The 144,179-nt window shown below is 43.5% G+C and overlaps 1 protein-coding gene across 3 annotated transcripts; it reads left to right on the forward strand.

The window, feature by feature from the left end:
- The first annotated feature begins 6,094 nt into the window (after positions 1-6,094).
- ERG (ETS transcription factor ERG) lies at positions 6,095-116,161 on the forward strand. Of its 3 annotated transcripts, XM_089910246.1 has the most exons (10): positions 6,096-6,983; positions 54,185-54,402; positions 74,437-74,588; positions 94,186-94,389; positions 95,233-95,313; positions 97,270-97,341; positions 105,351-105,419; positions 106,135-106,191; positions 106,876-106,923; positions 114,238-116,161. In XM_089910246.1, the coding sequence occupies exons 1-10, from the start codon at positions 6,966-6,968 to the stop codon at positions 114,756-114,758; spliced, it is 1,440 nt and encodes a 479-aa protein (XP_089766372.1). In that variant the 5' UTR covers positions 6,096-6,965; the 3' UTR covers positions 114,759-116,161. The 3 variants fall into 3 exon arrangements, with proteins under 3 accessions (XP_089766374.1, XP_089766372.1, XP_089766373.1); XM_089910247.1 differs by lacking the exon at positions 97,270-97,341 and having other exon boundaries at positions 6,099-6,983; XM_089910248.1 differs by lacking the exons at positions 95,233-95,313; positions 97,270-97,341 and having other exon boundaries at positions 6,095-6,983.
- The last annotated feature ends 28,018 nt before the right edge of the window (positions 116,162-144,179 follow it).

The following is a 144,179-nucleotide window of genomic DNA, read 5'->3' on the forward strand; positions in this document are numbered from 1 at the left end:
TAACCTGCATCATAGTTTTGAGTACATTCAGTGTATTTAAATAGAAGTAAACAAATTTTCTTTCCGTGAGGGTGAACTGGAAAAAAAACTGGCCTGTACTCTGTACCTCCAAGAGGGAACAGTTCTGTACCTCACTTTGCAGAGACAGAGGATACAATATAGAGAGGGTGCATGTAGAGGGGATGCGATGCAGAGAAGGAGCACAGTGCAGAGAGGGTACAGTGCAGGGAGAATACAGCCTAGCGGGGCTGCCACAGTGAGACAGACCCTGTTTCACACATACCTGCCTTCAAGGTGTAGGCCTAGGGCTAAGTTAAGTCTGCAGGTTACCTGATCACACTCATGCAGATCTAAATGCATTGTTTACGGCACAGCACTTTGTTCCTCGGCTTCCTTTTGGATTCCAGTTGCGATAGAAATACATCAGCAAAAGCATAAACAAACTAAGTGATGTGGAAAGAAAGGCCGCCTCAATCTGAAACTAAAACGCCTTTATAAACAGGCTGAGCAATTGTGGAATGCAGGCTTCTCTGTAAATCTCCATTAAGTGTGTGACATTATGGTGCGATTTGAATGCTGTTTCTTTGAGAAGTAGTATATAATTTCTTTAAGAAATAATTTACAAACTCTTACAGATCAAGACAAAAATAAATGCTGATGCCCAGCATCTTATAAGTGAGACGGACACACTTAACAAAAAAAAACATTTAAAAATCTAACTGGTGATCAAAATCTAACTTAATTTCAGTAGCTCCAGATAACTTCTCGGAGTGGCCAGGGGTGATGACTGAGGATAGTCATTGGGACACAGAACCCTAGCTCTGAGTAGCGGGCAGAGGAACAGGACAGCCTTTAGGCAGAGGGCCATGTGCCTTTGTGGGCCTTCCAGTTATGTGACATGGGTGCTAGACTGTCCTGTGGTGAACCAGTGGCAATCTGATGACTATAACATTTATACTAATTTATGCCCCAGTTAGATGGATGAAGACCTTGAAATGCACTTAATGGTTCACAAATTATATATAGAAACATGATCTTTGAAAAAGGAAATTTAAATGTTCCTTTATACTAAATTAGTGTGTCAAAATAAGTACTCCTGTTTTTTTCGTTTTTGCTTTTTAATTAAAAAAAATTTTTTTTTCAGCCACGAGTATTAAGTTGACATACTTAGGGTTCCTGTTATGGGTTTTAATACTCCGGCATTTTTAGAGCCATTGGGTAAGAGGCAAAGTTGGCAAAATGTGAGGATATAGGTAATGCTTATGAAATCGTGTGCACTGAAATCATTGCTCCATCTGAGCCTATAGAACTGAACTTGACACATGCTTCCAAATTAAGCAACTTGGTGTTGAGAAGTCGAGGATTTAGTGTGTGATAACAATTTCCTTGTTTTACACTAGTTCAAATGCACCAAGACGCTGAAGAATATATTAACCACTTAGAGAAAGTGTTGAAACAATAGTTATTTAAATTGTAATTGGATTATTTCTTCATGAGCGGCTGGAGGGTATGCCACACACACACACAGAGTCTTACCCAATGGAGTGAAACAGTCCTCATGAAGTCCGCTTTGAATAGAAAAATGGTCCTTAACCAGTATAAGATGGGTGACCTTGGGGGCTAAGAGTGCCTTATGCTCCCTGTGTTCTCAGGCAAATCCTCCAATTGATAGAGATGGAAAAGTTCCACTGGGTGATGGAGTTTTCCATTGTGGGGACAGCTCCAGATGCTTGATCCTTATCTACAATCTCAGGCACGCCCCTGCCAAAAATCCTTGGGACATCCTTCTTGCCGGGCTCTCTTGAATAATCCAAACATTACACATTTTAAGATTCATGTATCATCCTAGGGACAATAAATATACAGCACTTTTATCCTATTGTTTTGCCCATAAAGAGTCTGCGGTTCATGGATTGGTCCCATGCTCTGCAGTTTTAGGTGTGCGGAATTTGAGTTGCCGAACAGAGACTTCATGAATGCTGAGACACCCAGGGACTGGACAGAGTCCTGTCTTCCTTGTTTCCTAGTGCCCACCAGAGCGCTGAGTGGGCATGGAAAAGGCACTCATTGACTGGAGGGAATAATGCTGGGGAGGTGACCATTACAGAGCACATGAGTGCCTGCAGGGTTTCCTTAGTGAAATTAATCAAAAAGAGCTACTCTTGTAGATGTTTATAAAAGAATGTGCATTTTGGTACACACACATATAGAGTTTGATAAATAGGTATCGTGTGCTGCCTGTTATACAGATACTTAGAAAAAAAATAGAACATTGCATGTTGCTTATATAACTTTTTCATTACAATGTAACATGTTTATTGTAACATTTTTAAAGACATCTATGAGAAACTTTTATTTAACACTATATTATAAAAAATTTAGAACTCAAAGGAGTGCAAATGATACAATGAACACTCATGTAAGTTATGACTGAGATTTGACAATTGTACAATTTTGTCATATTTGCATTATGTTATTTTTCATGAATTCTTTCAAATAAATTACAGAAATTATTACCTTTTCATCTTCAATACTTTGGAACGCAGCTCTAAGTAGTAAGGACGTTTTCCTACAAAGTATTCTTAAAGCTATAAATAGTTAACAATAAATCTATAATATGATGTAACAATCATTATATATTCAGATTTCTCTAGCATCCCTGGAAAAGCCCTTGACTTCTAATTTGTTCATATCAGTATCTAATTGTAGACCATCATTTGCATTTGGGCTTTGGGTTTCTTAAGTTCCATTGAATCTAGAACTCTCCTCCCCTCTTCCCCACTTTTTTTTTCATAATATTGGCTTGCTAAACATATGAAACAATATGTTCTACATATTTTGTAGAATAGGTTAGTAAATTTTATTCTATTTTACTATTTATTTATTTTTATTGAAGTTATTATAACTGTTTTGAAAATATAGATGAACCAAAGGGGAAAGGGGGAAAAACAAAAAAGATTCTCTAGTGTTAGTATTGTAGTATGTAGCTGACTAATATTTCTGTTTTGCCTTTTTATTTTTAACAAAATGAGTCTGTGATATAATTCTCCTTTATGACCTCATTTTTAAACTACCGGACATCGTACCATAATTTTCCATATCCCTAAGTATTCATCTACTACATCATTTTCCTGCAGTATTTTCAGTGATGATAAGTATGTCATTGTATGGATGTTGAATACAGGGATCAATCAATCAATCATGAGTGAATCTTCTGTTGTGCCTCCAGTTAAGATTCTGGCTCATTATCTCTTTGCTACACTCATATATGATTTTTAGAACTATGTTGCCTTCACCCAAAAGTGTTCTCAACCCTGACCTTCCTCTGTAGATCCCACACAGAGAAGTTAATAGGAGAAGACGGATGAGCATTTGTTGACTCCAGAAAATGGGAAGCTGTGGTTTTAGGATAAATAAATGACAGTGCTCCTTTTATAGTTATGGTAATGGTAGAGTCTATTTTACACTCTTTCCTTTTTCATTTGGAGTAAGATATGAACAGGCTTTTGAAGGGCTTTGGTAAATTCATGGGTCATGGGCCCATGATGGATAAGTACAGAATGGAAACGTGCAGTTTATTCACACATATGCCGGGGGTGCCACACTGTTCCAGCATGGTGTTTACTGAGTTCCAAGGAGGGTGGAAAAGGACCCTGTCTTGACAGATTCATGGCAGGATGACCCAGGTAGAGGCTACCTGCAGTTGCCCCGAAATGGGTCTGCATAGTGACCTGAGGGTGGTTTCCCCCAAGGAGGGGTGGTGTCTCGTTGGAAGGGCAGCCCGGTCCTTAGGCTGCTGAGTGATCCAGTGCTGAGGCCGTTTAATGGCAGAGGCTTGGGTGTGGGTGACGGGAGCATAGATGATTTCCCCCAGAATGATGTTTGGGAAATGATTTCTGCATTACTAAATATATTCTAATTAATAGATATGCCTTGTGCTGTCAATAGCCAATTGAAGTTTGTTTGTTTTTTTAGAACTTTGCATTAAATAGAGAACACTGAACTGGGATGCTGTCATGCCACTCTAGACATCAGGAATAATTCTCTCGGAAGATGATAGACATCAGTCAGCATTTGTCATTAGAAATGAGGAAGATTTGCCTTTTAAATTTTGTAACTGGGTTTACAACTCATTATCTCAAAACTGGATTTTTATTACATCGCCTTGTGTTACATGCATTTTCAGAATTAGACACAATGAAACTTATGGATAGAATCTTCAGGAAGTAAATCAAAGAGTAGCATAGAGTTTTCTGTTTGTAAGTTCCAAGCAAGTACATTAGTCTAACAAAATTTTATTAAAGAATAAAATATGGGTGTATATACATATATATGCATTAGACATAAGTAAGAGAGACAGAGAGAGAGAGAGAGAAAGCAAAGCAAATGATGTAAATTACCAAAGTTGGAGGAACTGGTGAAGGATATTAGGAGTTCTTTGTATTATCTTGTAACTTTTCTATAAGTTTCATTCTTTCTGTTTTCTTTTTTATTTTATTGAAGTATAGTTGATTTACAATGTTGTGTTTATTTCTGCTGTATAGCAAAGTGACTCAGTTATACATATATATATTTTTTTCATATTCTTTTCCATTATGGTTTATCACAGGATATTGAATATAGTTCCCTGTGCTCTACAGTAGGACTATTATTCTATATATAATAGTTTGCATCTGCTAATCCCAAACTCCCAATCCTTCCCTCTCCCACACCCCTCCCCCTTGGCAACCACAAGTCTGTTCTCTATGTCTGTGAGTCTGTTTCTGTTTCGTAGATATGTTCACTTGTATCGTATTTTATTTTGTTTTATTGCTTTCTTTTTTTTTTAATTAAAATGAGCTTTTTAAAAAAAATTTTATTGGTGTGTCTTATTTTATATTCCACATATAAGTGATATCATATGGTATTTGAAGTTTGATGTCATTTCTAAATAAAGAGTTAAAAAAATGTTACTGTTCACTGATTTGAATTAGACAAGAACCAAGGAGTTCAGGGCAGACCCTCAACGAAGAATTAGATCTCCATAAAATTGTTGATGCTTTCCTGCTGCAGAGGACAAGGGCTGTGTCAGAAACCAGGCGGCAGTGGTGAGATGGGACCGCACAGAACTTTCTTCCATGGCTATTTTTTTTAGCAAGGGGTCACCCTACTTAAGGCTGCTCTTTGAGAAATTCATAATAGAACACTGCTTATTAGGGTACTACAGTTCACATTTGAAATGGATGTTTCTTAGGAGAGTAAAAAATAAGGAATCTCAGTGGAGCTGAAAGAGCGCTTTTCCCAGCACTCCTGAATCCTAGTGGAAGCTGCCCAGATAAAACAACTCAGTACTTTGAAATTTTAGGGGAAACACAATTTGAATCAGCCTGCCATCTCATTTATTGTTTGGAGATGAAAAGAGCGGAAATGAACATCCCCTCAAAATGTAGATGCTGAGAATTTGTCAGGTTCTGATTTTTACATGAGATTTCTTATAGTTTCTCTTTCTTTCGTTTTCATTTCCCCCCCTCTGTTTGTTTCTTTCTCTTTCTTCGTTTCGTTTCCTCTTTTATTTCTTTCTTTCTCTCTTTCTTTCCTCTCTCCGCCCACCTCTCTCTCTCTCTCTCTCTCTTTCTTTTCTCCTTCTCCTTTCCTTTCTCCCCTTCCTTCTCCTCATGTTTCCTTCTCCTTCACCTATCATAAGGGGAAATCTTGGGATCAGTGAAAGATATAGAAACTTGGGCTCATTTCTAGAGCTCTGATGTAGACAGGCCTAAGTCCCAGTGAAATCAATTCACTGACTGCCTCTGAAACCAAGAGCTGCTGGATGACTCAGGGTTTGGTCTATTGTGTTCTGCGGGTCCCCTATGGAGACCACACCTCTTTACTGGCCCAACTTTAGTGTAGCTAGATTCAAAGCAAAATGTTGTTTCTTCCAGAGAACAAGTAATTTCCTGAAAATGAGTAATTAAAAGGCCTGAAATCCTCTAAGGAATGTTCAGGCCTACAATTAGCTGTATTTCCTCTGAGTGGAAAACAGACGTGTGGCCCTGAACTTACAGCTCAGATTTTAAAACACTTAATGAGGACGTGGCATCTCTGTGTAGCCAAGAGTTCTATTGGGGTCTGTTGTCTGCAACCTGGACGTTTGTCAGAGGGGGCCAGCTTGCTGCCATTATAAAACATTCGTAGTCATTTAAGTGCCTTGGATTTTAAATAAATATTTGAAAATGAGGATTTGACAGGTTTATTTTCCTCTTTATTTCTCTTAGCTACTTCCATTCTAGAGTCTTTGCATTTTCAACTACTTTATCGTGGAGCCGATAGCAATTACTTATGTTTGGAAGGAGAAAATGAAACTGTCCTGGAACATTCACTTGAGATGCTGAACCAGTGGAGGTTGTTAAAAATCAGCAGGTGAATGGCTATTATTAAACGTCGTCGCCTATTCACATGAAATAAGCACTACCTGCAAAGTGGAGGGGGTAGGGGCCTTAGGCCCCGTGACCCAGGCGTGTGGCACATCCGGGGAGACAGAGGCCCAGGAGTCCCGTCCGCACCCAGGGGCCTTGAGGAGCGCGCTGCCCACGTGAAGCCACTCGGAGTCCCGCCACATCTGCATCCTGCCCCAGGGCGGCGTGTCACACAGCGGCACACTGGGTCACACCTGCTGTGGTCATCCCAGGCCCAGGCAATTGATGTCTTTTTTTTTTTTAATTGAAAAAAAAAAATCTCCTGGCTGCATATCATCAAGAAAAACAACATTGTTTTCAGGGTCTCTTATCTCTCCACTCCCAAATATCCTGTTTCTTCGGGCTGGGCGGCCAGGACCAATAGAAACCTCTTCCTGCCATTGACTGACTTCATTTCCCAGACTTAGCACAATCTCATCCGCTCTAAACAACCTCATCAAAACTACTTTCTGGTCAGAGAGAAGCAATAATTATTATTAACATTTATTAACGATCAATAAACTTGATTGCATTATGGCCAGCACTATTAAGGTAAGGAGAGGGTTCCTTTTCATTTGACCAAATTCTGTGCTTGTTACTCTTTTCTTTGGTTTCCTTTATCAACGCAGATAAGTTAGCATTGGGCAACACCCCCGCTGCCACAATAGAGGACAACAAGATTTCCTTTGCACTGCCTAGTAAATTTCCTTTTTCCTACTCCAACCATCCGCAAGGCTTAAAAACTTCAAACTCAGAAAAAAATTGGGGTTTCTAAATTCACGGTTGAGGGCTGTGGATGACCTTTTGCAAAAGCTTTTCAAAGAGCGCGTCCGAATTTTCATATTCTTTAACTATCTCTAGCGGTGCCTGGATGTGTATCTGCTGGAAGGCAATGGACTTGGAGAGTTTGGAGGGCAGGGTCGGAGAAAAAGATGGGCTTGGAAATGTTGAACTTTTGGACGTTCTTGAAGGCCTCCTTACCATCAGGGGTGCCAGCCGGTCCCTGTGGAAATGAAGAGATGCCTGGCAAGTGGCTGTCAGTCATGGGACATGCCAATGTTGACTTGATTTTTGGAACCTTCAGGCTGAGAACAGAGCGTTCTCATAATGCAAATGGTGGTAATTCGGTTTGTTCGGTTATGTATTTATCTTTAATAAAGTACCTACTCCTCGGTGCACTGTGAATAGACTTTCTTCTCCGTGATGGTTGCTTTGTGGGAATTGCGGGTTGGTTCTCTGTGCTCTGGGGTGTGTGGTCTGATGTTTTGTTTTTCTTGCAAATAGAGATTAAGGTGGAGGTGGATGCACAGAGGTAGAAACGTGAATGTAGTCTGATTCCTGGAACTGAAGCCAGTTTGATGGTTAGTGCAAGTTGGCGGCATAGAGCCCGTGAAGTGGTCTGTCACAATATTTTCAAGGCCAGCACGCCTTGGTGACATTTCTAGAAATGAGAAAAGTCAGGAGCAAAAACAGATACTGAATGGAGGAAAAAGCGAGTTTTATGGGTTGCGTGTCTTTAGTTTTGCTGCATGTAGGTGAGAAGCATTTGGTTGTGTTTTCATCAAGGGTTTTAGTTGATCTGAAAGCTCATGAATATAGAAGTTTGCCCAGAACTGGGCCAGGACAATTTTTAAAAGCCTCTTTGATTTGGAATTTGAAATGTTTTGTGCGAGAGGATTTAATTAATACCCATTGCATAAACTATGTTTCAGAAGTTCTATTCAGTTTCTAGTTCTCAAGATAGGTTTTGGTTTTCAAGGTATGTTCAATAATACATATTAAAAAATCATGTATCAAAGATTTTAATCTTACAGAGATTTTTCTTTCTTCAAGGATTGAAGTCTGCTGAAGTATAACTGTATAGAAAGGAATTTTAAAATTGAGGGTTTGATGTACTCTGCTTTGAGCTATATGAGTAGAAATTATTTGATTTTATAACCCCAAATGCTGCCCTCTTAATTCTTATTTTTACCCTTATTTGTGTCCATATTTCATAGCAGTTGAATCTAATGTTCTTTGTAAATTTTGAATAGCTTGGGTACAATTGTGTGTGTGTGTGTGTGTGTGTGTGTGTGTGTTTCAAAAAAAATCAGTGTATTAAAGGACATTGAAATAACAGACAATCCTTTAGGGTGTGGGGTATGTTTTGCATAGAATACAAATGTGTCATACTGTTTAAAGTATACGTTTCTGAAAAGATGAAGATATTTTTGAAGCTTGAACGCTTTGTGTTTTTCAGGATGAATTTTGGGAAACAGTTTCCACTTACCCAGGAGATTATGCTTACTTTAACATTTGATTACACTGCATTATCTGTGTATCATATATAGCTTAAGTGAACTTTCAAAATGGCTTCAAGTAGACTCTTTTTAATCCTCTGTTAAAATAAAATAGCCCCTCTTTATAGGTAACTTCCTTTGAGAAATGTTCTGCTAGGCTTCCTGGGTAAAGTAGTGAGATGACTTTACAGACTTGTTTATAGAGTGGAAAAAAGGAGGCCTGAGTCTGTTGACTGCAGTTTTAATTATGTTAGTGCAAAGCTCAAATTAGCATAGGGAAAATTACGGCTGTCCGTTGGAATTAGGAAAGTCTGTCATACGGGCAATTTCCAGTCTCAAACGCACTCTGTTTTTTGTTGTTTCAGTAAATAGATCAATTAGTCCATCAAGCATCAGATGCACAGAATCTGTTAAGTTGGTCTCTGCATCTCTGGATTTTTTTTTTTTTTTTGGCGTGAATGTCTATAAGACCCTATGAGGCACTATGTTTTTATCCCGTCTTTATGATTCTCACCATCATTTTCCCTTGGTATTTTGGAAATGGTAACAGAGTGTTTCCATGGGAAGAAGTAAAGGAATCTTATGAGTTTATGTGAGTATGTCAGTTGGTTTATCCTTAAAGGGCCGTGGATTTTAAGATCAGATTAAGAGTTCTAATAAAAACGTAAGCATCAAAAGTGATGTTCCCACATGTAATTCACAAATCAGTTTTGGTGCTTCCACTTCTTCTGGGGCCACCTGATGATACCTGGGGGGTGCTTTACAACCCCCTCCCTTCCTTCTGCACAAAACAGGGCTGCCTTTGCTTACAGACTCCAAGCAGCCAGCTGTTAGCCTTGGAACTTGATTTTGCTTCGGTTAGGATTTTTAATCCAATCTCCCAGAGACTTCCCTGATCCTTTGTTATGCCTTGGGCCACTCGGGAAGTCTAATGAAGCCTGCAATCCCTTCTCAGATGAATGATTTTAAAATGCAGGAAAGGCAATACATAGAGTGACAAGGACAGCTAATACTATTGAAATCCAGTTCTGTCCTTGGACTCCTTGGGTGGTCCGTGAACCCCAGGTTACAGCCCCTGATCCTAGAGTTTAGAGGTCCTTAGTCTTTAAGAGGGGATTGTGGGCATTTTCCTTTATCACAGATCTGGCACTGGAAGACCAGGAGAGAGCAAACTGCAAAGAGCAGCGTGAGTGGAGAGCATCTTAGAATCAGGGGATGGAAAGTTACTAACAAGGCTTGCTGAGGGAGAGCACGATTACGGTGTCAATGAGCTGTTTAAAGAAGTTCCTTTCTTTGATTTGACAGAGGTTGGAGGGTTTTGATGATCACCATGGTATAACTTATAGGTGGAATCTAAAAACTACAACAAATAAGAAAAAGAAGCAGACTCACAGATATGGAGAACAAACTTGTGGTTACAAGTGGGGAGGGGAAAGGGAGGAGGGGTAACGTAGGGGTGGGGGATGAAGAGGACAAACCATTATATATAAAATAAGCTGCAAGGATATACTGTGCAGCACAGGGATTATAGCCAATATTTTATAATAACTAGAAATGGAATAGAACCTTTAAAAATTGGGAATCACTATATTGTACTTATATAATATTGTACATCAACTATACTTCAGTAAAAAAAAAGTTAATTTAAAAACATGAAGCATCTTTTACGTATTTCATGGCTTGCACATAGCAGGCTCTTGCTGAATATTTGCTATCATGTGTGAAGCAAACTTGTTTAAAATTAAAAGCTCAGGGTTATATGAAGGAAGTTCATATATAGGATTTTAAGGGATGTGATGAATGAGCTTAATAGCTCTAGGGCATATAAATTTTCAACAACTCATTGGCTCAAGTGGAATTTCAGTTGTTTCATCCCTTGTTACTTTAGAGGACTCTGTGACAGTGGAAGGAATAGAAAACGGAAAATACTGTTGCACCACTATGTGAATGTCATGTTTCTAGAACACTGGCCTAAAGGTGGAATTATGGGCCGTTATCTTAAAATGACTTGCTGCTTGAATCTGTGGGTGGCTCTGGATACAGTTTGCCCCCTCTGGACGGGATACAGCACTCTTCCTCCTACAGCTCTCTCTGAGGCTGGGCATGCTGCCTCAGTGGCCGTGGAAAGGAGAATTGGAAAGGATAGAATTTGTGGATCATTCTTCCCATGAAATATACTTATGGAGGACTGCAGTACTCTCAGAGAATGTTCTGGAAGTCTGAACTGTTTTTTAATTATCTATATTTTCTTTAAAGTGATTATTTCATTAAATTTTTTTTTTTTTTTTTACAAAACAGATCTTTGCTTAAATCTCTCCTCCACCCCGACACATACATACGCTTGTCGATGTCTCTTGAAAAACCATAAGTAGAAATAAAATAAATAAATGAAACAACCGTTCCTGATGCTTTCAGGAAAATATTACTTCTGTGTTTAGAATTTCAGAATAAGGTTCCCTCTGTGGGAGGGGAGACCCAAAGCAGAACATTCCGCTTTGGCATCCCAATACCCTGGCAGATTTAACAGCTGACGCAGAAGAGAATCACAATACAGGAGGCCGTTGGAAAGCCAGGAGCAGAGAGTTTCTCTGCAGTGTAAAATCTTCCGAGAAGAGGGTTTGACAGAGACAGTCTCCAGGCCTTTCCAATGGTGGTGGCACATCTGCTCCAGCAGGATTTTTTCCTAGGGCTTAGGGAATGCCTCAAATGCAGCATCCCCGCCTTTTGTCCCCACAGGTTAGAGGATGGCTCTTCTCTTCTCAGGGGACTTTGTCCCCCCGTCACCTCTGAGATTTCTTTACTTATGTTATGTGGCCACGGACACACCTGCATTTGAACCCTTCCTAGTCACGTGACCCTGGGCAAGGGCCCTAACCTGTCTGAGCTCCGTTTCCTCACCTGTAGGTGGGATTATAATGACCGTCCTGATGCGAGTCCAGGGTGGGAGAGCCTTTAGTAGGTGCTCAGTAAATGGCAGACGCCATCGGACAATCCAAGTCCATCTAACCTTTGCTGATAAATTGCACTGTCTTTCTGGCCCTGCTCTGAATTCTCTCTATGTGTTCCATTACCCGGCTTCAGTTGTGAAGCCCAGAGGCACACAGACTCTGTGCTAATGCTTTTGAAGAGACAGGGAGAATAACAGGTCTCTTCCACAGGTCATTACTGCGGTGTCCCAGCCAGGGCAGGACACATGGGAGCCTGGAGAGGTGAGGGGCAAGGACCAAACACCTGGGCAGGCGGAGTGTCCGGGGGGTCCCTCAAGGCATGGGTGATCAGAGGGTTGGTTTAGTCCTGTTCTGAGGACGGAGGCTGTTTGCTTCGTTGCTGAAGGAGGGCGGAGGCCTGCAGTGCCTCTTGCTTCTGATTAGGGCAGGAACAGGGTTACTGGAATCCTCCACTGTCCTGTATTCTCATTAATTTTGAAAAATGCATCTTGTTATTTTGTACAAATTACAGTAATAAAACATTCTCACTGTAGAGAAAATGAAAAAAGAAATCATTACAGAGTCAATATAAATTGTTCCCAGTCCCAGGCAGTCAGAGAAAATTACCAGCATTTGGTGTGTGTCTTCCTACTGTGTGTTTCTGTCTGTCCTTTTGTCGCCCTGACTGTCCTGCTCATCTCAGTTAACATTGTTTTACAAACATTTCCCCATGTCACTACAATTTTTTAATAAGCAGAATTTTTATGCTTAATTATATTCCATTTAAAATAAGTATTATGATTTATATAACCAATATCCTATTGTAGGAAATAATATTGCTTTCAGTTTTTCACCAATTACATTGCAATGTACCCTTTATGTAATTTAAAAAAAATTTATTAGTGTTAGTGCTTAGAAAAGGAATCATTGGACCAATGGGTGTACATATTTTTAAAGTCTCTGCCAAATTTAAATATTTGCCAGTTTAAAAAATAAATGACCACTTTACCCTCTAGAAGGGCTGTACCAGTTCCCACTTGTAGCCACAGATAAGGCCAGTTCCACAGAACTCATAACAACTCTGAATATTTCACTCTTTGAATCTTTGCCATTGTGACAGGCAAAAATGGAGTCTCATTTTTATTTGTATTTCCGTAATTATAGTATTTCATTCCACTTTTTTTTTTTTTTTTTTTTTTTTTTTGCTGTGAACCTATTTCAACTAGTGGCCACTGTGACCTCTGGATCTTTTTCTTATTCACACTTTCATTCCCTGTTTGATCACTTATTTCCCACATATTTCCCCTATTGAACTTGGCTGAGGCATGTTTTATAAAGTTTAAGAACATTCCTCATTTTGTCCACTCTCTCCTGCTTTGTTTTCTTTCTTGGCGACACATGCTCCCAGCTTTGCTTGTGTTTGTGTGACTCTACTTTTTGTCTACCTATGTAAACAATAGAACCTGTTTTCTTGTGATAGTCTGTCCATCTCTTTTGTGTCCTTGACAGAGCCTGGCAAAGCATAGGGGTTCAATAAATAGTTGTTGAAAAATAAATTTTGATTAAAATCCTTTAAGATCATCAAGAGAAAGTTAAGATATTAGTAAAATCTGCAGTCATTATTGCAGATTTTAAATAGATGTATTTCTTTAGAGATATCTCTCCTAGTTTAAATACAAATTAACTACATAGAATTAAATTGCTGTTGAAAAGATCATAGAGAAAAGCGTTTTTAAAAGGTAGATCTTGTAGCTTGAATTCATAATGCAAATTAATATCATCCTTGTAACGGCTTATTCCAGGCCAGACTCTGTGCTGGATGCTCACATTATCTCGTGAGATGCTCACCACAGCCTGCATCCTGGTGCTTTTTGTCCAGAGAAGGATAGAGGATCAGAGAGGCTAGGAAACTTGCTCGGGCACACAAATCTGTTTCCCCTCAATTTATCATCATCTGATCTTTTTTTTCCTGCTATTTGCCTTACTTAGCTCCAAATAATAAATTACTGTGCAGGAAAAAAAAAATGGTGTATTAAACGATATAGTGTGATACATTAAATAATGAAAATTATTATAATTGGCTAACTTATGTTACCACTCTTGTGTGAAAAAGCCCACAGCCAACAATTATTATGCTCTCACTGGCTAATTAAGATAAAGCACTAGAAAACTGAACAGCTAAAACTCTAGCACCCCATTCTCCACTTGCTTGGTGCCAAGAATTCTTTCCATATTTGGCAATATCCAAGGGGCCCGTGGTTGCAGATTCCAGATCAGCTGCTGATTTGTTTCCTCACCCCAAGTATCAGCTTCCTTGCCCACGTCTCTGAGTTTTCCATCAGGCCTTACCAAGTCTTTCCGCAGGGGTGTTCATGGAATTAGACTCTGGGAAGAACGGTAATCTGCTGTTGGGCACAGATAAGTGCCGAGACGTTTAGAAAAGAAATGCCAAGGCCAAGCAAAATTATTTATTTTTAAAGCCACATCATAATCCAATCATAACATTAACATCAGTGCTGTTACTTCAAATGATTTTGTTCAAGACAATGCACGTCAATTTCTGGGACATAAAATAAAGAACATTTCTAACATGTGCAAAGAACTCGCACTCCTGAATCTAACACAGTGGCCTTTAAATCACTCCACCTTGATGATTTAACATCTGTCTTTCCATTATAAAATTACAGTATAGCAAACTGATGGGGTTTTTTAATTTAGCAAGTACTGAAACAGAGTCACCACTGAAGACAAAATCTGCCCCCCATCGCCCTCATCCACATGCCCCCAAGTCCATTAATTGAAATCATCAGCCAATAGGGACTTTACCGTCGTGTTCCCTTTGGATCCCATTGGGTCTTGTTGACTTTTATTTTTTAAAGTTAGCTGTAGGCATGTGATGCTCACCTTTGAGGAAGAGGAAACTGTTGAAACAACACTTGGGAATTTGTCAACACGATTAGTTTGTGTCTCAATTTGAGGTAGATTTCCTAATATGTTGCTCCGAGTTAAAAAAAAAAAAGTGTGTGTGGTTTTATATTGCGAAGTCCCCTTTGGATCTGTGTTGTATGTGGGTGTTACCTGATGTTCCCAAGAGCATCAGAAGCATGAAGGTGAAATAGAGCGAGCCCAGCCGTGTTTTATCTTATGCCCAGGGAGGCCCTGAAGACTCTATTTCTTCACAGCATCCTTAAAATAGCCTCTGTGGGGAAAGGGTTGGTCTTATCTTGTTCACAAGGAAAGGGAGGCATAGATGTGGAGGCTAGGGAGGGGAAGTGGGAAGAGGCTGGCCTGAGAGAGACCGGCTGAGGCTGCAGTTGACGCTGTAGGGCCTCAGCAGGTGAAGGCACCTCTCCAGGCCTTAGTTCCTTCTCGGGAAGATAGAAATGGTCTTCCTGGCATTTCACCCTGGACAGGCCCCTCACCTCACGATCTCTGGGTATTTCCATCTGTAAAAAGCAGTAACCACAGTTTCTACTTCACAGGGCTATGGGGAGATGAACCGAGTTGGAATTGTATGGAGCACATTAGAGGTACTTAATACTTGTTAGCTAATTTTATTATTCACTCGAGTCAAATCAATTTTCCTTCTAGGAATAAAATCAGGAAATCCATAGAAGTTTTTTTTTTCTTTTTCAATTTCTACAACAGGTTGTGAATTGATTCTTTTTTTTTTCTTTTTTCAAGTAGCCAATTTTCCTCTGATTAACATGTTCTTTTCTCTTTATTAAGAAATAAAGACTCTTACAGAACAGTGAGTTCTCAGTTATTCACAGTGCTTTATCTGTATTGGAGATGACCTAAGACAGTGCTAGGAGGTGCTTGCTGAGGAGTCTGCCTGAGCCTCTGCATGGCCGGTCCTGGAGAAGAAATTTGGGGCCTTGCTACCCTCTGCTTCTCTCTGTACTTCTCACTCTCATGCTCCTTCCCTCCTCTTTCTTCCTCTCTGCAATAGTTAACAACCCAACAAGAGCTTTTCAAAACATAAAGGACAACAGTAATGATGGAGAGGACCCCCCGGAACATCTCCAGTGCTCAAGGGTTCTCCTCGGACCCGTTTCCATTCACCCCACACTGCCTCTCACAGATACCCAATCACTCCTGTCATCCCAGGAAACCTGGGACAGTGAAGGCTCACAAGCTTTTCATCTGGAATAAAGAAATAAAGAGAAGATTGGCAGGAGGCTCTGCCTGCCCCAGGTAAAAGTCATCAAAAGCAGTAGCCACACGTCCATGTTTGAGTTCTATCTTTAACTTCTTCTTGTGTGAACTCTTAGGGCTAGAAGCATATTTATATCCACATAAAAAAGATGAATGTTGCCCAAGGTCAAATACAAGTGATTTTATGGGCTATCCATTCTACCAGTTTGAGTTAACATGGAAAGTCTTGTTCACTTTACCTGTTCAGCCAAAGACCCTGACTCTGTTAAGCCTGTGTTAAGCTTAGAAGAGAAATAAAATTTACTATGCTAGAGTAGCATCTCAGTAAAGAAAACCAGGCTTTGTTTTTTGGGCATCCCTGAGAGAGAAGCTTCTGTTCTACCCCAAAAGCTGTTCCCATTGACTCACTCACTCTTGGAAGCACGGTCATATTGCCGACGGTTTTGATAAGAAGCTGATTATGAAATAAGTGCACATACAATTTTTTTAAGCCTTGTTCTTTGGAGATGGAAAACATCTTTTTTTAGATCACATGTTTACTGCTTTAGTAAACAGTAAAATGCTGCTGTAGCAATTACCTTGAGGATAAAGGGTTTGTAGACAGATACTTCCTGCGTCCACTTCCTACACAGATAGCCAACCCGACCAGAGACGCACCAATGCAGGAAGAGCTCCCGATGGAAGCTTCCTTTGCGAATGCACAGTTTGTGATGCGTTCGCTCCCCTCCAAGGGGAATGAGCCTATTGCTACAGATTTTCTGGCAGAATTCACTGTCTTGAAGTAGGTGAAAATACGATGTTTCTAAGGTAATGGCTTTAGACCCTTGTTTTCATCCTTGGTCTTGTCTGCTGGTTGGATTTTACACAGAGGAGGGTAACTAGATTAGACATGTCCATGAGTAAGACTTGTGCCCTGTGGGCACTTTAGCCTCCTTGGAATCAAGGAGAATGATGCATGAGTCTGTTTTTGTATTTGTTGAAAAATGCGCCTCTTTGAGATTCAGTCAGTGGTTTTCCTTTCTGTGGTTATTTAGATGTAAAGGTCATTTTAGATTTTGCTTTCTTTAGTCAAGCAGAGATCACCCGATTTGGGTACAAAAATCTCAGCGCACAGATTGTTCTCTGTGCTGATTTTACACCAGTTGTTAAATTCCAATGAATGCATTGTTTAGGTCATTTGAACCAAAGCAAATAAAACCACCACACACAAACACTGAACAATAGGGAATCATCAATTTTCCACTTACAGGATATGTTCTTACCGACTGGCCCCTTTGTGGGGGGAAAAATATATCAAGTCAACAAACAGTAACACTGAACAATAAACTAAACAAAATAAATAGCACCTGAAAGCCACTCGGCTCAAGCACTGGCAAAACTCCAAAGAGTGATGTTTACTTACTCTACGCATGGAAACCTACAGCTCCACCCTGATCTCCTACGGGTCCCTGAAATAATCAGAACACTGAGCCGCTGTTAATCGTCGGGTTACTTCATGCTAAAGTGCCTCCTTTGATGATCAGAAAGCGCCTGTGAGCTTTGCATTGAAATGGACAAGAGGACAGTGTCCAATAGAGATTCTCCGTCCAGTATGTATTCTGTAGATGTTGATGGCTGTCCAGGGGGAGGCAGAGATTAGATCTGACCCTGAGAAGCTGCCAGACGTGGTTAGATGTAGTACTGTCTCATGAAGGTGCTAGTACATGAACATACTCCAATGATTTTATTTACACAGTCACTCAAGGCACATATTTTGGTGGAATTGACATGAAGCTGCCAAAGTGATATTTTTCTTTTGGAGACCCATTTGTTTATATGCTTTTGCTCATCTTGTTGGAAGACACCGGTAACATCTCAGGAGCCTCCTGTTTGAATGAAGATCTTTCTTCCTCTGTACTTGCCCCCCCCACCTTCATTGTGCAGTTTTGTTACCTTTTAGTGAAACTCCACAAGGCATCTCCCTACATGTTTCCTTCCAGATGCTGCCTCCTACCACTTCTGCTTTTTTTCTAAATGCCTTCTCTGATCTCCTGAGTCTGTATTGGTTCCGGTGCCACGGGAATCACAGTTGTGTGGTGCTGGGCAGGGCCTTATAGCTGGTAGACTCATTTTGGACATCCTCTCTGAAAATCACCACTGCCTGCCTGAGGATGGCGGTTGCTTTTGTTCTGTTTTGTTTTCTTCAACCTGAATACAGGTTTAATAAACCCACAGGATAAAATATTTTTTGAACAACAAAATGATAATAAAAACTTTGTTCTTTTCCCCCATTTCCAAAACAATTATTGTAGGAGCTTAGAAAATAATTTAGAAAAGGAAGTTAAATTAATTGATATTGCACCATCAGGGGTCTGCTAAGATTTGATTCTTCTTGAATTCTTTTGCCTGTTTTCCATGCACACAGATATATTCTTTAAAAAGCATAATAAAATTGGAGAAATTAAACTCATTTCAGCAGTCCTTTTTCATTCCCTTTTTTTTCCAGGATAGTGAAGAAAAGAGGAATGAGGACTGAACTTTTATGACCCCCTCTAGAGATTAAGGCCCCATATCCCTTCCTAAGGACCCGGTGTCTTATTCTGGAGCACAACCAGAGTGCCTAGGGCTGACCCTTGTTCCAACGAGTGTTGCCAGGGCATTTCACTTTTCTGTGCCTCATTTTTCTCATCTGTAAAATAGACTCAGTAGTGATAATAACGCTTGCTTGTTGGTGGTGGTTCAAGGATCCAACAGCTTCATACATGTCCATGCTTGAACAGTAATGTGTTTTTGTGTGCAAAAAATGTTCACTAATGTGAGCTCTTCTTGGTTACTCATCCTAGTCTCATTCTTATTATTTAATTTACTGTCATATCTTATTTGCTTTGTTTGAAGTAATCAATTCTTGATTGTGTTTGTTTCTACTGTTCATCTTTTGAATGGATTCCTCCAATACCCTTTAGATATTTATAGCTTCTTCTAAAGAGACGAAAGTGTTTCCCTCTATGTAATTGGTTTCTTTCTCGTGCCATTCATTTGAGGATAGTAGAATAAATATAACAGAGTCACCACTGTGAGTCCATTTAGGAATTCAAGCAACAAATTAACCAAATTTTCAGCAGCTGAACTCAGCTGCATTTTTTTGAGCCCAGAAATCCAACCGTTCTGACGATCCAAAAAGAAAACCAAGATGGAGGGCTGCAGGATACTCACTGTCTCTTTCCTTGCCTTTTCTCTGGCCTGTGCCAATGAATGAATGAATGAATGATTGATTGAAGGAATGAATGTGTTCTTGCAGTGGGGAGCCACAGCTGGTCTCTGGAGTAGTCCTAGCATGGAAGGAGTCAAGTGCTATTTTGAGCCAACTACTTTGGCTGACACATTCTTTAGAGGCAAGCAGACGTCTACTGATTTACCATATCGCCAGTGAATGTTCATGTTTAGGAATCTATGGGACCTCATTGAAAAACAGAAACTCTCAAAACATTGCTTGTTAAAGTTCAGCCCCCTATGCCCTAAGTTATATGGCTGGGGTCCTGTAATCTTTTATCTGTGCTGACCATGCCTGGTAAGCGGCAGGCTTTTAATAATGTCTGTTCAATGAGTAAATGAATATCTGCCTGGATGATAAACGCATGAACAAGTGCATTAATTAGTGAGCTGATAACATCATAGAGAAGTAATTCATTTAATTCAATGAGCACTTACTGATTTCTTACATGCAAAGCATCGTAAAGTCGCCCTCCGCAAGGTTCGGAGAGAAGTTGTACTTCTTGATCAGAAGACAGAATTATTACTATGTCTTGGGACCAATGTCTTGCGTGCCCCTGTGTCCAGTTTGAATGCAAGATGTTAGACATAAGTGTGTGTTATCTTAAAGAACCTGCCTGGGCTTGGGAAGGTTTGGTGATCGTTGGGCTTCCCAGAACCTAATGGGGTTTTGAACATTTGTGAGCACGTGCCCGATCAATGCACATGTCTGTGCCGGCCCGTGGTTCGAGATGCTTCCATGTGAAAACTAAAAGCAGAAATACAGTTCTCAGAGCCTGAATTTTGTTACGTGACACTTGTTTGGATGCGGCAAAACCAAGCAGCAATTTTGCTTTTACTGAGTGGCAGCACCTCCCAGTGCTTCTCCAAGGTGTGCATTGGCTTCTCTAAAGGTTCAGCTGTTAACAACCCCCTATGCAAAAAGTCCTCCTGGGTACAAAGTCATGAAAAGTTGTGTTTAATGGATTACGATGGGCACCGTTTGATTTTCTTCTTTTGTTAACTGCAGTCACTCCTTAGAAATTTCAGTGAAGCTGTAACTTGATCCCTTAAACACATGTGCTGATATCCAATGTACTGGTTCACACGGAGGGTTTCCTTGCTCATTGGTGAATCAGGCAGCTCTTCCAGTACTGCAATTATTATATAGTTAACATCTGCAATGGATATGATGTGGGACAACATTTTCATGAAGAGCTAAGTTCTTTTGTATTTAATTGCAAGATAATTCTGCTTTATGAGAAAGATTAATAGCAATTAACAACCAGCTTATCTAAGCCAGGTAGTAAAATTGGATTCCCTACTGAAATTTCAAAGTTAGCAAACATATTATTAACAGTGAGCTTGATGGTCAAAGTATTATATATAAGCCAAGGAAAATGTGATCTTTCCTAAAACCTACAGAATTTGGTTATCTTGGTAAGAGTTCTTAAATGAATTTCCAATCTAATAATTTTTCAGTCTAATAATTCAAATATTTGTCTTACTGTTGTTTCTTCAGTGCCTAGCACATAAAGTGCTGACTCATAAATATTTGCTGAATGAGTGAACACAACGATAAATGGGTACCAAAATCTTTCCCTGAGGGAAGCATGTCTTTGGCAGTATATGTCATTAGAAGAGGTCTGACTTTGGCCCTCTCCTAACAAACACCATGATCTAGTATCTTAGGAGTTGAAGAGAAGGAAACAACTTTTATTTGGGAGCCAAAATGTTGGAAGAAACTTAACTGGCCATTGAGAAGCCCAGTGTGTCTCAACCCAGTTCTCCTTTGGGTCAGGAAATTCTTAATTTTCTTTAGGATAATTGAAAGAAACTTCTAAGAGAATGAGGATTTTGTTAGGGAAAGAATATACATGAAGCAGCGGGGAGGGATAAATTGGGAGTTTGGGATGAACGAATAAACATTACTGTATATAAAATAAACAGCAAGGACCTACAGTATGGCACAGGGAACTAGATTTACTATCTTGTAATAACCTATAATGGAAAAGAATCTGAAAAAGAATAGATATATGTATAACTGATCACTTTGCTGTACACCTGAAACTAACACAACATTGTAAATCACTATACTTCATATATACTTCATATACTTCACTATACTTCAAATTATGATTGCTTCATATATATATATATATATATATATATGGGAGAACATTTTCATAAATAGCTAAGTTCTTTGTATTCAATTGCAAGATAATCTGCTTTATGAGAAAAATTAACTTGAATAGCAATTAACAACCAACTTATCTAAGCCAGGTGATAAAATTGGATTCCATATATATATATATATATATATATATATATATGAAGCAATCATAATTTGAAAAATTTGCCCACATATGTTAGCTGGAAAAACATACTAAAAAGTTAGGTTTTAATTTCCATTGGCTGTTTTTTTGTTTTAACTTCTAACAGTCTTTTCAAACGAACGTTGAGAGATTTAAAGATGTTTGTCAAAACACCTTCCCTCCTGATCATGACATTCATTAGAAGGTGAATCAGACATTTTTCCCCCAGTGGTAGAAGAGACACATTTTCCTAAGCAGAAAAATCAGGGCACGGTCAGACAAAGGAGTTTACATGAAAAGCTTTGTAAAGTTAGTATTGTTCTTGAAAATTCAGGCTATCTGGTTGCTGTAATCTGGGAGTTCCCTTCAAGCACTTTTGGAAACTATACTAACTCTATAAGTCAATTAATGGGCCATATAATGCCCGGAGATGGTAAACTGTTACAAACAGCATCTACAGGTAGTGTATTAGTATATCCTAGGACTCCCATGAAAATAACCACAAACTGGGTGCTTAAAACATCAGGAATTTGTTCTCTCAGAGTTTAGGAGGCCTGAAGTCCAAAATCAAGGTGTCAACAGGGCTGGTTCTGGAGGTTCTGAAAGAGAATCCGCTCCATGCCTCTCTCCCAGCTCCAGGTGTTTTCCTACAATCCTTACCTTCCTGGGGCTGTAGCTGCATCATCACTTCCATCTCTGCCTCTGTCGTCTTCACATCACCTTCTTCTCTGAGTCTCTGTCCTCTTTGGTCTCTTATAAGGATGCTCTCCTTGGATTCAGGGCCTATACTAATCTAATCCAATCTCATCTCAATCCTTACCTTAATTACATCTGCAAAGACCCTATTTCCAAACAAGGTCACATTCTGAGGTTCCAGGTGGGCTTGGGGGCCGCTCTTCAGGTAGGGAGGAGACAAAGTAGGTTTCAAGGTAGATCTTCTCTCCTGCGCGTTTCTTGCCCATTAGAAGAGCGAGGCTCTACTCATTGGCAAGGTCTAATGGCTGAAGTGCTGATGCTAGGATTCTAACATTCATGCTTAGGTAGAAATCCCTCGGGTGTCAATACCATATTGGAAAGTGTAATGCAGTTAGTTTCATTGAAAAAAACATACAACTGCACAACATGGATGTCGTTCAATCCAGTATGATGATCAAAACAAAAATCACTGTCAGGCAAAGTGTTTACTCTGCAACCGTTTCAGTTTCACAAGATACTGAGTTTGATGTTGTGGTTTCCCTGATCTCATCATTTTCCTTGGTAAATGTCAAGAAGTGTAACAAGGTTAGGGCAGCCCACACCAGCTCATCAGAGTCACGTGAGGACTTAGGCAGCAAGTCACCCTCCTCCTGTCTGCTCAGTCTAGACTAATGGTTGGGTGTGCTGTTTACATCTTATAAAAAAAATGATTCCTGTGGCTTTTTTCATAATGTCCTCGAGTTGAAACTGCACTGTTTTAAGGCATAAAACGGCGTCATAAACTGTGTGACCGTCAGGCACTATGATTTATTTTTTGTCTTCAGTCTGTATATTTGCCGAGGTTATATATACATAGAGGATTTGGAACCAGAAACATGGACTGCCCCTAAACATTCTGCTTTTATGTCTTATGAAATGAATCTGACTGTAAGTAAAATTGAACTTCATCTTGTCACTGACGTGGAAGCTCTGCAAGATTTTCTTGGGAAAGAAATGCAAACTTAAATCAAGAACCAGTCAGGGACTTTGGTCATGTTGTTTGTGTGTGCCCTCGTCTACTTGAAGTACACCCGATGTTCACTCTGGGATGGAAAGTTGGCCAGCTCGAGTGACTCCAGCCCCTCTCCACCTTGCCTCAGGCTAAGTCACCAAAAAGCTCGCCGGGTGACTGGGAGAATTGGCCCAGTGGAATCCCTTGCTGGCATCAACTTGGCTGCAAATACAGAGATGGTCTAAATCCCTGTGATGCAAGAGTTGGTCCATTTGCTTTCCTCTCACAGCTCCTGCTCTGGAGGGTAAGGAGGTTTTTACCCACTCATGGCAGGAGGAGGCACTGTGTGAAGCAAATGAATGCAAACTCAGAAAGCAAGACCCTGAGGCTGGGATATTTTGTCCTGGTTGCATAACACTTCCCGATATGACGCATACCCTCTACCATGTCACTCTTTCATGCTGTTAAGAGAAGCCGGTCCGGAGACCAGCATGGGTGAGGTTTACCCTGGAGACTCAGCTTTGCTGTGTACATGCAAACACAGCCCTGAAGCCTGGTACATCGTGACTTATCCACTGGGAAAAGAGAAACCAGGTTCAAAGGAGAGCTAAGATGCGATATTAAGATGAACTATTTTTAGAGCTGTCTTTGGTCATCGTGAAGACTGGTTTAAAATCTTAGAGAGATAAATTTGCTTAGAACATGCTAAATGAATCTTCTCCTTTTTTCCTTTTATTCTTTTCTAATTATTTTTAAAAATCTGAGTTACAGTCACACTAGCAGAGAGGTTAGTTACATAGAACATCTGTCCCTCATATTACTTTGTAGATGTACTTAAATATTTTTCTTGTTTAAACGCCATAAGTGGGGTATATTATGTACCCACATTGGTTTGTCACCAGTTCTAAGGTTCAGGGGCCTTCTCCTTTATCTATTCATTGTTAATATCCTGGATACAAACAACCCAATGGCCCAGTATAAACTGATGCTAAAGAGAGCTGTTGCCTGAGAGATGAGTTAAATGACGTCAGAGATTTCTCTTCAGTGTCATAAAAATTATTTTCAATTGTAGGTGGTAGATTTCCTAACCACTTCATAATTTACGTGGGCCGGCTTGGTTAGCTCAGCGTATGCTGATAAAGGCAAGATCACAGGTTTGCGCCCCATGAAAGCTAATAACTTCTCAGAGATTAAAAAAAAAAAAATCTCCCTTTGGTGACCACAAGCTGCATCACTTGTGCAAATGCCCACATTGGTTGGAAGAGAGGAATTGAGTGCAAGCGAGGGGCCAGCTCCGTGCAAATATTCCTCCTGTTGGACAAAAGAAATAGAAAAGGAAAAAAAAAACACTCAAATTGTGTTTTTCCTAGCAGACATGTGTTCCTGCATGAAAGGAACTCTGTCCAACTCCCTTAAAGCTAGTGATTTTATTGAAAAATGCCCCTAGTGATTTTTCACGCTAATAACCTCAATTTGAGCAAACTGAGCCCAAAGTTACCTGAGTTATCAGCGCAGTCCTGACCCACCTGCACCCTGGGCTTTGTCGTCACTGCACATCTGCAGAAAGAGGCCATTTATGTGGAATTCAAATCTGGTTGTTTAGTCTACAAGGAGGGGGCGGGGAAGGATTCTGTCTCTTTAATGTTTATAACGGTTGGACAGAGCTTGTCGGGTGAAGGTTAATTGCTCTCCAGTTGAAGCAGTTGTGTGCCCAGATGGGTTATCAGGGCTGAACACTCGTTACAAGATTAATCTCATTTCCGACAAGACTTCCCTTTCCTTCAACTGATTTTTGCTCAGCCATTGGCGCTGTCATCGGCCGTTAAAAGAAGGGTGGATTACTCTGGGATATTCACGCTGGTATGCAGCGAAACAATGCAGAGCGGTGTCATATCTCAGGGAACATCTTTAGGAGAACACATTTCAGGGGGTGTTACGAAGGCCGAGGCTCATAAACAGTGGGGACAATCGAACCCCTTTACACCAAGGCTCCAGTGAAAAGGCCCGAAGTCCACACAGCTGCTCTCTGCCCCCCTCTCCTCCGCCCCCCCCCGCAGGACCCTGTTCCTAGGACGGATGCCGAGTGACACTCAGGGCTTTGTTTGCTGCTGAAGATGTTAAAACAATTATGATCAGGTCTTCCTTCTTAAGGCGCCCACTTAAGTGGTGAGGAGTTCTGTTTGCTGCGTCCACAATGAATTCTGTGGCAGTGGACACTTCATTTAATTCCTGTGCACATTTCAAGCTTCTGTTTAATTTCTGGGATTTCATAGACATTGTCTTCACGTGTGTGCCTAAAAACGGTAGGCATATTTTAGTTACTGTGACAGGTAGGCTTCATGACTTTTGGTTTGTCTCAAGAAATTCCTCCAAGAAAGAGCATGGCAAAAGAGCAACATCATCTTATCCCTTTGGGTTTGGCTTGTGGGCATCAACTCATCTGTGTATTCTGATGAGCCGTTGGGTACCCACCGTGGCTGTGGGTGCTGTGGGTGCGTGAAGCAGGATGGCCAGGCTCACACGGTACCCTTGGTCCAGTGGGTATGGGCAGGTCTGACCGATGGAACACAGCGGAGCAGTGATGACGTATCAGGAGGTGGGAAGCGTGGGCCACAAACAGGAGAGGGCGTGCTGGCAGGGGCGGCAGGGGCGACAGGGGCTCTGGCCTGGACTAGGTGGTTGGGGAAGATGCAAAGGGAGTGTGCGGAGATGCAAAGGGAGTGTGCGGACAAGGGCTGGATATCCTGGGGAAAAGTTGTGGGCTGAGTGGAGCAGCAAGGGCAAAGGCCCTGAGGCAGCGACAGCCTTGGGTGTCTGGGAGCAGCGACTGTACTTGTGCAGCTGGAAGGGGGAGCCTGTGTACCGGCGGTGGGCATCACGCCTCTTATAAAGTGATTTCTCAGAGGACGCGCTAAGAAGAGCATCCTACCTAAAGAAGAGGTCCACCTGCTTCAGTTGTTGTCAGGTTCCGTCTTGTACCAGGTCCCTCTCCCTTAGGTGTGAAAAGATGGGAACGCCTTGGCCATGCGGTACCAGTGAAGTGGGGGCACCCTTTTCAGGAGCCCAGAGTTAAAGGCATGAAGGAAAAGTTTAATGATCTAGGTTACCTTCCCTTCTCCTTACATTGTATCTCTGATGCATTGTCTCTTTTCACTGGCTGGGCTAGTTTTCAGTACTCTCTTGTTTCCTGCATTTCAAAGTGCCTTTGCAGCCGCTTCAGTTCCAGGCTATTTGATGCAGCATGTTCAGTGGTTAAACACATGCCCTTTGGAATCTGGCAGCTGCTAGAACTCTGGTGTTTACTAGCCATGTGCTCTAGGTAGCTTATTTAATCAGGTGAGCCTCAGTTTCCACATCTTTAAAATGGGATCGCGGTAGCTCCTACTTTAAAAAGCTAACACGCAGGTTAGAGGCATGAATTCACACAGGCACTTGTCATAGTGATAGCCACGATTTGATCATCCATTAAAGTTGTTACGAAGATCCAACATCGTCTGTTTCCCTTATTTAGAGCCATCTATTTCGCTGAGAAAAGGGAGCATAAATTGTATATAACTGAATCACTTTGTTGTATACCTGAAACTAACACAACATTGTTAATCAACTATACTCCAATATAAAATAAAAGATGTTTTAAAAAGGGAGCATGAATTATCATTAAGTCTAGAGATATTTTTGTTCGTTGGAGACTTCTTGTCACAGTGTTTTCTCCCCCTAAAATATCAGTTGAGCTGAGTTTTTCATTTCACCCTGTTTGTTGTTGTTGCTGTAGTAGTTCTGTAAATAAGGGATGCGTAGTTATCACCTTCTGCACAGCCAGGGATCTCATGGGTTTTCAGTGGTTTTTTAAGAATAAGTGCTTTATCTGTCCCACAAACCATCACGTGGCTTAATGAGATTTTTAAACCCACAAGGAGCACATGATTTTCAGGGTGAAAAGCTGAGGCAGAGAAGAGAGAGAAGTTTGCATCGTTGGGGCACTGTCTCTTTGGGGCCTCTGACAGTCTGTGGCACTGAGGGCCAGGGGGCAGGGACCCAGCAGGCTCTGATGCTGGAGGTCACCCGGGGCAAACAGAAGATGCTGTAGCCAGGGATGCTCAGCCAACATGCCGACTCTGTGGTCCTGAACACCTGTGAAGGTTGCACTGAATGGGATTTGAGTTTGCATGTGCTGCCTTATTTCTTGGCTTTCCTCCTGATGAATTCTTTGTTTTCCATTTGAGAATTCTTCTAAGGAATACATAAGCAGTAAGTGCCTCGGGTGGGGGGAGGGGTGAGAGGACAGAGGAAATTCTCAGGCATGACCATTTTTGTCCGTGGATTCCAGGACATGGACATTCCAGCAATGGGTCTTACCTCTTACTCCATGGATGACTCATACATGGGCAAGAATTGCCCCTCCCAGATTTCTCTGCTGTTTATGAGAAGGCCTTGAAAGATAGATTTACTAATGAGTAAACTTTTAACCATTTTTCTTTAGTCCCACACTCATGCCAGTCTGAGGAAAGAAATCATTTGGCTTATTTTTCCAACTTACTTCCTCCTTTGATGTCATATATATGTATAAATAAATATAAATAAAATAAGTATACCTGTTTACATCCAAACTCACCCACTTTACATAGAATGTAAAGATGTAAGTGAACTTTAAAATAATATCTGTACCATACATTTAAATATGTCATTTCACAAAGTAATAATATCCCCACACTACATCTCCCTCACCCACCTTGACTATTTTCTCTTGGCCACAAAGTGAAAGGTATTTCCTCCTTGGCATTTATAAATGCTTCTGAATTTTTGACACTCCCAAATTTGAGTCAGTTTCCCATACATCAACATAGGGTTAAGTTTGAATCATTACAATTTCACCACTCTCTGGTGTCTAAAATAATTTTTTTCTTATTTAAAGTATTCTTCAAAAAAAGAGAGAGAAAAATTTTTATATATAGAATTAAGTGTAGGATCACGTTAATATATAAAAAACAGTGGGCTCAGTGTCCCAAAGAACAACAAACAGCTGAACAAGATAAACTAAGGGACTTACTAAAGATAAATGATTTCACCCAACCCTCACCTGCCTAGATAGTGTGAGTGATGTCGAGATGGGGTTGAAGTGATTGGGAATCAAATTTGGGAAATTGCTCGATATGGCTGAGTTCAGTATAGAGTGTGCCTGCAGTGCCTGTGCTGTGCCCGTGACTTGAGACGTCTGAGCTATGAACTTACATTTCAGAGGCGACTAGCACCTCCTTACTTATGCTGAGCAGCCTGGGGTGCACAGAGAGGGAGAAAATTCAGCTTCCTGTAGATGTCAGATCATGGGTTCAGAGCCCCCTGAAATGGCTGCAGCCCCAGGGTCAGGACCTCATTCCTTCCCACTAAAAAGGTCCAACACCTGCATCTCTGGCCTCTGCTCCTGGAGCCTCGGGATGTGGGCCCACAGCTCATCCTCCTGGTTCACGGGCGTGGTACGTGCCCTGCAGTGGATCCCTCTCCCCTGTTGGTGTCATCTTTCCAAAACACAGACTTGGCTGCCCACCTGCAGGAGACCCTTTTCCAGCTCCCCATCACAAGTGACAAAGGCCACGCTGCTTGGCGTGGTAGACAGGTCCACTTGAGTCTCAGCCCAAGGGCACTCTGTGTTCCACTACCTGCTACCCTGGGGCCATGTTTAGGGTTCTCCAACGTGGTGGGGACTTTGGGCCTTGCTCGTGTGTGCTGGCAAAGCCCTACCCATCCTCCGAGGCCCAGCCCCGATGTCATTTCACTGTGAGGCAGCTTTCTTTATTCATTCCCGTCCTGCCTAAGACGTGCTTAAAAAAATGGCTCCTTGACTCTCGGATGGTTTTAATACCACCATTACACAAGGAGCAGCGCCCAGAGGTATGAATTCCAGTCCTGGTCATTCTGCCCCTTCGCTGTAGCAAAGAACTTCTCATCTTTATTAGGAGGGGTTTGGAGTGGAAGATGGGGAGCTCATTCAGTTTGTTATTCTGGGTTATTGAAAAATGGCACCATGACCTAGGTTTCAATGGGATCTGTCCAGCCATTTTTTTTTTTTTTTTTTTTTTGCGGTACGTGGACCTCTCACTGTTGTGGCCTCTCCCGTTGCGGACCACAGGCTCCGGACGGGCAGGCTCAGCGGCCATGGCTCACGGGCCCAGCCGCTCCACGGCATGTGGGATCTTCCCGGACCAGGGCACGAACCCGCGTCCCCCCACATCGGCAGGCGGACTCTCAACCACTGCACCACCAGGGAAGCCCTGTCCAGCCATTTTTATGAGCAGAGGCACAGTGGGGCTACCGCTATCCAAAGTCACCCCTATTAGCCCCCTTTGGGGATTCATCCTGAGGCTTAGCCTCATTTCAGGAAGTACTTCCTGCTGCCGCTTCCAACGCTCATGTGGTGCAATGAGCCCGCTGTCTTTCATTCTGTGCAGAACAGACACAGGAGAGTTCCTGGACTTGCCCATGATTGTGGCATGTGATCTGTATATATGACCACTTCTTGAATAAATATAGTCACCAGAGAAAGAAGGTATAGAGTAGGGGTAACAAAGACCATCTCAAAATGACACACAATCCCCAAATTATTTCTACTTTATTTAAAAAGTTTTTGAGATAATTTTAAATTTATAGAAGGGTTGTAAAGATAGTACAGAGAGATCCCATATCCCCTTCAGCCTCCTCTTGTGTTAACATTTTCCATAACCAGGGCACAATGGTCAAAACTGAGAAACTAACATCAGTACAGTATTACTGTCTAGGAGTCAGCAAACTCAGCTCACAGGCCAAATCCAACCCACTGCCCATTTAAAAAAAAATTTTATTGGAGTATAGTTGATTTACAATGTTAGTTTCAGGTGTACAGCAAAATGAATCTGTTATACGTATACATATATCCACTCTTCTTTAGATTCTTTTCCCATATAGGTTATTACAGAGTATTGAGTAGAGTTCCCTGTGCTATACAGTAGGCCTTTATTAGTTAACTCTTTTATATATAGTAGTGTGTATATGTCAATCCCAGTCTCCCAATTTATGCCTCCCTGCTTCCCTCCTGGCAACCAAAAGTTTATTTTCTACATCTATGACTCTGTTTCTCTTTTGTAAATAAGTTTGTTTGAACCATATTTTTAGATTCCACATATAAGCGATACCATATATTTGTCTTTGTTTGACTGACTTCACTCGCTATGACAATCTCTAGGTCCATCCATGTTGCTGCAAATGGCATTATTTCGTTCACCACTGCCCATTTTTGTATGTAAGTTTTACTGGAATACAGTCACGACTATTTGCTGCTGTGTTTTTTTGGACCACTTTTGCACTACAGGGACAGGGGTAAGCAGTTTCAAAGTTGAGCACATGGCCCACAAAGAGAAAAACTTTTACTATCTGCCTCGTTATAGAAAAAACGTTGCCACCTCCTCCTTTTAAAACAACTGCACACTTTATCCAAATTCTCCCAATTTTCCACTGATGTTCCCTTTCTGATCTAAGAAGCTGCATTGCAGTTTCTTGTCATATCTCTTTATATAAGACAGTTTCATGTTCTTTCCTTTTCTTTCATGACCTTGATGTTTCTGAAGAGTACTGCTCAGGTATTTTGTGCAGTGTCCCTCACTGGGGGTTTGTCATGCCGAGGCAGAGGTTATAGATTCTTAGGAAGAAAATACCACAGAGGTTGTACGCCCATCTCGTTGCATCACAGCAGGCGGTGCATGACATTGCTGTGTCTTCTTGCTGGCAAAATTGACCTGGATCCCTTGGTGAAGGTCGTGTCTGCCATTTTTCTTCACCACAGGGTCACTGCTTTCCCCTTTTCCATGCTTTATTTCTTAGAAGCGAGTCACTAAGTTCAGCCCACACTCAAGGGGAGGGGAATTAAGCTCCATCTCCTGGAGGGGGAAGTATCAAAGATTTTGTGGACATGCATTAACATAACAGAAGTTATTAATAAATATTTTGAAGGAGATACTTTGAAGACATTCAGATATCCTGTTTCTCCTTAAAGTATTGCCCACTAATTGGAGCCCCATCGGTACATCTTGCCTACAGCAGTTTGGACTGTGTGACTCTGAGGGTGATTTTCTATTTCCCTCACTCCTTCTATGTTTAGTATTTGGGATTCTTCTGTAAAGAAGAGTTGTCTCTTCTCCCCCGTATATTCACTTAATTCCATCACTTATTTAGATCAGAAGAGGCATTTGATATTTATCTGATTCTTTGGGTTATAATCCAATACTCTCATTATTTATTTTGTTGCTGATCTTGTCCAAGCTTTGGCCATTGGACCCTCCCCCCTTCTTTCTCTCTCTCTCTGTCTCTCTCTTTCTCTCTGCCTCTCTCAATCATGAGTTCATTGGTTCCTCTGTCCTTTTGACATATCTTGGCCTCTTTTTTTTTACTTTGTTGAGAACTTCCTTCATTTCATTTTGCAGTACATTTTTTGTAGACTGTTCTGTGGTCGGGAAACATGTTACACTTCAAAATCCCACCTCAGAAGGGAGGAGACAGTTGTGCAGGTCCTGGGCCGCCCCCCAAGCCCCGCTCCCCGTCTGTGGCTGCTGCCTGCCTGGTGCTGGGTCTGTAGGCAGGGCGCTGAGGGTCAGTGGAAGAAGCTAAGTTCAAGAGTGGAGATGGGGCTGTAAAACTTATTTCCTTTGGGCCCTACGGGGGCTCTTCAGGATGGAAACAGTCCACACCAAGACCTGGCAGAGAAACTTACATAATCTTGCAGCGCACGGAGCTCAAGACTGGCCCACGGGCAGTCATTTCCTTCTTCAGGAAAAAGAGAAACGAACTTAGGAGCTGCGACTTCTTTCCTCCGCCCTGCCACTGCGATTTAGCAGGGCCTTTTTCAGAACGTTCATTTCTTTCTTTTCCCTCCTGAGCGTCAGCGGCATGCCCTGCATCTTGGGACTCCAGCTCTCTGAGGGGCCCTGCACAGGCTCCTTAGCTCAGGGCGGGTACCAGACAGCAGCATCTTAGGTGGGCGCCTCACCAAGCTCACCACTAAGGTGACACGTCTCTATGGGGGGGTCAGAGCGTCAGACGTTAACAGGCAACAGACTCACAAGCAAACTTTTGCAACACAGCCCATGTATTTATCTATAAACTAGATATCATGAAATCTCCCCTCTGCCAAGTAGGGAGTGGTTAAGAGGATCGAATGAGATGATGATCAAAACGTGTTTATTAAACTGTAAAGCGCTCATCATATAATCCAGTAAACAACTGTGCATGATGTCTAATCCATTTCATAGCTCATTAGAACATCGTGTGTTATATGAGCACCTGAAGGTGGCCTGTACTGGTACCTCACGTCATTCATTCCTTCATTCTACAAACATTCAGTGCCTGGGATTTGCCGGGAGTTGTTCAGGTTCTGGGGAAACCAGTCTTTGCTCTCCTGGGTTTTACATTCTTGTGTATGTAGTGTTTCAGATAATAATCAAATACACAAATGTACATTATACACTAATCATACATGCTAGGCAATCAAAGAAGGCAGGTAAAAGAGAATGATAGGGAGGAGGGTGGTTTTGGAAGGAGAATCAGGTGATCTATTCTGAGCCTGTTAGGTCTGAGGTGCTTTTTATTGTCTTTTTTCTTTTTTTTAAGCATAGTTGATTTACAATGTTGTGTTAGTTTCAGGTGTCCAGCACAGTGATTCTTTTTCCTTATAGGTTATTATAAAATATTGAATATAGTTTCCAGTGCTATACAGTAGAATATATAAATATATATATATGTATATATATATATATAAACTATACTTCGAAAAGATACATGCACCCCAATGTTCATAGCAGCACTATTTACAATAACCAAGACATGGAAGCAACCTAAATGTCCATCAACAGATGAATGAGTAAAGAAGATGTGGTATATATGTACAATGGAATACTACTCAGCCATAAAAAAGAATGAAATAATGCCGTTTGCAGCAACATGGATGAACCTAGAGATTATCGTACTAAGTGAAGTAAGTCACACAGAGAAAGACAAATATCGTATGATATTGCTTATATGAAGTGCTTTTTAGACATTGAAAAGCTAGGCTAAGCCCTCTTTTCCTCAGCAGGTTTATTGAACACTACTATTTCCAGGTGTAAACAGAAAAGGAATTGCTTTTCTTCATCAGCAGATAGATGGGGCTTTGAATCATATTCATTCGTTCTTGCAGGCTAATGAATTCTCAGAATTTTTTATCTTAATGTTCAAATTCAGGAAAAGAGGAATTAAACAAAATTAAACAATCAATGATGCTAAACTCTTTTTCTTTAACTTGTAGAAAACTAATTATAGCTTGGTCATTGAGTAATTTTATTATCAGCTTAGGATCTTTAATTAGGTTTAATTCTCATGATGAAGGCGTGGCCAGTTTACTCTGGAGAAGTAAGATGGGATAAGCATAAATGCTTAATGTGATTGGATATATCCAGAAAGAATGAGACTCTGGCCTCTAATGGTTCTAGAAATGTATCATCCTTTGATGAGCTCTGTAGCTTTTGCCCTTCTCAACAGGAGGCAGTGTTGGAATTTTGGATTATGTAAAACTAAACCATATTTTGAAGGTGTCCTCGGTTCTGCCCACTGACTGCCAGATGCTCCCTCCATGGCCATGACAACCCAAAGGCTCCACATATTCCCAAACAGCCTCCCGCCTGGAGACAAGAGGCATTTGCCGTTCGCTGAGAATGCAGATGCACTCATTTCTGTAAGAGCTTTCTTTGTTTTCCCTTATTCTAATATTTCAATCAAGTGACAGAACTATTTACCCACTTTCATCACTGAATTTCATAATCTAATTTTAGCCTTCATACAAATGAACATATTTATGAAAAATTCTCTAATGTTTATGTATCGTTCACTGGCCTCCACTCTGGTGAACTAAGCTGCAGTATATAAAGCAGAATATACAAGCTGATTATAAGCTTGTAATATATACGCTAACTATATAAAGCAGAGAGTCGATATAGGATGTAGGGCTTTCTACCTGGAGTATAGTGAAACAGCATCGATTTCTGCAGGTTTGCCAATAGCATCACCTTGACTAACTCATCGTCGTCGTCCAGTCTTATGAGACAATTTACAAAGTGTCTTCCACTTTAGCCTTTCTTGTTAGTCCTTGGTGTAGACTATTCTACTATCACTGTGGGGGAATTTTAATAGACTCTTAGACAAAGAAACAAATAGAATTTAATGGTGACGAAGTGGATTATACTGTTCGTTTAACTTTTTGTATGTTCTGAAAGCTGGGTCAATTTTATTTGGTTCCTGGTACAAGGTTTTGCTTAGGAAGCTGTTTGACACATGTAATTATGAGATGTATATGTGGAAGAAAAGAGACACCACTGTAGAGTGAGGCCAGGTTTTACTATTTCTGGATTCCCTCAGCTAACCAGCATGTTAATGTCCAATGTGTATTGGGTAAGGTCATTGGAATTATGACAGGTAAAGAGACATAGGTAATCCTTACAAATAAATTATTTTTTTACTGTATGAATGGAAATAATTTTGAGAAAAAATCCTACAACTTTGGTAGACTAGACAAAGCTATGGACCAGGATAGAGAATCCCTGATATTCCTTTCTTTCTGCCAGTTATCCATCACATTCAGTTGTACAAGTTAGCTCACCTACAGGAATTTTCATTCAATCAACTCTAAATAACAACCACGGTAATAGTGGAGAACACTTATGGAGTACTTATTATATGCCAGACATTGTATTAAGTGTTTTGTTGATCAGAACAGATAAGACAGGGGCAGTCATTATGCACATTTCACAGCTAAGGACACAGCTACAGAGAGGTTAAGTAACCAAGGAGGGCTGCATTCATTCTGTGCCTGGGGATACAGAAGTGAATTTGATAACCTCCCTACCCTCCTAGAGCTTACAGTTTAATAACCTGAGACAGACAAATAAACCATGGTTATGCAATCAAGTTGTTCACAGATTGTAAACATCTGTATGCAATACACATGATAAAATTAAAAAGACAAATTCCTGGGTAAACCTTTGTAGCAGATATTTCAAATGGTAATACCCATAATGTATAAAGATTATATTAGATCCAAATGAGATTGTGTATGTGCACATACGCCGTACAGCAGGAGGGAGTAAGAGTTATAATTCCTACCCCAGTGTTGCCTTACTAACACAAACATAAGCCTGCCCCCTTATTTCCTTTTTCAAGTAAAAGCAAGACATACTTAAAAGCTGCTTATAAATTCAGTTTTTCACTCAGTTTAGTTGAAAATAAACATGAAAAATAATTTGTCATAAAATGTGTCTCTTACAAATTAATATTGCCTAAAAGATATTAAAAGGAAACATTTCACAATATATCCTAAAAAGAAAGAGAATAGCCAAAAGCAATAAAATAAAATGATTCTGGGGGGAAGATGCAATTAATTATGTTCATATGTAGTCATTCATTTTTCTAGGACGGCAGGACCTTCCAAAGCAATAGAGCCCAGCTCACAAAGATGACGTGTATGAGCATTTGTGGCTGATTTTTTAATAAGATAACGGCATACAAATGGCAGGTGGATAGAACTGTCGGATCTTCTCGTAAGAGATGTTGAAATTGTATCACAGTGCACAGCACAAAGTAATGAGTCAGTACATGTTTGATGAGTGAATCAGTTAGTTCATGAGCGATAAGTTTAATATTAAAAACATGTCCAAAGTCTGAAGAGGAGGTTGAACTTCACAGATTTCTTAGATTCTCTGACTGAAACTATTCTTGGTAGAAATGCTTCTATAATGGAAACTTCAGATCCATCAGAGGTCTCGGGGAGCTATGATCTGATTGGACAAGGGCCTGGGGGTGCGGTCTTCAAGTCACATTTTCTTCGTGAGGACACTGCATTTGTCCAGAGAGCTGGTTTATTTGGGGTGGCTTCATGGTGTGTGAAGTGAACCAAAGACTCTGCAAGGCTCCCTTTGAGTCACAGTTGACAAAGGGAAATCAGGAATGTTGCATCCCTGCCTCTGCTGTGGCGTATGGTTTAGCATCATTAACTGTGCTGATTGGGTGGCCAGAACCTCAAAGTCATTCCGTGATTCTTGTGAAAAAAGTCTTTAGGAACTGAGGCCAATGCTATGGGAATTTTGCAAAGCTTTGCTTGTCTCAGATTTAACTTTTGCTTTCAGAAAACAATTAAGTTCACAGTATCCTTGCCATGTTAACCCCAATTTCCACCCCCTCCGCCTCCATATCCAGGGAAGCACTTGTGTTTTCCATTGCCCAGAGCTTCAGAGCATCTTAACAGGCCAACGGGAGAGAAGCAGTCAGGCAGGTGGACCGTTCCCAGTTAGGAGAGAAGCACTGCTGATGAACTGACCAGTGCGGGATGAGGAAGGTGCAGATCCACGTAAAGAACAAATCTCATGCGCACACAGGCTATCCCTGGCTCTCCACCAACAAACCTTTCCCCTGAAGCACAGATAAGTCCCGATGTGGATGGAGAGGAGTTTCACCTTTTCCCCCTTTCTGCACCTAGCTGCAGATCATTGGCTGATGGCCAGTGAGATGTTTTAAGACGGCAGGAAGCTGGAGGGAGGAAGACAAAGGTTCCAGTACCTCCCAGAGTGGGTGACAGGCCACGGCATGACTGACTCGTGTTGGGCATGCATGTGGCCCATGGTCACGGATGACACACTGGCACACACACACTGCAAGTGTGCTTTACATTTTGTTAACCAGGCTGATTTCTACATCACGTGCCAGGAAGGCAAACATTTTATTTTTGGTATATGCAGATTTCACTTGGAACTAACCAATTGATTGTGTGATTTTGCATATGTACTGCTTTTCCGCTGTTTGAGCCCTGAGATGGTAACTACTGAGTAATTCCTGGAAGCCCCAAAGTCAAGGTGCAAATTAATGGATTTCTGTCTGGCCTCAGATCCAAGTCCTTTGAAGGTGGCGATTTGATGAGAGCACATTGACAGTTACAGAACCCACCTCTGTGTGCCTGCTGGGGGTTCCTTCTTCTTAGTTTCATGTCTCAAATCTCAACACACTTTCTCCTGAACTCCTTTCTGTCCTGCCCCTCCAACCCCATGGGTACACCTGCCCCCGCTGCATCTCACTTGTTAGTATAATGCACTTGTTTTTTGAAAATGTGTTTCTTTTTTCTTTTTATCATCTTTATTGGAGTATAGTTACTTGACAATGTTGTGTCAGTTTCCTCTGTATAACAAAGTGAATCAGCTATATGTATACATATATCCCCATATCCCCTCCCTCTTGCATCTCCCTCCCACCCCCCCATCCCACCCCTCTAGGTGGTCACAAAGCACTGAGCTGATCTCCCTGTGCTATGCGGCTTCCTCCCACTGGCTATCTATTTTACATTTGGTAGTGTACATATGTCCATGCCACTCTCTCACTTCGTCCCAGCTTACCCTTCTCCCTTCCTGTGTCCTCAAGTCCATTCTCTACATCTGCATCTTTATTCCTGTCCTGCCCCTAGGTTCTTCATAACCAGAAAATGTGTGTTTCTGATTTCACATTTTGATGTCCGACTGCTTGTTGGAAAACAGTATCATGTATAGAAGATCTGGAGCCAGCTTGGAGGAGAGAGGGTTGTTTGGGGCAACAGCACAAGAACCCAGTTCATTCCCTCCAGTGCACATGCTGGGAGTGTGCTTATTTCCTTGGAAACATTTGCAGCACAAGAATTTTACAGTAATGTGTTCTTGCACATGAACTTGAGCTGTGACATGTTTTTTCTGCTTTCATTTGTCTGGTCTTTCTCTTAACTACAAAGTGGGACCTCATCCAGATAAAGAACAAGGTCCTTAACTCAAGTGACTTGAATCCAAGATTGAATCCTGATTCCCAGCAGCCCATCCAAATGTTTCTTGAATTAGTAGAATAGGAGGATTTTCCCACAAAGTCACAATGATGTAGGTCGTGCCTTGCCAAGTTAACCTGCCTCTTCTGGTTGATCGGAAGTTACCTTCATTGCTCGGGTCACTAACAAGTGAATGCAGAAATAGTTTACAAGAATAACAAGCTGTAGACCCCTCTTTGCAGGATTTATGGGTTTCTAGGGGCCAGAAGATGTTGGGAAATCGGATTTTATTTTAGGGCAGGAGAGTGACAGTAGAATTTTTGTTCTAATAGAGAAAGGAGAGTATCTCTCCCTCCCTCCCCTCATTCTTTCCTTTCCTCCTTCCTACTTTCCTTCCTCCTTCCATCATGCAAGCGGTAGACAAACTCAGCACCACACTTAACACCTACATACTAAGAATTTATGCAATAGATATTCAGTGTGTGTGTGTGTCACTTTTACAGACACTGGTGAAACATCACTGAAAAAAACACCCCTGCCCTCATGGAGCCTGCATTCCCCCAGTCCTGATGCATCATTTCTCCCAGGTGTTTTGTCCTTCTATTAAAGTGATTACAGTCTGTCTAGAATAATAGACTTTGAGAATGATCCATCTTATATCACTACCGCCAGTGCCCACCCTAGTTGCTTGCACATGGTGGGTACCCAACTACTTGTCATTTGAATCAGATACCTTGGAGAAATGGTTTTAAAATGAGATAGCTATGTGCAATCCCTAACAAGGATATAAACGGGGAGGATCTCCCAAGAGACGAGTTTAAAAATTAAAACAACCTGGTCATTAAAAAAAAGGAGCGTGGTCCTTAGCATTAATTGAAGAGTGCCACCTGTGCATCCAGAGATACACCAGATGTGCCAAAATGGGATCGCTGGGGGATGGGCAGGGAATCTGTGCCTGGGCCCTGCAGCCCCTCGCCCGCAGGACCAGTTTCCCAGGCTGGCTCGGATCCGAAGCACAGCCAGCTTGGTAGTGGGTAGGTGGTCTTCAGTCTCCGCTGATTTCCTGCTGGTCTGGGTTCCCTCATGGACCTCCTCTCGTTTTGCCAAGAGGCATGCCACTTTCAAGAAGGCTCAGCTGGAAATAGATGTTTGTAGGTAGTTTGTAACTAGGTGGGGGTGGGCAACCTGCTTCTTTAGTAGATTCTGTCCAGTGTTAGGGGGTCTGGGGCCAACACGTGGCAGATCAGTTGAGAGGCCAAAAAAATGCTGATCCCTCCAACTCTTGGTGTTGTAAGTTCTTATGTTCCAAATTGAACACATCACTAGGTCGAGATCAGATTTTCTGTTTTTCTTAATGAGAACTCTCTGTTGTCAACCTAAGGGGATGGCCAACAAACTTCCTTTTTTGTGGCACTTAGCTACTAAAAATATGTTCTTTATAAAGCGTCTTATCACCCTAAGACTGTGGGTTACTTCAGAGAAGAAAGATTAGGTCCTAGCCAGTTTACCTCTGTACAGCAGTGGTCCTCAAACTTGTGGTCTCAGGATCCTTGGCCCCCCGAAAAATGCCTCAGGACCCTAAAGGGCAGTGGTTGATATGGGTTATATCTGTTGATGTTTACTGAATTAGAAATAAAAATTGAGATGTTCTTAAAATATTTATTAATGAATTTATTTTAAAATAACAGTAATAAACCCATTATATGTTAATTTAAATAACACATGGCTATGAAAAATCACTATCTTTTCCAAAAACACATTTAGTAAGAAGAGTCACATTGTTTTACATTTTTGCAAATCTCTTCAGCGTCTGGCTTAACAGCTGACAGCTGGACTCTCACATCTGCCCCTGCAGTTAATCTGTTGTACTATCACATGTCCTGTAGCTTCTGGCAAATTTTGCTGTACACCTGTGAGAGGATGAGCCGGGAAGATGCAAATAATGGCCTAGCATGTCGTGAAAACTGTCAAGCAGCAGATTCCCTGGAATGGTCTTGGGACCCCAGGGGGTTCCTGGAACACACTTTGAGAACCACTGACTTACTGTTCTTATTCTGGTACCTGGCACTGTGCTAGGCAGTGAATTAAGTGGACACATTCTCTTGGGATTCCCTGGCGGTCCAGTGGTCTGCACTTTCACTGCTGGGGCCCCAGTTCAATCCCTGATCGGGGAACTAGGATCCCGCAAGCCGCACAGCAGCCCCCCGAAGAACATGGACACGTTCTCTGCCCTGTTACGGGTTGAATTGTGTGCCCCTAAATTCATATGTGGGAGTCCTAACCCCCAGAACCTCAGAATGTGATCGTGTTTGGAGATCAGGTCTTTACAGAGGTAATCAAGATGAGGTCATGAGGTTGGGCCTGAAACCAGTATGGCCACGTCCTTATAAAAAGGGGAGATTTGGACGCAGATACGGACATGCATAGAGGGAAGACTTTGTGAAGGCCCTGGGAGAAGACAGCCGTCTACAAGCTAGGGAGGGAGGCCTGGAGCAGCTCATGGCCCTCAGAAGGAACCAACCCTGACCACACTTTGAGTTTGGATTTCTGGCCTCCAGAACTGTGAGAGAATGAGTTTCTGTTGGTTAAGCCCCCCTAGTCTGTGGTATTTGGTTTCGCAGCCCTAGAAAACTAATACACAGACTATACACTGAATGTCGAGATTGGATTCAGAGATGGCTATGAGGCCTATGTTGATGACTTGAGAAAATTCCGCAGCAGAAGGGAAGTCGCTGTTATTATTATTAACCGGGAGGCACTTTCCACCAGATAGAGCTCGGAGAATTAGGGTTCTCCACCGGCAAGGACAATAAACAGTTCTTCTAAATGCCTCCTTCCTGAAGCACGCTTATCATTGTGTTTAAAGAGGAAATACCTGGTCATCTGCATCCCTGCTCAAGCCCTGAGACTTTCAGTCCAGCATTGGGGGGGGGGGGCAGCAGGAAGTGATGTTCTGGCCTGTCATTTGCCACCAGAGCTGCCAGAATCTGTGGGCCTCACACAGCTGACTTGGGAGCAGGGGATCCCTTTGGTGCTGTGTTTCCTCTTGATTCCAGAGGTAGGGCTCCCTGAGGCTGCCCGTTAAGAGTGGTGGGGGCAGAGGAGCCTCAGAGCGGTATTTACTGTCTGTGCAAAACCTTTTAACAGCGGTCATGGCCATTTACAGACTCTCTGAATGAAAAACACATATTCTGAATTCCCACAGTTCCTCTGTATGATGACGAACAGAAGCCCCCACTGCATGGGGAGCAAAGGATGACCGTAACATTTTGTGAGGTGGGGCTTTTGGTGTACACGTGGTGTGCACGATACATGCATGCAAGTCACATTGAGCTTTGAAAGTATTGGGCTGGCCAGAAAGTTCGTTGTGTTGGTGAATCCATTGTTCAATACAATTCTTGGTGAAAATGAAAAATGTCTTTTATTTTTACTTAAAACCGAACGAACATTTTGGCCAACCCAATAATAAAACTCACTCTATAGCACAGGAAACTCTGTTCAGTGTTATGTGGTAGCCTAGATGGGAGGGGATACATGTATATGTATGGCTGAGTCCCTTTGCTGTGCACCTGAAACTATCACAACATTGTTAATCGGCTGTACTCCAATATAAAATAAAAAGTTAAAAAAAAAAGAAAATAATAAAACTCAAAAGATAGAAAGTATTTTCTTTGCACAGCCCATACGAGGTGGAAAATATTAGTATATCTTAGGAAAGAAGACAATCCCTGGGCTTTTAGCCAAGACATCTAGAGAGGCTCCCATTTCACTCCCAGTACCGCCCAGGTCCTGCCAACGACCCCCAGCCGCAACTGGCTTACCTCCTTGTCCACTGCTAGCACTTCCTGTCCCTCCTCTCCTGTGACAATACTTCCTCCTTGGCTGTTCCTGAGCCCTGTGTCCCACCCTCAAACCACCTCTGGCCTTGTTCTGTTATCGCTGGGCCTCCTTCAAGTTTGCTTAGGGCTCGCCTTCTCCAAGAAGACCTCCCTGACCACTCTAATTAAAGGAAGTAGTCTGCCCTCTCCTCCTCCCCCTTCTCACCCAGCCCTGCCTTTTCTTTTTTTTGGGAAACTTAGACCACCCTCTCACCCAGTTCTCCACACTTAAATGTGCCTGCCATTCCCCTTGTGAATCTTGTTGAATAGGGTTTTGATTCAGTAGCTCTGGGGTGGGGCCTGGGATTCTGCTTCTCTGTCAAAGTCCCAGGTGATGCTGATGCTGCTGGTCCAAGGATCAGACTTTGAAAAGCAAGGTTCACAGTTCTTTACAACTTGTTTAAATTTTTAAAGTGTCCCTCTGCTTGCAAATAGTGATCAGTGCAAGTCTACCAGACTGGAAGACAGGACGGCAAATCATCTTTTGTACTAAGTAAGTTGCCCTTTTAAGTAGATGTGCCCCCGCCCCATAAGGCTCATTATGCAAAATAGATGGGTGGGTGACAGGAAACTCCACCCCCTCGGAAAGGAGATACATCTGCACAGACCTCTCACCTGTCCAGCAGCTCTCTTTGTGCCTGTACATGTATATGACACTGCACACAGTTCTGAGCCCTGGAAACTTCCTCTTTCTCCTGGAAAAGGTGGGTAGACATGGACATTCATGGTTCTGCTTCCTCCCTGAGGATTCAGCGTAATAAGTAAAGAGGTCCAAGTAAAGAGACAATCTAAAAACTGAAGTTTAGACCCTGGGGTAGATAGACATCATGAAGATTTTCAGGCCACCAAGCTTTTCTGCAGGTTAGAGTGGTTTTGGTAGGAACGGATCTACAGATTTTTAAAGAGACCAGTTTACAGAGGGGCTCAGGAGAGCCTCATTGCGTATGATATATGTATACGTAGTTTGAAATTGTTGGACGAGTTTGCAGTGCATAATTCAAACGTATTAGGTTTTGAGATCAACACTCCCAGAATTATAAAAATCAGGTCTCGCTGATAACCAGCTGGTTGGTGCATGAAAAGTGTTCTGATGACGGGGTCCTCTCTCGTGCCCTGAACTACATGATAGGCAGAGATTGAGCTCAGCGCAGAGCGGGAACAAAGGTCATGATACCCTAGCTCCTGGGTCCCCTTCCTGTGCAGCCACCAGCACGGATTTATGTGCTAGAAAATCTGGTGCAAAGCACAGGCTTAGCCTCCCAGCCCCAGGGACAGAGGTGTCATCATTTGTGGAGCCGAAGTGAGGGTTGGCAGGGCTGGACCCTCACCGTGGGTGAGCTCTCGGCTCTTTCCACAATGGGAGTTGGTGTCTAAGAAAAAGAAAATGTTCGTGTTCATGTCTGCTTTATATGTTGTGTGGCCCTTGACAACAGTTACTTGGGAATGAGGATGGAAAGGAGAGGAAGGAGGTCCCTGGAGCACCTTGGGAAAAGTGAGGGCTTCTTACATATGCTCCCTCCCGCCACGAGACTCCCAGTCTCTGTAAGACTTTTTGTTAGTAGAACTGTATTTTATTGTGGCTGATGTGTTTTCTGAACAGACCCAGAGTTCCCGTGCAGGAGATTAGGTCCTAATGGCAGTTGAAGACATGAAATGAGCTCTCAGGGTCTTGACTACCCTCCCACCATGAGCATGGAAGAAGTTACCCAGAGGAAATTAAAACCCAGGGCAGCCTGGAAAGAGCCCATAGTTCACTCTGAACCTGAACTCATAGGAACTTTCGGCAGCTCCCCAGGTGATAGGTTTTCCCCTTAGGCACATAGCTGCTCAGAGATGGAGAAGGTGGGGCCTGTGGTTTGGGTGCGGCAAGAAGAGAATGTCACTAGTTAAATACAGTAGATTTCATCTTGGCGCAAGGAGGGACCTCAGGAAGGAAACATCAGGAGACCAGACCCTCATGTAACAGACGAGGAGGCGGTGGCTGCAGGGCACGAGGCACAGGGAGCAGTTGCATCTCACACCAGTGACCTTGTGTTCCTGTTGCCCCTTTTAAATTCCCACGTGCCCATCCCGACACTTGCAGAGTGCATCTGGTACTGTGCACCCATTTTGGGGGGAACCGCATCACTTAATAAACTTAAGGCCTCCCTCTTTTATGGGGAATTTTGAGTTGGAAGTTTGAAGGCACGAGATAGGTACCTGATGCAAACGGGCTGAACCAGCCGCAGGCCTGGGGGCGGAGGCCAGCACATCTGCTGCTGCTATCTAATGCTTGCCAGCGTTTCCCATTGTGCCAAAATTTTCTCATGAATAAAATTCTTGGAATTTTCTCGAAAACAGTGAATCCATGTGTCAGAGATTCATGGATGAGACACATTCCAGATGTGCAGTGCACTGTGTTTTTAGCGTCTGAATGTATGTTTTGAAAAGGCCAAGCATAGAGCTGCCTGTTTTCATGGAGCTCCTGGAGGTGAGAGGTATGATGTGCCATCTCTCCCTTGGGGTTTAGAGAGGGCTGTTCCAATAGAGGAAAACTGCTAATGACTTTGTCACACTGTGGGCATGGCAGTGCCCTTCTGAGGGTCCTCTGTGCCTCTTGGAACCTGAATCACTTGCAGCCCAACCTGGGTTGGGCTGAGTGAGCTTCAGAAATCAGAAGAGTAAAAGAGTTCCGTGAGCCTCTTAGCAAGACTGCCGTAGAATCACTTCCTTGTCCAAGTTTGTTAAAAATCTCATGAGGTTTTAGGGAAAGTTAAGATGAAAAGCATTGTGGATCCCACACCCTGGAAGAGAAGACTTTTTTGGGGAGTTTGAGGAACATCAGCTGTGTGCCGTGTGCAATTTTAGGGAAATGAACGGGAATTGTGTTATGAGAACGTGGTATATTCATACATTCACCTATTCATCCATTCATCCACTCATTTTGTAGAGAACAACAACATGCCAGGGTACGTACCAGCTGTTGAGGCCACAGTTTTCAACAGGTAATCCAGATCCCTTCCCACACAAAACTTACATTGAATTGACATCCAACAAACTAATGTAGAATTACAACCAAAAACCCATGTACAAACTGGACCGGGCACCATAAAGGCTAAATTACATTGGACTAAATGCTCTCGACAATAAAAGCAAAGATGCCAGCTCATCTTTCTCCCCATGTTAGATAAAGATACCTGACTTTTAAATTTAGTACTTAACGAAGAATGAGTGACTAATGGCATACAAGAGACGATGTACTTTTCCTGGCACGTGGCTTGTTAGAAGAATAGGATTTGAAATGGATAGTCCAAGCCACCGTCTTGAACCCCATGGAGAATTTGGGTCAGTCACATCAGCTTTCTAGGATGGGATAATAGTTGAAATGCAACATTAAGGCTTATAAAACCTTTTACATACACTAGCTCATTTGGCCCATTGGGAGCCCTGGTTGGGATTGGGGCAGCTCTTATCAACATCACCTTCATAGTTGAAGAAATTGAGACTCAAGCAAGGATAAGGCAGCAGGACTTAAACTTGAATATGCGAGTGTGCCAGGTTCATGTTATGAAGTGGATTCTGATTCAGCAGGGCTGCAGAGACGCAGACTCTGCGTCTGTAACAAGCCCTCAGCAGCTCACGTGGGACTAAATTTGGAGCAGAGTGGGGTTGTGAAAGTCCCAGGGTGACCCAGTGACCAAGGGCAGCTTCCACCTCAGGTCTTCGGAGCCCCAATCCAGTGGCCACCACGCTCTACTGTGCTGTCTCCGACATTTTGGTGCATCTCCATTGTTTATCCTAAATTTGGTGATCAAAGTGAAAAGCAAATCATCTTTTCATCTCAAATGAGTTATTTCAAATGAGATACAAATAAGATGAAGGCTTTTGATGAAATTCTCTGAGTGTCACGTGATGACAGTGATTAGAAAAACACAAACAAGTATGGAAAGTCAGGAATAGAATTCGCCCCCCACAAAACCAAGAGGGTGCAGAAGGATCTGAAGGGGGTAGTGCTGCATTCTTTGCACTCATTCCGACTTAAAACACACAAACAGGATGTTTCCACACATGTTTTTACACTTTTTTATTCATCTCTAAAGAAGGAAAGAAGGCTATGGGGGGAAAATGTGTTTCTTTGTAGGAAAACAAAGAAGCTATTAACATCACTTACACATTGTTTCTTTTGTTTTTTCAAAAATGACTTTACTGAGGCTTGATTGATGTACTAAAAAGCTGTACAGTATTTAACGTTTATAACTTAATAAGTTTGGAGATAAGTATCTACATATGAAACCATTACCACAATCAATGCCATAAACATATCCATCACCTACGAAAGCTTCCTCCTTCCCTATTTTATATATTTTTTGTGATAAGAACACTTAACATAAGATCTACTCTCTTAGCAAATTTGTGAGTGTATGATACAGAATTGTTAACTATAGCAGGATGCTGTGCTGTAGAACCCAGAGACTTAACTCATCTTGCATGCCTGAAACCTTGTACTCTCTGATTGCCAGGCTAAATATTCCTATCTCACCCTCCTTTCAAATGTTTCAAAGAGCATCTGCATAGAACTGAGAAAGTAAACAGAAGGGTTGTTTTAAAATTGTTTGTTGGGTTTCTAATTTTTTGAGGTTCATTTAAATCTAGTTCTCCTTATGTGGAACCTAACTATTCTCTCCTTGACATTTTTCTACAATGCTCCAATCTCCACAAGCATTCTAGGATTTGCGCTTAGCCATTGAATGCTTCTCTCCTTGCTTTGCTAGTGTTCATTTTCTAGTAAGTCATTTATTTCATATGTTGCCTAACTACGCAGAGTCCCTAGTTCAAGCCTACGTAGATTTCAGGTAAAACCCTGCAGTAATGTGCTCCAGGATCATATGGCTGAGGCTATAGTGCCAGGGCGATTAGCTTCCAAACTCCTGGTCACTGGCTGCACACTTCATCTCACAAGTATATTTTCCTTTGTTTTGATGTGAAAAAAGTTTTTGGACCTACAGCATTATGATGGGGCTTTCGTATAATTTCATGACTTAGTTCTGTGGTTAATAGGAGCATCAACAAAATGTGATGTTAAGAAGCTGTTTGGATGCTAGGGACACACACACACACACACACACACACACACACACAGGATCCTGCCCTGGAAATGCTCATATCTTCATAAAGGCAGCAGTTGGGGGAGAAGTATGTGAGCAAGAGAATTCCCAGGACTGGCTACGCTGCTCAGAGCCAAGGAGAAATCCGGTGAGTTCAGAGCAGGGAAATTCGTCTGAAGGTCATAAGGAGACTGGTTTCCAGATCAGTCTTTTCTTGAAGGGATTTGCAAAGGGGAGGAAAAGCACCTTCGAGTTTGAGAAAGAAACAAATCAAGGCAAAAAGGGAAGACTCCTGGTTTTCTACATCATTTAGGCACCATCTTCCCTAGGGGGTCTGCTGACCAATAAGGACTGTGTACAGGTCCTCTAAAGTGCTCAATGAGCAAAGATAGTAAGGATGGAGAGATAGATGGATATATATATATATATTTGTGTGTTATGTGTGTATGTAAATGTCTGTATATGAATATGTATGTGTGTATGTAAATATGTGTGTATATGAATATGCATGTATGTGTATGAATATGTATGTGTATATGTATTATATGAATATGCATGTATGCATGTGCAGATATGTATGTGTGTATGTATATTTGAATATGTGTGTGTATGTATATGACTATGTGTGTGTGAATATGCATGTGTATGAGTCTATGTTTATGCATGTGTGTATGTGCATATGAATATGCATGTATGTGTGAATACGGATATATTTATGTGTGTGTATGTATAGGCATGTATATGGAAATTGACATATGTGTATATGAATATGTGTATGTGTGTGAGTATGCATATATGTGCATATGAATATGTATGTGTGTGCATGTATATGAATATATTTGTATGTCTGTATCTCTGCACCAGTCCTGGGTTTCATTCTCTTAGCGCTGGGCTGGTACTGCAGTTGTAAACGTGTTTGATACTGAAGCGATACCACATTGGGGAAACACTCTCTTTAGATGGACTTCATTTGCCTACATACATTTTTCCTTTGAGGTTAATCCAAGATTTTTATATTTTTGAAGGACTAAAATAGCAATGTGTTAAATGAGAAAAACGTGAGCACAAAGCTAGATGCTGCATTTAATATATGATTTTAATGTTTCCTCCGCTGAAGAATTAAGGAAAGAAAATAATATCAAGACGGAGCAAAATGATTCCCACTCAGCCTGACAATGCATCTTTTAACTCACAATGTTTGGCTTTTTTTGTGTTGTAATTAAAAGATACCGGTCAGAGGAAGTTTCTCATCCCATGAGATGTTGGCAATATTCAAATGCAAAAATATACACGTTGAGAATAAAATTCTGGAAGGATTGGCCTTTTGTTGGGCACATGGAGTGGAGGTCTTTCCTAGAGACGTATTTGTGTTGCTTTTTTCTCCTCTAAATGTGATTAGGAGTAGACTTTCCAGAAGCATCTACTGCATGCACTCTGCCTTGAAGAGAAGCTATAAACAATTGTTTTTGTTTTTGTTTTTGTGGTACGCGGGCCTCTCCTGTTGCGGAGCACAAGCTCCGGACGCGCAGGCTCATTGGCCATGGCTCACGGGCCCAGCTGCTCCGCGGCATGTGGGATCTTCCTGGACCGGGACACGAACCTGTGTCCACTGCATCGGCAGGCGGACTCTCAACCAGTGCGCCACCAGGGAAGCCCGAGAAGCTATAAACAACTGGGCTTGAGACAGCCTAATAAATAGTTTTCCAGTATCATTAGGTCTGCAGACATCCATTTAAGGCCACCACGTGCACTGGCTCTAACATTTATAAATGGTGTTCCTACCTGCCCTATTCTTCCCTTGCAGTATTGATTGAGAAGCCAGGCATCCACCTGCAATGAACACACCCCAATACACGGCCATCAATTTGGGTCTGAATTATCTGATTAACCAATGAAAAGAACAGGTTTGTTGATTTAAACTATTAAGTAAGAAAGACTAATTAAATGTATCTGGGACCTATTGCTACATAGCTTTTAGCCTCATAAGAGAGCGTGTTGTACTTAGGAATTTCCCTCCTAGTTTCCAACAGGCTTTCCACTTACTCTCCTGATCCTTTAATTCCATCGAAGTCCTGGGATTCTGGGCATTTATCCCCTCAGCCTTCTCCCACCTCTTCCCTCCACCAGCCTCTCTCTTTCTAGGTGGTTCCGTCTCTTATTTGTGCTGTCAGCTCTGCTCTTTCCACAGCTGTTTCAAGGCGGTGAAGCCCTGTGCATCTGACCTCCATCGGCCCAACCTATTCTTTCTCTGGTCACACCCAGAGTGGCGAATGTACAGCCTCAGGGAGTGATTCCACTCCCCGACACGAACGCTGCTGCTACCTTGTCCTCATGTTGACATTACCCTTCTTCCCAATCCTGCTTTCTCACCTGTGGGCAGGAATGACACCTGACCTTATAAGACTATTGTCAGGACTGTATTTCATAAAATTAAGATGTCATTGATGATAAAACGAACCATTATTTTACCGGCCATGAAAGGAGAAGAGATGCTGCCAATAACCCATGACATGCCATCGATGGTGAGATGCATCCAGATTTCAGAGCTCGTAAAATGTGAAAAAAGGTGTATCTTAAAATCAGTGTAATAAGATTGAAAGGGATACTGCATATGAAGTGCTTACCAAGGTAACCTGGTTTATTATGTGATGGATCAGCTGTTTATGAGTCAAGAGAATGTGGCTAAAAGATGGCTTATTCATCGCAGTGTAAGCAGTTATGTGATGTTCCAGATTCTGATTGGTTATGTGTGTGGGGGAGAGGCAGACTATTGATTTAAGATGACCTTGGCTTCCTAAAGTGTATTGTGATACCAAAGACTTCTATAAGAATTTTTTTTTCTAAAGCATGACCATAATCTTAACATGCTTATTCCACTTAGTTTTTCCATTTGTTTTTCATAACTATTTGAGGCACCTAAGACTTGAGGAAACTGAGGGTGAATTTGGGAATCCTGTTCCCTGGACGCCTAGTTCTGGCCGTCCTCTGGATTTTTGAAAACGACGTAAGGATCATTTCCCTGTGTATGCTTCACTGGCTCCAGCTGTGAAAGAGAGCCGATCATTCCTTAAGACTTTCTTAGTTTCGACATTTTACCACGCCCAGATTTTCATGAAAATTTAAGTATGTTGGGTTCTCTGGATTGACATTTCAGTGTTTTTATGAACCATGGGGATCAAAAGTTAAGAGCAAAATTGAGCCCAGACCCTTATTTTATAATTCTTTTGCTGGAAACATAGGAGCCTCTCAAACTATTCATCTGTTACAGAAAAAGATTCATCTGTTTTAGGCTGTCTGAAATCATTTGCTGGAAATGTCAGTATGCTTAAAAGTGCATTCGACTTCTAATTTTTTTAAAAATCTAAGCATTTTGGAACCTTTGTTGTACCCAAATCTAGTTACTTAAAAATAGAATCGTATTTTAGTCTCATGTATGAAATATAATCTAGTTGAGTTCTCTTCACTTTCGAGAACTGTCAGTCAACTGTGATGACCAAAATCTGAAGAAGTGGTCCTCACATGTCATTGGTGCATATTCAGTATTCAAATGAAATAATAAACATTGTATACTAACACGACGGTCCCTTTTGTTTGGGGGAAGTTCGCTTAGAATTTATGCATTTCTCATAAGTTGATGAAAAATGGCATTGGTAGCCTGCCACTGGGCACATCAAAATATCCCAGCTTTCCTTGGGCTACAGAAAAGAACACCCCGCACACACGCACACACCAATCTAAAGTTCATGTCTTTTTATAGTAACACAGAGGTGGGCATATTAATTAATTATGCCACATTTCTGCCAGGTTTGGACTTTTTTTTTGAGTTCTCTGTCATAAAGCGGCCAAAGCAGTTTGCAAGTCCCTGCGTCTGGCCGAAGGTGCTGAGGGAATAAGCCATACATGTTACCTAAGGCATCTGCTGACAGCTTTGGCAGGTAGGTAGGTGAGATGATCACAGACAAGGAGGGAAGCCAGACGGCAGGGAAGCAGGGACAGCATCCGTCGAGGCCAGGAAGAGTCACTTGCAGAGCTACAGCTGAGGGACTCATGTGTTCCTGGTTACCAGCCTGTGTGTAGCGATCCATTCTGGTTTTAATCCTACTAGGCTAGATCCTTTCCCTGCTTTGAAGTCCCAGTGCTGCTGGGGCGGGAGAATCCTATGCGTCAGCCTCTGTCATTCATACTGCAACCAAAGGGATGATGAAACCTACATGTAATATACAAAGTCAAGTGGGTGAACAGAGGCATGCTGTTGGTACATAGCATTTGTTTGCTTCTAAAGAACAGCAGTTAATTTTCGTGGTCCTCTTTGAAGCAGGTCTCTGAAGACCACCCTTCAGCTTCTTTTGACTCCTCCATTGTTCAGATGTGCTAAGTTAGCGCGCACGTGTGTGTGTGTGTGTGTGTGTATGTGTGTGAGTGAGATATTCCATTTATTCATTTGTTTCCTTTTCCTGACTTGTACTTAACCCTAGGTGCTTGCCTGCCTTGGTTTAATTAGCATCACTTTGGGGCATGCGCTGTCTTTCCAGAATATGGACTGTGTTTCACCCCTTTGGAAATGAAACGTTTATCCTGAAGCATCCTCATTTTTAGACTGCTTCTCCTCTAGCGAACAAAAGCAACTTTTGATATTCTGAAGTATATGGCCTTTCTCATTTTTATTCAGTACTGACTTGGAGGAGAATTTTAAGATATGAAGAAAAGATGTGTGTCCCCCCCCGCCGGCTTATCTCTAGCTTTTGTAGATTTTTTTTTTCCTAAATCAATCTCAATTAACTTTGATTTCTTTCTTTAGAAAACCATGTGGTGGAAAAATGCTTTGCCAGATGTGAGAATGGGTTCCTCCCCCTCCAAGCACACACTGAAGCCTGGTTTCAGTTCTAGTATTTTGGTCCAGTTTTTAAATCTTAGGCTACATTTATTTGGTCATTGGTTGTGTTTGTGAGAATATCCTACTTTATCTTGGGGAGATACTCATATTTTAACATTGTTACTCTTTTTGTTGTGAAAGCCATTTTCTTCTCATTTGTGATTTAAAGGTAGCCTGCTCCTTATATCTAACCTGTTTCTGCCAATTTCTGATACACATCACACATTTATTCATGTTTCTCTTCACCGGTGAGCCAACGCTGACATTACATAGCATGGTATTCCCCTCCGAGGCTTGGTGGAGTCTGCAGGACCCGGCGGGAGAATGGAGGCAGGCTTCAGCCTTGCTTTTTGCTCTGAGTGCGTAAAACCATTCCATCCAGCGCTGCGATGGGAAAGGAGACCCTGTCTTGCACAATTTATTGAAGAAGCTATAATTTTGCCTTTATTAATTAGCAGGACTGCACTAAGTCCGTGGTGCCGATTTGACTTTTAAACCCATGTCTGTGAGTTTAGATTCCTTACATCCCCTCACTCCGTTTGTGACCGGAAGAGAGAGCCATGTGACTCAGGCTCCCCCGCCGAATCTACCGTGCCCATTTCTCGGATTGTTGCCGTCTGTTTGTTGATGCGTTTGCTTTTGCTGGTGGTTCAAGATGCCTTCCTTTTTTCTTTTCTTCCTTGTGCCTGGTTCTGGTTCTCTGGCTGGCACAACCCATCCTTTTCTACATTTTGAGTTATTGTTTAAACCCCCAGCTTACTCTTTCCCAAACTGTCACAGGGCTGCGATTCTAAGAGATTTTAGAGATACCGTGGCGGTGGGTGGTGGCGGGGGGTGGTTATCCATGCACAGACACCTGGCCTCCACTCTGAGAGCCAGAGCATTGAGTTTGTTCCTTTTGATTCTCCCTGCTCACTGGTTCACAGCACTGTGTGCCTGGCAGTGAAGTTCAGGTACTCGGGGAGTGATGAAGAAGTTGGTCCCTGGGTAGATGGAGGATGGAGTGGGGGAGGACACACTGGATTGGTGGGGGGTGCTTTGTGAAATTGCATGTGTTCCCTAAAGATTCGGACACTTCTGCGCAAGGAGGTGGGGGGGCGGGGCTTCTGTCTTAGAAAGGCTGCTTCGTAGGGCTCTATTATTAACGGGGGTGGGGGGAACATCCTTACTTATTTAAGTATCAATTCAAAGAATAAGAAAGGAGTGCTAATGTAGACAATTATCGGCAACCAAGGAATATAAGAAGGGCGTCCTAGGCTGTGGGGATAGGAGGGAACTGAAGATAAAACACTCACCAGTGTGCTCACTAAATCCCTGCTTTATCTTGGGCAGCTCACCTCAAGGTGAGGTCTCAACCTTCCTGGGTCTCAGATTTTCCCATTTGGGGGATGAGGAGTTTGGACAAGAAGGTCTCCACAGTCCCCACTGGCTCCAAAGTTTCCATTTAAAAAGCATGTGTGACCCAGACAGCACTTGCTTCTCACCAGCTGCATAGCAGTACCGAGGGTGCCCAAGGACTGAAGTAAACATGAACTACCACATGGATTTCTGTTTTGGTTATAGAAAGGAAAATTGGATGGTCTCGTAGTTCTTCTGTGTAGTTGCTGCATGATACGTCATTCAAGTAGCTGAAATTTCCCAATCGAATTTGCCTTTGCTGGTTTGGCTGTAGAATGTCCGCCTAGCCATAGGCTAACCACTTGTTTGACTTAAAACCACAGAAGAATGCTTCAACAATGGCACATTTCTATTTCTTCTCACCCAATCATGCAAAATGAGCAAAGATAGGAATAGAAAGTAAGGGAAAAAAAAAAAAAAAGAGCTAGTCAGCGATCTAGGTATTTTAAACATCTTGGTATTAGGAGACCTCTGGCTAATCACAGCTTTTTTTTTTTTTTTTTTGGTTCATTTATCATCCAGATGTTCACCGTCATGGAAGCGCCACTTGAAACTATTTCAGCTAAGAACTTAGAAGTGGAAAAATTCGTACCTTTGTCTCTTTGTCCTTTGGTGCCCCATTTCCCCCTCACTCTTCTAAGTAGCTCTTCTTCAAAATCTCCTGGGAATGTGGCAGTTTTGCCAGATGCTTAGGTGTTAGCCGTCACATGTCTTTTTTAATCTTCACGACCATTCTGTACCCTGTCTGCGTGAACTATAGATTGCATTTGTCAAATAATGACACATGCAATTGGATGTCTTCTAAGACCTTTGAAATTCCACTTCCTTGAGTTGAGATTAAAATGGGTATTATCTGCACGGCTGTGGTCAAGGCTGGGATGTTTGGAGACCTGCACAAAAGTTTTTCTAGGTCGGCCAGTTCCAACTCTTACCGTCTCTAGGGGAAAGAAAGCCAGCTCCCTTTTGCTGCTGAAAGGTGGAAATGGATACCGTAAAAACTACCTAAAAAGGGGGCCCCACTTAGAAATGACCGTACAGTTAGCAACTTTTTGAAGCATGACTGTCCCTTGGAACGTCCTGACTGTGTGTTTCTTTGGGTGTCCAGGAAGCGTTATCTGTCGTGAGCGAGGACCAGTCATTGTTTGAGTGCGCATACGGCACGCCGCACCTGGCCAAGACGGACATGACCGCGTCCTCCTCCAGCGACTATGGACAGACATCCAAGATGAGCCCGCGTGTCCCTCAGCAGGACTGGCTGTCTCAACCCCCAGCCAGGGTCACCATCAAGATGGAATGTAACCCTAACCAGGTGAACGGCTCAAGGTAAGGAGACCGCCGGCTCTTGCTCTCCCAGACCTCTGGTTTTCCCACCCCTTGAAAAGGCAAAGTGGAAATTGATCACGCTTCCCCTGAGATGGTTTCAGAAACTCAGGGCATTGAACAGCAACACTGGGCAATGCTGAGAAAATGTGTTCTCCAGTGGTTTGCGTGGAGGATAGAGGTTGTAAAACCAGTAGTACATTTACCGAGAACTCGCTTTGAAGATGAGATGTTCAATTCCATTTCCCAGACGTGAGGGCTTTGTGGGAGGGGGCCTTGCCCACATATGGCAGAATTTGTCTCTGAGGTTTTTATTGCCTGGAAAGTAAAGCTGTCTTCTGTTTTCATGGAGGGAGAGTGTCAGCTAGTGGCCAGGCAGTGTAGCATATGTCCAAGCCATATGACATTGCTAATGGACCTACTTCCTGTGTCCTCCAGCCCCCCGCCCCCCAGCCTTCTCTCCTCTGTCACCTTCTTTGGATGCTTGCTTTTTCTTCTCATCTTTACTTACACTTAAAACCAAGCACCAGTGTCACCCATAAGTATTAACTCTCCTGAGTTTGTCACGATAATGCTGCAGTCACCTAGAATGTATTAGTGAATTATCGAATGTATTATCCCTGACACTCAAAAGCATTTCTTTTTCTTTTTCTAAATTTATCTGTTTATTTATTTTTGTCTGCGTTGGGTCTTCGTTGCTGCGCACGGGTTTTTCTCTAGTTGCAGCGAGCAGGGGCTTCTCATTGCGGTGGCTTCTCTTGCTGCGGAGCACAGGCTCTAGGCACGTGGGCTTCAGTAGTTGTGGCACATGGGCTCACTAGTTGTCGCTCATGGTCTGTAGAGCACAGGCTCAGTAGTTGTGGCGCACGGGCTTAGTTGCTCCATGGCATGTGGGATCTTCCCGGGCCAGGGCTTGAACCCGTGTCCCCGGCATTGGCAGGTGGATTCTTAACCAGTGCGCCACCAGGGAAGCCCACAAAAGCATTTCATTGGATGTAGTTTTGAAGAGTCAGGCTGATTTCAATTATGATATAATACCCCATATATATTCAGAAAGAATTGTATCAAATCTCAAGACAAAGAAAGAATAATTTCATTTAAATTTGTATGATCTGCCCAGAGTCACAAGAACAGCTCACAATTTTTAGTGCTTTACTATGTATAAAGCCCTTTTACATATGATGGCCTATCAGGCCTCTAGGCAGCCCTGTGAGGAATGCTTATCCCCATTTGATGGATGAGGAAACTGAGACTCAGGCATTTTCTGGCTAACCCAAATCAGCACTTAAAGCAACTCAGAATTTGGATTCCAATCAAGGGTGTTTGACTCCACACCCAGTGCATTTTTCCCACTCTGTCGCAGCTATAATAGGCCCTTTTTGCTACGTATATATTTTAATGCGAAATATGTTTTTTATAAGTGTCATGTTTTATAAGTGCTGGAAACCATTGCATCAACTTCTAGTGTGGTGTCCGTGAAGGTGCCAAGTCACAGCCCTCAGAGGGAATGTCAACCATGAGGCTGGACGTACCAAACAGGGAGATGGGAGGGGCCAGAACTTCCCTGGGCCCTGAGAAGTCAGTTCACTTCTGTGCGTTGAGTTTCTTCTTGAAAGTGGGAACGATAATTCTGATGTTGCCTATTTGCTACAGCACTGGTCCTTTAAAGGGAATTCAAGCCAAGGCAGACCCATCTTAGACCTCATCAAGGGGCTAATTCCTAGATTTCTGAAAGGACCATGGTAGAAAAGGCAATCATAGGGTCCAGGATGCCAGAGTCCCGGCCAGTTCCTCGTTATATGTAAATATGTTACAGGTAAATCCTATCCATCTGATAGAATGGTTCCACTGACCATTCGCTGTATCTGTTTCTGAGACTTGGAGGCATGCAGGTTAATCCTGTTCTGAAGAAGGTAGCGGTGTTTATATAAAAGGGTAGTTGTGGAGCCAACCCTGTAAACATTGATGGATTCTATTTTTTGATGGAGTCACGTGATCCCACGCATGCCGGGGCAGTCACGGTGGGAGCATTAAGAGCAAGATGCATTTCTAAAGCGTTCTTCTTCCAAGGCTAGTTTCTACCTATGGGAGATACATCAGCACGTGTGTGTGCGCGTGCGCATGTGTGTGTGCGCATATGTGTGTGTGCGTGTGTGTGTGTGTGAGAGAGAGAGGGAGACTGTGTGTGCAAGGGAGAGATGATGAGAGGGATAGAGATGGAGATGGAGAGAGTGGAAGATAAATAATTAGAGAGAGAGGGAAAGAACGCTTCGGGCAGAGGGCACTGAGATGGTCTCCAGCTGGCAGCTGGCAGAGCGAGCCGTGCCCTGGCCCTTATTTGTGGAGTCTGGCCTAGGGCCAGCTCCAGGAATGCCAGTCTGGATTTCGCAAGCCTCAGAAAGGAGACTGAATGAGGAGGTGAGAACAATGTTGCAGAAATGAAACTTTTTCTCCTTCTCGCTGAATTTAAATAGATGAATGGATAAATAAGCAAACAAACAAACAAATAAACAAATAAATAAATAAATAAGAGAGAAGTGTGAATACCGGTTCCTTCAATGCCGGCCTGTGCTTCCCTTCAAGAGCTGATGTCCACCTGCCCTCCTGGCCAAGCCCTGGGGCCGCCTTCCCAGCCCGAGGTGGTCATCACAGGGATTCGGGATGGGTGGGGGGACTTGAGGTGACCCTGAGCCTGGCCTAGGGGCTTCAAGTCCCCAAGAAAGACACGGGCCCCCGGAAAGCTTCTCCCGCGTTCCTCGGCCGGCTGACCTTGGAAGGCTTCTTGGTCGTTCGTCTGTCAGGCAGCTGTGAAGCTGCAGACTCAGGTGAGGGTCTCTTTCCTGGGAAAGGAAATCGTTTTTGGAGAAACTGGACCATTTTCTTGCAAGGGGACGATGGAAGCGTCAGTAGCTTCCACTCTCAGGCCCTCATGGAATCCTAAGATGCTCAGAATGCTCCCCTCAGAGGATGGTTAAAGGCAGTTCCAGCTTTGGGAGCAAACTGGGATGTGTTTCAGTGGCGGCTACCGAGGGAAGTCAGCCTTGTCGTGGTCCTTGTCCTCCTCCTGGATGTCCGGTGGTGCTGGCCCAGCAGCCGCTGCCCGGGAGGCGGGCACGGATGCCTGCATTTGCCTGGTAACTTGATGGGAAATGGCAAGCCTGGTGTGGAGCAAGGGGAGAGGGGCACGGTGGTGAGGGGCACGGGGGGAGGAGGACGAGGGGGAGGAGCAGAGGGGGGAGGAGCACGAGGGGAGGAGCAGAGGGGGTGAGGGGCACGGGGGTGAGGGGCGTGGGGGGGAGGAGCAGAGGGGGAGGAGCACGGAGGAGGAGTGTCAGGGGAGGAGCGTGGGGGGAGGAACACGGGGGAGGAGCAGAGGGTGGAGGAGCATGGTGGAGGAGCACAGCTTGTGGAACTGAGCTATGATGCAGATGTCAGCTGGTCACCAAGTGCCATCCTTCCCCTCACCGTGGAATGTTCTGGGGAAACAGGAGGCAGACATACATTGATCCTCTTTGTAGAAGAGTCTTTTGCCCGTCTTTTCCGAGCTCCGTGTGCTGGATCCAGCTCAGTGGGGCTGGTCTGGTGTGTCCGTCAGGGTTCTCCAGAGAAACAAAACCAGTGGAATGCACAATGAAGAGGTTTGCTATAAGGAACTGGCTCACACAGTTGTGGAGGCTGTCAAGGCTGAGATCTGTAGGGTGTACCAGCAGGCTGGAAACTCAAGCAGGAGTAGGTGCAACAGTCTTTTTTTGTTTTTTCAAATTTATTTTATTTTTTTGTACAGCAGGTTCTTATGAGTTATTATTTTATACATAGTAGTGTATACACGTCAATCCCAGTCTCCCAATTCATCCCATCCCTACCCCCGCCGCTTTCCCCCCTTGGTGTCCATACGTTTGTTCTCTACATCTGTGTCTCTGTTTCAGATGCAACAGTCTTGAGGCAGAATTCCTTCTTCCTTAGGGGAAGCTCAGGTTTTGTTCTTTAGACCTTCAATTGATGAGATGAGGCCCACCCACATTATCAAGGATAATCACCTTTATTTAAAATCAATGGTTGGTAGATGTTAACCGCATCTATGAAATACCTTCAGACCAACACCTCGATTGGCATTGGATTAAGTCACTGAGTGCAATGGCCTGGCCAGGTGGACACAGGACACCGACCACACCTGGTGCTTCTGGCCCCTTGGCTGGTCAGTGGTTAGTGGGGCCATTCCTTTCAGATTTGCAAATCAGCATTTCCTGGGGTAGCCAGTTCCCTGTCCCTGAAGGGGCTCAGCCTGGCTGGATGGGAAGTGTTGGGGGCTGTCGCACATCAGATTGATGGTCACCAGGACCAGCCTTCAGGCTGTGATCTTGTGGAATCTTGCAAGTGGGTGGTGAGTCTGCTCTTCAGAGCATAAGGCTGCCCGAAGGGGCATGGAGGAAGGAAAAACTCAAAATTCATCAGCGGACCTAAGGCCCATTTCATATCGAGGATTGGAAGAGGCCGGCAGACAGGGCTGCCCGGGATCAGATCCGCAGACTTTGCCAGCTTGCGGCGTGATCTTCACACGTGTCAGCTCCAGTTCCATAAAAGGGAACGTGGACCTGCATTGACTCTGCTTTCATTCTAGAGACCTTGAATGGGCACCTGGCTGTACCAGCTCTGCCCAAAGTGTCAGGGGGCAGAGACCCAGGTCATGGAGACAGGGATCCTCCCTGGAGGGGCTCGCGGCAGAGACACTGCAGAGGTGAGCGTGGTTGAGCACCAGGGACCAGGATGCAGCTCGTAAATGTGCCGCCTCCCTGCATCTTTCCAGAGATGCTGGCTGCCTCACCCACCACCTGGAAGCCCCAGGCCAGGGGTGCTGGGAGTTAGGGACTGCAGCAGGAAAGGAAGCACATCTCCTGGCCCCCAGCCCAGTAGCTCCGTCTCATTGTCCTTGCTCTGAGCTTTTGTGTGGTGGGCTTCCATACAGCACACTTGCCTCTTGAAGTCAAGTTCAGGGGGAGTTTACGTAAGTCAAAAATCGGACTTTGGCTGGAATGGGCAGGCTGTTACCTTTGTGACCCCTTGGTGCTCTTTTGAAAACACCCCCCCCCCGGGGGGGAGAGCCCCCTCTACAGCCTGGGCATTGCCAGAACATGACCTAGCTCCTTCCGCATAAGATACGGTCCCTGGGAATGGTCCTGTCTGTCCCTATCGACTCATTACCCTTGGAAGAAAAGGCCAAGGCTTGGAGGAGGGAGGAACTGAATTTCCCAAGCAAGTGATGGAATTCTGCAAAACCTTAGCCCCAATGCGCACACAAGCTCCTGAAATGAAATACGAGTGGTGAAATGAGATCTACTGCCATTATAACAGAGCTCTATAAAAAATAATGAAAGGAAAACAGGAGAGAAAGGAACCATGCCTTGTGAGCCAACAGGGATGTAATTGTGGGTTTGGCTTGGCGGCTGCCGTATCAGAGGACATGATTCTTGCAGACACTAATCCAATTGCACGTTGTGTAGACACAAGACATCATTTCTCAGCTTCGGTGGTCCCCGACACCCTGCCTTTCCCCTTTCTTCACTCCAGCCTCACACACAAGAAACCCCCAAGTGTTTACACAATGGAGACGTGTCAGTGCAGCCCAGCTGGAACAGCTGTTCACAGAGGGCCCTGCTGGGGCTTCAGAACTGCCTGGCCTCCAGCGAGCCCCCTGCTGATGGCCTTAATTCTATGTGAGGTTCCTAAGGCTCAAGCCACTGTAGACTGGCAAGATAGACCAAGAAACACACACACGCACACACATGCACACGCACACTTACTCACATACGGTCCACAAGAAAATTGTCTTCCATCACAAGCGGGCGGTATGGTGTGCAAGCCTTTACTCTCTCTCAGCATCCCTGTCTCGGAGATTCAGTCGACTCTCAGGCGGGTGGAATTGGGCATCCTTCATCCTTCCACAGGCAGTAAAAACTCCTGGTGGCCCACCAGGAAGTCGCGGCAATTCTGTGCTGCCCACCTGGAGGCTCACTGCAGCTGGAATTGAATGACTCTGTGTGCCACGCTATGAGTCCTGCTCTTAGCCCAGTACCCAAGCCACCTGGAGTCATTAATCTATTGTTGGAGTCTGTTGGGTGAGAGGTCCCCTGGTGCGCTGATTTTCAAAGTAGGGCCCTAAGATCCGCTGCCTCAGCACCATCTGGGAGCTTGTTAGAGATTCAGATTCTCAGGCCCTGCCCAGACCTGCTGAGTCCAAAGCTCTGGGGGTGGGACCCAGCACTCCTGCTTTAACAAGCTCCCCCTCCCCTACCCTGGGATTCTGACACTCACTGGTCTGAGAAACACAGTCCCGTTGCAGCATCCAGGGAGAGAAAAAAATGAGAATCCCCGGAGCTGGATAAAGGTGGCCTATAGAGTGGATAATCTGGGAGAACAAAGTGCAGGGGAGGGCTCGCTCTCAGGAAGTCTGTCTGCTTAGGTGGACGGCCACCCTGCTCGCCTCTCACTGCAGTGGCTTTTGTCTGGCTGAGCCTGTGAGGTGAGAGATTGGGCCTCGCCTCTCTCTCTTGTCTGGGAAGGAGATTCACTGTGTGCTGTGAAGAACTCCAGCCTAGGATCAGATGACAGGATGCTTTTGATGTAATCTTTAAAAAGCATGTGGTCTGGAGTGTGATGAAGATGACAGAAAAGGGGGCTACCTGATTGGTCCATCTTGGTGTCAGACGTCCTGGTTACGCACGGAGTCATTCATTCGTCCAGCAAGTATGTACTGAGCACCTATTATGTGCAGTCACTGTTTTAGGTACTTGACATACAGTGGTAAAACATACACAAAAATATTGCCTCTCTAAGTTCACTTTCTAAGGGGAAAGACAGCCAGTGAACCAGATAACTAATTAAAGGCTAACAGGTTAGATTGTGGTAAGTGCTAAGGAAAAAAGAAAACTAAAGCAGGGCAGGGGGTGGCAGTTCTGGAAAGGGCAGCCTGAAAAGATCACCTCTGGGAACGTGACATTTGAGTAAAGCCCCAAAGTCAGTGAGGGAGAAGGTCCCATGGTTACCCAGTAGGAGAATATTCCAGGCAAAGGAAGTGGTGAGTGCAGAGACCCTGAGGTCAGCCTGAAGTGTTGGAGGACGGTTGTGGCTAATGTTCAGTGACCAAGGGGAAGAGTGATAGGAGATGAGGTTGAGTGATCGTGAGGCCAGTGAGGGGCTTTGATCTTCACTCTGAGCGAGCTAGACCGCTGGGGGCTGTAAGCAAAGGAGGGACGTGATGTCACTCAGATTTAGCAGGATCTCCCTGGCTCCTGTGTTGAAGCCGAGACCGCTAGGAGGCCCTTCAGGAGTTAGGGTAAGAGATGGTGAGGCCTGCGTGAGGGTGGGAAAAGTGATTGCATTCTGGACATATTTGGAAGGTAGAACTGTAGTGTTTTGCTGATGGGCATGGAGTGAGGAAGAGGGAAGTGAGACTGAGCCCCAGGTTTGGGGGGTGTACCCCAAATGAGGGGTGGACAAACCACAACTGGAATCCTCCTGAGAATCGAGCCTAGGCCCCTCTAAGTATCTGCCCAGACACAGGGGACTTCCACTTACCTCTAATAAGCACCAGGCAAAATAGGACGAGCTCTGGACTCCTTGCCTGAGTTCAGGGGATCTTACTCATTAAACCAGAGGTTCGCAGACACCATGGCTGCGCCCCCCAGGGAGCCATTTGGCAGTGTCTGCAGACAGTTTTTTTTTTTTTTGCGGTACGTGGGCCTCTCACTGTTGTGGCCTCTCCCGTTGCGGAGCACAGGCTCCGGACGCGCAGGCCCAGCGGCCATGGCTCACGGGCCCAGCCGCTCTGCGGCATGTGGGATCTTCCCGGACCGGGGCACGAACCCGTGTCCCCTGCATCGGCAGGCGGACTCTCAACCACTGCGCCACCAGGGAAGCCCTGAAGACAGTTTTGACTGTCACACCTGTGAGGCGTTCCTGGCATCTAGTGAGTTGAGGCTAGAGGTGCCGCTCCGCGGCCTACAACACACAGGACAGCATCTGCCCCCAAAAAGAATCATCTGGCCCCAAAGGTCTGTAGTCTCAAAGTGGTGAATTCTGCACTAAACCATTTATTTGGTGTTTACTCTGTTTGCTATGAAGATGAATTAAGAGAAGCTTACGGTCCATCAAAGGTGAAAAAGATTCCGTGAGGTCGCATGACAAGTACAAGTTCAGGGGGATGCTCTGGGCCTGGCCATAGCAGGGATGAGAGTATGACTCAGTTTCTCCAGGCAGGAAAGACTCCCAGAGGAGTGATATTAATATTTCTATAACGCACTGTGATTTATTAATAGATTTTAGGATACAACATATCATCCAATTTCCTCATTAAATCTATGAGATGGCATTAAGATTATACCCATTTTACGCATGGAGACCATTGAGTCTCCATAACTTAAGTCTGCCTGCCATGGGCCATGTGACCCCAGGCCTGTGCTCATCTTCCTCCCTCAGGGCTGCTTCCTTTAGCCAGGCATCACCTCTGTGTTGGCAGGGACGGTGGAGTTTCTCCAGGTGATGGATGAGCAATATGTCCGATTTTTTGTTTTCTGAGAGGCATTAAATCCAAACACCAACCATATTTTGATTTCTTGTATTTATTACACAGTTAAAAAAATTTACTTTCCTCTCATTTTACTTTATTATAACAGATCAATTAAACTGCACTCATCTTTACATTCCCTTCATGAGGTGATTCCAAACAGAACCACATTTAACAAATAATCAGTGTGATGGGAGACCTACGGTCTGAGCCCAGTGGTGGCTCTCAGTAAATACTCATTGGGCTGAAATTAAAAATAAAAAATTCTCAGTTTTAGGATAGTGACTATTCCAGTTCCCTGTGTGTCATTGTGTTGGAAGAGGTTCTTTGCCCAGTTCCTGCGTAGAGAGCAACATCTTGGCTGAAGGTCTTTTAACATCAGTTTTCTCATTTTACTTGGAATACTCAATATTTGACATTTGAAAGCGGCTCCCTGGGACTGGTCTCCCTTATGCCTTTCTACTTTGATGCATTGAGATTTGACTTCATGTATATTTTCTTACATTTTCTAGAAGACTTTATGTCTTCTTTTAGGACAGTGAAATTTGCAGCTATAATCACATTTGTTCCTTTCTGCCTTAAGGTTCTGAATCCGACTGGCATAAAAGATGTTTCCTAGTTAAGCTTGGCCACCTTCCAAACCTTCCAAGCTGTGGGCGGCTCAGTGTTGGAGACTGGAAAACTAGTGGTTTTCCCAACTGTGCTAGTGAGGTCGGATAGTAATAGTTTGTCCTACTTGTAAGGGGCCTTGAGTCTTTACAGACATCAGTTCATTGGGCTGCAGGGCTGAGACATGGATTGAAAGGGCCTCAGTCGGGGAAGATTTAGTGAGAGAGTCAAGTTCTCTGGGGCTGCCTCTCTGTCTGGAGCAGACTTTTTCTCATCCCCCTTCCTTAGTAGCACTCATGAGCATCTTTGCCATTTCTTGGGGTGTCAAATGGATGGACACCATTTTGGAGAACAGCCTAAGAGCTGTGCTCTTCCTTATGATGTAAGTGAATCCCATCAGGTCACTGTGGTTATTGACATTGGGACAAGGACTGTTTGGCATTTTCTATCCTGAAAGGAAAATCATCTTGGTTAACCAGAATTTACATAGCCTTTTAGGAAAATAAAACCCTGAAAGCACCATAATGGCTATCGGGCTTAATTCTTTCCTCTCTGAAAAATGAAAGTGTTTTGAGAAGAGAACACACACACGCACACAAGATAGAAAAGGTGCCACATCTTTGTCAGGTAACTATTTGTAGACATCTTATTCTACAGAATACTTTATTCTGAAGGATGAATCCCCAAAGGATGCATTTCCTCCTCAGTTTTCAAGATCTAAATGTGCTGTGATCTTGCTGATACCATTTTCGGCTGTTAAGAGAAATATACACTTAAACCATGAAACTTTCTCAGGGAAACTTCAAACCCCTTTTGGGGACAAAGAACTAACTGTTGGTGGTGACTTTTTAAATTAATTTCATCTTCAACTGCTTAGGAGAAGGGAGAAGGGAGGAGGGAACAGGCCTGGTGGGAAGAGGCTGAAATTCCAGGTGTAAGAGAGAATATTTAGTAAGGGTAAAAATAACACACAGCTGTGAAGATAAACATCTCCAGTTTCAGTTGGAGCCCCGAGTGCTCCGTGAATCACTGCCCAGCTCCACTCGCTGCTCAGGCCATGGGCTCTGAAGCAGCTTTTCCACTGCCTCTGATTCAGAAATAAACCAGACCTACAAATTACACCAGTGCTTTCCAGACAATCCCCTCCTTGTCTGGGGTCCTAAAAATACCTTTTGTGGTGACTACCTCCATTCATGGCGTGAAACTTGATTAGGAGTTGGTTCGGTCGATTAGGACTAAGTATGTGCTTTTAGGATTCTTAGGAAGAAAACCACCTGAGGGGGGATTGATGCCTATTCAGGTTTAAGGCAGACTTGGGATGCGTGCCCTGGCCAGCATCCTTAGGACCCTCTCGTGGAACTGAACTCTTTGGACTGTCAGGGTAGAGCTGCCAAAGAAAGCCTCTGTAGTCTAGCTTCATCATCAAGTTCTTACCATGAAGTCACCTAATAAGCTAAAAAGCACATTTGGGAAGATAGTGCCATTCTAATAAACTGTCATGAGCCGAAGGCTGCACGGGAGTAAACATTCGCTTGCTCCTCCACAAAAGGGTTGGATGGGATGTGGACCGTGGTCTTCCAGGGCAGAGTATGTGGGGCTGGGGAGAGAGACTTCACCCACCCCAAGGCAGGCACCACGAGAACAGGGACACTGCTGGGTCCCCGGCACCTGGGACAGTACGTGGTGTACACTTGCTCTGTAAGTGTTTGTCACACAGATGACTGGATAAAGAAGATGGGGTACATATGTACGATGGAATGTTACTCAGCCATAAGAAAGAATGAGATAATGCCATTTGCAGCAGTACGGATGGACCTGGAGATTCTCATACTGAGCGAAGTAAGTCAGAGAAAGACAGACAGCATATGATGTTGCCTATATGTGGAATCTTTTTTAAAAAATGGTACAAAGGAACTTATTTATAATGCAAAACAGAAATAGACCCACAGACATAGAAAACAAACTTACGGTTACCAAAGGGGAAAGGGAGGGGAGGGATGAATTAGGAGTTTGAGATTAACATGTACACGCTACTATATATAAAATAGATAAACAACCAGGACCTACTGTACAGCACAGGGAACTCTACTCAATATTCTGTAATAACCTATAAGGGAAAACAATCTGAAAAAGAACGCGTGTGTGTGTGTGTATAAAATGCATACCTGAATCACTTTGCTGTACACCTGAAACTTACACAACATTGTAAATCAACAATACTTTAATAATTTTTTTAAATGAATGAATTGAGGAGGCCCAGGGCCAGATGGCCGAGGACAGTCTAGGGAGTGTGGATTTGTCGGAAGGCTCTATGGGCCGAGGAAGGGCTTGGGTTGCACGTGGCCAGCATGGACTTGTCTTTGTGGAAGATGACTCTGGTAGCAGGAAAGCAGACTCTCTGGAAGTAAAGCTCAAGAATACTCCATCTTCTAATTTATCCCTCTCCCCCTCTTTTGCCTTTGGTAACCATAAGTTTGTTGTCTACATCTGTGACTCTATTTCTGTTTTGAAACTAAGTTCATTTGTACCATTTTTTTAGATTCCACGTGTAAGCGATACCATATGATATTTGTCTTTTCTCTGTCTGAATTAGTTCACATATACACACTACTATATATAAAATAGGTAATTAATAAGGACCTACTGTATAGCACAGGGAGCTCTACTCAATATTCTGTAATAACCTATATGGGAAAAGAATCTAAAAAGAATGGATATATGCATATGTGTAACTGAATCACTTTGCTGTACACCCGAAACTAACACAACATTGTAAATTAACTATACTCCAATAAAAGTTTTTTAAAAAAATATGCATTTCAGGGCTTCCCTGGTGGCGCAGTGGTTGAGAGTCTGCCTGCCGATGCAGGGGACACGGGTTCGTGCCCCGGTCTGGGAAGATCCCACATGCAGCGGAGCAGCTGGGCCCGTGAGCCATGGCCGCTGAGCCTGCATGTCCGGAGCCTATGCTCCTCAACGGGAGAGGCCACAACAGTGAGAGGCCCGCGTACCGCAAAAAAAAAAAAAAAAAAAATGCATTTCAAATGTGAAAAAAAAAATTATTCCACCAGCATGTGATGGAGAACAAGGCAGGGGAAAGCCGTCTCCAAGTGCAAGGGGAATTCAGGAACAGGAAGGAGGATGGGGCTTGAAGAACGGGTAGATTTTTGAGAGGACCGGCGGGTTTGCCTTCACCCACCAGGAGAAGTTATATCAGTTTTGCCCAAATTCGATTTTGACTTGCCTTGGGCTTTCTCTCAGGCCTGAGCGCCTCCACTAACTGTTGTGAAGTGAGGGTGGATCACAGATTTAAGGTGGCTGGTGAGCTCGGCCCTGTCACTTGGGGCTGCATTCAGTGACATGCTTGGATAAATGAGGTCCATTCACACTCAGCTCAGGGCACAGCGCATCCTTGTCAAGCTAACGTTCGCATCTATGCCATTTCACTGCGGGCTGTTTCTGTGATGGAATCTGCCCTGCTGTAAGTAGACTCTGATGTGAGAAAACCAATGTCAGATGTCAAGTTTATTTTGTTTTTCAAAAACCAAAGCCCTAATTTTAATGTCTTGGTACATTTTTATAGGCACATTACCCCTTTTCAAAGAAAAGGATTATGGAAACAGCTGAAAGAAGCTTTTGTATTGGGCTGGGGTCCACTTAATCTTAAAAAAATTAGATGGACTACTTTCTCAGTGGTCCATCTTCTGTCCTGGTTCTCAGTTCTGTCTTCTTAGACCCACGATCTGAGTCACAGGCATTCCCACTCTCCTCTCTGAGCACAGACACTTCTTGTCTGATTTCCTCACACTCATGAATGTTCACCCATCATCTCTGCAGAGCTTGCACCCTGCTGAGCGCCTCAAGGAAGGTTTGGGGAGGGACATATGATGTTCAACTGTAAATCGAGGTGGCCACCTTTTTCTTAAACCAGACTTATCAAAATTCGTATGCATGTCCAAATAAACATTGCCGCCTTTAGCTAGGAGGCTCTGCCTTTGTCTGCACAGGGCTGGCCCTACTCATCTCACATCTGCCGCCCTATCCATGACTGTCTTCAGGGCCACTCCTAGGATATTCTTCAGAAAATACCCAATAGTGATGACCTTGAGTCTTCTGAGGGTCCATCCCATTATGTGTTATGTCTGTGAAAGAGACCATTGGTGTGGAGTTACCAGGGGAGGTCCTATAGCATGGTGGTCAAGTCCTTGGACTCAGGACCCCAACTCTGTAGGTTCAAATCCCAGCTGCTCCACTGCTGGTCGTGTAACCTTGGGCACAACCTGCCTCCATCCTCTCTGCAAGTCACCTGTAATATTGCTGCTGCTTACTGGTATTTGACCTTGTGGAGTTGTGTGGATGAGATGAATAATAACAGCTAACACATAGCATTTACTGTGTGTTAAGCACCATTTTGAATGTTTCACTATAACATGAATACATGAAAAGATTTTGGAGCCATCCCTAGTATGAGTAAAAGCAGTCAGATACGGGATAGAAGATGAAACAAATGAGGTCTGTAAATATTTGTTTGCCCACCATGCAGAGGCAAATTTGAATTTAAAACATATAACTTAGAAGACTGTGGAAACTGGAATATGTAGTATTCCATCTCTCAAATTTTTTTTCAGTTTTTAATCATTTATTTTTTATATTTTTGCACCCATTTTTCTGGTTGGCTGGTTCTTTCCAAAATCAGTGTCAAGAAGTGGTAAGCGTGGAGCGCTGGCTGAGGAAATACAGTCTCCCAGTTCCTGTAGCTGAAGCAGCTGCGAGCTGTGTGATTGGAGCATCCTGCTTTATGTGTGGTATGTTCTCAGGTCTGTTATGGGATGCTGGGAAGGATACTGCTTGCTGCATCACCCAGTTCTCTGCAAGAGAAGCCACGAGAGAAACTTCTCTCAAGTTTCAGCCCAGGAAAAGCTTTGCTTCTGCTGAGTGACTGGTTCATATGTATCTTTTTGACACCTTGAATTGTCACAGGATAGATTCCTTTTTTGCTTTGGCAAGTAGAAAGTTCAGAGATAGATTGATGTTCTACCTTGAACAACTATAAATAGTAAGCTTACTCAATGTGCTGATTTTATCTCTTGGTTAATTGCTTTTCTGCCCTCATATAACCTTCACTTCCATTCCTTTGATCATTTATGTCTTGTGTGCATTTTTGCAGTCCACCTCAAATGTCACATAGTTTGAGGAAGGACAGGGGAAGAAAGTATATTCAGAGCCACCACACATACACATAAATATAACTCTGGAGTTGCAGAGGGAAATGTTGGACTCTCCTCCTTAGAAAAATGTTAATATAAGCTAAGCATTTGTTCATCCAAGTAGCTTCTGAAGAGTCCTGCCTGGGGGCTTGGGAATGGAGTTTCCCAGCCCTCTGATTCTGTAACCCTACGAGAACCCAGTGGAGTTTGGCAGCATGTCTGAATTCTCACCTTAATTTAAATATAGTAGATTTTCCAATTTATTTGATATTCTTTGCTATGTTCTTTCATCATTAATTCATAATACTAGTATGTTTTAAGAAGTCAGTGATCATGTTCTCAACTCATCTTAATTCTCCAAATGCTACTTAAGAGCAATTAATTAATTGAGGCTCAACAGGCCATCTTAGTTGGGCATGTGTCTCCAGTTATCAGAAGAAGGGCACCAACCCCCTATCTTGTTCATCATGAAGGTTGAGGGGGTCTTTCTACATTATTTCTATTTCCTAGAGTGACCGCAATTACACCCAAGTGGCATGGAAATCTGTTAGATTGCTGCAGAGATTAAACTCCTGAAGTTGTGTGGCCCCAAGGATGTTTTAAGGGGCTTGGAGGCTGATACACCCAACTTTCTGGTACCCCAGCTGTTGTCCAGTGCCTTCCTGAAATTCTTCAGTCTGAATCAGCCTCCCCCTCTCAGGGCAGCCCCAGCCCCATGTGGGATTTCTCCTGCTGTGAGCGGTCTTCCTGCCTTCTCTTCCCTCTCACTGGTGCCACATACTGTATGGGGTTGTCAAGACCAGTGTTTTGTGGGTTATAAATAGAACCCAGACCTGAAAATGTGAATCTGAGAATATGGTTAAGACACAATCATTTTTTATTTATTTTATTGTGGTAAGAACACAACACGAGATCTACCTTTTAAACAAATGTTTAAGTGTACCTTATGGTTGACCAAAGGTACCAAGTAGTACAGCAGATCTCTGGAGGCTTTTCATTCTACTTGACTGAGACTTTATGATGGTTGATTAGTAACTTCACCACTTCTCCCTCCCCCAGCTCCTGGACACCAACATTTCACTCTTTGATTCTCTGAATTTGACTTTTTTAGATAGCTCATATAAGGGGGAATCGGGCAGTATTTGTCTTTCTGTGACTGGCTTTTTTCACTAAGTATAATGTTCTCAAGGTTCATCCATGCTGTCATCTATTTCCAAATTTCCTTCCTTTTAAGAAGAATAGTATTCTATTGTATGAGTGTACCACATTTTCTTTATCTATTCATCCATCAATGGACATGTAGGTTGTTTCCACACCTTGACTATTGTGAATGGTACTGTAGTGAAGCTAGAAGTGCTAATATCTCTTGCCTGATTTTAATTCTTTTGGATAAATAGGCATAAGTGGATTGCTGGATCATATGGTTGTTTTCTTTAAAAATGTTTCAAGGAACTGCTATACTGTTTTCCAGTGCAGGTGTACCATTTTGCATTCCCACCAACAGTACGCGAGGGTTCCAGTTTCTCTACATCCTCACCAACACTTGTTATGTTTTGGTTTTTGTTTTTATAATAGCCATCTTGACAGGTGTGAAGTGATAGATCTCACTGTGGTTTGACTTGCATAATCACTTTTCCATGCCCTTAAAAGACAGAGTCTTTGAGAGAAATATCTTGAACCATGCTTATTAGCAATAAAGAAATTGATGCCCCAAATAATAAGACAGAGAACTTTCATATTCACCAATTAATTACCCATTTAGCAGGCATCTAATGAATTGCCTTAGAACTTTCACAGGAACTGTTAAAGAACACATATGTGAATACCAAGAATATCATATTTAAAGGGATGCTCTTTGCTATGTGCATTTCAAAGTAATGTACTGAATGCCCAAACCCTTACCATGTTAGAATAGAGAACGTGGGATCCTCTGTTCTAGGCTTGGTACAGGTAGGATACCAGGCTGTTTGTGGGAGCTTCTCCCTGTGGCTTCTTGGAATGCACAATGAAGGTAGAGCTAAACAGTGCAGTAAGCAAGGGGCAGATTTCTTACCACAGCTGGGCAAAGGGCTGAAAATGCATTTATTGGGACACTTTTCAATATACACTTTGCAATTCTCTGAATCATGTTAAGATTTCTTTTTCTTAAAATAGCAGTGTCTAAATTCCATGAAAAAAAATCCTCCTCCAGGATTTCCCTCTCTTTCTTATTTCCGTCTTTTTAGATACGCTCTGGATGGGTCACACATCTGCTGTGCTGGGGAATGAACAGTCCAGGGGCAAGGATGGTGGCCTAGACTATGAATCGTGTATGTATCACAGTGCACACCTTAAGCCAGAGTAACATGTGGGGCAGGGCGTTCTTGATGCCTTTCTGAAATAAAGATCTGCTTTACTTTTTAAAGGGCCGCCATCCTAGCCATCTTAGCTTTACTGGGTGGGGCTGTCTGTCCGGGGGTTATAAGTGTGGCCAGTGAGTAGAGGCTGCCCAGCTTCAAGCCTCAGTTCTGCCTCCTCCTGGCTCTGAGACCTGGAGCAATTCCCTTCTCTTTTGTGTCATCAGTTTACACATCTGAGAAATGGAGCTAATGCCAGCGGCCGCTGCACCAGGCTGTTGTGAGGACTGGTAACTGTTAAGCTCTCAGAACACAGCGACATATATATATGCTACTCTTTTGCTATTAAAATTTCCAAGAGAATAAACAAGGCGAAATGACTGAACAGTGAGAATAGAACACCTGGGGCCCCTTTAACCAGTATTTATTGAATACCTGCCTTGAGTCTCGTATGTCAGTGGCCCTATGGGGTGACCTCTCCCCTCTTTCGGGTTGGAGTTCTGTTAGATTTATTACTTAGATTCAAAAACTATTTGAAGTGATCACAAACATGGTTCCCTTCTGTCTTCCTCTGAAGCTAAAACAAAATACAGTGGAAAAAAGACAACTTTTTTTATTGAACTGAAGGTACAACGTTTGAAAATAGGGTTTCATTCTGCTGCTTTTTTTCACAATGAAAGCTGGCTGGAAAAGCTTAATGAGATGAATTATGTCTTCTGGTTATAAGATGAAGACAAAGTAACCATATTGAAGACTGTCCGTGTTTTAAATACTTAACACATATTTTTGGAAAGCTCTGGTAAAATGCAATTTAATAGCTCATTATATCTCTGTATTTGATGAGGGATCTATTTTAATGCCATGGGAAAACTGATTTGTTCCTAAAGCTTTCGTCCTCAGAGATGGAAATTGAACAATTGAATTGTAAGAAAATGGGAGAGTTGGAACGTATGGTCCATAATCCCCCATGTTTCCTCTTTCTATAATTCTATACATCTCTTTGACTTTTAACTTTTTAGATGGATAACTGCCTTGCTGGAGAAGAAAGAATTTATGGTACCTGATATACAGCAGGCACTCAATAAAAAATAGTCTAAATGGAGGAGTGAACGAATGAATCTGAACAGTGCTCATCTTAGATCTTACAGATGTTACTTGAGTGACACTCATCACCTAAGTAGCATCTAAAGTCTTTTTCCTAAAGAAACAAACCCCTTTAACTCTCTTCCCTAGTAACTTCTCTCCTTGAGACCAACAGACCAAAACATACCTACTCCACTCAACTGATGGAATTTTCCAAAGGGAAAGGAAACTAAGTCTCAAGTGAAGACATTCAGTGTTTTGATATTAGGATGGGTCTTTTAGAGATAAATGTTGGAAGCCAGGAAAAACAGCATCAAAAGGAAATAATGCACGTGTAGGCAGCATTGGAAATATAGAGGGTTCGCGCCGTGGGAACTCCGACTGCTATTATTTTTAAATTTCCTTCATGTTACTACAGCTGTGAGGATGCCATGAAACAGGGCTGTGTATTTCCAGGCCCATGGTAGGAACTTAGTCCTGGATGACCCCAACTATAACCTCCATCCACAGACATACCTGCTTCTTCCCCATCATCAGCCCTAAGCTCCCTCCATCAGCACCAGACATGTGCAAGGGATGCCGAGAGCAAATCTGTAGTTTTAAAGTTCCCAGATGCTGAACAAACTCTTTCCAGGGCCTTTGGTCTGCTCTTCCTGTCCACACCCCTGCCATGGCTCTTGGGTCTAGAATGACTTTTTCCACCCCACCTCAGTCCTGCCCCACCCAGAGAGTGCCCTTCTGCCTCAATGCCTCAGACCATCTCTGACTTGAAGGTCACGTCCATGCCAGGCCTATAGTTCCAAGATTCTGCAGATTGGCTGCAGAGTTCCAGCAAACAAAGTGTGGAGGAGACAAAGGAAGGCTCACTGGAGTGGAGCCCACAACCATCAGGGCCTCAGACATGGGGATGGAAATCTAAAATCCAATGGAGATGTGTAGATTCCTAAGAGTATGAAGAATCCTGTGTTGGGTAACACTTGAGAGGAAATTTCCAGAAATCCACCTTAGAAGACATAACTCAACCATCAAGATCCCTCAGAAAAAAACATTTTTCTGTTTCCTGGTTAAGCTGCATTTTCTGTTTGGAGTTTCCCCATTATGTATGATTTCACCATGTCCAATAACTTTCCAGTCTCACTTAAAAATTTATATTCCCCTTTTTTCTTTTTTTAGAAAGGCAGGTTTGTCTTTGTCCAAGAGGCCATGGCTGTCTTAATGAACAGCAGCCCTGTGTGCTGTTCCCCAAGGCCCAGCAGCTGACTCCTTTCTGCAGGCACATAGCTGGTTTCCCCCTGCCAATCCTAGTCCTACAGGGCTGTTGGGGTCCCCTGTCCTTCTCCCTCCTCTGATCTTCCTGCCTGCACCTAAGCCAGGAACACTGGGGGCCTTCAAACTCTGTGTCTAAAGATTGGCTGCAGGGATCTGAAATTGAGCACAAGGATTTCGTTCTGAGGTTGTGAAGAGGCATGCACTCTAGGATAAACCTTGCTGAGGGTCGTCTCCCAGCATCTGTGTGCGTGGCCTGTTTACAGTCACACAGGGAGAACAAGCGCCAGTTCCCTGCTCCTTGCAAGTGTTTCCAGTCAGTTGTCACGGAAGGGGGTTTGACACGACAGTTTCAGAAGGAGCTGGCTGGAGAAATAGAAGCCAGGTGGCAGCTTTGCTTCCCACGTGCCTGCCCTCTGCTTCCACTGAGCAGGGGCACTGTCTTAGTCTGCTCGGGCTGCCATCACAAAATACCATGGACTGGGGTGGTGGTGGTGGGGTGCTTAAATAACAGTTCTGTAGACTGGAAGTCAAAGATCAAGTTGCTGGCAGGGTTGATGTTTGGAGACAGCTCTCTTCTTGGGTGGAGGATGGCCACCTTCTCACTGTAAACTCAGTGGCAAAGAGGAGAGAGACAGAGACAGAGAGAGGTATCTGGTCTCTTTGTCTTCTTATAAGGGCCACTAATCCCATCATAGGGGCCTCACCCTTAGGACCTTATGTAAACTTAATTATCTCCCAAAGGACCCACCTCCAAATGCCATCACGTGGGGATTAAAGCTTCAAAATATAAATTTGGAAGAAACACAGCCATTCAGTTCATCACAGACACTGCATTTGGCTTTTCACAGTCTCCTCCCCCTTCCTCACACCCCTCCACCTTGCCCCTCCTTGCTTCTCTGGGTATCACACGGAGACAGGGAGGAGGGCTCTGGGTTGCCGCAATAATGGAAGGATGTGTCTTCTTCCCCTCCAGGAACTCCCCCGATGAATGCAGCATGGCCAAAGGAGGGAAGATGGTGGGTAGCACGGACACTGTCGGGATGAATTACAGCGGCTACATGGAGGAGAAGCATATGCCGCCCCCAAACATGACCACGAACGAGCGCCGAGTTATCGTCCCAGCAGGTCAGAGGCTCGGTCAGCGACCCACGCCTTCCTAGAACTTCATTTGGCTCTCTCTTCTTGCCCTTGGCATTGGTCACCCTCCACTGCCTGGAGCAATGGTTGTAAATGGAAGCCGGCAGAAGTTGGTCCACCCACAGTGAAATGTTCACTGCTCTGGGTGTGTGTGTGTGTGTGTGTGTGTGTGTGTGTGAAAGAGAGAGAGAGAATCCATGAAAAGTGACCTCTCTAAGGAAGAATTGGCTTTTCTCTGAGGTTATTTGGTGTTAAATATCCTTCCTTTTATGAGGTGCTATTTATAATAGAAGGTAGGCTTTAAAAGTTTTTTTTTATCTAGCAAAATTAACAGTTGGGAGCCCTATATTGTTTGATCTCAAACTCTGAAATTCCAGCTATCACTGACCTATAACAGACTCTGAGAGCCAGAAAAATTCTTTGCCAGAAGTAGTTCTAAACCCAAGCCAAAACAATGGCTCTGGATTTGAGGAAAATGCCAGGAATTTATTTATTTAGCAAAACTAAAGGTAATAGGAAGGATGCCTTAAACCTCCTCAGAGGAAATGCACTACATAAAACCAAAAATATCACCACAATAGCAACGGTGACAACTCAGTGGGTCCTGACTCTATATTAGGTATTTGGTGAGCGATGTGCAGACATAGAAAGTTTGGTGTCATGAAATCTTGGGAAATAGGTAGTGTCTTTGTCACAAGTGCCCTGATGAGGAAATTGAAGCTTGGAGAGGTCAGCCTGCAGTTAATAAGAGGCCGAGTTAGAGCTCAGGCCCTTCTGACTCCTTCGTTCTCTTCCTTTCGGGGGGGAGGGGGGTTGGAATGAATCTCAGCCCCTTGCAGTAGCCCTGCCGGTTCCCTCCCATCACCCACTGCAGCCACCTGGTCCCCGTCTTGTTCTGCCTCAGGGGCTGAACTGGCTGTCGCCTCAGCCCGAAACCCCCTTGGTTCCAGGGAGTTCTGTCCTTCACCAGGGCTCTGTGCAAACATCTCTTCAGAAGCCTTTCCCGACCACTCCATCCAGAGTCGCCCCCCCCCACTCCACCCAGTGACTCTCAACCCCCCACCTGCCTCATTTTCCTTTATTGCCTTTATTCCCATCTGTCACTATAGTGGACATTTATGTGAAAGCTCTCTTATTATCTCCTCCCTCAATAGAATGTAAGCCCCACAAAGGCCCTACCTCCATGGCCAGGTGCAGTACCTAGTGTGTACTAGGCGCTCAATGAATATTAACTGAGGGAGGAATGGATGAAGGGGTGCCTAGCCACTGGGTAGTCCTGCCCGGGCTGCCCCTTGTTGCCGGAGTAATAAGAGGTGTGCATGGGTGAGGTTGGTGCAAACTTGATTCTCCCTTGCCGCAGAAGTCACCTCTATTCATCTCCATGAAGTGTGATGGCAGACGGGTTCAAATCCCCTCCGTGGCGTGATTCCCACCCCTGCCCCTCCTTCTGCATCAGGTCACATCCAGTGGACTTCTGTTCCCGTTGCTTTCCGAACAGCAGAGTTCAGAGTGCAGAGTCCTTGGCAAAACCTCTGACTTGGGTTCATGGACTGGGTTTCTCTTCAGGGTTGTCACTGTGTGGCTTTGCAGCAAAATGATTTGATGCAGTTATAGGTATGAAAGGGATCATCCATCCCTGGTCTGGAAGCACACGTCGTAAGGCTTTTACAGGAGACAGTGGAGAGAGTCTCAAGTGTGCCGTATGAGAGGGACAAAGCTGGTTTTCGTGTTTCTTGACAGACAGTTGGCATTTATGCAGAGGGCGTGTATTTGGTTTGATCGTGGGAACTAAGCTGCATTCCTGAGACCCATTACTTGTTACCGAGACTTAGAACAGGAGGCATTTCCTGTTGAATGGGAAAAACTATGGAAGGGCAAATGTCCGAGATGCCCATCCGGGATGTGTGGTACCTAAAAAAGGCTTGAGAACAGACATGTGCCTGGAGAGGACTGGGAGGGCAGGGATGCTGTTGCCTTGGACACTGGCTGACGCTGAACGGGGTGACATAGAAACCCAGAGGATGTCCGCCCAAGCCCATCTCACCCTTTGCCTTCCTCCTTAAGAAAGTATTTTCTTCAGTTTACGCAAAACAAAGTCTTTTTAGTTCTCTAAGGTGAGAGAATCAATCTGAGGAGAGGCCCATGTTAAAGATGCTTATCTGGGTTCCGTGTAGAATCGCAGACCCAGGAGCTAAGCCTGGTGCCATTATATGCTTTTAACTGACGAGGTCCTATTTCTGTCCTGCCAGCAATAGCCTTTGATGTCATCAGTATCCTTTCCAGTAGGGCCAGACTTGCGGCTTCCTATGTGAAATAAACTGTTTAGAAAACAGGAGAGATATTTACATGGGAAAGAGGCAAAGAAGCAATTGAATCAAGTCAAAGCATCCACCATTTGTGATCTATGTAGTAGGTGCTCATTAAATGTCAGTCGGTTGGGTGGAAGCCTGGTTGCACAGATTGGCTCATATTAAGTTTCTGTGTAAAGGCTGGTTTCATCTCCTGAAGAAAGTCCTCTTTCAGCTGTTCCCTCCTTTGGTTGCTTCATGCCAATGCAGAGGCAGTTATTCAGTTAACAGGGTTTGTAAGAGGGCTCATTGTGGCTGGTTTTGCAAGTTGTGAGTCTTTCAGTTATTGGTCAAGCCTCCTGTGTGTGTGTTCATACACAGACACACAGATGAACACACACACACAGAGCTGCATTGCACAATCCAGAAAATTCCCCAGCGTAGAGATGGCAGGACGTGGGGACCACTCTGTCAGCTGCTGCCTCTGTACCTTAGGCCCCAGCTCTGGGATCCAGGCACCTCACTTGGGCACATTTTGAGTGTAGAGGACTCCATATACTTAGGTAGAATTCTCCAAACCTGGTTCTGACTGGTTCATATAGTTCCTACTACTTAAACACATTGATTGGCACTCATAAGTGCAAATCAAAAAGATAACCAAACCCCCCCCAAAAAAACCCATTATTTACTCTGAAGCACTTGCACCATCGATCACCTACATACTGACATTCATGTCCTAGACCTAAAAATGGTCCTGATACACACGGGCCCGAAGATGGGTGTGTTAGTGAGAAGAAACAGCAGAACTTGGGGTATTGTCTGTGTTCAGATTGGGCTCTTGTACCTGAATTCCTCACTTCTCAAAGTTCCTGGTTTTGAGACTCACTGTCTTTAACTCAAAAGCTTTAAAGAAACTCATAAAATAACCCTAATGAATAAATGTATACCTTCATTGGATATATTTACACTCTCTCCTTGTTTCAAAATGGATTTAAGAAAGCTCACACAAATATAAATAAAGGAACAAGACAGAATCCATATTCAGAGTAAACGGATAGAGAACAGGGGCTAAAGTAAGAACTTAACAGACGGTGAAACCAGGAGGGAGGTTTGTATGTTTGTGTATATATGTATATATTTTTAACGCAAACTTTTAAATCCTGCACAGTTGCAGAAAGTGGGTGTTATTTGGGTCCAAGGTGTCAGCAGGCTGTGTGAAGGTGCCTCCATCAGTACATGCCTCAGTGTCCCTAGAATAAAAAGAAAACAAATGGGGGAAAGACGGCCCAGCTATTAATTCTGAGTCTAGGGAAAAATGTGTTCCTTGGTTTATTGTAGGCGGGTAACAGGGAAGTCACAAGAAAAATAGTCAGTAGAGCTGCCAGACATTCTGGGAAACCCTGGCTTACACCTGTCATCCTGGCAAGGTTGGTGATTGTGCCCCTGCCCCTCAAAGTGTAGTGGTTAGACAATACATCACACCTGTTCTTCCTTTCTTTCTCTCTCTTCCTCCCTTCCTTTTTTCCTTCCTCCCTTCCTTCCTTCCTTCCTTCTTTCCTCCCTCTTTCTTTTTCTTTCTTTCTTTCTTTCTTTCTTTCTTTCTTTCTTTCTTTCTTTCTTTCTTTCTCTTTCATCATCTATCAATCATCTATTCTTTCTATCACCTGTATATCTATCATTTATCTATATCTGTCTATCAGTTATCTATGTGTCTCTATCATTTATATCTATATATCATACCTGTCTGTCTGTCTATCTATCTATTTGGTGTGAATATCTGTATATCTGGGTCTACATCTCAGGGGGTTGGGCTGTTTCTCATGTTCACAGCTGTAGATCAAAGTATCATTCAGTGAAATCAGTCTTAATAAGAGGGGCCCTGACATGGGACCCAGTTAAATGGCTCTTTGCTGACTCAGCTTAATTTGGAGGCTGACTGGGAAATGTTTCTCCCAAGTGTGACCAGAACCACTTGCATCAGGGTTCCCTGGGAGACTTATGATTTAAAAATGCCCATCTCTAAATTTTATGACTCCTGGTGTGGGGTTGAGGATTTTACATAGTTAACACATTCCTGTGTGATTTTCATAAATTATAAGGTTTGAGGTGCTCTAAGCTAGAGAGAAGACACTAAATAAATTTTGCTTTCATACACCTTCATTATTTGAAATAAAGGCATCATTTAGAAAAGGAAGTTGGCCAAAGAAAGAATTGTCCTAAAGCTTTTCCCTTCAGATGTGTTTTGGGGGCTGTCATTGGCTGGCCCAATAAATTCTGTAAAGGTCCTGCATCAAGGCACTCACGGGGAAATACAGGGCCATTTAAGGCACAAAACACAGTGGAGAGCTGAGGAAGAAGCCCCGCAGCTCCATTCATTGGTGGCAGTGCTGAGCTCCATTCAGACAGATCAGATCAAGCGCAATACTCAGCCTTATACATTTTACTGTGCTCCCATCAACAGCCGAGACAACTCGGGGACAACCCGGGAATCTGACTTCCAGGTGGTATTTGCAATTCTTCTTCACCAAGGCTGTGAACACAGATCGAGTTTTAGAAAGAATGGGTCCCCATTGTACAATGGAACTAATATGTTCTAGAGAACGTAAGTTTTGTGATGTCTGATGAAGCCCCTGCAGCCTCTGATGCTATCCCTCCGTGTGCTGGGTGGCCTCCAGCAGTCCCTGTTATTTCTTTGGCCTTGACAATATGCTCAGCGATGTGCTAACTGAGAGAGCTGGCAAAGAGTAAGGCACGGTCTTCATCCACTTTTCTTCAGAGTTGCAGAACGCTGACCAAAATGCAACAGAACCTCTGGTTTCAGCAGCTTACATCATTTTGAGAAGATTTTTCTTTTCCTTTATTTTTATTCCCTAAAATAGGTGCTAAGGCATGGGGCTTTTCAAACACTTCTTTTTTTTTTTTTTTTTTTTGCGGTACGCGGGCCTCTCACTGTTGTGGCCTCTCCCGTTGCGGAGCACAGGCTCCGGACGCGCAGGCTCAGCGGCCATGGCTCATGGGCCCAGCCGCTCCGCGGCATGTGGGATCCTCTCGGACCGGGGCACGAACCCGTGTCCCCTGCATCGGCAGGCGGACTCTCAACCACTGCGCCACCAGGGAAGCCCAAACACTTCTATTTTTATTTTCTAAATATCCACTTTGAGCACAAATGCTCTTGGGAGTCAGAAGTCTCAGAGACAAAAAGTTGCCACATTCATCTTTTAACTGGCTCCTTGTCTGCATTCATTCATTCATCCATTCATTCATCCATCCATCCATCCATCCATCCATCCATCCATCCATTCATTCATTCATTTACTGAGCACTTAGAATATTCTAGTCACCAAGGATAAAAGCTCTTATGTGATTTAAAACCCCCTGTTCCTGGCCCCCAAACACACATGGCTAGAACTTCTTGTATTGTGTCTTCCTCAGGCCCTCCCTGCTGGGTAACTTCTACTCAATGCGTGAGGTATTTACTGGGTACTTGCTACTCTCACACCAGTCACAGAGGAAATGACCAAAGCCTGTGAGAAGCAGATAAGACCCAGCCACATGAAGTTAAGTAATTCGTGACAGCAGAGAGTATGATTAAGAGCTCAAATGAGTGATTCAGACATGTTTCAAAATAGCTGAGGAACGAGATGACTGTAAACATGACTAGTAAAGAAAAGCTTCCTTTGTTCCCTGATGACAAGATTTCTAAATCCCTTTGCAGCCTCCACCCTGTCCTGCCCTCCAGTCACATCGTTCTCCTGTGCTGTGTTGTCACAAGTGTCCTCGCCCATGCTGTTCCCTCTGATGGAATGCCCTTCCTCTCTCTGCTAACAAATCCTTCTCACTTTTCAAGGCATCTTTGAAATCCACCTTGTCTAGGAAGCCATCCTTGATCTGCTGGCACCTTCATTGCTTCTCTGCCAACGTCTTACCAATTCTTTCATCGCCACACTTTATTTGGTTTTATACTATAGTCTATAATGCATCTGTATACTGGACATAGCATTTAATTCCATGGAGGATTTGAGATGCCTTGTGAACTAAACTACTGATAATCATGTGAACCAAGCTACTGATCAGTTAGAAACTGATGTTTGTTTGTATGAGATCAGTACTAAGGCAATTACAAACATTAATGGAAAACCAAGGTCACATGAAGGAGGAATGCAGCCATTTTGGCCACAAGCTTGGCCAAGATGCTGTAGCTAATCTTCCAGTATGGCTCTGAGCATCCTGGTGGCCAGTGTAAAAAGAGCCATTTGGGGAATTAATGCCTGTTTTCAAAAAAGTTTCACAGGGAAGGCAATATTTTTATTGGTGCAGAATCCTAAAAGCAGGATCCCTGGACTTAATGTTCGGGCTTCACTGAGGCTACAGTCATGACCACCATCCTGCCTCAGTGGCAGTACCACGTAGTGCCAGCCTGCTTCTTGTGACATCCTCCACGGACAGAGTGAGTTACATTAGCGAACAGCTCAGTGCAGGCAGAGAGCGTACGCCCAGTGTGAGTCTTTGCTGGTCTGGTTTCTTAGAAAGTCAGGATTTTGAGTTTTCAGAGTGACAGAAGGCTCTCATCACCTGCACACGGTCCTTTCTACATAGGACATCTCCAAGCTGGGCTTGAAAGCAGACGAATAACAAGCAATAGAAGAATACACTCTCCAACCAAGCCCAGATGACCAACATATTACTACGATTTAATCTTATTAGAGTTAGTTATTTATAAGCCTGTCTGTTCTATTAGATTGTGAGCATCCTGAGTTGGTGATTATGTCTTTTGCATATTCTTCACCACCAGCCAAAGCAGCAAGCTCGTGGCCTGTGTGCAGAAGTCAGTAAACATGCATTTATTTGAGTGAATGGGAATCCGGCTTTAGTTAGTGGGAACCACAGAATCACAGGAGACAGATGTACAAGATTCTTAGTGATCTTCGTTCATCTTTGTATTAGGCAGGGTTCTCCAAAGAAGCAGAACCAATCTTTCTCTCTCTCTGTCTCCCTCTCCCTGTCTGTGCTTTACTCAGTCTCACAATTCAGATGCTGGTATCTTCTGGAAACACCCTCACGGACACACCCAGAAATAATGTTTAACTAAATATCTAGGCAGCCCATGATCTAGTCAAGTGGAAACATACAATTAACTATCATAAAACTCTTAAACATGAGAAAATCGAGCCCTAGGGAGGTGAAACAACTTTCCCGAGGACACACGCAGAGATGGGTGAGACCAGAGCCAATTCCAAGGCCTGTGCTCATTTATACTTAAAGAACTTCTTGGTAAAGCTACACATTTCTTTTTTTTTTTTTTAATGGGAGTATAGTTGATTTACAATATTTTGTTAGTTTCAGGTATATAACACAGTGATTCAGTATTTTTGAAGATTATACTCCATGATAGGTTATTATAAGATAATGGGTATTATTCCCTGTGCTATACAGTCTATCCTTGTTGCTTATCTGTTTTATACATAAAAGTTTGTATCTGTTAATCCCACACCCTTAATTTGTACCCCTCCTTCCCTTTCCCCTTTGGTAACCACACATTTGTTTTCTATAAACTATACATTTCTTTATTTTACTTTGTCATGCCTCTAAACACTTCCAAAGATCTCTCCCATTATGTCTGCATTATGGAATGTGTTTCTATAAGCTTCTGGTTACAATTTTTTATGCTAAGTCAAGCAACTAAACAACCAGACCAACTAAAAGTTAAATCCTAAAGTCAAAACTAATTATATTTTTAAACTATGAGCTGAATTGAGGAAACTGCCATTGGGTTATATGTGTGACTGAAATGATAAAGACAGAAATAGCAACAGTCACCATCTGTTGGGTGCACACTGTTGTCAGGCAGCTGGCCATGTTCTTTATTAAAAAGGGATTATCTCACTTAAATCCCACAACTATCCTGTGGTCTAGGGACTATTTATTGTTCTCACTTTACAGATAAAGAAACTAAAGCTAGGGAAAATAAGATAGTAGCCCAAGATGTCCTAGCCAATGATGTGAAGAGCCAGAATTCTAACCCAGTTCTGTCTGAATCCATAGTCTGAGCTCTTATTCCTATCCTACATGATCAAAAATGTCCAGGAAGAACACAAGGTAATAGAATGGTGGAATAAATTTGTTAAATTGTTGTAGATTCTGAAATGGCCTTTTCAAAGGAGATGTAAGTAATAAGTCAAGGGATAAAGGAGGTTTTCAAGATCGTCTGTTGCTCAGCCCGTAACCTTTACATTTCCATGATGATAATGATTTCTCTGTTTTTCCTGAAAACCAAGAAAAGAATCGCATTGAAAATAGCTTTGATTTGGCAAGAATGGCTGGGTGGATGTTAGTAAATGTAAAAAAAAAAATTAAGATAGATGATTCTGGTTTGGTTCATCCTGTACTTAAGATGCCCATGTGATACACACAAGGCAGTTCAGTGGGCCCATGTAGAGCTAGGGTTAAAATTCTTTATCATGGGTCACTGCACGTGAGTTCTAAACTATGCCATTTTCTAGCTCTGGGAAGTCATTTAATCTTGCTGATCCTTAGTTTTTTTGCCACTACAATAAGGATGATAGTAATGCCTACCTCATATGGTGCTGTATGGATTAAATAAGACATATGTGTGAAGTGCATAAACAGTGCTTGGGTTATAGTGATACCTCCAAAAATTGCAGCTCTTCTCTTCATATTTGGTCAGGCGTTTGGGAGAAAGTGCTAGACTCAAGGGATGAGCATGTATTATGGGTTGAATTGTTCCCCCACAAAAAAATATGTTGACGTCCTAATTTCTGGTGCCTTGGAATGTGACCTGATTTGGAAATAGAGTATTTTCAGATTTGATCAAGTCAAGATGAGGTCACAAGGGTGGGCCTAATAAAACGACTGGTGTCCTTATCAAAAGGGGACATTTGGACCCAGACATACATGGAGGGAAGATGATGTGAAGATACAGGGAGAAGGCCATGTAAAGATGGAGGCAGAGATTGGAAGGATGCAGCTGCAAGCTAAGGAACGCTGAGGATTGCCAGCCACCACCAGAATATGGAAGAGGAAAGGCAGAATTTTATCCAGAGTCCCAGAGGGAGCACAGCCCTCCTGAGAGCTTGATTGCAGACTTCTAGCCTCCAGGACTATGAGGGACCACGTTCCTGTTGTTTTAAGCCACTTAGTATGTGGTCCTCTGTTAATGACAACCCTGGGAAACCAATACAGCGTGCGTGTTGTAGTTGGAACGTGAGAGCCTAGACGCCCAGGGATATCTATGAAGTGAGGAGAATGGAGGACCGAGGACAGAACTCCAGGGACACCAACGTTTAAAGAGGGGCAAAGAAAGAAAACCCAAGCAGGGAGAGACTTTGAAATGGAACAAGTCGCTCTATTTCTAAAACATGATGGGCATAAGCAGCGTTGTCACAGAATAACTAAGGGGAGGTAATGGGGAAACAAATAAAGAAAACCAAAATCCCCAAACTAGATAATCCACTCAAGAGGAGTTAAGAATGTCTCCATCCACTGAAATATTTTGGCATGTCAGAGTTTCAAAGGTATCTTTAGAGCCCAACAAAAATAATGTAGTCATGTATGTTTTGAATAAAATACATAATGGAATTGTTGATTCTCAGAGAGTTTAAAGTAGGCACATTTTTTTTTTACAGTTTTTATGCTGTAGGGTATTGAACAATTCATATGTACAATTAACTTTTGACAGTTGATTAATTAATAAATGAATGAAGTGGAGCAGAGTGTGAGCTAGGTTGACAGCTGCATTGAAAATGGAAAAGTTTTAAAGTAAATGGGTAAAAAATATGCAGAGAAGACTCTTGGTTCTAGTAAAATATTGAACTTAAAGGGATCTCTTGTGGAGCACCTGGAAATTATGCATAGAATAACGTCCTTTTAAATGCATAGCTGAACTGAGAAGAAAGTCAGTGAATTTCTTAGGGACTAAACAAAAGGGGGGAACTGAGAACAGGGCAGCCCATTCTCAATTGTCACCTGGTTGCCTTAGGTGGCATGAATGGGGGTGGGGTTCCAATGTCTATAATACAGAGATTTGGGTTTTAAAGGTTAATTAGGGGCAGGAAATGAGATCTTGGTCTTGCACAAAGCAGGAATTGGACATGATCCCTCCCCTTACCCTATACACACATGCACACAACTGTGTGGTCCAACAACCCTGAATCAGAAATTAACCACTGAAAAGTAGTTATGAGCTAGTGATAACCTTGGGCGCCTGGAGGAAGTAAGTACAGAATCTTCCTGGAGAAGCTTGCCTTCAATCCAGGCTGTACAGAATTCCTACAAAGACCCACAGAAAATGATTCTGCAACCCCACATTTTGAAAACAGGAAGAAACAATCTACCAAGACCAAGATTCAGCAGAAACAACAGATTAAACCCTGAAGAATATTAGATAATTGAAGTATGATAGAGACTATAAAGTGAATAGATTTTAAAGTGACTAGATACATAAAAGAAGGAACCAAAAAAGAGAGGAAGAAGATATTATGGAAAAGAATAGATAATCTTGAGGAAGAAACAGTAGAATTCCTAGAAACACAAAACAGTATTCAAAATTCAGCGTCAAAAAATACCAAAAACTCAGTAGATGGATTAAGCGGTTGATCTGAAAAAAATCAAAGAGTGAATTAGAGAAGGGAGACTTGAGATTGTTTTCAGAGTGCAGCACGTGACAAAGGGGTAGAAAGTGAGAAAAAAAGTCAACAGTTGGGAAGGACTCATAGTCATGTCTTATGTAGAGCTAATAGAAGTTCCAGCAAGAGAAAATAAAGAGAAAAGAAGAGATGAAATATTGGAAGAGATAAAAGCTAAGACTTTCCCAAAATTAGTGGACAAAACCATTCTCCAAATACAGGAAACACCAGTCAGAGAAGGCTAAATAAGAATTCATCTCCTCTAATTACATTATGGTAAGACTGAAGAACACCAAAGACAAAGTACTTTAGAGCCAGCACTAAAGAAAAAAGACAGACTATCTGAAAATAATGACAGTTATGAGGACAGCAGACTTCTCAACAACAAAACAGGGCACAGAGGGGCAGTAGAAGAAAATCTCCAGTGATCTGGGAGAAACTGACAAAACTCTAGTTACCTTCTGGGCTCTTAACCTTTCTTTTTTTACCTTTTACAGACTCTAATAAGGTGGAATAAAAATACTGGCCAACATTATCTTATAAGGATGAATGACTAGTGTTGAGGGTTCCTAAATTCCTTCCATTCTTTGGGAGAAGGACATTTGGTGATTAACTTTAGATTTTGTTTAAAGATTAACAAGTAGAGAAACAAAAAAGGAACAAAGAAAAATAGATCAATCCAATCAGGTATTTGGAAAGGAGAAATAAAGAACAGCCATAGCAATAATAGAAAGAGTAAAGTGGTAGAAATCAGATATATCAGTAACAATAAATGTAAATAGACCAAACTTGCCATTAAAGACAGAAAGTGATGAAGTAGATTTTTAAAAATTTTTCTAAAGTTAGTTATGTATATACTATTTACACAAACATCTAACACAGAGAAGGAATGACAGCAAATAGATGGGATAAGATATAGTAGCTAAATTTCAGTCAAAATAAAGCTGACGAGAATGGAAACAGAAAGCAGAAAACATTACTGGAGAAAGTTGAGGGTTATCACATAATAAAAACAGTTTACATTTATGAAGAATATATAACAGTGATAAAGTTGTATATACCTAATAGCATAGCCTCAAAATACATAAAGAACTGTACAGAGAAATAGACAAATCCACCTTAGTGAGAGATTTAAATTTGCCTTTCTCAGTCTTTGATAGATCAATGACATGAAAATTATATATGCATTACTAATTTTGATCTAGTGGTTATTCACAGAAACCTGCACTCAACAATTAGAAGATAAGCCTTCTTTTTAAGCATGGTCAATTTGCAGAAATTGGCCACCAGAGGAGTAACAACCAGTATTCAAAAAATTAGTATCTTGTACCTCCTTCACTGGCCAAAGTGCCATAAAATTAGAAATCAGTAATTATCAAAACAATAACTGAGCCCCATTCATAGTATGGAGATGAAAAGGTTCAGAAGTAACCTTGATGTAGGCTCTTTACTTGAGCTCAAATTTCAATTTCTTGTGGAGTGAAGCTCAAATGTGAGCTAGTTCTCTTTATTAAGCTTCGTTATAAATGTAAAGTCTGTTCCAATGAGGAGGCAACATGCTAAATCTTATTTTTGCAGGCTTCTGAGTGTGTGGGACAGCAGACTGGCAGGCTCACCAAGGTCTGGTTTTATAAACAAAGACCTCATAGGATTTTGATATGATTCAGAAGTACATTTTATTTTTGTTGGTATTTTTTCATTACCAAGGGTGATTTTTCTTTCTGGAAGCCAATATTTTACATTGATATTGTTCAAGAAAAATGACACTCAGAGCTTATATTATCACCAATTTGATTCTTGCTTAATGTTGCTTTTATTCATTCCTCTGGGGTGGGGTTGGGGGTCTCTGAAACAGGATGTTTGCCTACATGAGGTATTTTGTTTCAAGAAGGCACAGTATGTCTTCAGCAATGCAATATCCTTTTGCTTAATTTAAATATCTACTTAATATTTTCCTGGCAGCAGTGGAACTCTACTAGGGCAGAATCCAGTTTCAGGGAAATGTAAAAAAAATGTTCAACCCTAATCCCACCCACTGCTTGTCCCTCCTCCCCCTGCTTCCCCACCCAAACCTTAAACGGTGCAACTCTGCTTTGCTTTTATTTATTGTTTTAATCCCAGTTTACTGAAATAGCATTTGTAAAACTTTTGGATATTAACCATGTAATCTAAGATACAATTAAGAAACTGCAGAGAGAGAAATGGCTTCCTGTTTCTTTTACCCTGTACCATGGGGGTTTACCATTTTGATGTCCACGAAATGTGGAGTGATGACACAGATGTTTTCAAAACAATTGGACTGGAGGGCTGAAAACAAAACAGCTTATCTGTAGTGGCTCTTGGTTCATCTCACAGAAGCACCTCTGAAAACTTCTTAAAATAAAGTGATAAATCAGACTTTTGTGTTTAGAGGAAGAGGCTGACCCTGTGATAATAGCTTGTTTATTTCATTTTAGCAGAGTTTGCAATGCAAAATCCAGTGCGTGGTTGCATTATTGCTCTGTAATGTGTTATTGTTGGCAAAGTGCTTTCACATACGTTATCTCATTTACTTTTCTCTTTCCCTAACATTTCACTTAATTACCCACAGAAAAAAGAAAACAAATTCTAGAGAGGTTAACTTTTACATCTAAAGAATGGTTGCATCAGAGCCCAAATATGGGTATTTTGGCTCCCAATAAAGCCTTTTATTTGATCACCAACTTTGCTGTGCTTGATGTAACTTAAGACATTCTTTGATTCCTCAGACATTTTCAATGATTCTGAAATTCCTAGATCATAAAGTCTAGCCTTCTTAGCAAGATCCTCAAGGCTCTCCTTGATCTGTCTCCAACTTTCATTTCCATCCTCCTATGTCTCTGTGCTCCCTCTTAAACCCTCCACTCCAGCCACACCAAACTTCTCACATGTCCCTCAAAACCATCAGGTATTTCATGCCTCTGTGGGTGTGAAGCTGGGCTCAAGCTGTTCCCCTAAACTAAAGGTCTTCTCTGCTTTTGTCACCCTACTTCTGTCAAAATCCTTTTTGTTAATGCAGGCTCAAGCCAAACCCTTCTGGTGAAGCCTTTCCCTTTTTTCCTTGTTGGGATCAGTTGCTGCTTCTCTGTACTCCCGTCCTGCTTGGATAACACAGATTTCATTCTGCTTTGTGGATTGTCTTCATGGCTGCCTACCTCGGTAGATTCTCAGCATCTTTGTCTTGGCCAATTCTGAATCCCTGAAGTACTTGTGTATATTGTAAATGCTCAATAACTCAGTTAAATTCAGCTTAGTCATTATCCTATGGGTCCTTGGAGGCTACACATTGTTTTATAAATGTCCATCAACAGATGAATGGATAAAGAAGATGTGGTACATATATACAATGGAATACTACTCAGAACAAAATAATGCCATTTGCAGCAACATGGATGCAACTAGAGATTATCATAGTAAGTGAAGTAAGTCAGAAAGAGAAAGACAAATACCATATGATATCACTTATATGTGGGATCTAAAATAGGACACAAATGAACTTATCTGCGAAACAGAAACAGACTCACAGACATGGAGCACAGACTTGCGGTTGCCAAGGGGGAGGGAGATAGGGGAAGGAAGTATTGGGAGTTTGGGATTAGCAGATGCAAACTAGTATATATAAAATAGATAAACCACAAGGTCCTGCTGTAGAGCACAGGGAACTGTATTCAGTATCCTGTGATCAACCCTATGGAAAAGAACATGAAGAAGAATGTGTGTGTGTGTATAACTGAGTCACTGTGCTGTACAGCAGAGATTAACACAACATTGTACATCAACTATACTGCAATTAAAAAAAAATAATAAAATGAGCAGAAAACCACAAAAATCCAGGCTTAGTCGTGAGGTTAGGTGGCAGGTTCTGAGCTGCATCACTACCTGGGGCAGAGGGTGTGGGATGCCACCCCTGAACAGAGGCAAAGTTGACCCTTGGTTGGAGCTCATCCTGTTGCCCCCTCCCCTTTCTCCTTCACATGCATGGTTGAGGAAAGAGAGAAGGCGTTTTGAATCTTGTGGGACCTCATGAGCTCCCTTCTGTTATGGTGGGTGGGCCAGAAGCAAGAAAACTTTGCTGACCTGTCATGGGCCATGGAGGAGACCTGGAAGCTTCTACTGGGTGCTCTGTGGAGTTGAGGAGTGAGCTGGGACCCCACACACTGACCTGAACCCTAAACAACACTGTCTACAGTGGCACCATCCATGCCTGGCCCAGGGAGTTTGTGGGGAGCCCAGGGTGGGCTCTGCCATCAGGGCAGGGACAGGGCCTCCTGTCTTTTTATCAGTTCCCTGCCCAGAGATTCACGATAAGTGCTCACACCTCAAGAGCGTGGAGGACAGACACCCAAAGCGGGTAGTGAATGTAGGTGAGGATGCAAGCAGGGGCGAGTCCTCAAGCAGTGGGTGGTGTGTGGGTGCAGGCAGGGGGTGTGGGTTCAGGAGATGGCAACTGGATGTGTGTAGGATGAAGGGGTTGGGGAAGGACAGGGGATGATACCTATTAAGACGGTGGGCCCCGAAACCTAAGAGTCACGTGCTTTAGGCTGAAGAGTTTGGACTTGCCCCTTGCAGACTGTTCTCTTTGCACCTGTAGAGTAGGTCCAGAGTAATGGCGCCCTATGGACAGGTTGGAAAGGAACATCTCATTTACTCTTATCAAGTGACCATATTTTGTTTTTAATATTCTTTGCTTATAAATGTATAGGGCAGAGGTATGGAGATCAAATTCCAAAAGGATACAGGAGTAACCTGACTTTGTGTAATTTTATTCTTTTCAAATGAAGCAATTTCCATTAACAAACTGTATAAGAAAGTGACATTAAAATATTATACTCTTGAAAGTTTTATAAAAACAGTTTAACAAATATATATATTATATATATATAATCCTTTATAAAACCTTGTTTTGATTTTGAAATATAGAGAATACATTTTTAAAAATAACTTTTTAACCCAAGTATTATATGTGTATTGTAGGAAAGAGAGAAGATAAAGTTTAGTGAAAAGAAAACTTTTAAATCTCTACTGCCTTTGTTTCAGAGACAGTAGTTGCCATTTCACTGCATATCTCTCCAAAATTCTTTCCATGGATATGTTTATATTTCTTTGCAAAACATAATCTACCATAATGTATCAAACGTTTAAATTTAATCTATTTTGAACAGTTTTCATATCAATAACTACATTCAGCAGTGTAATTTTTAGTTTCTAAATATCACAGGACTGTTCCTAAATGTACAACAACTTAACTAGTTCTCTTTCTCTGGGACATTTAGGGTGTTTCCAGTGTTTTGCTATTATAAACAACACTACAAAGAACATCCTTGAAAATAAATCATTGCGCACTTCCTCTATGATTTCCTAAGGATAAATTTCTAGAAGTGGAATTTTTAGTTTAGAGACTATACACACAGTTTTTTAAAAGGCATTTGAAATGTATTGCCGAATTGTTCATTGGAAAGGTTGTAGCAATTTACAGCTCACTCCAGCAGTACAAGAGAATGGCCATTTGACCAATCCAAAGTGAGAATTTAGGGATTATAACAGGGCAGGTCAAGGAGGAATTGGTCTCTGGGGTCTTGCATGTGATTCCCTTAAATGAAAATTGAATGAGCCATTACAACCTTGGGCTTAGCAAGGGAAACCAATTAACAGGCACACCAAGGGATGCTGGAGAGATTGGACTTCTTTTTTTGGCTATCTTCCTAAGACGTCATTTGACCGTTTTAACATGAACCCAGGAACTTTCAGGAAGATCTTTATGTATCATTTTTAGAATATCTGTTTCTACCATTAAGAGAAGAAAATGCCTTCCTAGAATGAACTGATTTCTAGGAAGTAGTTACACCAAAACATAGTCCTTCCAGGTTGTTAAATGCAAAACAAAACTAAAAGAAGAGTTTGGCTAATACCTAGTGGTGGAATTTATAGGAAATGGCTTGGGGACCCCTGTGGAAGGGAGGGTCTTCTCTCTGAGAGGGCCGTTTAACTGTCCTCTGCACAGAACCAAGGAAAGAGGACTTGAATTCAGGGCATCCTAAGACCAATATATGATCTGTTCCTGGATAATGAGGAGTCATGACCTACCATGAGAAAAAGGAAAGAAAAGGACTTTCTATGGAAACATTCTGGAGTTTAGAACATTTTATCCCTGAAAGCAGAACACTGACCCAATGGCAAAGAGCCATCTGAACTTCAGTGACTTGGACAGAGTTAACATTCCCAATACACATTCGGTTTTCACAGGCTAACAAAATGTTTCCATGTGTTTGGATTACAAAGGAATATGCACAGCTTTCTGTCAACACTGCCATTTGAGCTTTTGTAGATGTTCTGCGCTTTGTAGCAGAACCAGAGTTCTTAGTTTATAGCTTCTACACATGGGCCCTATGACCAGCAATTCTACATCTAGGTACTCACCTAGGCCAGCACTTTCTCAAGCTTAATGTGCACACAGATCAGCTGAGAATCCTATGAAAATATAGACTCTGATTCGGCAGGCATGTGGCAGCACCTGGGATTCTGCATTTCTAATTAGGCCCCAGGGGATGCCAAGGCTGCTAGATCCCACGACCACAGTCTGAGTAGTGAAGCCCCAGGGTGGATGGTCTGAACCACTTTAGAATTACCTGGACAGCTTTTAACAACCCTGATGCCCGGGCTGCCCTCCAGCAGAATTAACCCAGAATCTTTGTGGGTGAGACCAGGCATCAGTAGTTTTTTATTTCCCCATGATTCTAATGTGGAACCCAGGCTGTGGACCAATGCAGATTGCTTCACATGTGGGTGGGGAGGGAGACACAGGGGTCTTCACTGATAAGTAAGTGGGGTATATTTGTGGGGGGGTGGGGATATCCGAGAGCGGATTAAATGATGAAATATACCTCCATGGATTGGCTTGGACACATCTTGAAAATACAGTGCCGAACGCCAAAAGCAAATCAGATACCATTTATGTTAGCTTAAAGGCACACAACAATATATGTACAGTGGACATGGTAAAAGTATTCAGATATGTATAGGGATGATGCATGTATCATTTCAGGTTAGTGGTTCCTCCTGGAGTGTCCAGGAGGGGAATGGGTTAGGGATGGATTCTATTGGGGTTGAAAGAATTCCTTTCTATTAAAAAAGATATGAAAAAGTAGGGAATGGACAAAAGAAGGGAGGGAGGGGGAGGCAGAAAGAGAGTAAGAAAGAAAAAGAAAGGAAAGAAGGAAGGATGGGAGGGAGGGAGAAAGGGAGGAGAATTCTGGTGACTGTGACTGTCTGGCTGTTTCTCACTGTTACTGCCACTGACTCTGGAAACCGAAAATGTATCCCAACAGCACATCGAATGCCCATTCTTGAGCAGCCTGAAACATTAGTAAGACCAAACAAGCTTCTAAAACTATTAGCTAGAAAGCAATTCAAAAGGGCGATGTATTCCCCCAGCAGATATTTTCACTCACGATGATCTGAGCATCGTGGCACACCTGCCCTCTACGAGCCTGTCCAGAGGACCCAGACCAAGGCTTTCATTTCACGTTGGAAACAGACACAGAAAGGAGAAGCAGCCTCTGGAGGCTGCAGCGTTGAGAGACCCTGGGATCAGGACTCTGGGCTCCTACTCCTTTGCCCAGGTGTCTTTCTGTGCTCAGGGACCCCAGGGAGGAGCCCCGTCTGCTGGCGAGGCGCCCTGGGCACCCCTCCACCCAGGCTGTTTGTGTGGGGTGGTCCCAACTTGTGTTTCCGTTGGGGATCACCTGCTCCTTTTCCCCAGAGACTTGCTCTCCTGGTCATACAGGGTTCTCCTCCCATATGTGGCTGCAAAGCGTGATGACACTGCCTGCATCCTGTGGGGTGTTTGCGCCCCAGCTGTGGAATGTGAAAGCCCCCCAGCCAGCTTGCCTCCTGCAGGTGTGAATTAGTTGCAAAACCAAGTTCTCTGCAGGAAAAGCGTGTAACTGACGGCTCTCTCTTACAAACACTAGCTCCTGGGAAGTGCTAGGGTTCTGGCTGACCTACACATCATCTCCAATTCTGTGGTCAATATCTTTCAGTATTTCAGACAAATACTGTATGGGATTTTTTTTTTTTTTTGGTAATCTGTAATTAACATCTTCCTGATATGTGTTGCTCTTATTTCATATAAAGATACCAGTAGTTTTCTGAGGAAAGAAAGTTTTCATTTATTCTTATTCATTTTTTCCCATTCTTTTTTAAATTGAAGTATAGTTGATTTACAATGTTGTGTTAGTTTCAGGTATACAGCAGCGTGATTCATATATATATATATTCACACATACACATATTTTTATATGAATAAATAAAAATTAAAAGAAACTAATAAAAAGAAAATCCCATCCCTACAGGAAACTTTAGATTATATGAGCAACAGAAGGGCAGGTGGTGTGAATAATCCTAAACTTCCAGAACAATTCACTTTAAAGACAATGGTCACTGACTGTGAGTCAGTTGGTCTTCCTCAGACGTTCTCCTCGGACTGGTCCCTGATCCTGGCTTGAGGCTGTGCTTCTGCAAGAGAGGGAGGGGATGCTCTGGAAAGCTATGGCTGGTGGGAGATCCCACCTGGGATATGGCTCTACCCCAGAAATTCGTCTTCAGGAGTTGACCAAATATGCTTCCATCCCCTTTCAGATCCTATGCTATGGAGTACAGACCATGTCCGGCAGTGGCTGGAGTGGGCAGTGAAAGAATATGGCCTTCCGGACGTCGACATCTTATTGTTCCAGAATATTGATGGGAAGGAGCTGTGCAAGATGACCAAAGACGACTTTCAGAGGCTCACCCCGAGCTACAACGCTGACATCCTTCTGTCGCATCTCCACTACCTCAGAGAGAGTAAGGCAGTCCCTGCTCCCACAGAGAGCACTGTCGAGAGGTCCTTGTTAACGTAAGATGCAAGGGTTCAGCCCAGTTGCCGATAGCATCTTGCTGCCCTAACCCGATTCCCACTAGTATCTGAGAGAATGCTTATAAGTGATGACTTAGGTGATTGCGTAGTGAGAAGTAGTCAGCGCTTTTACGAGAAGCGGCAAAGTCAACTAGCATTCAGCTGCCTCCTCCAGGGTCCCCCAACCAGGAAGATCACATGCCAAAGGGAAACAGAGCTTTATCTGGTCACACATTATTTCATCTCCATGATGCCCAAATAGAAATAGAAACATTATGGAAAGGCTCCTACTTGATGGGAATTGTGGAGTATATCTTCCCTAAAGCCAAACCAAGCTCCCTTTCGTATCCCACTGGAACACAAAATGAGGAACATTTTCACTTGGTATCTTGAGACGTGGCTTAGCCTGTCACAATGGGAATGGCGTCTTGGCAATGAAAGGCATGAATCCACAGAGTCTGCTGCATGCTTTAATATTTCAAATGTCAAGCATGATCAGAAGGAGATAGTAGAGATAGTGCAACAGTGGGTGGTGTGAACTCTTTGGTGTAAATGCTTTGCTTGGCATCCCAACCACTTCTTCCCTGAACTCAGTATGGATCCCCATCTAGGTTTTAACATGCTAACCAGTAGCAGGGCCATGGAGAGATTTCCAAGCAGCCCATGATAACAGGGTGGGGAGTGGGGTGAATGTTTTCCTTCTTTTTCTTCTTTTTCTTTTTTTTTTCAAGGAAGGTAATTCTCTCTCTCTTTTTTTTCATTTGGATGTTGCTTTTTGTTTTGTTTTGTAGCACCTCTTCCACATTTGACTTCAGATGATGTTGATAAAGCCTTACAAAACTCTCCACGGTTAATGCATGCTAGAAACACAGGTAATGCTGGCCCTGCCCCTTCCCCCCAGGACAAGTGTAGGGTTTTGTTTACAGGTTGCATGCTTTACAGGTAGAACGTGGGACAGTCAGTGCATCAGGAAGGCGGAAGTCCGAGGTGGATGGTTGAGGGGTCCCTGGTAGGTTGAGGCTCTGTGTTGGTGGTACCACAGCCTCAAGGCAGGAGGCACTCTTTGGTCTCTGAACACTCCCCTGCTTCCCTTGCCAGTCAAAGGATTTCTTTCAACCAGGAGATGTGCAGAATCAGCCTTCAGCCATAGCCTCAGCTCACATTGGCTGGGTCACAGTCTGCTGTTGTTAGTCCTCAAGTATACCCTGTGCTGACTGTAGAAACTAAAAGCATGTTCCGTGTGAAGGGGCCCTTAGCATGCTCCTTTTTTCTTTTTTTCCTTTTAAAATTTTTATTCTTAAAGGAATGTTTACTAGGACAAGCAGGGGTTTTACTTTTCCCTTTTTGGTAAAGTTTTAGGCCATTCAACTTGACTTGAATCTTCTTGCACAGTCTTCGTACATTTGCAAAAATGCAGTAGGAGGGAATGTTGATTACTTTGGGGGAGCTTTTGTTGTAAGGGAAACTGTGTTATGACTTGGGAAGATTTGAACTTAGTGACTAACTAAATACCTGCTATTCTATGTCTAACCATTGATTCTACATTTTATTTATTTATCTATTTTATTTTATTTTTTTGCCTGAGCCTGATAGCGTTTTAACGTGATGCTTCTTCCTGGCTAACCCTGCTCCCTCCCCTCCTAGTAAAGGCTGAGAGTAGAGGCTGGGCTTTCTGTGGATGAATGTGGCCCTGGTCACACCCATTTCCTCCCTGGTGATGGAGACACTTACAGAAGCATGGCCGCAGGCTGCTCACCCCACTGTTATCAGCCTGCAGGGACCCTCTGCCACCACCAGGCTAGGGAGAAAACCATCTAGTGTTGGAAAGACTTAAGTAACCCCTCATAGGCAAGCCAGCCAGTTCATGAGCAGCCCTCACATAGGAATACAGCCATTTTCCAGATACTTGCCATGTTATTTTTAAATGTATGATGTGAGTGCGTCCAGGCTTGAGTATTATAAAGGGATTGCTAGTTGATCTCCAGTAGCCAGAATGTTGTGCTTTTAATCTGAAATTTTCAAAAAAATGGCTTTGAGTCAATAATACACTTTTTCAATGTAGGTTACACAATCAGCCTATTAATGACCTTGTGGCCAGAAATAGCAAGCACCTTAGACAAAGTAATTCCCCTGCCTTAGGAAGCGCCTTGGAGATACACACACTTTCTGATAATTTCTTAGTCACTTAAAAAATGTTTAGCAGAGGATGAAAGTGTCAGGAAAGCTCTGACTTCATTATTTTTGCTATTGCTAAACATAGAAGCAATTGAAAAGCAGGACAACAAATTCCAAATGGACTGACCTGTGAAAAGAGGATTACTTCCGCTAACAATTTGAGAATTGATTGAGAGAGAGAAAGGGAAAATGTGCATCTGAACAGAGACACGGATTAATTTTTAAAAAGATCCATATATTCTTTGGCAAAATATTTATCATTCTTTGGTGCTACTTTCCAAGGGCTCTGTAAAATGTTTTATGGGTTTTATACGATTTGAAAATTAAAACACCCACCATAGAATTGTTTTAATAAAATGAGCTTGCAGGGGGATGGGCAGACCCACGGATGGGCTTCAGGAGGAAGCTGTTAAATCAAAACACAAGACGCCTTATGCCGAGTGGGGTACAGAGAGAGTCACATCTCTTCCATCTTCAGCATCTGTTTCTGACCTGTGTGCTAGTCCCTTCTCCCGAAGTCTGGCGTGGCAGGTTCTAGGAGGCCACCTCCCTTGGTTGTCACGGGGCAAAGTAGATTAGGCGCTGTTGCTGAGATCAGATCAACAACCACAGCAAAAGACCTTCACATGTTTTGTCTTTCCTTTTGTCTGCAGGGGGTGCAGCTTTTATTTTCCCAAATACTTCAGTATATCCTGAAGCTACGCAAAGAATTACAACTAGGCCAGGTACGAAAACACCCCTGTGTAATCTCTTTATTGAGAGACATCCCAGGATGTCCTGTGAGATCCGTGACCTACGTCACGAGACACAAAGACAGCTGATCTTGAATCGGACCCTCTAAACGGTCTTATTCTGCCTCTGTGGATCTGGCGCCTAGAATCAGACCGTTCCATCCAGAGATCACGCAAACAGTCCCCGAACTGCGGGATTATGAGCAGGTCAGCCCCTTCACTAGCTGCTCTCGAAGACAGATGGGCCAGGAAGGCATCCTGGATGCCTGGCGATAAGGAATCCATCCGGTTTCGAGTTTACAGAAGGACATAAGTGTAATCTATCCGTCCTCAAGGCACAGCACAGAGCAGGAGGCATTCCCCTAACACGAGCGGCTGGTTCCCAGCTGTCACGAGAGCCAGTCTTTCAGAGCAGAAGCATGTAATCAATCATATGTACACCTGAGTCTTACTTTCTGTCTTTCCCGATGATTTAATTAGGTTATTAATTTACGCGTCATTCACGAAAAGAATCACTGTTTATCAAGTGTCTGTTAGTGCCAAGCACGATGTTAGATTCTGGGAATCTAAAGATGAACCAGACTTTAGAAAGCTTCCTGTCTTCAGAAAGCTGGCCTGTTCATTCCACCATTGTCCGTGGAGCCTCCTGAGTGCCAGCCACAGGGGTGCAGCAGAGAACAAGCCCACAGGCACACAGCCTAAAGCTCTAGATGTTTCTAGATGTAAAGCCACCTAGAGCCAGAAACAGACTCACACACATATACGTTTAACCTTACGGGCTAGGTACCTAGAGCCGGAGAGACAGATATGGATGTTTAACCTAAAGCACTGATTTTATAGTAGAGGCAACACCTCTAACGACAGAGGCTGTGGGAACAGGAAGGGAAAGGAATTCATCCCTCCATGAAAGGGGGAAGGAAGCATTGCAGAGGAAGGACCGTATGCCAGAGGAGGATTAGGTGTTGCCAGGTGGAGAAGGAGAGGGTGACATTGGGCAAGCATGGCTCAAACATCTGTCCCCTCGCTGGGATGTACAACCCCATGAGCTGGATGACACATGCCAGCCTCACAGCTGAGGAATCGTGATTAGGGCTGTGGGATGGCTTTTCCCTATTCACTCGTGGATCTAGAAGTCATGTCTTCTTAGACCCAAGCTGTTGCTCTTGGACGTCTGTCACGTGTCCAGGCTGCCCAAGTCCTAGTTTGAACTGGTCCCAGGCACTAAGCTTGGCGCTGCTGTTTCTTCCCAGTGAAAAAGACGGGGTGGGGGGCAGTGAGCTCAATAGCCCGGGTGAAGATGCTTCTGGGAGTTTTTCTCGCCCCGACACAGCCCTGGTACTGTGACTTCAGGCTGGCGATTTTCTGTCCCCTAACCTCATAAAGTTCCTCCTGGGAAGCATAGTGGAAAGGCTTGGCAATAGTGCTTAGTTACCTCTGACACAGGCCATTTGATCGTGGACAAGACCCAGGGTCTGGAGTGAACTAGGTTGACCCTAAAGAAACCTGCCATGTGTACTGAGAAAGGACAATGAAAGTACATGTGTCACGCTAGCTCTAGACATTCCTGAGTTTACTGCCAGTAAATGGTCCCTTGGGAGGACATGGGAAGTGTAGGAAAATCACAATGATTTTGTGTTTGAAAGAAGTTTCCATACGTACTCACAAAAGTCAAAGCTATCTGTGAAACATTTGGCCATGGGTTGCTTATTTGTTTGTTTATTTGAAGCAATTTCATGGATGCCTCTGAGTTGCAAAAGCCAGGGATTGTGAGCTGGTGTCAGGGCTGTGTGGCCGCATGAGTTCGTTCAACACGATGGTCGGAGCAGCCAGTCAGCTGCCTGTTGCTTCATAGACGGAACAATGGGTCCTGGAGCTCCTTTGCTCCCTATTTGAGGATATGGTGGATTTGGAAGATACGGCGCATCCAGGTGTCAGAGAGGAGAGTGGCCTGGAGGACTCTGGCTGGGACACCCCTCTGTGCTTCAGCCCAGGGGGAGACAAGGGTGGCAAACACTAATTCACCTAGCAAAGCCCTGATGATGCTCTTTTCTTGGGTCTGTCATTCGAGTGTGACTTGGAAGAAACTTGATTTGTACCAAAATACGTGTTTTGGTGATTGCTGCTGTGATTCTGAAAGGAGATACAAATATTAGTGTCTGAGCTACAAAGAATTGAAAATCAGAGTGAATGAGCCAGAGAGCGGTTTTCTGTCATCCAGACTGAGGGATTCAAACTTGGAGAATAGACTTGTTTGTATATCTTGGGTGGACCAGTGATCAACCTTGCAGGAACGGTCTTGTTAGTGTGAAAGCTTATAACGGTGCAGTTGGAGAAGTTTGTGATGGGTCAGGGGGGATGGGTGTTGCACATCATTGGGGGAGGGGGTCACTCGGAATCTGACCGTATCCCTTTGGTTGGTGGGTATCTGACTGCTTTCGAAAGAGCTGGTTGCTCACTTTCCTTGGGAGAGGTCCTTGGGTCCTTGGGGACAGAGACCCGAGTTCCCGTTCCCCTGCACTCTTGGTTTGCTGTGTCCATCCATTTCTCTAATCCCACATCCATGGAGACAGAGGACTCCTTCCTCCCACCTGTGTCATCCTGCTGAGTCCAACTTCCCAGTGTCCCCTCCCCACTTCCTTCCTTTCCTTCCTCCTCAAGTAACCACCCCCGTCTACCTTTTCTTCTTGTCATGGCCCAGCTTCCCAAAAAGATCATTTATTCCAGAGTCCCCTTACTGCCTGCCCTGTCCAATTACTGGGTCATTTCAGTTCCCCCCCACAATTGTCCGGGACTGTTCAGTGACCTTACAGGATAACACATGATGGACAATATACTCTTTTGTTCATGCCTCAATCCCCTCTCTGCCTGTGCTTGTTCCTATTAATTTTATCCAGATTTTCCTGATTCAAAATGCACCCTCTTTCATGATCCCTTTGTTGAATTAGCATTTAGATGAGTCTCTCCTCTCCTCTTAGAAAGTGCTAGCACATAGGCAGATCCATTTACGTTCTTTTTTTATGATCGAATTTCATGGTGTCGCATGTGTTTCTTGGGTAGTCAGTTATTATGACCAGAAGCCCTTTCCCCATCTCCCCTGTAAACACCCTCCTTCTTTGCTGAACATATGCTTTTTTGGGGCCACAGCCCCTTGAGGCCTCAAGTGGCATAAACAGAGACAGGTCTGACTCAGAGAAACTTGCAAGCTGGTTTTTGACCTCATGATGTGAACCCTGCCTGGCGTCCTAGGAGCAGTGTATGTGAAAGCTCTGGTGTGTGCCCAGGACGATCTGTAACCCCACCCTCCCCTCCTCCGTCACCATGGTAATCCACACACCATGATACGCATCTAGGATTTTATCGAAGGAGACTGGAGACTTGGGTCAGCAAGTGCAGCCTCGACTTTCCCTTTTCAGCTGGCTCTCCTCAAGCGTTTCTCGGAATCTGCAATGATTCCTCATTTGGAGTTTGCAGCTCAGTGCCATTCAGCATCTCCAGTCATAGCAAGATGACGCAGCCAATGCACTGTGTCCTCAGTTAAGTAAAGCCTGTATCACAGCAAATGGCTGAAAATGCATTCTTGGCTTTGCCCTAACTATACTCTAACCACAGATCTGTACATCTGTACGCCTAGTTGAAAAGGGAAGGCACAATGCCCCCAGATCTCCATGTCTTTGACAGAGGAGTTTAGAAGACCCTAGGGAGAGCTAGAGGAAGACAAGAGAGAGTGATTTAATCATGTTAGTCGGCTTTGACCCTGAAAATTCCTTGCATTAAATAGGGGTTGATAGATTGGTTTAGGCCAATAGCTCTCGGTCTTTGTCTTTGCCACTAGCATCTAAGTTCATTGAGAGCTGGCAAAATTCAACCTTTCCCATCCAGTGCAACCAGGGACCTCCAGAGTTACTTTGTAAATGTGGCATGGATCCCCACAATGAGGATAAGCTCTCCCATGATCCAAGTTCTGGTCCTTTAAAAAAATAAAGTGGTGGGTAGATGTTAAGAGGGCTAGTGGGCTGTTCTTCAGTAATCTTGATGAAAGGAGAGTGTAAAACTTGGTGAACTTAATCCTGCACGAAGGGCAGCAAGGATGCTTGCTTACATCATTGATGTCTAGGGAAGGGAGTGGTTGGGGGAAGGAGTCTCATTCAGAATCAGGAACTGATCTTGACTCCCAGGAAATAAACAAAGGTGCTGGGGTGGAGGGGGCCAACACCAGTCAAACTCCCTATTTGTAGTTTTCATGGTTTTTGGTCTAGATCATGGCATATAGCATACTTCTTTGGTAACCCTCAGCTGCCTGTGAAATGGCTTTTATAAATTTCAGTTTTAAAACACAGTCTGTTACAGAAAAACAATAGCAGAACCCATGCCAGAAAGCAGCTGTCCCTGACACAGGACCTTCTGCCAAGTGTATGAGTTAATGACCTTGAAGATTAAAGTTGAAGAGAAATGGAGAGTGGATTGAAATGACCACCAAAAATGAAATGTATACTGTGTTCTTACTAGAAGTCTTATGATCTACTCTCCATAAGAGGCAAATAGCAAATGTACACAGAGCAATAATTTTTCAAGGAGCCAAAAAGCAGAACTGCTCAAAACTGGCTCTGCTTTGAGGTGTTGTAGCTGCTGACAAGGTCACTGAGATGATTGTCTCCCATCTCAGCAAGTCTTAGTTCAACACTCCCCAATGTCACATCCCACAGGAGGGGGGCTTGGTGCCCATGGCATGTGATCTGTAGCTGATAAGAGAACACTGGAGCAGAATTTCATGAACAAAAACAAAAGCCACTTATCTTCCATGGCAATATGTTCATGAACACATTAATCATTGTTCATATAAACATCTCCAGTTCTTGGCAAAAAATCAGACTTGGAGTTGTTTAGGTCCTGACTGATTTTCAAGGGAGGATGAGACACGGTTACACACTCTAAGAAGGACTTTATGAATTAAGAGTTTCAAAATATTTTCCTATTAGTAGTTTGCTGTTTAACTTCTTCCAGTCACATTTCATGGGCAATCTCTTTATGTTTAAAGTAGTAGCAGACTAACTACTGACACTTGCTATTAATTCCATTTCTAATATTTCAGGTAAAAGTATTCAATCTAGAACTCTTTCCACACATTTATTCGTATTAACACACTCAGATAGCATTTCTGAAATCCTTATCTGTAGGAACACAGATTTTTAGAAAAGGATAGTGGAAATTGTCTAGCACAGGCTTTCTCAAACTTCAGTGTACACCCAGGTTAAATGGGACCTTGTTAAAATACAGATTCTTTTTTTTAATTGAAGTATAGTTGTTTTACAATATCATGTTAGTTTCAGATGTACAGCAAAATGATTCCGTTTTATATATACATATAAAACTGTGTATATATATATATATGATTTTTTCTTTTTCAGATTCTTTACTCTTATAGGTTATTACAAAATATTGAGTATAGTTCCCCGTGCTATACAGTAGGTCCTTGTTGGTTATCTATTTTATTTATAGTAGTGAGTATATGTTAATCCCAAACTCCTAATTTATCCCTCCCCCCCTTTAGTAACCATAAGTTTGTTTTCTGTGTCTGTTTTACATATAAGCTCATTTGTATCATTTTTTTGTTTTCTGTTTTGTATATAAGCTCATTTGTATTGGTTTTTTTTTTAGATCCCACATATAAGTGATATCATATGATATTTGTCTTTCTCTGTCTGACTTACTTCACTTCGTATGATAATCTCCAGGTCCATCCATGTTGCTGCAAATGGCATTATTTCATTCTTTTTTATGTCTGAGTAATATCCCATTGTGTATATGTACCACATCTTCTTTATCCATCCCTCTGTTGATGGACATTTAGGTTGCTTCCTTGTCTTGGCTATTGTAAACAGTGCTGCAATGAACAGCGGGGTGCCTGTATCTTTTCTAATTATGGTTTTCTTCAGATATATGCCCAGGAGTGTGATTGCAGGATCATATGGTAGTTCTGTTTTATTTTATTTTTTACCAGAATCTGGTAAAATGCAGATTCTGATTCAATAGATCTAGAGTGAGGTTCTGCATTTCTAACGAGCTCCCAGACATTGCCTATACAGCTGGTCTGCGGAGAAACAAGGACCCAGAACATATTTCTGGATTCTCTTGCTTTTTCATTTGGTAGACAGAAGCCCCATGTTGATATGGCTGTCTGCTCCTAAAGTAGGGGAGATGCTGTTACAGTTGCCCTGCTAGTAGATTTTTCTTTGAGACAATTCTCAAATTGAAACTCTGCCTAACCATTTTCTAGACAAAATGCAACTAGATGAGAATCTGTGTGCAAATGCTCCCAGCGACTTAAGTTGAAATTTAGTTGTAAATTGATAGCGACTGCAGATTTAATTCCCACGTGTAACCTCAACACCAGAAAAGTGAGAATCTGAGGAATTGGGTGGGAAACGCTTACAGTCCAAAAATACAGAAATGCCAGTGGAGAGGGAGTGGTGAGCAATAGGAGAGTTTCAAAAGAAAAATTATCGAATTCAACCAAAGCTCTGGAGGGTAGGATTTCACGGACCACACTAGTCGAGATGCTTGTAGCCAAACAGACCAAATAAATTAAGGCAATTCTGCGTTGGATTTCACGTTGCATTTCATTGCTATTCTCTCTGGGATATGAAACTAGGAAGAGACATGTCTTCTGCAACACAGTCAACAAGCTTTTTCAAGATTGACCCACCAAACTGCCAATTTTAAACAAAGTTTAAAATCTCTCCAAGTGAGATTTTATAGTCATCTCCAGGTGACTGGCAGCAGAACACCTGCTGAAGTGCCTGGCTATGGCTTTCAGCTGGCCCAGAATGACACATGGCATTGGACCGAGACCCGTCAGTCCAAGTTGTAGTTTTGAAATGGTTCTGTAATAAAATTGTGTGTAGTTGGCCACCCCACTCCCCAGCTTTATGTAGGCACAGTTAGTAAGAGCATGCATAATAACGTTTCTGGAATATATTTTTAAAGGAAACTTGAAATGACATAGAGTCATAATCATTAATAGAACTTGCACTGAGGATGCAGAAGTATAATTATTAAATTTGCATATGCAAAGTGTGATGAAGTTTTATGGGACAAATAGCAATACATTATAAATACAAAAAAAATCATTGGCATATACTTCAGCTCTACAGCCATTGCCAATGTTTTGCGGGGGCAGTACTATTTCAGTCTTACTGTTCATTTTAGAGAAATTCTAAATTCATTTAGAGAAGGAGAAAGAGTAGACATTTGCGTAGGAAAATAACTAGACCCACCTAAATGGGACGGAAGTCCAAAAGGGAGGGGATATCTGTATGCGTATGGATGATTCATTCTGTTGTGCAGTGGAGACTAACACAACATTGTAAAGCAACCATACTCCAATAAAAATTAATTTTAATAAAAAAAGAAAAATAACTAGACCCTTAAGACTGATTTAATATAAGTGGATGAGGGAAAATGAGGGGTGGCTGAGAGAGGCATCTGGCAAGTAAGAGAAGGCAGTGCTCGTTTCCAAGGAAGAAGAAAAGGGAGGAACGTGAACGTCATTTGGTGGATCTAGTGTCAGACCTCAAGTAGGAAATCGGTTGATTCATCCACGTTGTAGGCTGTGTTTCAGACAGGTCATGAAGATAATAAAGGCGTGATGGACTTATGTCAATTCCAGCTGGAAGCAGGACAAATTAGATTGTAAGAAACTTTTGATATGGTCTTGACCTAGGATTGCAGGAAATTACCTTAGAAGAGTCAGCCAGCTCCTAGAGAATCCATCCATGGGAGTTTTCAGATTAATGGGTGCAACTGTTAGATCAATAAAAGATACAAAGTTACCATTTGTAAATAAAACCCAAATCTCGTGGAATCCAGGTTGAATATTACTTTGGATAACTGGGTTTTCTTGCACAATATTGATTCTAATAAACACAAAACAAGAAAAAAGCACACAAAATATCTGTTATCAAGTTACATCATTGATCTTTTAGTCAATTTATTTATCTTTACAGATTTACCTTACGAACCACCCAGGAGATCAGCCTGGACCAGTCACGGCCACCCCACCCCCCAGTCGAAAGGTACAGTGTTGGTTCCCACTGCCTTGAATCCTCACATCACAAGGCAGTGGGTAACTCTTGATGCAGTAAATGATAATTTCTGTAGCCAAACTATGCTTTTTCAACATACATTTGTCCCTTTGGCAACAAAGCGCAACTGATCTTTAAATGCAATGATTCTTTCTCTATTGGCATTATACCTATTTCTATAACAAGAAGAAATGAATGATGTAATGAATGATGTAATGCATTTCTGGACAAATGCATGTCTCATAGGATGCTTGAGTACAGATTAAATACTGGGTGATTTCCTAATCTTGGCCATGTTTATAGTATTCCTTACTTTATATTTTCCTGGTGGTTCCCCTTTATCTTTTTATTTTAGAGTTGATTCATTTTAATCTGTTTTGTAAACCATCTCAAATTTTTTTTAGTTTTGCAAAAAGTGGGGTAAAAATAAATTTTTAAAATAAGTATATTTAAAAATAAATACTTATTTAAAAATAAGTATTTTTAAAATAATAATAAATTTTTAAAAAGTGCCCTCGTTTTGCTACCACATTTACATTCGGTTTCATTAGAAAGGAAATTTTTTTCTTACCATGTTTCTTATTATAAGAGTAAGGCTATTATGTTAATAACTAAGGTAAATGATGGAATGATGATACAACAGCATCAAGGTCCGGTAGCAAATACAAGTTATAACTAATTGTCTCTTTGTTTTTTGGATTTTCAGCTGCTCAGCCATCTCCTTCCACAGTGCCCAAAACTGAAGACCAGCGTCCTCAGCTAGGTATGTTTCACAGAGCATCTTGGTGGCCATAAAAGAAGAAACAGGTTTAGCAGCATCTTTCTAAAATGTGTCACTTTCTAAGTTAAGCTAATGTTCCTTCGTCTTCTTTAGGACTGCTCTGTATGTAAACCAGGGACTAAATTATCAGTCTACTCAACTGGGAATGACTTGAGATTTTGCTAAAACATTTCCAAAACCCATGCAATAAATATGGAGAAAACATGCTGCGTGCCCACAGGCAGCTTCTTTGCGGCCTAGCAAGTCTTTGATTTTCACCTTCCAGGTCACATACAGCAACATCAGCGTGTGTGCCAAGTCCAGTGCGGAAACACAGTGGCAGGATGCTGTCGCCAGTGTGCTGAGCATCACAGCCCACACGGCCCTGGGCAGAATACATCTGCCCTGTGTAAATCCTGGGATGGAGAGGGCGCTGGGCTAGGTGTTGGGAACCCTGGGCCAAATCTGAGCTCGGCCACCAGCTAGGAGACCTTTACTAAGAAGCATCACTCAGGCCCATGTGACATCTTTTCTGATACAGGAAGTGGTGCTGGGGGACTTTGGCGTGGGGGACATTTTCAACTCTGAAATCTGGAAACACCAGTGGGTCAGCATTATTCCTGGAGCTAAATCCTACCTGCTCACAACTATGTCTTTGGGATCTGACTTCTTTTCTTTTTGCTATAGATCCTTATCAGATTCTTGGACCCACAAGCAGCCGCCTTGCAAATCCAGGTGAGATACTGCTGATGATCTTGCTCTTATAAAGTTATCTTTTGGGCAGTAGCTATTTTGAAACTGAACTTGTATAGACAAGAAATCCCTTCCACTGAACAAGCTGAAGTTGTAGGTCTCACTGGACTATTTGCCTAAGTGGAAAAAAATGGGTCGGGTTATAAATTAAGATTTAGCTTCAGCAAAGAGCATCATTACCTAATCCAAACTGTATCTGTTTCCTAGGGCTGCTCTAACAAGGTACCACAGACTGGGGGTTTAGACATCGACGTTTATTGTCTCCTAGTTCTAGAGGACAGAAGTCCAAAATCAAGTGGTCAGGGTTATTTCCCTCTGTGGGCCATGAAAGAAGGATCTATTCCAGACCTCTCTCCTTGGCTTATAGCTGGCCGTCTTCTGCCTGTATCTCTTTACCTCTATATGTGTCTGTGTCCAAATTTCCCTTTTTCTAAGGACACCAGTCATATTGGATTAGAGCCCACTCAAATGATACTACTTTAACTTGATTACTTCTCTAAAGACCCTATTTCCAAATAGCGTCACATTCTGAGGTACTGGGCAAATCCAACATATGAATTTGGGGGGAGGGCCACAATTCAACCCATCACACTAGCAGATAAAATAATATCTTAAAAAAAAAAGAACCATAATGACAACCACAAGACTTCAAATTTAGGATCATCTTCAATGAATGGTCTATTTCTGAACTCAGGTGCCAGGAGAAAGTACAGATTCTTAATTGGCCCATATGTAACCTGTCCCTTGCCAAGGATTGTCACCTGTCATCACGCTTCAGTGCCAACCAAATTGTTTGATGTGTTTGTATTCAGATCAGAACCAGCTGTGCTGGCATCCACTTCAGAAATTCACAGCATATGCTGTATATTCTCAACAGCAAATTCAGATGCCAAGATGTCATAGGATTATTGCAAATACAAGCTGGAATGTATATTTTCTAAACATTGAGGCCAAAATGGGGTTAGAAATGGGAAAATTTAGGTTCAATCAGTGTACATCCCCACAGGGAATCTATACTTTTGAAAACATAAAATATCATTATTTGGCATCCACATCTTTGACATTAAATTTTGATTAATGTTAACTAATTCAGCAAATATTTTTTAAGCAGCTTAGAAGTGAGAAGGGTCTGTTCTGTTTATTGCTCTACCCCTTGGGCCTAGACCGGGTGCTAAATAATTATTGGTTGAATAAATGAATGCAAGGAGTAACAAGTTACCATCCTGGACCCTCAAGGAGCTTCCATTCCTGTGGAGAAATGCACACAGGTTCACCCCAGCATCCACCTGGTGGCCACGTCTCCGGGGTCTTGGTCCGTCCTCCTACCTATGCTCAGCTTTCTATTTGCAACTGCCTTTATAACCATTCACATAAAAACGATTACTGTTTTGAGATGATTATTATTAGTCAGGCTTCAGGAAGACTGATCTGGCAGCAATGTTCAGGATAGATTAGAAAGGGGAACAGGACAGAAGCTGGAACACGCTGGGAAAGTTAATACAATAATGTGAAATAACAATTCAATAGCTTTCCCCCACCCCTCCCCCATATCATGCCTGGGCGAATGCCTGTCTCAGAACAGCCCTGGGAGGTCATTATCTTCGTCCTACGAAAAAGGAATCAGAGGTCCAGACAAATTAGGTGACTTCTCCTGGGTCACACAGCCCATAAGAAGGGAGGCCAGGTTTGAACCGTGACTCTCTGTCTCCAAAATCTGCTTTTATTGATATTTTCTGGCTCTCCACTGCCACTGAGTGAGCCTGGAAGAGGGAGGTCTTGGAGAATGAGGACCAAGAGAATAGAAAGAAAGGATTTCCTTTCAGTTTAACAACTGTTTTCAATGCTTGGGATGAGGCTGAGGTCAGGGATAAAGAGAAGGAACATGTCAAGCTGCACCAAACAAAACCAAACCGACCCTTTCACCCACACAAATTGGTTAAGTGAAATGTAAGTCTGTGCCCATGTTGTTGCAGTTCAAAGGTGTGGCTTGGTTGGTGGCTTGGGGCCAAAGAGAGTTGCCGGCCCCTAAGCAGAGGGCTTAGTGTCTATTCACGCTGTGCCCAGCAGCCTGGGGTTGCCCACGGGGGATAGAGGGACCTGGAACCGAGCAAGGAGGAGACTGCAGACGCATCACTGGCCTGGGAAAATGTCTTGGTACCTAAGAGGTCCGCGGCACTGGCGTCATAAGCAAAGACTGTGCCCGTTGAGCCTGGGGAAAGTGGCAACATCCAACTTTTGACTCAAAGATAAAGATTTTTTACTTCGTTTATAATGCATTAGGCCTTCTCTCCATCTCTCCTTAGGCTGTGTGTCAGTTGCTTTCATGTGGCCTTTCGCCCTAAAACCAGAATGTCTTATCATTCTATTAATGAGAATGCTTCTTCCTGTTGGATTCTAGTTTCCCAGTCTCTGATAAATAAATCCTTCACCACGTTAAACTGCTGCCTCTCCTCTTTTCACAATGCAAACGTTTTTTGAGCCATTTTAAATGGAAAGATGACATCATATAGTATGAATGCACGAGATGATAACAGCGTCGCAACATCTCTATCCAAAGTATGCATTTGGGGTGCACTTTGGACCGTATTTCTTCTGCTGAGAAGAGTGTGTCCCTGCATTATTATGTCCTGGATCAGATATTAGCGACATAGCCCCTTATTTCCCATCGGAATGGCTGACCATTTAATGTGGCTTCTGCGATGAACAGAAATCGCCTTTCCATGGAAGAGCTTTCTTGGGAGCAGGAGTTCAGTAGCTCCCTCGGTGCTCCCTGGATAGTCACTAATGGTGGGCATGAAAGTGTAACCTGCTTCATGCGGAACCAGAGACCAGTTTTAGGGATGTTTTGCCATTGGTTAGGAGGTGGGAGTGTCCAGTCTTCTACTGGGAACCCACCAAGCTCCAGGCGCAGAGAAGGACTGGAGGAGACTGTAGAGGTGTGTGTAGGAACCAGGCCCAAGAGCAGTGCTGTTGTGCAGTGATTCAGCACCAAGGCCTAGAATCTGGGTTCCAACCCTTGCTGACCTTGGGCAAGATAAGTCACTCTACCTCCTTGGGCTCTAATTCCTCACCCCTGCAATGGGCTATCACATGATTCTGGGGGGAGGGGTATTAAATAAACACGTGGAAAATGTTCAGAATGATGCCTGGTACCAGTCAGCATTCAGGGATGCTGGCCAGCCCTGAGAATACCACCATTCCCAGCTTTTGCCTGGCCAGCATGGGATTTTTGGGGGGAAGGTGGTGGTTTTCCTTTGGCATCTCCTGGCTCTAGGCAAGGGATGTACCTTTCTCTTTTTTTTTTTTTGGTGGTACGCAGGCGGGCGTCTCACTGTTGTGGCCTCTCCCGTTGCGGAGCACAGGCTCCGGACGCGCAGGCTCAGCGGCCATGGCTCACGGGCCCAGCCGCTCCGCAGCATATGGGATCTTCCCGGACCGGGGCACGAACCTGCGTCCCCTGCATCGGCAGGCGGACCCTCAACCACTGTGCCACCAGGGAAGCCCAGGATGTACCTTTCTTTAAGCCCTGGTTTCCAGCTCAAACAAATCATGATAAGAGCACTTATGTACCGAATTCACCCTCATAGTGATCCTGCAAGATAGTACTACCATCTTGATAGTATTACCATCACCTACATTTTGCAGACAAGGACATTGAGGCACAGAGAGCCAGGTGAGCAGAGCCAGGATTCAGCTGCGACAGTGCCAACTCCAAAGGGGTGCTTCCGGCCACCATACTGCCCTGCCCCTCCCACCCCCGCAACAAACCCTGTCTGAGCCACAGACAAAGCCTTCCGTCTGAGACACATGCCTGCTGCCTTAATCCCGATGCACTGGGGGGTCCAGGCTGTGCACGTGGGATTTTCTGCAGCACCTTCAGCTACTGTAGAAAGTAGCCGAAGTGATTGCCACTGTGGTGCTTGCTGCTTTAAAGACCCTCTCTGCTTTATTTACTGCTCTGTTCCTCCATCAGCTGGCTGCTGAGTGCCCTGCTTGGGGACACCCCTCCTACTTGACCCACAGCTGCTGACTCACCCCCAGCTGTGCTTTTCTCTGTGGTTTATAAACCGTTTAGATGTTTTGCCCTTTTTTGCTCAGGCTGTACCTCTTCACTAGTATGTTTCTCTTCTTTTCTTTTAATTGCATTTGGAGAACACTTTCTTCCCCAGAATTAAAGGATTGCCTTCTGTCTTCTTTGAAGCCACGCCCCATGCCCCTTCACCCCACTGGACTCTCCTGTAGGTGGGCAGCCGACATCTTTGGGTCCCCCCCACCTCCCGGTCCTGCCTTTTTAGTTAATTACCTTGGACAAAACTAGGGCAAAAGTAGCTACTCCTTACTGATGTTCCAAAGGTGGTTATCAGGATAGAGAGAGAAAATAGATACGAAGAGTTTTTCTGAAGAAGGTAATTCTTGAGGTGCAGGTGGTGAGGCTGTTTGGGTGCAAGGTCTGGTCTTATAAGAGCATCTCCTTTTACTTGTTGGTTTGGCCAGTGGAATACCCAAGCTACTCTTAGGCTTCCAAATCTTAGGCATTCGTGTTCTGGAATCCCTATTCTATATTCTAAAATGCACCTGCAGTGCACAGTAAGTGTTATTGTTTCGACAGTAAACGAAGAATTTAATAAATTGCTTTTGAAATTCGTGGCCACAAGTAACTCGTTTAATTTACCACTGACTATAACTTCTCAGCAAACATTGTGCCCCCTTGAGGATTCTCGAACAGCGAGAAAATCTGCTGTAGACTGTGAACGCAGTGGATTTTGTTATATTAAATTTAACAAGTAATGAGCTTGACATAATGTTACATTTTATAACATCTACTTAAACATTAATTGATTTGCATTTATGGTTTTGTTCTCAGGTTCGGAAGCTGATGAGTTTTGTTTACAGGTGTCTTATTCCCATAGACTCTTGAAATGCTCAGAGGCCCGAACACTGTGTACAAGGGCTGATGGGTAAAATCGTCTAGGGAGAAATTCCTCATCCATCCTTTGAACTTTGAGTTTCTAGCCATGAATTTAGTTCCCTGACTTACTAGTTCTTCAGAAACAGGAGAGATGGGAAAACACTTTTGTACACTGGTTCTCTCCTATACATGTTTATAAAGAAAGTGGGTGAGGGACAAATTCCCAAGAGGCAATACCAAGGTTTGAATAGATACCAAGTATAAGCTTGACTGTTTAGGAAGATCTGTGTATTTATACAAAATCTGTGGGATTGTTCTCTGTATGGGAGGAGGTTGACAGTGAATATTTATTTTCAAACAACTCTATGTGTTTATATTGAAACATATGTTACACTGTTAAATCAAAAATCTATGTTTTTCCCTATTCCCAGGTCATATATGGAATTTTTTTTCAAGTAGTAATCCTTTGGTTACAATATATAACTAAAACCATATGGTTTTCTCAAACTATTCTTTGTATTTTTTAAATGCATATTAATGAAATGTTGGGGGCAAGAAAACTTGATTGAGAACAGTTTGAATATGTGGTCCCGAAAAAGCAAAGGCTTCCACTGCGATGAACTACAAGCTGTTAATACATTTCAAATGTGTTGCTAGACTGAAAATGCTAATTTTCCAGAACAAATTCAGAAAAGGCTGACCTTTCTCATGATGCTGTTGTACGGATAAATTCACAAACGTATCCATTTCCATGTAGCCAACATGGAAACAAAGATTTATGAGTTGGACAATTTATATAGTGAGCTAGTGGGGAGGATTTAGAGAAAACACATCTATAATTGGGTTTTACATTTCATCAATTCCCTGAATAGTCAACAGTTCCTTTAATGATTTTATCATATCTACTGATATTAATTGATAGTATAATACAAGATAATCTTTTTGGTAATAAGCCCAAGGCAGTGCTTGGGAGTTTGGGAGGAAAGACCTGCCTCATGTATCCATTTTCAAAGCTTCTAAAATCTGCTTAAAGCATCTTAGCTTCTCCTGGTACTCAGGATCAGATATTCCCGGTACTTCGCCTCTCCTGGTACTCCTGGTATGACTGTTGATATTTGCATGTTTCTCTCTTTTAGGGAACCATCAATCGTCTTAAAGTATTGTAGCATAGAGTCTAGAATGGTGTGCCTGGATTTTTCTCTGAATTTAATAAAACCTAAAAGCCACATCTATAGGTCTCCAATGGGATCAAGAGAGTTCTGTGTCCACCCAGTCAAATGAGGTCTCATTGACTCTGTTGGAAGTCCCAAGAGGGCTTGCAATCACTCATTGTTACAGTTTTTTCTTTTGGAAACTCTGCTTAACACAATTGGCATTGCAACGCAGGGACAACACATGGATTTCCGTTAAGATGCATTTGCCTAAATACTGGAAATGGGTGATCTGGTTTGAAACAGAGCCAACTTTTTTCTAAACTTCCTCATTTTGAGTGGGTTAATTCTGTTTTAGGAAAAGTTTTGACAGAATGGCTTTCTGCATGCCAGCCAAATGTTATGTTAGAAATAACGGTGTTTACTTCCATTCTCGATTTTTTTCCATAAACTTTTTGAAGTTCATTTCCTAAATCTGACTTTTATTATTTTACTTGACCTAGCCAATATAAATGGTATTAAGTCATTATTGCCAGCCACATAACAGCACTTTATGCCTCGCAAAATAGGAAAAGTAAGCCCTTCCACCCCCAAAACACAAAGTTGGCTTGGCTATTCTTCTAAGGAAGTCAGAAATGGATGGAACAAACCTGAACTCTGACCTCTAGGAACTCTTTGCATTTCCAGGAAGGACCTGGATCTTTAGATCAGCCTGGTAGTCACCAAGGATCATCATCTTAGGTCAGCTTCCTTAGACACAGAGCTTGGGCTAAGGGTACTTGTGCAAGTGATTAATTAAGGGTATTTCTCAGGAGAGAGGGAGTGAGGACGCAGGATTGGACAGGGGAAAGTGAAGGAAGCTTGTGGACTTAGCTGGAGCCCTGCTTTTGTCTGATCCCATGCGGAGCCTGGGGCATGGCCAGCATCACAGAATTGGTCCCTCTTCGAGGCAAGGGGGCCGGCCTCTGGTACCCTGTGTCAGTCCATCAGGCTGTGGGCTACCTGGGGGTGGATGAATCAGTGCCTCTTCAACCAAGGGCAGTTCTCTGGAGACAAGCAGGGGGATCTGGGGGACAAGAGTAGCCAATACCCCAGCCGCTGACGGATGGGCACACAGCCTGGTAAAGGAAGTCTGGGTGGGACGCCACAGCCCCCTCTTCTGTCGTTGAAGAAAGAACCCCTTTAGCTCAGATCCTGTTCTCACTGGGGTTTTCTTTTCTTTTCCCACCTCATCAGGGAGTGGGCAGATCCAGCTGTGGCAGTTTCTCCTGGAGCTCCTGTCAGACAGCTCGAACTCCAACTGCATCACCTGGGAAGGCACCAACGGGGAGTTCAAGATGACAGATCCAGATGAGGTGGCCCGGCGCTGGGGAGAACGGAAAAGCAAACCCAACATGAACTATGATAAACTCAGCCGGGCCCTCCGTTACTACTATGATAAAAACATCATGACCAAAGTCCACGGGAAGCGCTACGCCTACAAGTTTGACTTCCACGGGATCGCCCAGGCCCTGCAGCCCCACCCTCCAGAGTCCTCCCTGTACAAGTACCCCTCGGACCTCCCTTACATGGGCTCCTATCACACCCACCCGCAGAAGATGAACTTTGTGGCCCCCCACCCTCCAGCCCTCCCCGTGACATCGTCCAGTTTTTTTGCTGCCCCAAACCCATACTGGAATTCACCAACAGGAGGGATCTACCCTAACACTAGGCTCCCAGCCAGCCATATGCCTTCGCATCTGGGCACTTACTACTAAAGACCCAAGAGAGGCCTTTCCTAGCAACATGCAACCGCCAACCAATTGCCACAAGCTCTATTGGAGACCATGAATCAGAAGTGCCTCAAGAGGAATGAAAAAGCTTGACTGGGGCTGAGGGGGAGGAAGCCGGGGAAGAGATCCAGAGACTCTTAGTGGGAGGGAATTACTAAAATATTACTACAGAGATAAAGAGGATGCTACAAATGTAATGTACGTGGACAGATCATCTGTGGACCAACCTTGTGAAAGGCATTGTAAGTAGAAGCATGAAGTCATGAGGACAAAGTGCCAAAGAAAATGTTCTGAAGAAGTGTGTAAACCTTAGAGTAGCCTCTGGGATCCTGTTCATGCATTAAACTGGGATTAAACTCAAGCAATAGAGATAACACAGTCTGGACCTAACATGCCATTTCTAATGTCATTTGAAGGAAAAAAAAAAAACTACCTGTATTTAAAAAGAGAAACATATCAACACAGAAAAAATAGAAAAGAGACTGTGGCCCATCGATAGACATTGATAGGGAACTCATCAGCACTTGCAGTTTTGGGCGAAATCCGATTCATTCCATTTGATGGAGAGCGGTCAGCTCTCTCCAACTGTGAAGACAACCCAAAGCTTCCAACTCCTTTATGATAGGACAGGAGCTCTGAGCCGAAGGGAGGGACTGAGAACGTGTCTGGAGGGTAAGCGTGTGGGTGTAGACAGATGAGGCGGGAGAGGAAGAAGCAGAAGAGGAGGCAAGGACTGGGAAAGAAACTTCTCGAGCAGTAAAGACTGGACTTAGGACGGTGTCGGTCCTGCAGAGAATTGAGTCATGGAGACTTGCGGTTCCATACGGTCAGTGTCGTACCAAATCCAGTGTTACGAGGAAGGACACAGCGTCACGGAGGCAGGGCAAGTAGTAGAATTCAGAAACAAAGTCGTGCATCTCTCTTTTTGTTTGTTTATCAAAAGAAAAATTGTAACTGGAATTGTCTGATATTTAAAAGAAACATTCAGGACCTCATCCTTAGGTGAGGGCCCTGCTCTCCACAGGGTTAGGTAAGAGCTAGCCTTCTGGGCTACTGCGATCCGAAATCACCTAGGCATCGGGGCGAGGCGGGCTCCAGGTTTCCTTTTGAGTCGCGAACGCTGTGCGTTTGTCAGAATGAAGTATACAAGTCAATGGTTTTTTTTTTTTTTTCCTTTTTATATAATAATTATGTAACTTATGCATTTATACACTACGAGTTGATCTCGGCCAGCCAAAGATACACGACAAAAGGGACAATCAATGATCTAATGTGGCCTTGAACTTTAACTCTGTATGCTTAATGTTTACAATATGAAGTTATTAGTTCTTAGAATGCAGAATGTATGTAATAAAATAAGCTTGGCCTAGCATGGCAAATCAGATTTACACAGGAGTCTGCAATTGCACTTTTTTAGTGACTAAAGTTGCCTTTTAGAAACTTGTGCTGCAAGGGGTGGGTTTTGTGTTAGAATTCTCCTTTGTCCAGGAACTCGTGCAAGGGAGAGCCAAGCAAATGGCACGCTTGGCACGCAAACAGTGGCAGCCTCTCCGGGGCCTTGTTGCCAGCTGGAGCCGTCCGGAGCAGAAGGACTAAAGGTTTTCACCTGGGAGCCTCCAGATTTAGACCCAGAGTGGAGAGAGGCCTCTAAAGCTGGGGTTGTAATTGAGAAATTCCAGATCCGCACCTACTCACGAATCACCCTCAATTCCTGCTATAAAGCATTCATTGAATGGCAAACAAGCTATTGCTCTCAATGTAAACTGTATTATTGTTGGTAAATAAAGCATCACAGATAGCAGCAATGTCTCACTTTAATGAGACAAGGGACAGCTTCTAAATTTGCCATTTGGCTTCTCCATCAGAGGCTCTCACCGGGTAGACTGTGGCCTTGACCTTCCCACACCAGGATAATCTGGGTACCCTGGTTTGGGATTCACCAACCCTGAGCCTGACAGATGATCAGACACTGTTTATTTCTCTGATCCAAAGTCAATTCCCCTTGACATCCTTTCTCTCCTATGTGCCACAAAGGATGCCGGCCTTGGCCAAGGTGAAGGCAGCTCGAGAGCTGGGGTGCAAGGCCCTGTGAGAGGGGGCGAGCCTGGGCAGCTCCCTAGCCTGGGTCAGTTTCTGAACTGGCCCATCTCCTGGCTGTCTGGGGGCTTGTTTTGCACTCTGTAATCCTCTTGCGATGATTAAATGACGTTGCCAAACCTCTGTGCTCTGGATCTCTTGGCAGTGGTCTCTAAAGCTGGTAGGATCCGATTACCAAAGCTGCAGACACTCGGCATTACTTGGATTAAAAGAAGTCCAACTATCCATCAATTACAGCAGCTTGGGAAGGGCCCGCAAAGTGCCTGTATCTCCTTAGGGAAGACATAAATAAGTAAAAGCATAAACGCTGGCAGCTGGGGTGACCCACACTGTTTTAATGGGAAAGATCAGTCATTTTTATTTTGCAGTGCAAAGTTGAAGCACACCTACATTCTGCATATAAATAGACATTTACTCGGATAATCACTCAGTTCCCCTCTTTCAGGATTGTATCATGAACAAAGTAATAAAAACAAGGCGTAATTCCCATTTTCAATTTTAACAGCTGTTTTCAGTTAGGGTCCCACCTCACCCTGCCATCCAGATTATTAGCAAACTTTATGACAAGCATGAGCAACGGGGATTATTTTGGATAACGTGATAATGCTGAGTTCTCCCAAATAAATAATTATTCAGTTATATCTTAAAATAGCGTTCACTCTCTGCTCCTGCAGAATCGAGTTCCAGAGCAGAGTCTCCAGTTCGTATTCATAGTGGCATCAAGAACCCTTTCCTCTCTGCTTTTCCCATCTCTCGGTTTGCCCTGATGTACACTCAAGATCCCTGCAGAATCTCCCTTCTGCTGGCAAGAGATGGGCCCTCTTCTTCTTTTAAATAGTCTTTTGGGATTTGTACATGGCGGAATCTCTGCGGATTCCCAAATCTCAGTCAAGACTTCATTTTTGCTCCCAGTTTGATGTCCTTGCTATGTCTCAGAGGGGTTCATGATGAAGCAACTTGTCAGGACTGGTGCAGGTAGAGGACTTTCTGCTCCTCCAAAGCACCTCTTCGCTGCTGCAGCCCCTGCCACCTGGGAACAAGGGTCTGGAGAGGCATGCCATGGATGCAAGATGCTGTAGGGACCACTGACACCTGGGATGTGGGGCGGTGATGGCAAATAGGGAAAACATGGAGATCCCGCAAGCCCCCCAGGATTGACCTGTAACCTATGGTTAAAGAAAAGAGCATCATGTTTATTGGTCTTCCATCATGCCACCCAAATAGAAGTTCTTGGATGACTACTTGGAGAATGAAAAAGATTTTGGACTGCTCAAAGGTATATCACATTCCATTCCTTCTTTTTATCTTAACCTTGGTTTAAAAAAATCTTGGTGAAATGTTTTCATGTCAAATGGGGAAAAGGTTGGCTATAGAAATCAAATATTAAAAATAACTGGAACCTCTTCATCTATCATAGAGCAGTGGTGCTCAAAGTGGGGTCCCAGGGCCAGCAGCAGCCTCACCTGGGAACTTGTTAAATATGCAAATTCTCAGGCCCCACCCCAGACCTGCTGAATTGGAAACCCTGGAGGGTGGGGCTTAGCCATCAGATCTAACACGCCTCACAGGTGATTTGGAAGCATGTTGCGGTTTGCGAACCACTGCAGCAGAGGAAAAGATAATCTTTGTGTGTGGAATATTCAGTGTGAAATCTCCATCCCATAACATTTTCTTCTGTGGCCATATGAAAATCAACCATCAGGGAAGCCAGTTTACTCTGGAAGTGTCATCCTGAGTTCCGCTCCCTCTGAACAACCCTCCTCCCTACTGTTAACTCGCCTACATGTGTATTAGTTACCTACTGCTAACAAATTACCGCAAACTCAGCAGTTTGAAACAACACACATCTATTATCTTACAGTTTCTGTGGGTCAGGAGTGCAGGCACAACTTAGCTGGGTCTTCTGTTCAGGGTCTCTCCAGGCTGAAATCCAGGAATCAGCCAGGACTGTGATTTTCTCTGAGGATGGGGTCCTTTTCCGAGCTCACTGGTTGTTGGCAGAATTTAGTTCCTTGTGGTTGTAGGACTGAAGTCCTATTTCCTTACTGACCATCACCTGGGACCACTCTCAAGTCTTAGAGGCCACTTGAGGTCCTTGCTGTGTGGCCCTCTCAACAACAAGGAAGTTGCTTCTTCAAGGCCAGCAGGAGAACCTCTCTCATTATTTCAAATTTCTCTGACTTCTTTTAAGTGCTCACCTGACTAGGTCAGGCCCACCCAGGAGAATCTCCTTTTTTATTAACTCACAGTCTGCTGATTAGGGGCCTTATTTATATCTGCAAGACTCCTTTTGCCACAGAATGTAACCTAATCATGGGAGTGATAAGCCGTCATGTTCACAGGTCCTGTTCATACTCAAGTAGAGAGGATTCTGTAGGACATGTACACCAGGGGTCGGGAATCTTAGAGACCATCTTAGAATTCTGCTTAACACCATAGATATACTACCTGTCTTCTAGCATTTTCTAAAATCCTTTGGCCAATCAAAACTTTTTAATGCACATTGCTGAAAAGGCCAGGCTCGACTCAGCAGCACTGATGACCTGGGCTCCATGGCTGCCTCTCCCACTGGCAATGTGGACTTCTTTGAACAAGTCTATGGGTCTTAATCTGACCAATCTGAAAACCTTTATGCTGAAAATGTAAGGGCTTATGCTAACTTTTTCATAGTATTTACATATTCTTTTGATTCTATTGAAAAAGCAGCCAAACTTCATTCTATATAGAAATCACTGTGCAAACTCTTCTAACTTACAACTTTTATTTTAAATTAATTTTATGAAGTGAAATGACTTCATTCATTTTCTCATGAAAAGTTTTGACAATATATTATTTTGTCAAGGCAAGCCTTAATATTACTTGATTATCATTTGTGTCAGAACGTGTTGAATTACAGACTTGTGTAGGAAGCATGTTAAATGTAAGACCTTTATGAAAAAAAGAAATAGCAAGTTTTTCATGACTCATAGATACACATAGCATGTTCCCTAAAGAAAATAATACACAAATGGTAACCAGGATTTTATTCTGAGAGGACTTCATAAAACAGTTTTGAGATTTTGCAAGGTCATAACTGGTTGAGCACAGCCAAAGAGTACTGATTAAAAGATCAATACCCATCTGGAAGAGAGGTCCTGGGGACAGACTCCAGGCCTCTGCCCTTGACCTTACTCATTTATACCTCACTAGGGTGAAGATATAGGAGGTACACCAAAGACAACTCCAGATGCTGTGGGCTGAAAGGAAGATAGGTTACATGACAATTTCAGGATCGGAAAGAGCAGCCTAAAGGAATAGGCCAAGTTTTCCAGGCTTACTGGAGCTTAATGATGTTAGGAGCTGCATCGCATTCAAAGCACCTGAGAGTGGGACTGAGCAAAAGCACATGTGAAAAGCACATCAGGGTTTTGGAGATGATGTGTGGAATATACAGTATTAATGAGCTAAGGGGCAGGGGCAGACACTGCACTGAGCCCTTCAGATGCGTTGTCTCATTACTCCTTCCAGACGTCCTCATGAAACCAGCTAAAAATAAAAAATCCTGACACAGATTAAACAGTTTATCCAGCGCACCCAAGGTAAGAGGGTGAACTAATGCTTGTCCCAGTACTGACTCTCAAACCTCTATTCTTTTTTTTATTATTAATTTTTATTGGAGTATAGTTGCTTTACAATGTTGTGTTAGTTTCTGCCGTGCAGCAAAGTGAATCAGCTATACGTATACATATATCCCCTCTTTTTTGGATTTTCTTCCCATTTAGGTCACCACAGAGCACTGAGTAGAGTTCCCTGTGCTATACAGTAGGTTCTCATTAGTTATCTTTTATACCTAGTATCAGTAGTCCAAACCTCTATTCTTAATCTTAAGCTATGTTGCCTCATATTGACAGGATATGGGATAGTGACATGACTACCTTAATGTAGGTTGCATTTTTTAAAAAAGATTGTGAAAGAGAACTTGCGTATGCTGTTTTGAACTGATTCCAACATCAATTCTGGACATAACCTTGCACAGGTACATAGGCCAGCTAGAGCAAGCCTAATAGAGATGAGAGAGGGATGAGGGAACCCAAGATTATGGCATGGAAGAATAGCTGAAGGGACTGTCCAGTATTTATACTGGAAGCAGGATTACATTTATGGCCCATCAGTCCAGGACCCAGTGTGGTGAATGGAAGTATTAAGCTGTCAGTAAATGTCTTCGGCTGTGAATATAAATGAACATGCAGAAAAGTAACTTTTGGAGCGTAGCTGGACCCAGTATGGATGCCCATTGGCCAGACTCAAGAAGAATTTTCTAACAGAGGAGCTTCATATGGAACGGCCAACCCTTTGCCCAGCAGTTGCTGGACGTGGGTGCTCAAGTATAGACCATGGGATTAATCACCCGATATTTAGCAGCATTCGGCAGGTGGACTACTTAGCTGTTTAGGTCTTTTCCAGTCCTGCGGAATTCAGGTTCTGCAAAATGATGAAATGTCATATATATATGTTCCTGGAAGATCAGGGAAAAGGGTCTGAAATGCATGACAGAAGTCTCACTGTTGGTCAGTATCACTTAGTCCCAAGGGCAGGAGCACAGTTGGGGATTAAACATTATGTAGACATTAGAATCCCCCAAATTTGCTTGTTCTGTGGCTTTATGTCTCCAGATTGATTTGAGCCCACTTTGCTTGGAGGTTAAAATGTACATATCCGTTCAGCACCACAGGGACCTGGTGAATGGGGAGAGGCAGCCACCTGGTAGGACCGCTGAAGTTCCCCTCCACATTTTCTCTCTTAACAGGAAGACCGCCCCCTGCCACACTCTTGCATAAAGGCACACATCGTGGGGTTGTTGGTCCCAGCCTGCTCAGCATTAGTCATGGCTCAGCTAAAAGAGTGTAGGGCAGCCCCAGGGAGCCTCAACCCAGCTTCAGACTGAAACCGTTTCCACCTCCCAGCAGGCATCGGAGGCTGGGAGACAAGGCTGGCTTTCCACTTAAGATGCTAAGGAAGGGATGGGAGCCGAGGTTAAATATGCAAGAAAGAATTTGGGCTAGAAGTGATGAAGCCATTTGGTAAGATCTCTTGACTAGAAGGCCAGGATATTCCAAGAAGCTGGCAGAAGTTGAGCAGAGTATGGAACAACCTGCCTTCTTCAGAGAGGGTGATACCCAGGGAGAGGACAACCCTAATAGATTTCTGGGAGGGTGAGTCCTGTCTCTTCCTGTAGGAGACACCGGAAGGGGTGGGGACAAAGCAAGAGTAACTGTGGGGAAAGCCCTCTCCACAGAAACGTGCGTCTCCTGGGGAATAGTGGGACCCATTGTAATGCTAACGTAACCAATTGTACAAAATAACAAAAGTCAACAAAGTACAAAGAGGACAATCACACTTAATGAACGTGAGATGCAAAGATATTAAACAAAATATTAGCTAATAGAATTCAGCCATGTATAACAAAGCACTTACATTATAACCAGGTTGGACTTATCAAAATAATGCAAAGTTGGGTTAATATTGGACAATCAATTAATGTAACTCCCACATGAGTACATTATGAGTAAAACACGATCATCTGATAGACACAGAAAATTTGTTTAATATAATCAAACAGGTATATATTGCTATTTGCAAATTAAGAATAGAATGTGACTTCTTTAACCTGTTAAAGTGCATCTATAGAAACATACAGCAAATGTCAGACTTAAACATTTAAAATTGAAACATTTACTTTGTTGTCAAGAATAAGACAAAGATGTTTACTAGTACCATTTATATTCCACATAATTTTGGAAGTTCTCACCAGAACACTAAGGCAAGAAAAAAAGAAATAAAAATTATAAGTATTGGAAAGAAAAAAAACCCAATATTTCATTAATCACAAAAAATATGACTGTTTATGTAGAAAATCCAAATTAATCCTTAGGTTAATTTTTTGAATTTATAAGAGTCTTAGCAAAATTGTTGAAATAAAAATTCAGTTGCATTTCTACATAACTAGCACACACACTTAGAAAAATAAACTTTAAAATATTATTTACAATAACATGAAATATGTAGTACCTAAGAATAAATCTAATACAGATATGCAAGACCTCTATTGGAAAATAATAAAACTTCACTGAGAGACATCAGAGAAGATCTAAATAAATAAAGAGGTGAATGATGTTCATGGAGTTGATGATTCAGTATTATAAAGATGTTCATTATTTGCAAAATCTGGAAATTTACTTCAATTCCTATCAAAAACTCCCAAGTCTTTTTCTTTTTAACTGTACAAGCTGACCTTAAGACACTCTAGAAGAAAACACAGTCTATATTTTGTGGGTTTTGTCCTCCCAGATACTAAATCTTATAAAGTTATAGTAATTAAGAATCACAGTGTGAGATGCCTCAAAAAGAGACAAATAGATCAATGGAATAGAAGAAAAGTCCATAAACAAATCCAACATATCTGAATACCTGATATAGTCATAAATGACACTGAAGATCAGTGCAGAAAGAATGGATTTTTTAATAGAGCTAAAACAATTAGAAATCTATATTGAGAAAAAATATGATGGAGTGTTATATAATACCACACAAAAATCAGTTACATATGGTTAAGGACTAAAATTTAAAATGCAAAAGTACAAAGATTTTCAAAGATCTTCCAGAAAAATATCTTCATGAACTTGAGGTGCAAAAGAATTCTTTAAATGTGACCAAAAAAATACAAGAAATATTGATAAAATTTTCTGTGTTTAAATTAAGAACTTCTTTTCATTAGTAGATATCATTCAAGAGAGCAAAAAGACAAGCTACACTCTGGGAGAAGGTATTTGTAACTCATGTAACCTGCAAATTACTGGTATCCAGAATGTATAACTATTATAAATCAATAAGAAAAAAGCAATAGAAAAATATGTAAAAGGGTTGAATAGCTCACTCCTCAAGAGTGGAAATGTGATAGACAATAAATGTATGGACAGTCATCAGGCTCATGGTAATCAAGGACATGTAAATTAAAACCAAAATGATATCCATTTTATACCCACCATATTGGCAAACATTAAAAAGTCCAATTAAGAATGGTGATGGTGGTGATGTAAAACAAAAGGAGGTCTCATGAACTACTGGTAGGAGCAGAGATTGGTACAATCTCTTTGGAAAACAGTTTGACATTCATTGTAGAACAGACAAAGTGTATACCCAAAATCCTGTTAGGGAAATTCCAAAGGAAACCAGGAACCTTCCATAAGTCCACTAGGATACGTGAACCACAGTGTCCCTATAAGCATGCTTGTAATAATAATAACTGGAAACAACTCAAGAATCCATCTACATTAGATTAGATAAGCCAGTTTTAGCATATTCACATAATGGAAATATAGACAATGGTGAATGAAACTCACAAATTTAATATTGAGCCAAAGAAATAAATATCAGGAAAACATATACAATATGGTTTCATTTATTTAGATTTCAAAAGCAGGCAAAGACAAATAATATGTTGTTCAGAGATTATGCAAAAGTGTTCCAAAATAGGAATAAAAGCAAGGGACTGATGATTTCAAAGCCAAGATAGTGATTACTTCTCAGGGGGAAGAAGAGAGATGGGGTCAAGGAGGGATGCTCAGGTGTTTAAAAATTCTGGCCGTGTTCTTTTTTCCATCATGAAAGCTATTTCTTTATTTGCTATGTATAATCATTTTAAACACTCTCTGTACCTATGATGTATCTTCCAATTCAAATGTGTTTTAAATGCTATGACACAAAGAGGATAAACACATATGAAGCCACAGTTTCCCACCTGCCAGCAGTGTGCTGTTGGAGCAATGTTTACCAGCACTGAGAAACATGCTGCCCTCTGACTGCTCCTTGCAGAGGATGCTCCGTTTCCTCTTGTGAGGTGACTGAGAGTTCACTTTTGGTACAGTGGGTTTCGGTATTCCCCAGGTTTTTCTTCCTGTGTCAAATGCTCTCTGTTGGTTAGTTATTGTTGATGAATATCTGTACCCCATCCTGTCTCTCTCTAAGATGAGTCTCCTGTGAGTCCTCTCCGTTCAAGAGATAAGAGTTTAAGATTCCACCCTTTCAGTGTAGGCTGGACTCAATGACCTGCTAGTAAACAGAAAGTTGTAGAGGTGACAGTGGGTGACTTCTGAGATTACATGGTAAAAGGCATGGTGACCTTCTCCTTGCCTTCTCCCTTGGATAACTCATTCTGGGGAAAGCCAGCTGCCATGTCAGGAGGACACTCAAGCAGCCCAGTGGTAGGGCCATGATGGACTGAGACCTCCTGCTGATAGCCAATCCTCCAGCCCCAGTCAAGCCTTCAGATGACCTCATTCCTGGTCAAAATTTTGACTGAAATCTCACGAGCGACCCTGAGCCAGAACCCCCCAACTAAGCTGCTTCTGAATTCCAGACCCACAGAAACTGTGAGATAATAAATGTTTGTTGTTCTAAGCCACTACGTTTTGGGCAAATTGATTACACTGCAATAGGTAAAGAATACAACTTGCTTTCTCAACCTTGCTGCCTATGAGTTCTTCCCGACCTACCATATTGCTTTAGACTTTAAGAATGGCTAAGCCGATATAGCCTGGGTTGACCTCAGATCTGGATATCCCTCTGATTCTGAAATATCTTGGGCTGATTCTTGTCATTCCGTTGACAAATTATGTGTCAACTCTCAGGTTTTCTGAGGCTGAAGGATATTGCTTAAAGAAATACTTTTCCCGCAGATGTAAAAGGGGTATTATAAGCACCTAGGACCCTAAAATTCTGGGTTTTGCAGACTGTAGTTGAAATAGTGTAGGTTTCCAAACCCCATGGGCATGCATTGAGTCCTACCGTTTGCTGGCTGTTTGAACTTGGTTATAGCATTTAGCTTCTCAGAAGTTCTCTTTCCTTCTCTGTTGGTCAAATAATAGTTACTTAGAATTAAGTTTGGCTGTGGAAGAAGAAAAACAACGGTTTTATCAAAGTAGAAGTTTGCATCTCTTCCATGTCAAAATCCAAAGGTAAATAGATGGCCTAGGGCTGATGTGGCATCCATGATGTCAGGAAATCCAGGATCTTTGTCGCTTGTTGTTCCACTATGTGTGGTTATTCTGATCAAAGGTTGATGCTCTAACTCCAAAATATTCACAGCAAAGCAAGAGTTGGACTTGGACTATGTATCAGCTAGTGTTCTACCAGAAAAACAGAACTGGTAGGATATGAATGTCTGTATGCTCCTATGTGTGTATTAATGTATGTATGTACAAATGTGTGTGTGTATTTGTTTCAAGGAATTGGCTTCTGCCATTGTAGCATCTGGCTGGTGAGGCTGAAATCTGGTGGGCAAATCAGCTGGATGGAAACTCTCAGGCCAGAGTGGACACTGAAGTCCACAGGCAGAATTTTTTCTTCCCTCATTTTGCTCCTAAAATCTTTTAACTGATTGGATGAGACACACCCCGATTATTAAAAGATAATCTCCTTTACTTAAAGGGAACAGATTATGGATGTTGAGCACGTCTGCAAAACAGCTTAGAGTGACACCTAGATTAATGTTTGAATAACTGCCAAGAGCACATGAAACTGCCCACCTCAGGCTACAAGTCCAGTCTAAGACTGATTTCCCACCAGTCGGTCTCCTGCAAAGCTCCATGAAAAACAGCTACAGCTGAGTGCTGGAGGCGGCAAATCAGTTCCCTTCTGCCACATCATAGGAACTGCATCTCCAAGGCTTGGACTTTGAGCCCTGGTTCTCCAGAAAAGAGACCGGTGCTCCCCAGGCATGAATCTGAAGCTGCTGGGACAGGGCTCGAGAGAAAGTCTGACCACCCCTACTGCTGTTGGATCCCGGCTGCTGTCTTGCTGGAAGAGGCAAGCTTAGACCCCTCTAAGGGTAGGGCCCTCTTCTGCAGCCTGATGTCAGGCCCTGCTAGCCCTGTGTGCCCTGGTAGCCACAGAACAATGTGTCCACAGGTGACCCATGCGCCCACTTCTGCTTCTGACTCTTGAGTTTTCTCTAATTAATGCTTCCTAGTAGGTCCTCTGTGTGTGTGTGTGTGTGTGTGTGTGTGTGTGTGTGTGTGTGAGATCAGGCCATGCGTCTCTGGCTGAGTAACATCTGCAATCCAGCTCGCGCCAGTGAGGGAAGGATAAAGAAGAGGGACAAAAAGCACGTGACGAAGCGTGCTTACTTCCCACTGATAGCACGTGGCAGCAGGGAGTCTGAAGAATGCACGCACTGCTCACTCACGTAGAGACTGAGAGAGGAGACTGGGTAACTATTAGCTTTTCCCAGCAGGGCCGCCACCAGCACACAGGAAAGTGCATGCTCTGGACCGACAAGCCACGTGGGTGAACCATTCACAGCAATGTGGCCCTGTCTCTAGGCAACACATCCCTGAGCCGGGGCACAGGTCTTGGTGATGGGAGCATGGGCTCCGCGTCAGCCTCCACCTGCTCCTCAGCCATGTACCTTTCTGCTCAGAACAGTCTGTTCTTTCTGCTGACCTGGGTGATTTTTTGATGAATGTAAATGTGTCAAGGTCCTTTCAGAAACTGGGACAGACATGGGGGTAAGTGCTGGCAATCCTTTGTAACAAGTGTATGCCCTGTGCTCCAAGCTGGGGATAGAGTGCCATTTGATGGCAGAATCCTGCATCTCATTTTGGAGGTCAGAAGCACTGTCTCCTGTACAGGTGCCTACAATAACAGTCCTCCAGGGGCTCTGAACTTGAGACTTCGTGAAGATGCTGAGAGGGTCTGATGATCGTGACCACAGCCACGCGTTTTAAGGAGAGCCGAACACTGCATACTTTATCCTTTATATTTTCATATCTAGTTGGCCTGTAAGGGATACAAACTGAGAACGTTCAGTTTTCAGTTCCTTCTCACAAGGGAGCTGCAGGGGACTTTCGATTGTGGAAGCTTCCTATCATGCTGAGAATAAAACTAAACTCCTCACCAGGTCTGCAGACTCTGCAGGGTTTGCCCCTGCCACCTTCTCTAGTTTCATGGCTCAGTTCTCCCCATGCTCTCCTTCTCTCTCAAACCCATGGCCTTTTCCGAGTTCAGGCCTTTGCACTAGCAGCTCCCACTGCATGGGGCACTCTTTCTCCAGATCTTCACACAGCAGCCTTCTTCTTGTCCTCTGGGTCTCAGCAGGGCCGTCTCTGACCACACCTAACTCAGCCTTCTGCACAATCCCACATCCGCAGGGCTACTTTCGTCAAGGCCCTTGGCACTGGCCTTCTCCTCTTTTACATATTTGTTTTTCATCATCATTGTTGTTGAAACCTCCATGAAGGAGTGTCCTGGCACCTGGCAGTTTGACGCAGTAAGGATGCTTTTATTGGTCAATGAGACAGATTTGGAAAGTTCAGAGCTAGACTTCAAGCAGAGATGCCTCCAGGGGCTTCATGACTTGGTTTAACTCCTTCTCTCAGCTTTATTTTCTCTCTGTAGTCTTTGGTTTTGGGTGGGCTTGTTTTGTGTCATATCAACACAGTCACCACAACAGAACTCCAGGTAAAGGCTTACAGAAGATGCTCTTACAGTAGCATCGACATTTGGGGCCAAATGATTGCTGTGAGGCTGCTGTCCTGTGCCTTGTAGGATGTTCAGCAGTATCCTGGGCCTTTACCTACCATTTTGCCATCATCCTGGATGCATAACAATACGAAAGGTGTCCAGGCATTCCCAAATATCCCATGAGGAGTAAAATCACCACTGGTTGGGAATCACCAGCTACACCATGGCCTTTCAACCACTCCAACAGAAAAGCATTTGTTTTTCCCAGTAGTTCAAAGAGGAGACCTGGAATTAAGTGTCACTCCTGGACTTTGGTCACATGCCCTTCCCTGAACCCATCACTATAGCCAAAGAAATAAAATGCACTGATTGGCCAGCCTGAGTCATGTACCCTAGAGCTAGAGTTGGTTCAATCACAGCCAAACCTTTGATGGTTAGGGAGGAGTCGTCACCCAAAGGGAAATGAGGGAATTGTGACCAAAAGGGAAAAATTTTCCCGCTAGTCTGAAGGAAGTCTCTTTGGAGGAGTCCACATTGTTCTTTTCATACGTGCAGGGGTCTGCGCTGGGCCCACTTCACGCCAATGTCATGGTAGTCTTCACGCTCTAAGAAAGTCCAGATGATTTCAGAATTTTAATCCATAAAGCAGAGATCCTTAACTGGGGCTGGTAATGCTCTAAATTGCATAGCAAAATTTTTTGCATTGGGGAATTTTTCTGGTGAGATGGTCCATTGCTTTAATCAAATCCCTGAAGTTTGCTATCACCCTAAAATATTAAAAACAACTGCTCTAGAGATTGACCTTGTTTCAAGCCTTTTAATGGTGAATCAAGTACAAACCTAGGAAGAGCTATTTGTGCTTTATTGAATGACCCTAGACACATACTCAAATCTGTTGGTTTGGACCCAATTAACACTCCTTTTACATTCAACTGACTATGCATTTGTAGGTAATGGAATTACTAGTTTAGATAAATCCAAATGTTCTCTGTGAGTTTATTAATCAAGGTTCCTAAATTTCTCTAATGAAGCCAAGAAATTAAAACTAGATGACGCTAACCTTAATGTTTATGACTCTGTCCTTGTCAGGAGAGCCTAAAGATGTGATTTCGTGCAGAGAGCACCGGTTAGGAAGGTAATGAGCGTTTGGGATCCTGCTTCTGTTCTGAAAGGTTAGATAAATCCAGGTAGTGAGTGGTCCCAGCAGCTGCAAGCATCAAGTCAACAAAACTTCCTTTTGAGAAGCAGCCTTGGAGCACCTTCCATGAAATGAAGATCATGGTGGGGTCAGATGCCATCATGCTACTGGTTTGCATTATGATTTTGAACTCATGTGGCCACTTGGTCCTGCTCTATAATGTCTTTGACGCCATATGGCGAGTGTTTTACACATGGACCTGGTTGGATTCATAGGGTTCCCGGGATACACTGTGAGTGGATTGGGGTAAAATCAATGTCTGCCCTTTACATGGTCACTAGAAGGACCAGTTCTGTGCCTCCTTCTCTGAGGAAGACCTCTGGAATCTCTCTACTGGTGCTATAATTATCACCATAATCTCTGTGTATATCTGAAGTCTTGAATCAAAGTGAGTTTAAGTAATTTTCCCAAGACAACCATGGCAAAGTCCCTGCCACTGGGTCATATGGCTTTGCTTCTTCTTCCCCAGCCTCGCAAGGTATTCCTTTGTCTTCTCTCTCCCCTCTTTCTTTAATCCCCCACTCCACCCATTTCCTTGTTCCTCTCCTATTCCAGAAAAAATGTCAGGGATAGAGTAGAGATATGTGAACATACAGAGTTCCTTTTCTACCCAATAACTCCAAGGATCAGACACACTTTTCCTAATATTTCCCGAGCATTCCAGGCATCTTAGCAGGGATGGAACTGTCGAGGGCCTTGAGGTCCCAGTGATGATGAGAGCAGCTGTGATGGAGTTATTACCTGGTGGAGATGCAGAAGGGAAGGAAGTGAAGGGCAACCTTCTCATCCTAGGAGGATTGCTCTGATGGTTTGGCAGAGAAAGGTCAGGGTGGGAGGAGAAACTGGCTTCAGGGTGACTGGAGCAGCTCGTGAGTCTGAAGGATGATTAACTCTCTTGGAGTGTTGGACAGAAGTGGAGCCAACTGTCCCTAGGGCAGGACATGCTGATGGGTGCTCTGGCCAGATTGTTGGGAGATAATGATGAACTTGAGGGCAAGGAACGTTGACCCAGAAGAAGAGGAGTCTTGAACAAATTGCATGCCTTTCATGGCAAGATAAAACCTCTCTGGTGATGAAAGCAATCTAGAGGTAGAAGCTGGGTCAAGGCTGGGCCACATTGCCAAATTGTAGCTGGGTGAGATGAAGCTCCATTTAGGTGGGAATAAGGAAGGATGACCAGGACTTGAGCCAGGAAAGGGAAAGTCTATTTGTCATTGGTGGTAGAGACTTAAATCTTGGGGTCCATGAACTAGTCCACCATGAGTGAACCCAGTGAAATACTTTCAAGTAGAGGATGGTGACTGGGGATGTGAGTGATGGGAGGGTAAGCCTTCTAGATAAGGAAGGGCAGTGTCCTGGAGATGAGCCCAGGCAGGCTGGTGAATCGTAGGCTGCCCACCTCCCCCATGGGCTGTCTCACCCTCCTGGTCTTTACACACATGCTCCCTCTCCCTGAAGTGCTTCCCCTACATCACCACCTGCTCGGTGCTCACTCATCCTTCAAGGACCATCTCAGATCTCCATCTTTCACATTTTTGAGCATCCCAGGTCCGGTCCTCAGAACTCTTCTTTGGTTGATCCCACACAGTCTCATGTCTTTGAGGACTATCTCTGTGTTCTTAGGCTGTAAATGCAAAAAGATGACTCCCAAGTTGTAATTAGTTGACATCTTGCATGGGCTCCAATCTCTACTTGGCTACCTAATGATCTCAAACTTAACATGTCCCCAAACAAAATCAAACTCTGTCTCGCATGCCATATGTCAAATTGAAACCTGATTGGCTCGACTTTACAGAAAATGTACAAAAATCAGCTCACTTCACATTACTTCCACCAATACCTCTGCAATCTCATACCTTAACAATCCCTGTATCAGTCAGCTCCGCTGATTAACAAACATCCCCAAACCTCAGAAGCTTTTGACAACAATCTATTTCTCATTCATGCTTCATGTCAGTGCCTGTGTTCAGTTCTTGTAGCTTTGCTCTGTGTTTTCTAGTTCAAGGACCTGGGCTGAAGGACAATCCCCTATTTCTTCCTACTTGGGATGTCTGTTCTTTTAGAAGAGGGAAAAAAGTAAGGGCCAGTCAGGCAATGGCCCCTTAAACTTCTACTTAGATGTGATTACTGCCCAAGACCCCTTGAGCCAAAACAAGTCACATGGTCAAGTGTACAGTCAACAGGGTGGGGGAGTTTATTCTGCCAGGGGAAGGCAGGTAAGCCCAGGATGCAAACTCCTGGGAGAGTAAAGGGACAGTAAGACAATCTACCATCTCTCCTAACTTGTCTCCCTATTTCTATTCTCCCCACCTACTCTGCAATTCCATTCTTAATTTGGCAGTTAGAAAATTCCTTTTAAAACCTTAATCCAATCATATTGCTCTTCTGTTCAAATCTTCCAATGGTGCCTGGCCCACTGGGAGTAAAAGTAAAAACCAGCATCCTCATAGTGACCAACAATGCCCTGTAGAATCTGACTGCCAGCCTCTGACCACCTATGAGACTTCATCACCCACTACCCCCTTCATTCACTCCACTCCAGGGATACTGACCACCTTGTTTGTCCTCAAAACCCATTCTGGCCTCAGGGCCCCTGCACTTGCTGTTCTCTCTGCCTGAATATCTTCAAGGCTCACATCCCTCGCTTCCTTCAGGGCTCTTCTCAAATACCACCGCCTTCAGGTCCACCCTGCTGAAACCTGCACCCCCCACCCCCCGGGGGGCACCTCTCCTCATATCCTGCTTCATTATGTCCTCCATCGCACCTGTCACCTCCACTACATTTACTTGTTTGTATGTTTACTGTGTCTTCCTCACCAGAAGGGAAGCTGTCTAGGGAAGGGACTCAGTCTTGCTTGCAATTCACACCTGATGGGATGGTCAGAGCAAGTTTTAGACATGCCCCCTCCCTTGATTTATTCTCGTGTTTAATTCATTTTATCTTAACTTTTGCATAAGTAACATGATCTCATGACTCAAATGTTTGAAAATATAAAATAGCACACAGCAAAAAGCCTTATTTCTCACCCTATCCTCCCCCCTCCCAGGCTCCCCTCAACATATAACAACTATTGTTCAATTGTGTATATTTTATAGTTTTTAAAATGCATATGCAAGACAACATGAATATAAACTCTTGCCTGGGACTTCCCTAGTGGTCCAGTGGTTAAGACTCCATGCTTCCAATGCAGGGAATGCAGGTTTGATCCCTGGTCGGGGAACTGGGATCCCACATGCCTCGTGTCCAAAAAACCAACAAAAAAACCAACAAATAAACCTCCTGCCTTCTTCACTTTCTATTTGAAAGATGGCAGGATAGATACCTGCTGGGTATCTTGCTTTTTCCACTTAAAAAGGTACCCAGGAGACTTTCCCCATCCATGCAGAGAAAGCTTCCTGGTTCATTTTTCATAGCTGCCTGGTTTTCTGTTGCTCAGATGTGCCATTTTTATTTGACTTGTTCCCTATCGAAGGGATTTGGCGTTGCTTTCAAGCCACTGGTTATGCAAATAACCCTGAAGGGAGTAATCACGGACGCACGGAGGAGAATTGACAGAAGGCAGAGGTGGTCAACTGATTCATTTAAAAGGAACAGTTTTTAAAATATTAAGAATAGCGATTTCTGCCCTAGATGCAAATAAAATCACCCCAGAGCATCTAAAATTTACTGATATCAAGACGTAACTTCCAAAAATTCAGATTCCATTCATCCGCAGTGGGGCCCAGGGGTTGGCCCTTTAAAAAGGTTTTCCTTTTGAATTTTATTGGAGTATAGTTGATTTACAATGTTGTGTTACTTTCTGCTGTACAGCAAAATGACTCAGTTATACGTATATGTTGGAATATATATGTATTTATCCTATATGAATAAGAATTTAAAAATGCAGCCAGGGCTGGGAACCATGAGTGTGGGGTGGGGGAATGCTTGGAAAGGATGATAATGTTTTCAGGGGAGAGAGAGGAGAGGTTTGGGACAGCTGCCCGCTGCCGGGGACTTCGGCGAGGTAAGTTGGTAAAGCTTGGTTGGTTGGTTGGTTTCAGTACATTTAGCTCCTGTGTATTCTGTGGCTCTGCTACCCCACTTACCTTCAAATGACAATCAGTAAAGGTCCACATTACTTTTCAAAGAGTACGGATTCAACTCCGGGTCTTTTGGACAGATTACCATGTAGGGTGGCCCTAAGAGAAGCCACTTTTATTCAGATGAACACATATTGTTGACTCATCTGGTCTCCATCATGAGGCACACGCTACCAGAATCTTCATTTTGTGGATGAGGAAGCTGCGGCTCAGAGAAGTTAAGTGGTCTGCCCAAGGTCACACAGCTCAGAAGTAGGAGATTCACACCCAGTTCGGAGAGCCGAGGTTTCCTGCCAGAAGGGAGCCGATTTCTTTTCCTGCAGCTGTCAGGACTTGCAGACTTTTGCCACTTTCTGTTTGTTCGTTTTCCTTCATCTTTTCTAAATCCTCTTTCCTTGGCCTCTTGTAACTTATTTCACATCGGCTCCAGCAGGGTAAACCTTGTGTCTTGTGAAGTGCAGATCATCACTCACTTTCTTTTTTCTTTCTGAGGAAGAGGCCGTGAGCCTCTAAGTCATGTTACCAGCCCCCGATTCACCAATCCTCACCAGGAAGGTCTCTACAGCCTGGTGCACTAGCAGCCCCTGATAGAGGGCAGGGGGTGGTGGTGTGTGACCCAACCCCCGGACCTTCCGTCACCCCGAGGAGGGCCAGCCAGACAGAGCATGTGAGTGTAAATCATTGGCCATCTCTCCCCCACCGGAAGATTCCCAGCTTGTTCCATTGTTCCCTCTCCTGGGGCGCCCAGACCTGCATCCTTATCTGGGGTTGGCAGAAAAGGAGACTTAAAAAAACAAAAACAAAAACAAAACAGGGGCAGGACCTTGATAAGGCAGCTTTGGCCACTAGGGGTCACGGGTTTAATATTTCTTCCCCACTCTGGAATCTGGCAAGATCTGGGGAAGCCAGTCTGCTGAAGCTGCCCCCATGAGCCCGGCAGGGCCTGGAGGGAGATCGTGGCATTGAAGCTGTGGGCATACACTTCTTTTGAATGTCCGTGTCTGTGTGTGTGTCCCTGTATGTGTGTGTCTGTGTGTATGTCTGTGTGTGTCCCTGTGGGTGTATCTGTGGGTGTGCCCCTGTGTCTGTTTGTGTGTCCCCGTATGTGTGCGACTATGTGTGTGTCTGTGTGTGTATGTCTGTGTGTCTGCATGTATCCCTGTGTGCATCTGTGTGCGTATCTGTGTGTGTGTCTGTGTGTGTCCCTGTGTGTACATGTCTGTGTGTCTGCATGTGCCTCTGTCCCTGTGTGTACATGTCTGTGTGTCTGCATGTGTCTCTGTGTCTGTGTGTACATGTCTGTGTGTCTGCATGTGTCTCTGTGTCTGTGCGTGTATCTGTTCTGTTTGTATGTGTGTGTGTTTTGCGTGTTGCCATCTCAGAGTTCTAATTCGTTTGAAATATCTTTTCAGTTCATAGCAAAGGGGAGAAGATTGCAGTTGCTCCCCTCTTTCATGGAGGACCCCCCCAAAGAAAACCCAAGGTTAGAAGTACTTCTAGAACGCACTGTGTTGTCACCAAGCCTAGGGACCCACGGGCAGAGAGGACCTCTGGGCCAGGCAGGAGGTGTCGGCACGTCTTGGCAGATTGATGTGAAAGCGCGGGGACGACTCCCATCCATCCACTAGGTGGCGGTGGAGCTGCACGCACGGCCACTGCGGTCGGGGACCCAAGACCCAGTTCCTACCTCATCATTTGCCTTCTTGACTTTGATCATTTTCTTTTTCAGGCATCACTCATCTCTCCAGAACAAGTTAGAGGTCAGTTGCGAGGTTACCTCCAGCGTGCTGCGGGCTGGCTCCCCCGTGAGCCTGGGCAGGGCTTGGAGAGAGATCTTGGGACTGAGTCTGCGGGCACACACTTCTCTTTTTAAAACTCCCTGTGTGTGTGTATGTGTGTGTGTGTGTGTGTGTGTCTAGATTTTGTGGGCTGCAACCTCAGAGCTCTTCAAATGTCCTTTCAGTTCATCAGTTCATACTGATGGGGAGAACATTTAAGTAGGTCCCCCAGAGAAGAGCCAGCGTTGGAAGATTTGGGTCAGCAGAGCTACTGATGGCCCTTGGGGTGTGGGGACATTCCAGTCAATGAACCCCGGAGCCTCCTGCAGATTCTTCCCTGGCCTTGACTTTCAAGACCCAGGTGTGGTCCTCTTGGGCGCATCTGAATCCCTTCAGGCACGAGGCCTATGCGTTCCACGGCATCACGGGGTGGTGTCAGGCGCCAAAAACAGGGCCAGCGTGGCCAGGGGTGACCGCTGAGGGCTGAGGCCATGTTTCTGAATAAAAACAGAGAAAACTTCTCTGGCTCGTTGGTAAGAGCGCCAACTTGATCCCCTCTCCCCATTGTAACTGCTTGCGAGTCCTTCACAAAAGGCGGTGCGTTTGTAACTCAGCAACACACGTCTGGGAGGGATGGTTTTGCTTTTTTCTTCTCTCCATCCGATGTCCTTAAGTTTAAAGATGTGTTTGGTGGTTGATGCACCAGGGAAACGGCATCCCTTTATAGTAAAACATCACTAAATTCAGAGCCAGAATCGCTGCCATTTTCACCAATAACCTGTTTCCGTATATTTGTGTCATGAGAGACTCATTTGTTATTTCATCTCCTTTTCGGATAACGTTCATAAAAACGGCTCAGATCTAACAGGGAAAGTGTGTTCATGTGTATTCTTCATGGAGAAAGCAACCGGCAGGACTCAGACTCTAAGTTGCCCTGAGATGCCCTGTTATTTTAACTTAATATCCAGTCAGTCTGTCATTTGTTCGTTCAAAAACCATGTAGCAGAAGAGATGGAGAAGGAAACCAACATGAGCAGAGCATTTCCGAGGGGCCAGGTGCTCACTCTACACAGGTATGGGGGGGGGAGCAGACGATGGGGCAGCCACTGCCCGGGTTGGGGCTCACAGGTGAGTGTGCATCTGAATCCCTGTGTCTGCATGTTAATGATGTCCGTTCCCGATTGTGGCCCAGACCTAATCTGCTTATACCGCACACACTGCAGAAAACACTTACCTGGTGGGTGAAATCATAGCCGGTGAGGTAAGTACTGTGAGGTGGGAGAATCGCCCTGAAACCAAGGATGGCAAACACCTAGCTCCTGGTCCATCATGGACCTGTCCTAAGTGCTTTAGGTATTAACTCATCTAATTCTACAACAGGCATTCTAGGTGGTTTCTGCAGTCAGCCTCGTTTTCCAGATGAGGGACTGAGGCACAGAGAGGTTAAGTAAGTTGCCCAAGGTCACACGACGGATGGGTGAGGGGAGGTGCAACCTTAACGCCAGCAGTCCAGCAGCAGAGTCCAGGATCTTAACTGCTATGCCACTGCCTCTGCTAAGATGTAAGAAGGAAGGCCCTTTGTGTTAAGAGGATAAACATAATCCTCGTAGAGAATTAGAAGGTTTGGACTGATTTATAAATTTAGGAACTAGGGTGGCAGCTTGGAAGAGTCAGGTCAGAGAGCCAGTGAAACGAGAGAAATAGAAATGTTTAGATGTAAGAGAGGAAAAAAACAGAAATATGCAAGATCCTTAAAAAGAAATAATGAAGAACGTGTCTCAGGGAAGAAACCCTGTGGTTCTATTTAGAAAGTGCAGTTGAGGGAATGAAAAGACCCGCCAAACCCAGGAGGGACTCGAGTCAATACCGCTCTCGGCCAGCAGATGGCGCTGGAGCTTCCCAAAGGAGACCCAGCGCAACTCGTCCCTGCTTCTCACAGCAAGGCTCCCCCTCAAGTCTCCAGGCTCTTACTTTGTTTGTGCTGTTGCTTCAAAACAGAGGAAACCTTGACTGGGATTCCCCAGGGTGGGAAACATCCGGCTCTGCTGGTGTTAGCGAGACCACAGTCGGCTGGCCATAATCAAAACCTTCTCAGCTTTGTGCAGATCTGTGAGGCCTTGGGGCCGGCCTAGGGCTCCCCTTTGAGTTGGACAAGGGCAATTTGATGCAGGAATTAAGGCAGAGAACTTAATCCTGGGGGGATTAGGAGGTGTGAAGAATAGACCTTCGCTTTTAAATTATTGACAATATGTGCAATGTTCTAATAACAACAAATATTAGTTGGGGTAATTTTCATGATTTCGTTGTTCATCTTTAATTTGAACTGCGGCTTATTTTACACATGCTGTTGACGTACATTGTTTCTAATTATATTTTTTTTAAAAAAAGAGAATTTATTCCTATTGAGAAGCTATCAGGTGAGCAGTTCCAAAGTCCTAATCTTCTCCACAGTGACTCTACTGAAGAGGTTATTGTTTTTTTTAGTCCCAATGCACAGGCCTCGAAATCAAGCCTCGGGGAGGTGAGATAATTTGCCAACCTGTGCACGGTGGCTCTGGGGTGGAAGCCTTGCTGCCACCGCCAGCTCCCTTTCCACCGTGCCACCCTGCCTCGGAGGATGGCGGGGGGTGCCTGCCTGTGCTTGGAGCCACTGGCTCTGAGTAATAGAAAAATGCCAGGTGCTGCTTTGTTTTCCTAGTATTTGTTTTTCTCTTTAAGGTGGAAGCTAATCCGATTAATCAAGGGTTTCAATTAGATGCGTGCAGACTAGCTCCAGGTTTTAAGGTACTTCCTGCTCCAAGTGGCTGTGTGACGAATCAGCTGTAATCTAGGTGGCTTAATATCTCTTACAGGAAAGGGGACCGAGGCCTCCCCTTTTAGGAAGTGGGAAGCAAACATAAGAGGTCTTTGATTTCAGGGTTCTTAAATTCCCCACCCTCTGGTCCTACTTGACATCAACAAGGCTTACATGTGAAAAAAAGAAGAAAAAAAGAAAAGATGTGTCCTGTGGCTGGACTGACCTTAAGAGGCCAGCTCTAGCTATTCTCAATCTCTCTCTCCCTCCCTCCTTCCTTCCTCCCTCCCTCCCTCCCTTCCTTCCTCCCCTCTTCTCCCCTCCCTTCCCCTCCCTTTTTCTTCTTTCCTTACCTTGGGGCGGGGGCTGGGGGAGGACAATGTACAGAAGGCAGAGGAGGCAGAAACCAGAGCTTCTCAAATTCTAATGTGTGGGCTTCCCTGGTGGTGCAGTGGTTGAGAGTCCGCCTGCCGATGCAGGGGACACGGGTTCGTGCCCGGTCCGGGAAGATCCCGCATGCCGCGGAGCGGCTGCGCCCGTGAGCCATGGCCGCTGAGCCTGCGCGTCCGGAGCCTGGGCTCCGCAACGGGAGAGGCCGCGGCAGTGAGAGGCCCACGTACTGCAAAGGAAAAAAAAAAAAATCTAATGTGCACACAACACAAATAAATCACTTCAGGACCTCGTAAAACTCCAGATCGTGGGTCTTGGGTGAGCCTGAGATTCTGCATTTCCAGGAAGCTTCCAGAAGCCGCTGCTGGGTGATGATGCTATGCACGGCAAGGCATGAAGAGGTGCAAAAGGGTAAAGTGAGTGAGCTGGCCGAGCCTCCTCGCCCTGACGACTGATCGTGATGAGGCCCGGCCAGCGCAAAGCAGCACAGGGATGGCCGGGCCCCTGGGCCACCTCAGACCAGCTGCTCTGAAACCTGCGGCCTTGTGTCTTGACTTGGGGATCTTCTGAGCTCAACAGGCTCTTCTTGTGTCCTGGGGAGATGGACTAGGTGGGAAGGGAGAGCCGTAGAAGTGGCAGCATCTTGGTGGGGGTCCCCTGGCTAGATGGTGAGGGAGGCGGGAGGTGCCCCTTTCAGGCTGGACAGCAACTGAGCCGCCCCTGGGCTTCAAATTCCTCCAGTCTGAGAGAGTCGGACAACATTCCAGCTGTGAGATTAGAATTTCACAAAATGTCGTGCAGTGGGAAAGGCAACCTCAGACTACATCTGAATTTTCAGGGGTGGGTCCTGGGCTCCTGACACACCGTCCAGGTGATTCTGACCTGCACTGAAGTTTGGGAACCAGCATCACCAAGGTTGCCTCTGGCTCTAAAATTTCTCTTTTCCCAGCCAGTCAAGCTCTCCTCCCTACGATGTCTCCAGAGGCTCACAGGAGGGGCTGCTGTACAGGAGGCTGGGGTTCATCCAGCCTCTTGCCTTCACTTTGGAGGAACTGAAGTCTGGAAGCATTAACTCCTGGTGGCGCAGCTGCCGAGCGTAGAACCAGGACTAAGCCCAGGGGTGAGGGTCCCTAGTCTAAAGCTCCTCCCTCAGCCACGCCCTCTTTCCCTTCCCTCCACAATGCCCCACTTAGCTCCTTACTGCTTCTCTCCTGGGCTCTTGCTCTGGCCTGTCTCTTATCCCTGCATTTCTCACCCGACTCTTTAATCCGTTCTGCACAATGACAGCAGTCTACGCTTTCTCCCCAGATCCTTTATTTTCTCTGCTCTTACCCACACATTTTCTGTGGTTCCCAGCCGCTACCAAAAAAAAAAAAAGGCCCCAACTCCTATCTTCTGAGGATCCTCTATGTTTTGCCATCCACCATAGTCACCTGACATTCCATCCTGCATCCAGGTGTGGAAGAAGAATGTCACCGTCCATATCAGTAAACAAAGGATGTCACAGCCATCACGCTACTACAGCCACCCCATCGGTGAGCCCGGAGGGAACTCGGGAGGGAGACAAATGGGCTGCCCACTGCCCAGCTCTCAGCCACTGCAGCCGCCCCCAGCTGTGCACTGTGAGGGGATTCAGGACGGAGAAAAGCAGGATACTGGCCCTAAATGGTTAAGATGCATATCAAAGGAGTGATTTCACTGAGCCCAGACTCTTGCATCTCCCCATACATAGAAAAGCGCTAAAGTCATTCACTTGAGATGTCTGGTTTTCTTTAATTAACAGTAATCTTTTGATGTTCTCACTACCTGGTTTTTGTTGCAAAAACTCCTGTATATCCTGGATCCTCCCTGACCTCTTCGGAGCAGTCCTTCAGTGCAATCTGAGAGGCTGTTTCCCGGGCTTAAGTCCTCAGCAAGCCTGCTGAATAAAACATAATTCTCAACATTTAGGTTGTACCTTTTTTTTCAGTCGACACAGGTAACTGCCATTTTAATCACTCAATTTTTCTCATTTCTTACTTCCTTGGTTTGCTCAAACTTGGAAAATCATCTCCCTACATCCTCTTAAAAGCCCTTCATTTCTTCCTGTCAGAGTCCTTCCCATCCTTGTAGGCCAACAGCAATATTCTCCCTCTCTGGGGACATCCCTGAAAAGTAACCACGCCCTCCCCTGACCTCCCATGGTGTTACCGACGTTGCTGTGTCCCTGGAAAGCTCTTTGCATTCAGTGTGGTGTCAGACTTCTGCAGGTATGGACCACATGTTGATAGGCTGAGGGAATGAACAAATTCTTGGACAAATGACCACGTATAAATGACTGATCTGATATGTGAGCTTCATGATCTAGAAATTTAAGGTTTTCCACTGATTACTGAAGGCAGTTAGGTAGAATTTTTGAGTCTTTAACCCAAAATACAAAATCAAGTGTAACACAACTTCAGTTTATCCTTCCCCAAATAGATAGAGGGTAACAGACATGATACTGCAAAGGGTAACCACAAAGATACACCGGAGAGAAAGAACTAATTCTGATGGTCAAACAACCAAAATTATCTGCTTTTGAGAATTGTTATTATTATTTATTGGGTTGATTCAGAGCTATGGAAACTGTTCGTGTAAACAGACAGGGTGGGGGGTTCCCAAAGAAAGAGAATCAGGCATGGCTTTCTTGACAGGAGAGAAGCCATTTTTGGCCTAAGCCATTTTGTGATCTAAGCCTGGCCACAATGCTTGCCTTGAACAGGTCTCAGTACTCAGTGATCTTAAGGGAATAAAGGAATGCAGGAACAGAGAAAAGGCAGTCAAACAATAGTACAATGACAAAACAGAGTCCTATTCCCCTCAAGGGATATACATAATAATATGTCTTTGAGTTCTGCAGGAACTAAGACCCCCATCCAGGTAGAGAATGGAAGGATGTTGACCCTCCTGATTTCAATCAACTAAAGCTTGGACTCTATCAACTTTTGCTCCAAGTCAACTTGAATTCTCCTCTGCTCAAGCCCGTTCATGAATATGCAGGTACCCTTAGCTTAAAACTTCCCCAATTTTGCTGTTTGGGTAGACACTGCTTTGGAGAAGGTCCCTGGTGGCTCCTTATTTGCTGCAAGTAATAATAAATCCTTCTCTTGATCTTTGGCTTGGTTGTGTCTATTGGCTTGATACCCACCAAAATAACCCCACTTTCAGGTAACATTTATGCAGTTATACTATGGGCTGTAACTGTCTAAAATCATCTTCAGAGTCACGTCAAAGAGTTTAGACTTTGGTAAACGTGTAATAGACTTACATTAAAAGGGCATGAAGATTGGTCCTTAGAGGTTCACAATGGGTAGATGTCAGAGACCTGAGCTACATCTTCTCTGGGGAGTGTGGACCACAAATCAGATGAAGTAGATTCTCTTGTTCCATTCCAAAGTCTAGCCAGGGTCCAGATATCAGAACCTTCCCTCCTTCCACTTAAGTAACTAAACGCATGCTCCAGCTATGGAATTTCCCTGCTAACTGACACAGAAGATGTTTTTCCGCCTTCCACCTTCTCAATCAATTGTACATCCTGCCCACGTCCCCAGGTAATTTGTAAACACTGCTCCACTTTGCTTCCTGTAACTACAGCCAGCAACGTGCGGGACAGTGGAGAGAGCCATAATTTCTGAAACTGTCCATGAGCAATTTTCTTACTTAAACCATGTCTCTCTGACCCTCCTCTCAGAAAACCACCCAAACTGAGATGTGTGTTTTTAACAAACCTCAGTCAAATATCTTGGCTGGTTTGCCATTTTCTTTCAGCAGATTCCAGGAAACAGGAATGCAGGGGTGCCTTACGAAGCCCCAGTTTGTGAGATTCCAGACACAATCCTTCCATCCTGAAAAAGGGTAGCTGGGGGTCAGGTGCCTTTTGTTGTTGTTGTTTCCTCTTCCTAGTACACACAAAAGTATGAGTTTACTTTTTTGTGTGTTTGTTTTTCTCTTAAGAAAACTATTGTTTTTTTTAAAAAACATGCTAACATGAGTTTTTCTTCTCTCAGTGCAGATGGTGATAATTACTGGGAAAATTAGCTACTTATTTCTAATGCAAACAGTGATAGACTCTCAAGGCATCTTAGCAAAGACACCGCCCTATTCCCTGTGGGTTGCTGGTGCCTTGGGCTGCAGAGAAGGGGGTGAGATCTGTCTGTAAAAGTCTCCCTCCCCCACGAAGTCCTGCCCCCAAATCAGGCATGATTGTGCCCCACAAAGGTTCATAAGCAGAGAAATTTCCCTCCCAGGATCTGTGGTATCTAGGAACCCTCTTACCTCCAAACCATCAGACTGTGAAATCAGAGTCTAAGGGATTCAACCGCCCCATTTCCTGTCCTACCCTTGGGGTGAGAGGTCGCCAGTGTCCTGAGTGGCTATAAAGTGTATGGCTCAGTTGCCTGCTTTGTAATCACCCCATGAGCGGCCACAGCACATGGGATCCACTGCCTTCCAAGACAGATTGCATTTTGGGAGGCCTCAGTGAAGAAAGCTCCTGAGTGGAGACAAGACACCACTCCTGCCTCCATCTCAAGAAAAGACTCCTCAGGGGTCCCAGGAAGTGATGACATTTTTTCCTCGGAACCAACCTTGAGGAAAGAGAAGGATTAATTGCAAAGAGGATTGCTGCATCCATTATTCACATTAAAAAACTACCTTTCAGTTTCCAAGACTGTCTTCAGATAAACTCCTTTCCCTCTGCCCTCTCCACTTGCTCTCACTAAGCAAACTTCTATGTGGGATTTCCTTTTCATGCAAGGAAGCAAATGGCTGAACAGGGACAAAACATTTTTTTTTTGTTTGTTTGCAGTACGCGGGCCTCTCACTGTTGTGGCCTCTCCCGTTGCGAAGCACAGGCTCCTGACGCGCAGGCTCAGTGGCCATGGCTCACGGGCCCAGCCACTCTGCGGCATGTGGGATCTTCCCGGACCGGGGCACGAACCCATGTACCCTGCATCTGCAGGCGGACTCTCAACCACTGCGCCACCAGGGAAGCCCTACAAAACATTTTTGAGATGATGAGGATCCCTGTCTGAGAAGACAGCACTGTCTGCATGGCTCATGACCACTATCCTTGCAAGACAGGGCACAGGATGAAAAGACTAAGGACAGGAGGCAATTGGAGGGGATTCCTATGGTTCTAGGGATTGAAGCTCTGAAATGAGCAACAATTCGAGGGGTCCTCTACTATGATCACCACCAGAGATAATAATTGCTACCATTGCTTGGCCACTGCATGTCAGGCTCTGGGTGCTCTACATCTTACGTATATATTATCTCATTGCATTCTCCCAGTAACCATATTTCACAGATAGAAAAACTGAGCTTTAGAAAGATTAATGAATCCTGCAAAGGCATAATCTCAGCACTCACAAATGATAGGGCTTGGAATATATGCTGAAGCCCTAACCCAGCAATGTGACTGTCTGCAGAGATATGGCCTTTGAGGAGGTAATTAAGCTTAAATGAGGTCTAAGGGTAGAGCCATAATCTGATAGGACTTGTGTCCTCACAAGAAGAGGAAAAGACAACAGAGATCTTCTTCTTTCCTT

This window comes from Delphinapterus leucas, chromosome 4 (genome assembly GCF_059928025.1).
Source record: "Delphinapterus leucas isolate spDelLeu-1000000601 "Yukka" chromosome 4, BTC_Dleu_Yukka2, whole genome shotgun sequence".
NCBI classification, from domain to species: domain Eukaryota; kingdom Metazoa; phylum Chordata; class Mammalia; order Artiodactyla; family Monodontidae; genus Delphinapterus; species Delphinapterus leucas.

What these genes read in the sequence shown, in the direction of transcription:
- ERG (XM_089910246.1), top strand. An exon ending in AACCAGGTGAACGGCTCAAG is followed by an intron (nt 54,403 to 74,436) that starts GTAAGGAGACCG and finishes CTTCCCCTCCAG; the next exon opens with GAACTCCCCCGATGAATGCA. An exon ending in CCGAGTTATCGTCCCAGCAG is followed by an intron (nt 74,589 to 94,185) that starts GTCAGAGGCTCG and finishes ATCCCCTTTCAG; the next exon opens with ATCCTATGCTATGGAGTACA.